The following is a 121,896-nucleotide window of genomic DNA, read 5'->3' as shown; positions in this document are numbered from 1 at the left end:
CTGAGGTGCTGGCGGTGCCCTGGTTGCGTTGGCGACCTCCTCCTCCTCCTCCTCTGCCTTGTGCTTCCACTGTGGCCCCGCTGTCAGATGGGAATGCCAGCAGCATGGCGTCTACCAGCGTGCGCTTGTACTCGCGCATCTTGCGATCGCGCTCCAGTGAGTGAATTAAGGACGGTACGTTGTCCTTGTAACGGGGATCCAGCAGCGTGGCCACCCAGTAATCAGCACAAGTTAGAATGTGGGCAACTCGGCGGTCGTTGTGGAGACACTGCAGCATGTAATCGCTCATGTGTGCCAGGCTGCCCAGAGGCAACGAAAGGCTGTCCTCTGTGGGAGGTGTATCGTCCGTGTCCTCTGTATCCCCCCAGCCACGCACCAGTGATGGCCATGAGCTGGCCTGGGTGCCACCCTGCTGTGAACATGGTTCCATCTCCTCCTCCAGCTCCTCCTCCTCCTCATCCTCCAGAACTGTGCCCCTGCTGGACAATTGCGTCCCTGGCGTTTGCGTGTGCAGGAACCCACCCTCGGAGCCCCTTGCGAATGACTGCCCTGAAAGCCTTGGAAATGTTACCTCTTCATCCTCCTCCTCCTCCTCATCCTGTGCCACATCCTCTTCCATCATCGCCCGAATTGTTTTTTCAAGGAGGCATAGAAGTGGGATAGTTAAGCTGAGAACGGCGTCATTGCCACTGGCCATGTTGGTGGAGTACTCAAAACAGCGCAACAAGGCACACAGGTCTCGCATGGAGGCCCAGTTAAATTAAATAGCGGAATAGAAAATATGATCCAAAAAAAGTGTATGTATATCACACGTACACAACCACACTGGGCCCCAATTACTATTGTTTGTACCCCTAAAAGGCTAGATGAGGAGTAGGGGGAGTATGGAACAGGCAGCACCCTCAAACCTTCAGAAGTATGAGATGAACCCCAACAACTTGGAAAGGTGGATCTCTCTCACACGTACCAACACAGACTATCCCCCAATTTAACTGATCCCCAAAGGTTTTTGATTAAATAGCGGAATAGAAAATATGATCCAAAAAAAGTGTATGTATATCACACGTACACAACCACACTAGGCCCCAATTACTATTGTTTGTACCCCTAAAAGGCTAGATGAGGAGTAGGGGGGGTATGGAACAGGCAGCACCCTCAAACCTTCAGAAGTATGAGATGAACCCCAACAACTTGGAAAGGTGGATCTCTCTCACACGTACCAACACAGACTATCCCCCAATTTAACTGATCCCCAAAGGTTTTTGATTAAATAGCGGAATAGAAAATATGATCCAAAAAAAGTGTATGTATATCACACGTACACAACCACACTAGGCCCCAATTACTATTGTTTGTACCCCTAAAAGGCTAGATGAGGAGTAGGGGGGGGTATGGAACAGGCAGCACCCTCAAACCTTCAGAAGTATGAGATGAACCCCAACAACTTGGAAAGGTGGATCTCTCTCACACGTACCAACACAGACTATCCCCCAATTTAACTGATCCCCAAAGGTTTTTGATTAAATAGCGGAATAGAAAATATGATCCAAAAAAAGTGTATGTATATCACACGTACACAACCACACTAGGCCCCAATTACTATTGTTTGTACCCCTAAAAGGCTAGGAGTAGGGGGAGTATGGAACAGGCAGCACCCTCAAACCTTCAGAAGTATGAGATGAACCCCAACAACTTGGAAAGGTGGATCTCTCTCACACGTACCAACACAGACTATCCCCCAATTTAACTGATCCCCAAAGGTTTTTGATTAAATAGCGGAATAGAAAATATGATCCAAAAAAAGTGTATGTATATCACACGTACACAACCACACTAGGCCCCAATTACTATTGTTTGTACCCCTAAAAGGCTAGATGAGGAGTAGGGGGGGTATGGAACAGGCAGCACCCTCAAACCTTCAGAAGTATGAGATGAACCCCAACAACTTGGAAAGGTGGATCTCTCTCACACGTACCAACACAGACTATCCCCCAATTTAACTGATCCCCAAAGGTTTTTGAATAAATAGCGGAATAGAAAATATGATCCAAAAAAAGTGTATGTATATCACACGTACACAACCACACTGGGCCCCAATTACTATTGTTTGTACCCCTAAAAGGCTAGATGAGGAGTAGGGGGAGTATGGAACAGGCAGCACCCTCAAACCTTCAGAAGTATGAGATGAACCCCAACAACTTGGAAAGGTGGATCTCTCTCACACGTACCAACACAGACTATCCCCCAATTTAACTGATCCCCAAAGGTTTTTGATTAAATAGCGGAATAGAAAATATGATCCAAAAAAAGTGTATGTATATCACACGTACACAACCACACTAGGCCCCAATTACTATTGTTTGTACCCCTAAAAGGCTAGATGAGGAGTAGGGGGGGTATGGAACAGGCAGCACCCTCAAACCTTCAGAAGTATGAGATGAACCCCAACAACTTGGAAAGGTGGATCTCTCTCACACGTACCAACACAGACTATCCCCCAATTTAACTGATCCCCAAAGGTTTTTGATTAAATAGCGGAATAGAAAATATGATCCAAAAAAAGTGTATGTATATCACACGTACACAACCACACTAGGCCCCAATTACTATTGTTTGTACCCCTAAAAGGCTAGATGAGGAGTAGGGGGGGTATGGAACAGGCAGCACCCTCAAACCTTCAGAAGTACGAGATGAACCCCAACAACTTGGAAAGGTGGATCTCTCTCACACGTACCAACACAGACTATCCCCCAATTTAACTGATCCCCAAAGGTTTTTGATTAAATAGCGGAATAGAAAATATGATCCAAAAAAAGTGTATGTATATCACACGTACACAACCACACTAGGCCCCAATTACTATTGTTTGTACCCCTAAAAGGCTAGGAGTAGGGGGAGTATGGAACAGGCAGCACCCTCAAACCTTCAGAAGTAGGAGATGAACCCCAACAACTTGGAAAGGTGGATCTCTCTCACACGTACCAACACAGACTATCCCCCAATTTAACTGATCCCCAAAGGTTTTTGATTAAATAGCGGAATAGAAAATATGATCCAAAAAAAGTGTATGTATATCACACGTACACAACCACACTAGGCCCCAATTACTATTGTTTGTACCCCTAAAAGGCTAGATGAGGAGTAGGGGGAGTATGGAACAGGCAGCACCCTCAAATCTTCAGAAGTATGAGATTGTGTTCACTGTACCCCACAAAGATTGAGTTCACTGCACCCCACAATGATTGTGTTCACTGCACCCCACAAAGATTGTGTTCACTGCACCTCACAAAGATTGTGTTCACTGTACCCCCCAAAGATTGTGTTCACTGCACCCCACAAAGATTCTGTTCACTGTACCCCACAAAGATTGTGTTCACTGCACCCTAAAAGGATGTTGTTCACTGCACCCCACAAAGATTGTGTTCACTGCACCCTAAAAGGATGTTGTTCACTGTACCCCCCCAAAGATTGTGTTCACTGCACCCCACAAAGATTGTGTTCACTGCACCCCAAAAAGATTGTGTTCACTGTACCCCCCAAAGATTGTGTTCACTGCACCCCAAAAAGATTGTGTTCACTGTACCCCCCAAAGATTGTGTTCACTGCACCCCACAAAGATTCTGTTCACTGTACCCCACAAAGATTGTGTTCACTGCACCCCAAAAAGATTGTGTTCACTGTACCCCCCCAAAGATTGTGTTCACTGCACCCCACAAAGATTCTGTTCACTGCACCCCACAAAGGATTGTGTTCACTGCACCCCAAAAAGATTGTGTTCACTGCACCCCAAAAAGGATTTTGTTCACTGCACCCCAAAAATGATTTTGTTCACTCCACCCCAAAAAGATTGTGTTCACTGCACCCCACAAAGATTGTGTTCACTGCACCCCAAAAAGATTGTGTTCACTGTACCCCCCAAAGATTGTGTTCACTGCACCCCACAAAGATTCTGTTCACTGTACCCCACAAAGATTGTGTTCACTGCACCCCAAAAAGATTGTGTTCACTGCACCCCAAAAAGGATGTTGTTCACTGCACCCCAAAAAGGATGTTGTTCACTCCACCCCAAAAAGATTGTGTTCACTGCACCCCACAAAGATTGTGTTCACTGCACCCCAAAAAGATTGTGTTCACTGCACCCCAAAAATGATTTTGTTCACTGCACCCCAAAAAGGATTTTGTTCACTGCACCCCAAAAAGGATGTTCACTCCACCCCAAAAAGATTGTGTTCACTGCACCCCAAAAAGATTGTGTTCACTGCACCCCACAAAGGATTTTGTTCACTGCACCCCAAAAAGATTGTGTTCACTGCACCCCAAAAAGGATGTTGTTCACTGCACCCCAAAAAGGATTTTGTTCACTGCACCCCACAAAGGATTGTGTTCACTGCACCCCACAAAGGATTTTGTTCACTGCACCCCACAAAGATTGTGTTCACTGCACACCAAAAAGGATTGTGTTCACTGCACCCCAAAAAGATTGTGTTCACTGCAGCCCAAAAAGATTGTGTTCACTGCAGCCCAAAAAGATTGTGTTCACTGCAGCCCAAAAAGATTGTGTTCACTGCAGCCCAAAAAGATTGTGTTCACTGCAGCTCACACACAGAAAAATGGATGTGGATCACTGACACCTGCCTATCTCCAATCCCACACCACACAGCAATATCGATTGTAGTTTGTAGAACACAGTTTCCCTAAAATTCAGCAGACTCTGTCCCTAACAGGATTGAGAAGAGATCGTAGATCAGGATTGAGTGCAGATTCACCCCACCCCCCACACAGCAATATCGATTGTAGTTTGTAGAAGACACTGACCCTATAATTCAGCAGACTCTATCCCTAAAATGCCTACAACTCGCCCTGCCTAAACACTCCGACCTGTCCCTCAATTCTATCCGGACACAAATGGTTTTTTCCTGCCTATCTTTCCCTAATCAGCAGCCAGCACATTGATGTGTGCTCTGTCCCTTAGCTAAGCAGCAGAATGACGCTGCTGCGGCGGCTGCCTCGAACTTATAAAGACTTGGTCACATGCTTCAGACGGCCAATCACAGCTACTAAGACATTTGCAGGCATGGCTGGGATGGCTTAAGGCACACCAGTTAAACGATTGTTGATTGGCTGTTGAAAGCCCGCCATGAAAAGAGCGCCAAAGCATGCAAAACCTGGAAATAAAACGACCGAACACGGATTTTTACCCGAACATACAGTAAAGTGTCCGTGTCCGTGTTCGGGTAAAAAAAATCCAATTATTCGGTACGAACACGAATAATACAGTCCGTGTTCGCTCAACACTACTTGTAAAGAAAGCTTTCTCAACCAGGGTTCTGTGGAACTCTATGGTTTGTCCAAAGGTTGCTAGGGGTTCTTTGAGCAACGAACAGTTACAATCACATATAATGGCTAGTCTATGTAGGCATAGTGTGTCTCAGCCTCTGTAAATATACTAATACATAAAAACAAGAGATTTTGAGACACACACAGAGTAGATAAAAAAATTTAAATTGTATTAAAAATATATACCTTAAAAAGTTTAAAAATACAAAACATTTCACCAACAATACATATAAAAACATTGCGTAACTTATAACAATTAACAGTACATGAATTTGGAGTACTTATACATAGTATCTGGACTTCTAAATGCATTTGGTAAGACAACACTCGCTTCCTCAGAAGAATTTAGATACTCATATCTGAAAACAGAAATCAGGTCATTAGAAAAGCAAAAAAAAAAAAAAAAAAAAAAAAAGAAGAAGAGCAAAGCAAATTACAGGTTTATCTCCTACCTGCAATAACTACAATGGTAATGGAGCAATTTCCCATTAACATGTAATGTAAGGGCTCACGTCTTTTTTACGCGATACGACGCACCTGTACATCGCTTCGTGTAGCAGATATTGGGGGCGTGCACTCGCTGATTGGCTAAAGGGAGAGCCAATCAGTGGGTCCGGCGGATATAGCACCCGCGATCGCTCCTCCTGGAGACAGAACGGCAGTCTGCCGTTGTAAACATGGCAGACCGCTGTTCTGTCAGTGATGAACACAGGTATCCTGGGTTCCTCCTATTTAGGAACACAGGTCTCGGTGTTCATCCAGTAATTACAAACCCCACACAGTTAGAAAAGCAACCCCTAGGCACACATTTAACCCTTTGATTGCCCCTGGTGTTAACCCCTTCCCTGCCAGTGTCATTAGTACAGTAACAGTGCACATTTTTGTTACTGGTCCCCCCAAAAGTGTCAGTTAGGTGTCCGATCTGTCCCCTGCCATGTTGCAGTCCCACTAAAAATTGCTGATCGCCGCCATTACTAGTAATCAATAAATAAATAATTACATAAATCTATCACCTAGATTGCAGACGCGATAACTTCTGTGCAAACCAATCATTATACACTAATTGGGATTTTTTTTTTTTACCAAAAACATGTAGCAGAATACATATTGGCCCAAATTGATGAAAAAATTAGATTTTTAAATTTTTTTATACCAGAAATTAAAAAAAATATTGTTTTTCTTACAGAATGGTCTCTCTTTTTTTATTTATAGCGCAAAAAAGAAAAATATAAAAATCGCAGAGGTGATCGAATACCACCAAACGAAAGCTCCATTTTTGGTAGAAAAAAATAAGGACATTCATTTTATTTGGGTACAGTGTCACACAACCACGCAATTGTCAGTTAAAAAACGCAGTGGCGGATCGCAAAAAAAAAATGGCCTGCTCATTAAGGGGTAAAACCTTCCGGTCCTTAAGTGGTTAACACGCACGTGCAAGCGTATTAGCATGGGGACATACATTAGTGTGTATGCTAAGCGGCATATATGCACGCATGCATGCCCGGCATTGGCGCCAAACAGCCTATTTAAGCTGGTCTGTGACATGAACAGATTGGCGAGTGGTCTTCAGCTAGTTCCTGCTTTACCTGTGCCCTGACCTGTTATATTTGCCTTCCTGTGCACAACCCGGCTTGCCTCTGGTCTGTCTTTGGATTTCTGCCTACTTCTTGTGACCTTTGCTTGTCTCCTAACTCTGCCTCTGCCTGACATTCCTGTGTCTTGTTGCCCAGCTGTTGATGACCTTTTGCCTTGTGTCCCGACTTTGCTCCTGTCTTCTGATCATTTGTCATCGTATACTGGTCTCTGGCCCTCGTCTGTCTATGGTCATCCACATGCTGGCACTGCCCGTTACATCGGCCCTCATGCCACTCTGTGTCCTCACACCTCCTGTCACCACTACCAGGGGTGGCGAACAAGAGGTGCAAGAGAAGTCCCCTCTTCAGCTAGATCTTCACCAAGTATTTGACAAAAACTTTCAACAACTTATTTATTTTTACTATAAAATGAAAAAATATTTTTTTTAGCAGGGATTCTCTGAGACCTCAAAATAATTTTAAGGGTTCCTCCAGGGTAGAAATATTCAAAGGCTAGCTAGCTTGTGTCAGTAGTATACTATACGTTTGTAATATACACCTAGACAGAATACATGAAAATAAGAGGGAAATAGGGCTCAAAAAAGGGGGGACTTTGCAGTAAGGGTGCTAGTAAGGCAGAGATAATATTACAATTGAAGTATTACTCAATTTTTTTTTTTTATTAAAGAAAAACAAATCATTAAAAGTTAGCATACTGTATTTAAACAGATACACAAACATCAATAAAAACATTTACCATTTTAGACCATGTTCTTGTATGCATTTTAAATACCATAAAGTGTACAACAATTTCTACATAAGGGTAAGCCGTGTAAGGATTATCCTATACCGCAGAATATTGATGTTTGTGCGGAAATGTGGAGATATCCACACCTTCAACCCGACATGTTTCACGGCCGATAGCCGCTTCCTCAGGGGTATTATTTTACGCACACAGAAAGAGGGAATTTTGTTACACACAAATTTTATGGTAAGAACACTGAAGTGGAGAGAAAGGAGAAAAAAAACAACAACATAAGGCGAGTACAAATATTCAAATAATTTTACAATAACAAAGGTATAGATAATAATACATTATAATCAATATTCTACAAATTTGTCCGCTGAGATAAATTGATCAAATATGGAAAAAAAAAAAAGTGTAGTATATCACACCTGTCTAATGTATGATCGATCACCAGAATGGTATCATGTCAGGACCACAAGGTGAAGGGGAGGACCCCCCGGGGGCGGATACGGGAGCGTAGCCAAAAAGGAGGGCCACAACACTGGGGTAAGTCCGTCATTCTGGTGATCGATCATACATTAGACAGGTGTGATATACTACACTTTTTTTTTTCCATATTTGATCAATTTATCTCAGCGGACAAATTTGTAGAATATTGATTATAATGTATTATTATCTATACCGTTGATATTGTAAAATTATTTGAATATTTGTACTCACCTTATGTTGTTTTTTTTCTCCTCTCTCTCCACTTCAGTGTTCTTACCATAAAATTTGTGTGTAACAAAATTCCCTCTGTGTGGGTAAAATAATACCCCTGAGGAAGCGGCTATCGGCCGTGAAACATGTCGGGTTGAAGGTGTGGATATCTCCACATTTCCGCACAAACATCAATATTCTGCGGTATAGGATAATCCTTACACGGTTTACCCTTATGTAGAAATTGTTGTACACTTTATGGTATTTAAAATGCATACAAGAACATGGTCTAAAATGGTAAATGTTTTTATTGATGTTTGTGTATCTGTTTAAATACAGTATGCTAACTTTTAAATGATTTGTTTTTCTTTAATAAAATAAATATTTTTGAGTAATACTTCAATTGTACTATTATCTCTGCCTTACTAGCACCCTTACTGCAAAGTCCCCCCTTTTTTGAGCCCTATTTCCCTCTTATTTTCATATTCAACCGGGACGTGGTGCTACAACTATTCATATAGTATATGAGTCTGTCTCCCTTTGCTTATAGACAGAATACATAGTGATGATAATGCAAATGCAGCAATGACTTCTTGGCAAGGAAGAGCAATCAGTTTATCTTTGGGAGGAGGATGTGGCAGAGAATAAAGAAGGATATACTTGGCACCTGATCAGAGCAGCTGTTACACTTAGGACTGCTAGGCTTCCTGCATATACACAGCATGGCTCAGCTTGGTATCACCCCGGACTACCAACATATCCCGACTATCACCCGGGCTTACACCGCTGCCTGCCTGATCACCACTGCTGCTGTGGTAAGGAGGTGACAGCCATGTCACATAAGGTTTACAGAAAGGGAATAATTGCCAATTCTTCTGGTGACAGAGGTTTTAGATCTTGGAAATGTCCATCAAGGTCACAAAAAAATCAATGCTTTTTTTAGTTACGTTATTTACACTCTCTTTATTTTCTCCGTATATTCAAAGTTAAATACAGTAAGTCGATGATAGGTTGTTGGATGCTGTCCAAACATAATACATGTCTATATTATTACTAAATTATGTAAGTGTACAATCTCTTTTTATACATTTGAGTTCAATAGGTGGAAAAAACAGCATTGATACATTGTGAAAAAAATACTACACAGCAATTTATTTTTTTTTTTTAGAGCTAAACTCAGTACTGCGTGTGTGTTTTTTAATGGTAGAAAATATTTGACTGGGAGACTTAAGGCTCATACACACTATAAGAAAATTGGGCAAACATTTTCGTCTAAGGAACATTTTAAGATTTTGTACACGACTTGACAGTCGATTCCGACCTTCTGAAAGAAAATTTCTGAAGGGACAAACTTCAAAATTTTCCTCGTGCGGGAACAGAACTAACGATTTTTGTTTAATGTGTACCGTTTCCATGCCAGTTTTATACAAGAAAAATCAAAATTGAAAGACTGCAAACAATCAGAAACAAAAAAAAAAAAAAAACACCTTTATCGTACGCAATTATCGTGCATTATTTCCTTCCTCGGTTCTGACTTGCACACTGGGCATAAAAAAGCAGCAGTTCTCCTGGCAGAAAAAACACGAATTTAGAGCATTTTGTACACAGTATAGGCAAGTTTAGCATTTTTTTTTCAGCCAAAAAGTCCCAATCAAAAACGCAAACCAGAAGATTTTTTTTTGTCTGCTTCTAAATGCTGGACACAGGATAGCATTGAGCTGCTTCTACAGGCAAAATGCAAAACTGTAGAAGCAGCGCTTTTTAAAAAAAAAAAAAAAAGTATTGTATTTTTTATTAATTTTAAGAATCATACTTACCTAGGTGGATACAACATTGGTCAAATGCTGTATCTGTCCCCCGCCTGCTCCAACACTGAGAACCAAGTGATCAAATACCGCTGACAGCTCAGTTCTCAGGGCACCTTGAGCAGAGAGTTGGTGACTGTCAGTCACCTCTGTCTGCTCTGCCCCCCCAATCGCGCTGAGCTGTAGATTGGGAGAGAGGCTGAGCCAGGTGCCGATCCAGGCTTCTGGGTGGATCCTGCCCATATGGTCGCAATCTTTCCCCATCCTGGACCAGCTCTGTGACATCAGCCGACACCGGGCTTCAGCCAGCTGAAAACGGGTCACAGGGGTGCAGAATGGACTGCACTCCTGTGATCCACAGGAGAAGTACAGCTAAACAAGTTTTGGCTGTACTTCTCCTTTAAGACAGTGTGCATGGAAGCTTACTCTGCAAAGTAATTCTACAACTGAACAGCCAGGGGATTTCACTGTTTATAACCCACAACACCTCTTCACTCCCAAGTCTCCCTTATTGGCCCTTTGGTCTCCCTAAAGAGGGACATATACCAGTAGAATTTAGTTTGAAAATGTTTAAGAGCTCATGTTTTTCGAATCATTATTGGGGTAAAACTGGCGTTTGTTTTGGATCGCAGTGGTAAGGAAATTTAAAGAAGCAGAATGGAAAATTTTTCTCAAAATAATTTCTAAAAGTGAAAGTTGTTTTCATTGAGGGAAAGTTCATTTACTCCAAAATTGAATAATGAAAGCAAAGTTTTTTTGAAGGACATTTGTTAAGGCATTGAATGCATATTTATTAGAAAATCTACTAGTGCATGGCCAGCTTTAGATAGGCCAAGGAGGGTTGGAACCAGACATATAGACTGAGATTTGCATATAATTTCATTTTTCTAAATTTCTGGTATATCTAATAGTCGTATTTTGATTGTCTGCAGTATTTGAATCCAAGTCCTGAAATGTGGTTACTGTTTTGGCTTTCAGGCTTTTTTCTTATATTTTTGATCCTGCCAATAATACACTTCCTGTCCCAGAGTGACAATGCTCACTCGCTAAACTGTACTCTATGGAACAGCAGCATAGTCACCCTAGGACTACAGAAACCTTCCCCTCTTCTCATCTCCATTACATAGGGGGAGGTGTTCTGCTGTTCACAGAAGAAAGAAGGCTGATAACATCATTTGAGATTTCCGTTCAGTGCACAGAAAGTTACAAGTACATTGGATTTTTGGCAGGATCAACATACTGTATATATTTCTGCTCTTGTAGGAAATTCGCTTAGTATGAAAAGATAACAATAATGCAGCCACTTCATCTAAGGACTTAAAAGCTGCAATATGCTAAATACCTTATTTCCATTGTTTTTGAGGTGATGTATCCTATCCTTTTCAAAAGGTAACATAATGGAGTGTTGTACAACGAATGATGGCACATGACATTAAATATATGATAAGCTTGCATCGTAAAAGGCAATTTAATGTATATATATTTAAGTACAAGCAAACAACTGAATGACATTTTAGTTTCCTGATGCACTGTGTATCATAAACAATTGTCATTTATATACAAGTAGCGTTTTGTTTTTTTACTCTTTTTTCACTCATTGTTGTAACATAGTGCTGTTGATCTCCTGCAGTTTCTTTGCAGCCACTTTCGGTCTACATTTACGTCAGTGGCAGAACTAACAGGGTCGCAAAGTTTGCACTTGCAACCAGGTCCTGGAGTTTCACCACTGCCGGAGGCCCCAGCGGGGTTGCTGGCCACAAGGCTCTGAGCTGAGAGCGTCTCTCTCACACAGCCCAGAGCCTGGACTTATAGTTCCCCCTCCCTCGCACAGATGGGAGAGGAGAGCCGATCTGCTCCTTTTCCTCCTGTGTGCTCTGTGGGAAGTGTAAAGCTAAGCAGTTGAATTCAATCATTCAGCTGCTGGGCTTTACACTTCCCGCAGTACACACACAGGAGGACAGGGACAGGAGGAGAAGGAGCAGATTGGCTCTCTCCTCTTCCATCCATGCGCGGGAGAAGGGAGGGTGAACTATAAGTGCACTCTCTGAGCTGTATGAGAGAGACACTCTCAGCTCAGAATCCTGGCTGAGGAAGCATGGATAGGCTGCAACATGGGCACTGATAGGCAGCATTGATGACCACTGATAGGTAGCACTGATGATCAGTGCCCCGATTATCAATATAAATAATGTACAGACAGTCTTACCGGTCAACGGCTCTCCTTTCCTTACACAAACACAGCATGGAAGGAAAGGACTGGCTATAACCGGCAAGTCAGTTTCTAAATGATCAGCTGATCACATGGTAAAAGGCCGCTGTGATTGGAACAGGAGTCACAGAGCCCGCTGGATCCAAACCCCAGGGGGAATGCAGGAGGCATGGTTCTGGGAGGATGTCCATAGATGCCCTCCAAGAACTGGAAGTCTGGGGCTCAGATGGAAAAGGTGGAGGTGGGGGGGGAAACAGCCACGTGTAGTCTCTATAGGAAGCCTGTGTGCCAGTGTGAAAACACAGGAGAACAATAGGGAGGCCAGGGCAGAATGTTGTCACCCTATAACAGGACTAGCCTGAACAAGAACCGTTATGGCAGGATCCCCAGGTATTTTTTTTTTTAATAAAACAAAACTTTTGAAATTACATTAACATACTAAAGCATATGTGAGATTTTTGTGATTGGGTTTACATTCTTTTTTTTTTTTTTCTGTGCCCTCACTATGGAGATCTTGCTCACTTCCTGTATCCATTTTACTAGGACAGAAAGTGAGGGGAGATCTCTCCAGCTGGAGGGATTCTGCTTACCTCCTGTCATCCAATATCGGTATTTTAGAGATTGCAGGATGTCTGGTTTATTTATTTGTAATATGAAATTATTTAAATGTACTTTCTCACCTGCAGGAAGCAAACATCATTAGTCCTTTCCAGCTTTATTTTAATCCTGATCTAATCTTCAGAAAACTACAGGTGAGTCCGTTTAAAGTGGGGGTTTCTCCAGTACTGCAAGGGTTTATTGCCCTGGCCACATCTGACACTTTTACTCTGCCCCAAGCTCCGGTCTGTGGGTGGAGCCTCAGTATCATCACATACCATACTAAAAATATTAACCCCGATACACTGGTTGAGACCAGAGCGGGTCACAGCTTACAGAGGTAGCTGCGGCACTGGAGGGAGCCTGCTAGAGAGAAGAGGAAGGTAAGTATTTACACCTTAATCTTCCGCCCCTTGACTAAATAAAGTTTAACTTTTGCAATGTGGGGTGGTGGGGCACTACAATGGTGAATTCTTTATTTAGTTTGGATTGAATTTCTTTGCAGGATTTTTTTTTAATACTGGAGCTAGTGTCTCATAAGATTGTGATCAAGGTCGGTGTTATAAATGTCTACTATTTTAGATGGCATGACCCTTGAAGCTAAATTTCTGGTGAATATATAGAAACAGTAGCTAATTGTGTTCATTGAAAATTATTTTATTATTAATTTCCAAATATTAAAATACAGAATGTGAAACATAGAAAGAACATAAATAGAAAATATTACTACAATTCTTCAAACCCCCCTTCGCCTCCTGCCCCTCCCTCCCCTTCCCCAATTTCCCCTTCTCTCTTATAAGTTAATTTCTTCTGCTTAGCCTCTCTACCCCCTCCACCCCTTCCTACCCTCCCACCGTTTTGGTATATCTCCTAGTTTTCCTAAATTCTATTCAGCTGTCCCACATGTTTATAAATTTTTCAATCTTCCCCGCCGCATCGATTATATTCCATATTGTATATAATTTCCCCTTTTTTTAATCCAGTCTCTTATTGTAGGAGATTCTATTTCTTGCCAATGTCGTGGAATTAAACTTTTAGCTGCGCTAATCAGGTGGGGTATCACAGTTCTCCTATACGGTTTTACTGTGCCGTTTACACAATGAAAAAGACATTGCCAGGGGTCTTCGGGGATCTCTAGATTTGTAATCTCCTTCATTTGTCCCAACACCTCCCTCCAGTACATTTTTATTTTGGGACATTCCCACCATATATAGTTCTCATTACATCCTCGCCAACAGTATGATTTCCCTGTCTGACACTTGTGTGTTTTATCTGGTATTATATACCATCTAGGCAGACACTTATAATTAATTTAGACTGTATTACTGTCCACTTCTGAAACGTGTACAATTTTCAAAATTTTTCCTATTTGTTGATCACTCGCCTGTGCGCCCAGCTTTTTTTCCCCATTTTTCCATGTATGGTGGTACTTCCGGACCCGCTCCTGCCAACAAGATCTTATAGATCTTAGATATACCTTTTCTTATATTTGTCAATGTGCATAGCCTCTCTAATGCCCCATACACACGTGCAGATTATCTGCAGACTTTTGTCTGCAGACTTACCAAAACCATATAATATGAGGTCAAACCTAAACACTTTCAATTTGTATGCAATCCGGCAGGCCCTTGCACTACATAAAAAAGGTAAGTCTGCAGACAAAAGTCTGCAGATAATCTGCACGTGTGTATGGGGCATTAAGGCAGTAAATTCTCTTTAGATCTTATTGATTGAGGAAGTGTTGAAACAAAGTGCTTCAGCTGGGAGTACTGCCATTCATCGATCTTCCAATTATCTTTCTTTTGCCTTAATTCTTGGTGTGTGCAAAACGTCCCTTTCTCCATTATATTCTTCAGCTGTGCATGTTCATCTTTTATCCATTCCCCAAATAACTTCTCATTCTCTGGTGGAAAATAATTAGTTCCCCTCAGTGGAATCAAAGAGGAGTTATACCTCAATTTTGCTTGTTTATAAATTAGATTCCAAATTCTCAGTACTTGTTTTGTCATTATGTGTACATTCATGTCTAACATTCTAGAATGTGGTGGTATCCAAATAATTTTACCAACGGTGCATTACTTAAAGTATTCTCTATTTTCACCCATCTTATTTTGCTTTTCTTATTAACCCATTCCATCACTCGTAATTATACTATTGCATAATAGTACTTTTTTAAAATTTGGTACTGAGAGCCCTTCTTGCCTATTTTCTTTCCCTAATACCAAATATTGTATTCTTGGTTTCTTGATTTGCCAAATGGACTTCGATATTTTTGTTTTTAGTGTTTTAAAGTATGTCTGTGGTATGGGAATTTGTAATTTACTTGGTAGAGTATTCCTAGCGATGTTGTTCGTTTTATTCCCATGTATTTTAATTCTGATTTCTTCCAAGTGAATGTGAATTTTCTTGAAGGGCCTGTGCTTCTCGTTTGCTCATATTTATATTCAGAATCTCCAATTTGGAGGGATTAATTTTTAGGTTGGAGAGTTCTCCATAGTATTTCAGGGCTTTCATTAGATTTGGTAGGGATATCTTAGGGTTGAATATGTAGAAGTATATGTCCTCCGCGTATGCCACTACCGTATGTTCCTCATCCCCAATCATCCCTCCTATGTCCGGGTTATTTGGAATAGTCACCAGGAGAGGTTTCAGCGATCACACGAATAGAAGGGGTGAGAGGGGACATCCTTGCCTTGTTCCGTTGAACATTTTGAACGGTGCGGATGAGGTCCCATTAATTGTTACTGTTGCTGTGGGATGATTATATAATGTTTTAATCCAATTGATCACCCTTGGGTCATTTCCTAGTGCCTCTAGTGTGTTCATCATAAATCCCCAGTCTACCCTATCAAATGCTTTTTCAGCATCTGTTGACAGCAGTAAATCTGGGCATTTTCCTCCACTCATTTGCCGTAGAAGGAGCTCACCCCATTATCCCTTTCTTCTCTCCAGGGAATGAACCTGACCTGGTCTGCGTGTACCCACTCCGACATCAGGTCCTTCATCCTAGTGGCCAGTACTTTCGCAAATAATTTTGTATTTGCATCTTGTATTCGCAGGGATATCGGTCTGTAACTTGAACATAAGGTTACATCTTTTCCCTCCTTTGGTATATCGGAATCAAGTCTGCTAATGCTTCTCTCATTTCATAGCTTGTTCCTAATCCATTCATATATGAGCATAGTTTTGATATTAAAAGTCCTTTGAATTTTTTGAAGTAGCCAAATCGAAAATCCATCTGGGCCCGGGCTTTTCCCCCCCATTGAAGAGTCTTTTAATGCTGCCTTTATCTCGTCTTCGGTTATGGATTCCTCTAGGGCTGATAATTTTAACACATTTTTAAATAATGGTGCTGGTAATTGAGCTTTAAAGCGGCACTAAAGTAAAAAATACTTACCTTTGTTCCAATTACGCAAACTACACAATCTTCTTCACAGCTTCTTTACTGTGCCCGTCTTGTAAAAATCTTGATTCGTCGGTGTGGGATAAAATCATGTATGCACAGGAGTGCAGTCACGCTGGCACACAGGTACTGTGCCTGAATATAAGTAAAGTTGGACATGATTTTTGATGATTTTTTTTTTTTCATCCAGTGGGCTAAATGAAAAAAATGAACAGATTTCTACATCCACACAATTGAGTCTCCGAAGTCAGAATACACTGATCAGAGGCTGCAGCCTATGATTTAGAATTTTTTTTTAACAAGCATGTTTGACAGAAGTCGATTGTTAGATTGACAACTATCAAGCAGGACCGGTCACACATAGATCGAAATTTGGCTGGTCTCCGCTGAACGGGCCAAATTTTGATCCATCTTCAGCTGAGCTCAGTGTACATTATACAGAGGATATGTTCATAGTAGCCAATCACCTTCTAATTTCAGCTTGTTTGATTAATCTCAGACAATAAAACATGCAAGCTGATTAGAATGGTTTCTAAACAGAGCTGTACCAGACTTTACACTCTCCATTTTAGTAAATCCCCCTTCCCATTGCATGTCTCTTCTGCAATAAAGAGCTGTCGGTTTGCACATTTTTTCCCCGCTTTAGTTTCGTTTGAACTAGGTCATGTAATGCTGCATCCCTGAGCATTGTTAAAGAGAAGATAGTTTATCACATTACCCTCGGTTATTACCTCATCCTTTGTCATCCTCTGCAGAGTGTATAGAGCATGTATAAACTAAACTATCTTTCATGCATATAGTGTAATATTCAAGTTTTGAAATTTGGTAGTGGATTTCTTCCCTTTCGTTCCTGACATAATTCCCTACTGCACAAATTTTAGCATAGATTCGGCTTGCACAAACCAATCATCTCTTCCTTTTTTTTATCCCACAGATATGGAGACTAATAACCAACTTTCTGTACTTTGGAGAATTGGGTTTCACTTTCTTCTTTAATACAATTTTTATGTATCCTTTTCAGACTGCTGGAAAATGTACATTCCATATGCCTATAGTTCACATTTATACTGTATGACCAGGATGAAATATGGAAAACCTGTTATCCCAAATGGCCCACTTGGTCACCTCTTTCAGATACCAATTAACAGTACTGCTCACAGAATTGCTATTTCACTACAAGAGTCTGAAGTAATACAAAGCAAACGTGACACATGTAAAAAAAAAAAAAAAAATTAAAGCTGGGTACAAACTATGAGAAAATCAGAAGATAGTATGAAGACAGCACCTTTATAAATATAATTATCTAGAAAAATGGTTCAATACTTATTTTACCCACTGTATATTTATTAAACTCGACCCATTTATATCTTTAAATTTAGTTAGAATTTTGTAAGCTTGTATTTTATTCAGTAATAATGATTTTAGTGTACAGCCATGGCCAAAGGTTTTGATAATGACACATATATTCAATTTTCACAAAGTCTGCTCTTTCAGTGTATTTAGATCTTTTTGTCAGATGTTACTATGGTATACTGAAGTATAACTACAAGCATTTCATAAGTGTCAAAGGCTTTTATTGACAATTACGTTCAGTTTATGCAAAGAGTCAATATTTGAAGTGTTGACCCTTCTTTTTCACCCTGGCATGCTGTCAATCAACTTCTGGGCCACATCCTGACTTATGGCAGCCCATTCTTGCATAATCAATGCTAGGAGTTTGTCAGAATTTGTGAGTTTTTTTTTTTTTTTTTGCTCACCTGCTTCTTAAAAAGACTGAACACAATTTTTCAATGAGATTAAGGTCTGCAGATTGAGGTTTTGTTCCCCAAGTCACTTAGTTATCACTTTTGCTGCATCCTGCTGAAAAAGCTTTTGTTCTTAACCAAACTGTTCTTGTATGGTCAGGAGAAGTTGCTCTCGGAGGTTGTTTTTGTACCATTCTTTATTTATGGTTGGGAGTCCACTCCATTGCCTGAGAAGCAACCCCACATGTATGGCTTAGGATGCTTTTCTGTTGGCATGACACAGGACTGATGGTAGAGCTCATCTTTTCTTCCCGGATGCCCCAATCAGAGAAAATGACTTTACCCCAGTACCTTTTGCAGAATATCAGTCTATCCCTGAGGCTGGGTTCATACTATCTGCAGCACATCTCTCAGCAGGGGTCTGGTGCGTCCCCGTTTACAGTATGAGGTCCAAATTTTTTCCTGACACTTGGACCTGAAAAGGAGCCAAAGACGCACAGGGCCCTTCTACAGCATGATCCGCGGCCACTCTGGAGAAGTGTAAACTGGCTCAATTGAGAGCCAGTCACACTCTCCTGTCACGCGAATGGGATGCGGGGAAACCCACATCCAGTCCGCATAAGTGTTATCCCAGCGTGATGTATTTCCTAGAGAAGTGGCTTCTTTGCTACCCTTCTTGACACCAGGCCATCTTCCAAAAGTCTTTGCCTCACTGTGCATGAAGGTGCACGCACACCTGCCTGCTACCATTCTTGAGCAAGCTCTGCACTGGTGGTGCCCCGAACCTACAGCTGAATCAACTGTAGGAGACAGTCCTGATGCTTGCTGGACTTTCTTGGGCTCCCTGAAGCCTTCTTCACAACAATTGGACCTCTCTCCTTGAATTTCTTGATGATCCAATAAATGGTTGATTTAGGTGCAATCGTAGTAGCAGCAAAATCCTTGCCTGTGAATCCCTTTATTGTCAAAGCAATGACTGCATGTTTCCTTGCAGTAACCATGGTTAACAGAGGAAGAACAATGATTTAGGCACCACCCTCACTTTAAAGAGCTTTCAGTCTGTTATTCTAACTCAATTAACATTACAGAGTGATTTGCAGCCTTGTCCTCGTCAACACTGACACCTGTGTTAATGAGAGAATCACTGACATGTCATCAGCTGGTTCTTTTGTGGCAGGGCTGAAATACAGTGGAAATGTTTTTTGGGGATTAGGTTTATTTTTATGACATAGAGCGACTTTGCAATTCATCTGATCACTCCTGATAGCATTCTGGAGCATATGCAAATTGTTCTCATAAAAACGGAGGCAGCAGACAAAGTGAAAATTAATATTTGTGTCATTCTCAAAACTTTTGGCCAGGGCTGCAATTCCTATTGTTTTGATAAACATTTGTACAACTATCACAGGACCCAGAAAATCAGTAGCACCATTTATTTCTTATTCTATCAGTCTATGCTTTCAGAAAATGTATGGTTTGGGCATACTTTTTCAAGGTATGAAAACTGGAGAGAAAACTTGCATAAATGGTTTGGCTATAAAGATTAAAATTACAGCACACAGGGATAAAATATGGGTTCTCCTTCCCTTTTTCCTCTTGCCCTCTTTTTCAGAAATAAATAGGCAAAGCCAGACTTACCCCTTCATACATGGGTTTGTGTGTGCAGGTCCAAGCAGCATTTCATCACTCTAGGACTAAATCCCAGTCTGGTCATTATGCTTCATTTCTGAGTGCTATGTTGTACAAATGCCTTATGATTATCCTATCCCAGTAAACACCAATTTTATAGGATAGCACCAACCCTGCTCATATACTGAATTTGAGCTTTAAACTTAATTAGATCAAGGAAGGCATTAATCCTAATGGTGCTATTACTACTGTGTTTAGTTTCCTTTACAGATAGTTGTTGCCTCCAGGTACAGATACTGCAAGATGCTAGAAGAAACCTCATTTAGGGGTCGTACTGCAGATTTTGTATTCATGTTTCTTTTTGGAGGATTCCTCATTACCGTATCCTTTAAATGATTAGTATCCAATACCATGTTCCTTTCAAGTTGCATGGCACGCAATCATGACGTGAATTTGCGACGCCCACATTTACCAAAAGATGTGAGAGATAATCATCACTATTTTGTAAAAACTCTTTAAAGCTGAATTACAGGTATGATCTTCATTGCATACTTACATTGGTCCAGTAAGCCAATGCTACAACAGTGATAGCAGCAATCTTCCTGGTTCTGTGCTACTTCCCCACTGAACATTGAACACACAGGTGTGCTCACTTGGTACTGAGGATATTCACAAAACGTATTGTATTTATTTATTTTTAATACATACAAGGTGTTCTCTGGTTAGATGAGGTGGAGAGGAGGGACAGTGACATTCAGGACCTGTAAGATTGCGGCTATCACTGGAGTAGAATAGACGCTTCCCTAGCAGTGGCTCATGTATGAAATATGCATACTTTACATTAGGCCAAGCTCAGCCAATGTGCACATGCAATACAGCTTTTACCTGGAATTCTGCTTTAAAAGGAAACCTGTAAAAAAAAAAAAAAAAAAAAAAAAAAAAAAAAAGGTACTGTATATGCTGGCCTTCTCAACTCACTGGATGTCTACCACATTTCTAGAGACATGTACATTGCCGACTTCTGTATATGCTAGTTGCTTGGCGGTCATGCTAAATCAGTGGTTTTAATACATTGAGCCACTGACCCAAAACAAGTAAGCAGATCATGAGCCCAGATTTAACTTACCAAATGTTTGTTCCAAGTCAGTGCTCGTACAGCAATCTAGCATGGGATATGCTATCAAACTGGGCCTATGCACAGGTACCGTTAGATGTGGTAGCAAAAGGAATAGCAAAGGTCAATTTAACATTTACAGAACACCACCAAGCAACAAGCAATCATTGAATTCTATTCACTAGTCATTGCAGTAAAATCAAAACTACATTTATCTTGATATGTTTTATATAATGTGAATGCAGCTGTGTCTGTCAGGCATCTTGTTAATCATTCTAGAGTAGTATGTGAACTTGCCAAACCCATGGCAGCAAAGAAATCAGGTGGTGGATGAATGAAAAGGATAAAACTACAGGGTGCCAAAGATCATACTGCAAAAATCTAGGAGATCAAGGACATTACAGCAACAGAAAGGGCAAACATTCAAATGATTCAGTTGGCTTTACACCTTGGGCCTATGAGCTGTTGAGCTTTGTAACTTGTTAGGTAACATGGTTAAAAAAAGAAATGCCATAACAAACAAAAAAAAAAAAAATTGGGGCAGTGCTGTAAAAACTTTTTTTTTTTTCTTACCGCAAAATCCCTTTCTCTGAGTTCATTGACTGACAGTTTATGATTCTTGACCATAGGGTATTAGCACCACCTACAGGAGTAGGTCACTAGGCAGAAAACATTACAGCACCGACTATAGGGCAGTCCTGGCTGGTATAACCCCCTCTCTCTACTTTAGGCAGCTGAGTCACAAAGCAGTACAAAAAAAGAACCAGAGAAGGGTGGGTGTTGTGTCAGTCAATGAACTCAGAAAAGGCATTTTAAAGCGAGTAACAAGAAATCCTGTTTTCTATTCTACATTCATTGAAAGTCGGAGCCGCTTTTGATTTTTGACCACCCCAAAGCAGTGACTCAATGAGGTGTGGGAAAACCAGAGCGAACAGGCAAACATGCAACCCCCCCCCCCCCCCCCCAAAAGGAAACAAGGAGTCTTAAAGAGCAGCCTGCAAAACTAGCATCTGAGGATGCAAACACACCAATATTGTAAAATATGGTAAAAAGGTACGCACAGATGACCAGGTAGCTAGGCCATTTAGTGGTGCATGTGCAATCCCCCCCGGAAGGAAGCCACAGGAGACATACACACACATGGCCAAAACCACATTCAATGAGCAACTTCAAAGTGTGCAAAGGGCAAGAGAATGTTACATTCAGGTGAAAATCCGGCACCACCGGGGATGCATGTGCATCCGGACCTGGATGGCTAGTGTAGGCCAGCTCCGCACAACTCAGGCGATATTTAGATCTCCCTGCAGCAATCATGAGCAGACACCTGTGAATTCTCACTACCAAAGTGGCATTCTTCAAGCCCTTCATCAAGTGCTATGGGAGAGTCCCATAAATCCAAGACTTGATCCATGCCAGACCCGAAACATCAGTGGCGTCCAGCAGCCAAAATGGCACAGAGCCTGACAAAGGATGAGACAATGTGGCACGCCATGGAAGACACCAATGCGTCCCCGGATAGCCTCCATTAGTTCCCTTTGGCACAGCGCTCTCAGGAAGCTGATGGCAGACATTTCCTGGTTAGACAAAATTTGGAGGCATTGTTAGAGAAGAACTGGTAACCATCGCTAAAAGGCTCTTGGCAAATTAAAAAAAAAAAAAAATGACCCGAGCCAGCACACTGCTCTCACTGACAGAGTGGATGCTGCTACCAACGTTCTAGACATCTACGAAGCAGATATAGAGGACTTGTAAGGGGAAAATATCTACACTCCGCTATTAGCTCAAAGACACAGAAAACAGAGCTCAGCATAGGAATATTATATTCCAGGGGTTCCTGGAAACCATAACCGATTTCAAAGTCTCCTCCTTGTTAGCTTTACTGCAAGAGTTTGTTCCCACTGATTGCTGGGCTGTGTCCATCAAGCTCTGACCCACAGGCAACCTGATGGTCAGCCAAGGAATTTACTCCTAAAATTTCACTACTACCATACAAAAGATGCGGTGATGTGGGCAGCCAGAAATACCCGTACCCCCTCTTTCCAGGGACATCCCTACCAGATTTATGCTAACCTTGCACGATTCACTATTCTGAAGTGCAGAGTGTTAAAACCCCTTCTGCAAATTCTACAAGCACGATATCAGATACCAGTGGGGGTTCACTTATATGTTGGTGTTTCATTACCATGAAGCCCATTATAAAGCAACTTCTTTCTCAGAGCTCCAGATTAGTCTACAAACCATGAATGAAGTTCCTGTGGATCTATGTGGTCAGCCATCAGCAACGCACGCCCAGACTGGCTCCAGAGGGGTTGAATTAACAAGCCCGATCACTGGCTCCCAAAGATCTCAGGCTCTCCAGCCTCTTCATTCCCAAGCCTTCCAATCCCCGGTGAACGGTTGACTGACATCCTAATTCATTGTTGGATTGCATCCTGACAGTTTAGACAATTTTTCTCACCTCCCCCAGTTTTTGTTAGCTTGTGGGGGTTGACGTGTTGGGAATTTAGTGCCTTTCGCCATGAGACCACAGTGGTTTCTTGAGTGTGGGTTTCCAGATTGTTCACATCCCAACTCTCCCTTAGCCAAATTTTGAGGGTTTCTCACCCATGATGATGGTTTCTGCATTATGAACTACAAATCGTGAGCACTTGACTTCCACATCCCCCACACTTTTATGTAGATTTTATTAAGTTTGAAGGGACCCATACCACCAATGGTAGTTGAACAGGTCTTACCATACCTTAACCCAAGCTTCTGGCAGGAAACCAGGTTCTCTGTTAATGGGACATGAAAACACCCACGCTGGACCCCATGGTGGACAATTCTCAGTTGCTTATTGCGTAAACCAAGTAGGCCTTCTTGTCCCCAGACTACCTTTGCCTACACTGACTTCTACATCAGAATTGTTTGTTATACTGTTTATTTGCGCTTCCCACTGTTTCATATCCCTTATTGGCTCTGTACTGTTCTTGAAGGTGTGGAATGCTTTATAGCACAGGTATCAAATGCAGCCCCCCAGGCCATTTCATGTGGCCCTTGAACCTCTCCTGCACCCCCCTTGTCCCTGCCCCCACCTTGTCTCAGTAGTCAGCAGCAGAGAGGACAGAACTCCTTTGCCAGATCCTACACTCCTTTGTGCAGCTGCAGAAAGGCTCATCTTTGCCCACCGACCCCTTTCTCAGCAGTCCGCAGCAGAGGAGGGCAGAACTCCTCCTACAGATCCTGCACCTCTGTGCAGCCGCTGCCTCCCCTGGTATTAGCATTAAGTAGACTCTGGAAGCTGACTCCATTGCGCCTCTGGTTCTCCTCCAGACCCTGCACTTCTTCCCAGATCCACCCGCATCTTCTTCCTGGCAGCAGAACAAGGTAAGGTGGTGCATTGTGATGTAAGGGGGGTGGGTGCTCTGGACATCTAATCCTACAGATACAGGGGGTTGGGTGCTCTGGCCATCTAATCCTACAGATACAATCGGCCCTTTGAGGGCAACCATAATGCTGATGCGGCCCACAATGAAATTGAGTTTGACACCTCTGCTTAAGAGATTTTTAGTTGAATGACCTGTTATATGCAGTGTAACGTCACCCTGTTGGGAAGCTGGAGTGTCTGCATACCTGCATGGCTTGCCCCCCTCAGAGGGCTATTTGGGGTGGATTATGGTTGCCACCCCCCTCCCTTGTCCCAGGGCAACTACCAGTGACTTAATTTTAGATTACTGCCTTTTCATACGTTCCTTATTCAAAAGCATATAACTTGCTGTAATCCATTACCAGACAGTTCTTCCTTTCTGCATATGTTTGAACAGTATAGTATATACACAGGTAAATTTTAAAAAAAATTGCTCATAAAAAAGTTACGTAATTCAATTCAAAAAGTGAGACTCTCAGATTCATTACAGTTAAATATTTTAAGCATTTATTTATTTTTAGGATTATAGCTTACAGCTAGTGAAAACTTCAGTATCTCGGAAATTTAAAATATTGTGAAAAAGTTCAATACTGAAGACCCATGGTGTCATACTCTAATCAGCTACTTAACGCAAAACACCGGTAAAAGGTTTCCAGAGCCTTTAAATGGTCTCTCAGTCTGGTTCAGTAGGTTAGACGATCATGGGAAAGACTGCTGACTGGACAGTTGTCAAGAAGATAGTCATTGACACCCTCGACAAGGAGGGTAGGTCACAAAAGGTCATTAGTAAAGAAAGAAATCGGAAAGACCTCTATCCTTCAATACCTGGCTTTCAACAGCCACGCCATTAAAGCCAGTGACTGTAAAGCAGGATGGAAGATCGGCCCTTGAGACAGCAGATCTTCCATGAGAGGAAGTCTCCAAGGAGCATTAGCGAACAACCTTACCAGATCTGCGTACCAAGACCGGCAAGGCCAGTCTGGGGCCACCAGAATCCCTTCCACCTCTATTCTGCTTAGAAGCCTTGGCATGCGTTTTAGCAGAGGGAACACATAGCTCAGCCGATACTGACCCCAAGGAGCCACCAGTGTCCCGGCCAGAGGATCCCTTGACCTGGCTACATACCTCTGAACCTTCTTGTTGGGACGAGAAGTAAACAGGTCAACATTGGGTGTCCCCCACCAGAGACACAGGAGGTGAAAGACTTCCGGGTGCAGGGACCACTCCCCCTGATCAAACACCTGACACCTTTGGTAATCCGCCTGCCTGTTTTTCACACCTGGGATGTGCACTGCAGAAAGGGCTAGAACAGACTTCTCTGCCCATTCCAGGATCTCGGCCACCAAGACACTCTTGGTGCCCCCTTGATTGATGTAAGCCACGGCCATGGCATTGTCCGATTGAATCCGGACTGGACAACCCTGTAAACGATTTGTCCAGTGACTCAGGCAAAGCTTTATCGGTCTGACTTCCAGAAGATTTATCGGAAGTCTGGACTCTTCTACTCTCCAGGACCCTTGGACACAAAGCTTCCCCAGCACTCCTTCCCAGCAGGACAGGCTGGTGTCTGTGGTTACCACAGTCCAATACAGCGGGAGGAAGGACTTGCCCTGGCATAGTGCGAAAGAGCTTAACCACTATAATAGAGCAGTCCTTGTGTTGTGACTCAACCGAATCATAGTGTCCAAGGACTTTGGATCTTTGTTCCATTTGACAAGAATCTCCCTTTGAAAGGGTCTCGTGTGGAACTGAGCAAACGGAACCGCCTCGAAGGTTGACACCATCAGACCCAAAGCCTGCATGCAAGCCCGCAGAGAGGACAGATTGGCTAACCGCAAAAGAATCACCCCCTGCAACTTTTGCAGCTTGTCCGGTGGAGAGCAGAGGCCAGAGTCGGGCCCAGATAATCCAGTCTAAAGGGCCATACACACTAAGATTTTCTTTTTTAGGCCCTTGCCTAAAAAGGTAAAAAAGATTTACCTTTTTAGGCAAGGGCCTGCAAGATTGCATACAAATTGAAAGTGTTTAGGTTTGACCTCATATTATATGGTTTTGGTAAATCTAAAGGAAAGTCTTCAGAAAATCTTATAGTGTGTATGGCCCATTAAGGATGGTACCAGGGCAGATTTTTTGAAATTGATGTTCCAACCAAACTCTTGCAGAGTCTGTACAGTAATTGTCAAGTCGCCCAACAGGGATGAATGTGAGTCTGCTCTTAAGAGGAGATTGTCCAGGTACCCCAATACCGTAATCCCCATTGTCGCAGTAATGTCAACACTGGAGTCAACACTTTGGTGAAGACCCTGGTGGCAGAGGCAAGACCAAAGGGTAAGGCCACAAATTGATAATGCGCTTCTCCTACAGCGAAGCGAAGAAAAATGTTGGTGTCCAGTGTAAATAGGGATGTGTAGATATGCATCCTTGATATCTATGGAGGCCAAAAAGTCTCCTTGGTGTAGAGAAGCCACCACCATTCAAATGGACTCCATTCATAACTTCTGTACCCATACAAAGCGGTTCAGAGCCTTGAGGTCCAGGATTGGACATCCTATGCCTTCTTTCCTGAGCACAGTTATGTTTGAATAGAACCCCTGAAAGCGCTCCCGAGAAGGAACCGGCGCAGTCACCCCTTGCGACAGGTGATCTTGTACCGCCTCTCGTAGATCCCTTAACCGGTCTGGAGAAGGCATAGATTGGATGGGAAGAACCTGTCTGACGGTCGAGACTGGAATTCGATCTTGTAACCCGATCGGATCAGTTCATGGACCTATTTGTCCTGAATCAAGGAAGTCCATGGTTCCGGAAAGTGAAGACGTTCTCCCACCCCAGAAGCTGTTGAGGGTGTCCCTTCATGCAGATGAGGATTTGTCCACAGATCCAGATTGGCCTGTTCTCAGCTTACCCGACCATGTCTTCTTGGAACCCCCAGAAGACCTGAATGGCTTAGCTCCTTTGTCCTGCGACCTAGAGTTAGGAAAGAGCTGCCTATGAGCAGTAAATGAAGGCTCCGTCTATTAGGTGGCGCCTTGCCCTTGGTGGATTGGGGTAGAAGAGTACTCTTCCCACCCGTAAGGCCTTTGATGATCTCACCCAGGGAGGATCCAAACAACCTGTCCCCAGTAAAGAGAATGACAGAAAAGAGCCTTTTTGGAAGCGTGGTCCACAGACCAGCTTTTTAGCCACACCATGCGTCTAATAGCAATTCCCACTGCAGACACTCTGGCTAGCAGTGGAGCCACGTCACATACAGTGAAGATAACAAGTATTTGATACACTGCCGATTTTGCAGGTTTTCCTACTTACAAAGCATGTAGAGGTTTGTAATTTTTATTATAGGTACTCCCAACTTTGAGTCGGAATTTTAAAACCAGAAAATCCCATTGTATGATTTTTAAGTAATTAATTTGCATTTTATATCATGACAAATATTTGATACATCAGAAAAGCAGAACTTAATATTTGGCACAGAAAGCTTTGTTTGCAATTACAGAGATCATACGTTTCCTGTAGTTCTTGACCAGGTTTACACACACTGCAGCAGGGATTTTGGCCCATTCCTCCATACAGAGCTTCTCCAGATCCTTCAGGTTTCGGGGCTGTCGCTGGGCAATGCAGACTTTCAGCTCCCTCCAAAGATTTTCTATTGGGTTCAGGTCTGGAGACTGGCTAGGCCACTCCAGGACCTTGAGATGCTTCTTACGGAGCCACTCTGTAGCTGCCCTGGCTGTGTGTTTTGGGTCGTTGTCATGCTGGAAGACCCAGCCACAACCCATCTTCAATGCTCTTACTGAGGGGAAAAAGGTTGTTGGCCAAGAGCTTGCGATACATGGCCCCATTCATCCTCCCCCTCAATACGGTGCAGTCGTCCTGTCCACTTTGAAGAAAAGCATCCCCAAAGAATGGGGGTTCACGGGCTCTGTAAATACCGGGGACTCTTCCACCGGGAGCACACCAGACTTGTTTAGTCTGGAAACTGGATGATCCACCTTTGGTGGCACGGTCCACCTAGTGGAGACCGCATCCGCGAAGGGGTAGCGCCTTTTAAAGTGCTTAGGCATCACTAACATTTGTTTGATGCGCCTCCACTGTTTACTAACAATGTTGTCAAACATTCTGGACAGGAAAAAGCCTTGCCGGACTTCTGGGATTTGCGGGTGCCAAAAGACACCTGCGTCCCTGACGCTGTAGAATCATCCGCCATTTTTTAAGGTTTCCCGCACCAACACAATAAGTGCCTCCACCAGCGCGCTTTCCCGCGCGGCAGCTGGCAAGGATATAGCCTCCTTACTGTCAGAGTGAGACAACAGGATTTTTGTAAAATCTTACCGTAATTCTCTGAGTCCTCCGACAGTCGCCACCCATTCAGTCTTCACTTTTGGGGTTATTGCTTCCTCTCCGCAGGAGTTTCTAGGCATAAGACTTGTAAAAGAACAACTCATCTACATAGTCACACCCATGGGGGCTGTCCTTCTTAACCAATACTCCCCTGCAATAGCCATCCCAACTCAGTTTGGTCGCAAGCAGAATAGTGTATAAGAACCCCAATAGAGGGGCGGGGGCGGCGACTGTCGGAGGACTCAGAGAAAGGAATTTTACAGTAAGATTTTACAAAAATTCCGTTTTCTCTTACGTCCTCCGACAGTCGCCGCCCATACACACAGTCTTCACTTATGGGGATATCCCAAAGCAGTGTAGACATGAGGGGTGGGCAACGCAGAACCCCTATCAGAGAAAGGAACCTTACATGACAGAAAGGCAACCTTCTGGGTAACAAAACAGGGCTCAACAAGAGCAACAACCCAGGAAAACAAATAACCAAGAGGAAAAACAACCACAACAGCCAGGGACCCACACAAAACCAAAGTTCCCTATGGCACTGCCGCACAGAGAACTTTGCGGCCAAAAGAGGCATTAGCTAACGCCAGAACATCAATTTTATAGAATTTGGAAAAGGTGTGCACCGACGACCAAGTCGCAGCCTTGCACACCTGGGCCACCGAAGCCTGATGCCGGAAGGCCCAGGACGCACTCACCGACCTGGTAGAATGCGCCTTGACAGGGAAGGGAGGAACCCGTTCCCGCAACGAATAGGCCTGTACAATGGTCTGTCTGATCCATTTGGCAATGGTTGCCGCAGACGCAGCCATACCCTTCCGAGATCCCTCAGGAAGGACAAAGAGAATCAGACTTCTGAAAGGATTCAGTCGATGACAGGTAAACCCTGATCGCCCTGACAACATCCAAAGAATGCAAGGCAACCTCCTTCGGATGCTTAGGGTTCGCACAAAGCGAAGGTAAAACAATGTCCTCATTCAGGTGAAAATCCGAAACCACCTTCAGCAGAAAGGATGGATTAGGTCGCAAGACCACCTTATCCCTATGAACCACCAGGTAAAGGGAAAGGCACGACAATGCCGCCAACTGCGACACTCTGCGAGCAGAAGTGATCGCTACCAGGAACGCAACCTTCTTAGATAGCATAGGTAACGAAAGTTCCCTGATGTTTTAAAACAGGGAACGCTGCAACATGGACAGAACCAAGTTTAAGTCCCATGGAGGCAAGGGCTCCCTTCTAGGAGGAGCCAAGTGACACACACCCTGAATAAAGGTGCGAATCAAGGAATTAGACACCACAGGGCGCTGGAAAAGAATAGCCAGTGCAGAGACCTGGCCCTTAATCGTGGCCAACGCAAGATGCTGGTCCACACCAGTCTGGAGGAAAGCCAACACCCTCGCCACTGAATAGGAACGAGGAGAGAAACCCCTGGACTCACACCAGGCAAAATAAGCTTTCCATGTACGGTAATAAATCTTACCAGAAGAGGCTTTTCTAGCCTTGATCAAAGTAGGAATGACCTCTGAGGAGAGACCCCTGTCTCTCAGGACCTGGCTTTCAACAGCCAGGCCGTTAAAGCCAGCGACTGTAAAGCAGGATGGAAGATCGGTCCTTGAGACAGTAGATATTCCCGCATTGGCAGCCGCCACAGAGGCTCTATGACCAGGTGAACGATGTCCACGTACCAGGACCGGCGAGGCCAGTCCGGCGTTACCAGAATCACCAGTGATTGTTCGAGGCCAACCAGCCAAGTAACCTGGGACAACAACTGAATCGGAGGAAAGGCATAGATCAGTCGATACTGATGCCAAGGCACCACCAGCGCATCCGAGGCGTCTGCCCGAGGATCGCGCGTTCTTGCCACAAACCTTTTCACCTTGTGGTTTAGCCAAGACGCGAACAGATCCACATCCGGGGATTTGCGCACACAGCATCTGAAACACCTCCGGGTGTAGGGACCATTCCCCCTGGTCCAGGGTCTGGAGGCTCAGATAGTCGGCCTGCCAATTCTCCACACCCGGAATGTGAACTGCCAATATCGCTGGGACATGAGTCTCGGCCCAAGACAGAATACTGGTCACTTCCTGGTGCTCCCTTGGTGATTGATGTAAGCCACCGCAGTGGCATTGTCCATCTGCACCCGTACAGGATGGCCCTGAAGACGATCCGACCAGTGGAGCAGGCACCGCCTGATCGCTCTTAATTCCAAAATGTTGATGGGGAGGCAGGATTCCTCCACCGACCAAGTGCCCTGGGCAGACAGGTTGCCCAGAACGCCACCCCAGCCCGACAGGCTGGCATCCGTGGTTAACACCGTCCACAGAATCGGCCGGAAGGATTTCCCGTCCGACACAGCCGGGGACTGAAGCCACCACAACAGATCCATTCTGGTCTGGCAACTCAGACACTCTCAAGTCCAAGGACTGAGGCAGTCTGTCCCATCTGGCGAGGATCTCTGTCTGGAGAGCTCGCGTGTGAAACTGTGAAACTCGCCTCGAAGGCCGACACCATCAATCCCAGGGACTGCATACAGGTCCGGAGTGAAGATTATTCGTTGTCCCTGAGGGACCGGACCTCGTCCTGCAGGGTCCGGAGCTTGTCCTCCGGTAAGAACACCTTTGCTTGAGCAGAGTCCAGAACCATTCCCAGATACGGGAGTCGAACCGAAGGCGACAAGGTCGACTTCTGAATGTTGATAGTTCAACCGAACTCCTGGAGCGTCTGGACCGTAGTAGACAGATCGCGCAAAAGGCTCTGACTGGCACTCGATCTTACCAGGAGATCGTCCAGATAACCTAGGACCGCAATGCCCTGTGCCCGCAACAGGCGCCAACACTTTGGTAAAGACCCTTGGAGCCGAAGCTAGACCGAAAGGTAATGCTACAAACTGGTAATGATCCTCCGCGATAGCGAATCGGAGGTACCTCTGATGACCCTCGAAAATGGGGATGTGCAGATACGCATCCTTCAGGTCTATAGAGGCCAGGAACTCCCCCGGATTCAGGGAGGCCACCACTGAGCGGAGTGATTCCATGCGGAACTTCCGAACGCGCACAAAGCGGTTCAGAGCTTTTAAGTCCAGAACCTGATGCACTTTGCCCTCCTTTCTGGGCACAGTGAACAATAAAAACCCCGAAACCTGTCCCGATGAGGCACCGGGATGACAACCCCCTGGGCGTGGAGATCCTGCACCGCATGATGCAAGTCCAGCAACCGCCCTGGGGTCAAATGAAGATTTGAGGGAAAGAATCTGTTTGCCGGCCGAGAAAGAAATTTGATCTTGTACCCTGACCGAATGATTTCCTGAACCCACCTGTCCGTGATCCGGAGCAGCCAAGGTTGGAGGAAACCGCGCAGACGTCCCCCCACCCCTGAAACGGGTGAGGGCGCCCCTTCAGGCAGAGGCGGACTGAGCCGCCGTCCCAGCTTGGCCGGATTTTTGTTTGCTGAACCAGGGCTTCTTCTGGCCCCCTTGGCCCTTGAAGGGTTTTCCCTTGTTCTGCGCCTTGAAGGCACAAAAGGACCCCGGATTAGGTTTAAAGGAGGAGTTCCGCTTACCGCAGAAACATTTTCCCTTAGGGTTCTGGGGCAGCAAAGTGCTCTTACCCCCAGTGACTCCTTTAACCAATGCATCCAGGGAGTCTCCAAAAAGGCGAGACCCCGCATAGGGGATATCAGCCACCGTCTTCCTGGATTTCTGGTCAGCCGACCAGCTTTTTAACCATATTAGTCGACGGTTAATCACTGCGACACTGTACAGGCGTATCGCCAAAGGGGCCTCATTTAGAGCCGCATCGCACAAATACATGACTCCTTGATAAATCTGATCCACCATCTCCACTGTAGTGGGGGGGCAGAGTCAGCCACAAGGGTGCGTTTGAGCACCTTGGTCCAATCCGCCACAGCCTGAGCCACCATTACAGAGGCAAAAATAGGCTTGAGCATGGAACCCGCCACCATGTAGGAATGTCGGGCAAGAGATTCCAGCCTATCAGTAGGTTCCCTAAACACCGGAGAGTCCTCGGTGGGGACCAGAGTAGCCCTGTTCAATCTGGCTACCGTGTGATCCACTTGAGGCACACACCAGCGCGCAACCGTAGTAGCCGCAAAAGGGTAGAGAAGTTGAAACGTCTTCGGCACCACGAAGGTGTGTTTTAAATTACGCCATAGCTCATTCACCTTATGGTGAAACTCTGCGGGGCAAGGAAAAACCTGCGCCGTCTTGCAGGTCCTGTGTGTACCAAAAGAGGACACAACGCCCGGAGGAGTGGGCTCATCCTCCAAATGTAGTGTTTCCTTTACGGAAAGAATCAGTGCTATACATAGCTGCTCGTTTCTCGGGTGACCAAGGGGGGGAATCATCCACCCCTGCAACCTCCGCCTCCCCCTCAGACTCTTGCGGGTCCTGAGAAGAGCGAGACCCCGAAAGGGCCACGCTACCTACAGCAACCATGTCCCACTCCGAATCAGAAGAAAAATAAATCCTAGGCCTTTTTCTAGCAGCACGTTCAGTCATCAGCACATCCATCTTTGACACCAAAGTTGCCACAACAGCAGCCAAATTAGTGATGGAAGAGGATTCAGAGGAACCTAAATCCCCCACCAAAGCTGGCGGGAACTTGCTGTCCTGGGATTCCATTGCAGAAATAAAAAAGTTTTTTTTTGTACTGGCCCTTTAAGAGCGCCGTGGACCCCCGCAGAGCACCGCAATAAGGACTTTGAAGCACAGACCCCCCACAGAGACAACTGACCAGGAAGATTGCACAAGTAAGAAAGGAACAGCAGGACAGGACCCCACCAGTGTGTTACCAGCTCCTTCGGTCGGCTCTGTGAGAAAGGAGGAAGTGATGTCACCACCGGAGGCTGAACTGAGGCTGCAGACCCAGGGAAAATGGATGCCTATTGAAACTAAGGGGAGGCTTCGGCAAGATGGCCGCCGACATGTGCTCGGAACAATCGTTTGCCACACACAAGATGGCGCCGCTAGGCACCAAAAACACTACATAGCATGCTGTATAAGCGCCCATAGTGAAGCCAGACATGCTGCCCACACTTAAAATGGAGGATTTTAACCCCGCAGCGGTCGCCGCATGTGTCTGCACCTCCAAGCACCCTAAAGCGACATTAGGAGAGGGACCCCCAAAACCCCACACAGCGCTGCTGTGAGAGAATAAAACCCCCGCAGGGACCGGGACCAGGGAGCCCAAAAACGCACACAGACATAGGGGACACCACAGACACACAGGACTGCCGACCCCAGAAAGAGGCCCCACACAGAGTGTACTTACCTGTACCCGATGGCGTGGGGTGCCTCATATATAAACGGGAAACCGCCCACCTTCAGATGGCAGGGGAGTGCCGCCAGCCAGAAACGCAGGACACAAGTAGTGCACAGACGAAACTATGCTGTGTCCAGTGAGGTAGCCACCTCACATGGCTGCATCCCTGAGGACAGGGATGAGTCGTTTGCGAGGCCAGGGCAAACACATAGCCTGCGAAACGCTCGATGGCAGGCTGGGATTCCATCTGACCCTCTGTCCTGGAGAACCAGGACGGTCAGTCCGATTCCCAGCTCCGCAAACGCCGTCATCATCCGAAGATCCAACTAACTAGCGCTGATAAAATAAACAGCTAGCAATGTAAAGAAAAAAGACATTTTAGAAAATAAATCATAAGAGAAAAGAGGAAGGCTGAGACTTTAGCCTCAGCACAGGGAAGCCTATCCACTCCTAAGCTAGGCAGAAGACAAACTGAGTTGGGGTGGCTATTGCAGGGGGGTATTGGACTAGAAGGACAGCCCCCATGGGTGTGACTATGTAGATGAATTGTTCTTTTACAAGTCTTATGCCTAGAAACTCCTGGGGAGAGGAAGCAATAACCCCATAATTGAAGACTGTGTGAATGGGCGGCGACTGTCGGAGGACGTAAGAGAAAACGGAATTTTTGTAAAATCTTACCTGTAAAATTCCTTTCTCTGAGTCCTCCGACATTCGCCGCCTCTTCATATTCGTCACATATGGGGTATTATTCTGTTGCCTAGCTACTCCTTCGGAGCAAAGTCTATGTTAACATTAAAGCTTTTAACATATCCCACCCTCAAGGGGTGGTCCCCTCAGTCAATACCCTCCTACTTCCTGCAACCATATCTCAGTTTCAGTGGAATAGCAGTAGAGTATACAACCAAACCCCAAAAGAGGGGCGGGGGCGGCGACTGTCGGAGGACTCAGAGAAAGGAATTTTACAGGTAAGATTTTACAAAAATTCCGTTTTCTCTTACGTCCTCCGACAGTCGCCGCCTCTTCATATTCGTCACATATGGGGACGTCCCAAAGCAGTGCAAACATGAGGGGTGGGAAACGCATCCGCGCCGAAAGGCAACGCAGTCTCCGCATCAAAGAAAGGAACCTTACCAAAGGAAGGAAACCAGCTGGGCTACAGGAAAAATAATTGCTCAACAGGAGCAACAACCCAGGAAAAGACAAATAACCAGGGGATAAAAAACTTATCCCAACAAGGGACCCTAGGGAATTGCCGCACTAAGAACCTTGCGGCCAAAGGAAGCATCCGCCGATGCCTGAACATCTACTTTGTAGAATTTTGTGAAAGTGTGCACGGTCGACCAAGTCGCCGCCTTACACACCTGGGCTACAGAAGCCCCATGACGACAGGCCCAAGACGTACTCAGAGATCTAGTAGAGTGCGCCTTCACAGGCACAGGGGGAACCTTCCCCTGCAAGGCATAGGCCTGTTCAATGGTCTGCCTGATCCATTTGGCGATGGTAGAGGCCGACGCCGCCATGCCCTTCCGAGGACCCTCTGGAAGAACAAACAAGGAGTCAGTCTTTCGAAAAGACTCGGTCGATTTAAGGTAAACCCTTATCGCCCGAACAACATCCAAAGAATGTAAACTCACCTCCTTTGGATGTTTAGGCTTCGCGCACAGCGAAGGCAAGACAATATCCTCATTAAGATGGAATTCCGAAACTCGCTTCGGAAGAAAAGAAGGATTAGGTCGCAAGACCACCTTATCCAAATGAACAACCAGATACGGAGACTTGCAGGACAAAGCCGCCAGCTCCGACACTCTGCGAGCCGAAGTGATCGCAACCAAAAAGGCGACCTTTTTGGACAACATAGACAACGAGATCTCCCTGATCTGTTCAAAAGGAGCACGTTGTAACACAGATAGAACGAGATTCAAGTCCCAAGGGGGCAGAGGATCCCTCCTAGGAGGAACCAGATGCCGCACTCCCTGAACAAAAGTGCCAACCAAGGAGTTGGAAGCCACGGGACGTTGAAACAGAACGGCCAGCGCAGACACCTGACCCTTTATCGTAGCCAGCGCCAAGCGCTGATCGACACCCGTTTGAAGGAAGGACAGCACTCGGGAAACCGAGTACGTGCGGGGTGAAAACCCCTTGGACTCACACCAGGCAAAATAGGCCTTCCAAGTACGGTAATAAACCTTCCCCGAGGAAGACTTCCTCGCGTTGATCAAAGTATGAACGACCTCTGGGGAGAGACCCTTCTCCTTCAGGACCTCGGTCTCAACAGCCAGGCCGTCAAAGCCAGCGACTGTAAAGCAGGATGGTATATCGGTCCTTGAGACAGGAGATCGTCTCGAAGAGGCAGACGCCACGGGGCGTCGACCGCCAGATTCACGAGGTCTGCGTACCAGGACCGGCGAGGCCAGTCCGGTGCCACAAGAATCACCGTGCTGCGTTCCGAGTGTAACCTGCAAAGGAACCTGGACAGCAACTGAATCGGTGGAAACGCGTACATCAGCTTGTACTGATGCCACGGGGCCACTAACGCGTCCGACGCGTCTGCCCGAGGGTCGCGCGTCCTTGCCACGAACCTTCTCACCTTGTTGTTGAGACAAGACACGAACAGGTCCACATCTGGAAGACCCCACTTCGCGCACAACAACTGAAAGACAGCCGGGTGGAGAGACCATTCCCCCTGATCCAGGGTCTGGCGACTCAGATAGTCCGCCTGCCAGTTCCCCACCCCCGGAATGTGAACCGCCGTTATCGCCGGGACATGAGTCTCGGCCCAAGACAGAATGTCGGCCACTTCTCGAGCCGCTCGGGCACTCCTGGTGCCCCCTTGGTGGTTGATGTAGGCCACCGCCGTGGCATTGTCCGTCTGCACCCGAACCAGGCAGCCCTGCAGCCGGTCCGTCCAGCGATGAAGACAGAGATTTATCGCACGCAATTCCAGAATGTTGATCGGAAGGGAAGACTCCCCCCTCCGACCAAGTTCCCTGGGCGGACAGAACACCCAGAACACCACCCCAGCCCGACAGGCTGGCATCCGTGGTGATCACCGTCCACGAGATAGGACGAAACGAACGACTTGCCCCCGGACACCATCGGGGACTGGAGCCACCACAGAAGGTCTCTTCTGGTGTGATGACTCAACGAGATTTGAAGATCCAGAGATTGAGGTCGCCCGTCCCACATGGACAGGATCTCCGCTTGGAGACCCCGCGTGTGAAACTGGGCGAAGGGAATCGCCTCGAAGGCCGAGACCATCAATCCCAGACATCTCATGCACGTCCGCAGAGACGAGTGCGGAACGTCCCTGAGGGACCTGACTTCCTCCTGAAGAGTTCTGAGTTTGTCTTCCGGCAGGAAGACCTTCGCCTGCACCGAGTCCAGAATCATTCCCAGGTAGGGAAGACGAACCGACGGACTCAGTGTCGACTTGGGAAAATTTATCGTCCAACCAAACTCCTGCAGAGTTTGCATCGTGACAGACAGGTCCTTCTCCAGACCCTGGCTGGTCGCAGACCGAACCAGAATGTCGTCCAGATACCCCAGGACAGAAATGCCCTGGGCCCTCAACAATGCCAGAACCGGTGCAAGCACCTTGGTGAAGACCCGCGGAGCCGAGGCGAGACCAAAGGGTAACGCCACGAACTGGTAGTGATCCTCCACAATGGCAAATCGAAGGTACCTCTGGTGACCCTCGAAAATGGGGATGTGAAGATACGCATCCTTCAAATCGATGGAGGCCATGAATTCCCCCGGAACCAGGGCAGCCACCACCGACCGCAGGGATTCCATGCGGAACTTGCGAACCCGCACAGAGCGGTTCAGAGCCTTCAAGTCCAGAATTGGACGAACCTTGCCCTCCTTTCTGGGCACGGTGAACAGATTGGAATAAAACCCCCGAAATCTGTCCCGATGAGGCACCGGAACTACCACTCCCTGAGCCCGCAGGTCCCGCACCGCCAGGTGCAGGTCCCGTAAACGCTCTGGAGACAGTTGAAGATTTGAGGGAAAAAATCTGCTCTCCGGCCGAGAGAGAAACTCGATCTTGTAACCATATCGAACGATCTCCTGAACCCATCTGTCCCGCACGCGGGCCAACCAGGGTTGAAGAAAACCGAGCAAGCGTCCCCCCACCCCAAAACTGGGTGAGGGCGCCCCTTTAGGCCGCACTGTTATGGGCTGCGGATCCGGATTGACCGGACTTCTGTTTACCAGACCAGGGCTTCTTCTGAGAGCCTTGACCTTTGAACGGTTTGCCCTTGTAGTGCGACCGAAAGGCACGAAAGGACCCCTGAGGGGGCCGAAAATTAGCATGCTTCTTCCCAGAAGCCCCCTTAGCCTTGGGGAAATGGGGTAAGAGAGTGCTCTTACCTCCGGTGATCCCCTTAATCAACACATCCAAGGACTCCCCAAAAAGGAGAGACCCATCATAAAGCAGATTGGCTAAGGTCTTACGTGAAGACTGGTCCACCGACCAACATTTCAACCAAACCAGACGGCGAGACAACACCGCCACGCTGTGCACACGTGCAGCCAACGGGACTAGGTCCAAGTCCGCATCACACAGATACATGACACCCTGGTGGATTTGATCCACCATATCCAGGGTCGCCGGCGAGGCCGAATCGGCCACTAGGACGCGCCTAAGCATCTGCGTCCAACTTGCGACCGCCTGGGCCGCCATGAGAGAGGCAAACAGAGCCTTAAGCATAGAACCCGTAACAGAATAAGTATGACGGGCAAGAGACTCCAATCTCCTATCCGTGGCATCACGGAACACAGGGGAATCCTCTGCAGGAATCGCAGTGGATTTGTTTAAAACCGCAATTGCGTGATCCACTGGGGGTGGTACACACCACCTTTCATCAGTGGAAGGCGAGAAAGGATAACGCAGCTTGAACCTACTTGGTACAGCAAAAGGTTTGCGCAGATTGCGCCATTGTTCCTTAACAGCGCGCTGAAAATCATCATTGCAGGGAAAAACCTGCGGCGTCCTGCGTTTTCTCTGCGTCCCATAAGCCGCCAAGGCAGCGGGGGGACACACTACATCCTGCAAACGCAGCGTTTGTTTTATGGAAGCAATCAATTCATCCATGATTGCGAGCTCTTCAGGCGAGCCAGGGGGAGAATTATCAACCCCTTCAACTTCAGCCTCCACCTCGGACCCCACTAGATCCAGGGAGGAGCGGGACCCCGATAAAGGAGGCCCCCGCCATAACAGCCCCATCACCTTCACCCTCAGAATCAGAGGAAAGAGAAACTCTGGGTCTTTTAGTAGATTGAGCAGCCACCAGCATCTGCACCTGAGCAGCAAGGCCAGCCACAATAGTGGCTAAATCCACCCCTGGGGGGGGGGGGAAACAGCGGTCCCCTGGCTTTCCACCAAGGCGGTAGGAAATTTGCCCTCCTGAGAATCCATTGCCCCTATTACAAATGCCGGATAATAAAGGGTTAACTGCCCCTTTAACAAGCGCGGCGAGCGCAGCCCACCGCACCACACACAAGCACAATGAGACCCCCACAGGGACAATAAAACTGACACAGGCAATGGATAGGAAGGATATAACCTGAGGAGACCCTCGCCGCTGCTGCTGCCTCGATCGGTGTTCCTGGAGAAGAGGAAGTGATGCTGCCAGGGCGCTCTATGAAAGCCTATGGGAGGCTACAAGAAAATGGCCGCCATGCATGTAGAACATGCGGCCGGAGCGAGTGCAGGCAAAATGGCGCCGTTTGGCGCCGAAACCGCCGCTCCACAGTACAGTAATGCACACATGTCATTATAAAAAAACATGTCAGATCGCCGCAGCGATCACTGTATAGTGCCCAAACATGCCCAAAAACATGCCCCACAGCACACAGCTTCTCACACTGACAAGGCTGACACACATAGTGTCACACAGCTCCCCCCCCCCCCCCTTGCAGCCCACAGCATGCAGCCGAGTGATAGGGAGACAAACAGTGTGAACAGAGGCAGGTTACACAGTCCCAGACTGACACCCCCCCAGACAGACAGATCCCCACATAGATACACTTACCTCACAATGGCGTGGGGGACCCGCACAGGCGAACAAGCCGCTGCACACGAGGCAGGGAGAGTCGCATACAAGACGCACAGAATGGGGGTTAAGAAACTGCACAGCGTCCAGTGAGGTAGCCACCTCACCAATCATCCCTGCACCGAACAGGGATGGGTCGTTCACTGTGCCAGGAGCGTTACCTGGCTGAACGCTCGATGGCAGGCTGGAAAGCCACTGACCCATGACCTGCGACCAGGGGGATCAGCCCGAGACCCAGCCCGCATGATCCTCTTCATCCGAAGAACTAACGCTGACAAAAAGAACAGCTAAGTAAAGGTAGAGAGAAAACTCAAACAAAAAATCAAAAAAGAAGAAAGAGTCTGGGGCACAAAGCCCCAGCACAGAGAGAGCCAGCCACTCCTGACAAGCTAGACATTGAAACTGAGATATGGTTGCAGGAAGTAGGAGGGTATTGACTGAGGGGACCACCCCTTGAGGGTGGGATATGTTAAAAGCTTTAATGTTAACATATTCTGTTGCCTAGCTACTCCTTCGGAGCAAAGTCTAATACCCCATATGTGACGAATATGAAGAGGCGGCGACTGTCGGAGGACGTAAGAGAAACATATATGAGGTTTTGCTGTGCTTCATTACAAAACAATAATGGTAACTACAAAAGCAGCCAGCACAAAAAAACTGTTGCATTACAACTAAAAAAAAAAAAGACTATAGTGTGCAGCGCTAATTAAATTCAGACTTCATGACAAAGTTAAAAAAAAATCACTATTAAAGTGCATAAGAACACAATCACATGCAAAGATGGAGTTCCACTTCCACCAAAAGTATAAGTTCCACCAAAAGTATAGATAGGAGACAATCACCAGGATGAATCCCCTGAATAATCAGTCCAATATATCGATGGATGGAAGGATGATACCAAATCACCGGTATGTAACACCACATAAGAAAGCCTCCACCAGTCACCCAAAAGTGCAGCAGCTTACCAGAGGGAGCAGATCCCCACAACAGAGATCTACATTAGCTCCAATGATATCCACTGACCCTGGGCGTACTCCTATTACAGGCAATCACCATCCAGATATATAAATCCTGAGAAAATGTATTCCTTGCAAGGCTGCGGAGAAGGTCGCCATCAGCACTTAGTCGCAGAAGTGTGTGCAAGCATATTGTGCGGAGTCCTCATTGCTGCCTCGCTCTCCGCACCTCCGACCCCCAGAATCTGAGCGGAGAAGAAGCTGTGTCCTGACACAGATATATCTGTGTCTGATCTATATCTGTGTCAGGACACAGCGTCCTCTCCACTCAGATTCGGGTGGTCGGAGGTGCAGACGTCGGGCGAGGCAGCAATCGAGACTCCTCACAATACACTTGCACACACTTCTGCGACTAAGTGCTGACGACGACCTTCTCCGCAGCCTTGCAAGGAATACATTTTCTCAGGATTTATTCATCTGGATGGTGATTACCTGTAATAGTACACCCAGGGTCAGTGGATATCTTTTGAGCCAATGTAGATCTCTGTTGTGGGGATCTGCCCCCTCTGGTAAGCTGCTGCACTTTTGGGTGACTGGTGGAGGCTTTCTTATGCGGTGTTACATACCAGTGATTTGGTATCTATCCATCCATTTATTGGACTGATTATTCAGGGGATTCATCATGGTGATTGTCTCCTATCTATACTTTTGGTGGAACCCTATGTTTGCATGGGATTGTGTTCTTATGCACTTTAATAGTGATTTTTTTTAACTTTGTCATGAAGTCTGAATTTAATTAGCGCTGCACACTATGTATAGTCAGAGTGAGAAGACCCAGATCCACCAGGATGTTATGCGTCCACGGCGGCCACATCTACCTCAGAATCTGAGGATACTAAAGAGGCAGGGGAAGGCATAGGGCGCTTTCTGCTAGTGGCATTTTTTTAAAAACAAAATCCACTTTTGACCCCAGGTCCCGCAACCACACTTGAGGGGGTCTGTAGGTGAAATTTGGTCCTGGGACTCCATAATAGCTTAATACAAAAAAAGCAGTGTCACGTTAAAAAAAGTTGCAAAAAACATGATCCGCACCGCTGCACCAGCGGTACCACAAGTCCCAGCCCTAACACAGCCTGCAGCAGGCGGAGGAATACCTACAGGGACCCCAGGAACATACCACTGAAACGGTCTGGAGGCTACAGGAACGTTCTGTGCAGAGAAGAGAAACGATCTGACACAGGAAACAGAAAAACCCCTGGGTCATGCCTAGAGCCCCTAGCTTTTCTTTTGCTGTCCAGTGATCGTGGCCGCCCCATGCATTCCTATGGTGAACTACCAAAATATGGCCGCCCATGCATTTCAACGAGAGACTTTTTACATTGATGCAGAAAACTACAGCAAAATGGTGGCCCCCATGTCACGCCATGCGGTCTCCAGGATCCCCCAGGGGGTCATCAGACAGAGGCATCGGGGGATCCCCAGGAGAAGACCCCACCAGGACAAACCCCCCCCCCGCAAAGAACCGCCGCAATACATCTGCCCCCCAGAGGTAGGAACCTGCTTGTGGGGGGGGGGAGGGGACAGCCAAAGGGGGCCAGGTATCACTAAGAGGCCAGGGGAACCGAGGGATACCTGAGGGTCCGACTTTCCTAGGGAGGGGCCCATGTCCACCCTGAGACCGCCAGAGAATTGGGGGGGGGGGGAACTTACTCACCATACCACGGCATCAGGTGGGCGCCACTCCGAACAGACTACCTCTCCACCCGGGGTTAGGGTGCTGACGGCCAGGGGGGTACAGGCATCCCAGAACATGTGTGTCCCGGCGAAGTGTTGGCTCATTGACCAGGCTTGGAGACCTTAAGGATCTAGTATATCCAGTCCGAAACCCAGCTGGCTGTTGCTTGTCGTTCTCTCAGGAACACTAACTAAAAATAAAGTCTTACAAAAAGGTTCCCACAAAAAAACAGCCAAGACCAAAGTCCCAGCAGGGAATTTATAGCAGAGTGTATGGGCGTATGCCTACAGGGACTGCCCCATAGGTGTGGTAAAGCTTTTTCCTGTCTAATGTCCTACTCCTGTAGGGGGCAGCATAACCCAATGGTCAAGAAGATATGGAGCTGCGTCTGTCATCGAACTATAGAGAAATATGCACAAGCAACAGAGATAGCCACAGCCTTAAGAGAATTTTAAAGCAAAAGGCCATTCAAGAATTTGGGGGAGAGGTGGTCTCCGACCTGCTGTTGTATTTTTACCATTGGCTGTGCGCTGTATTTCTTTATAAGTATTGGTCTGATATTTTGACTGTGTACCATAACGTGCATTATTGTGTGTTTTCTCAATAAACCTTTTTGATTAAAAAAAAAAAAAAAGAAGAATTTGGGGGAGATTCAAAAGGAGTGGACTATGGCTGGTGTCAGTGCTTCAAGAGCCGCCACCACACACGCATCCAAGACATGGGCTACAGTTGTCGCATTCCTTGTCCAGCCACACCTGAACCAGAGAGTGTGAGAAGCATCTTACCTGGGGGCGAAGGAGGAAAAGGACTGGACTGTTTGCTCAGTGGTCCTCTTTTCAGATTAAAATTTTACATTTCATTTAGAAATCAAGGTCCCAGAGTCTAGAGGAAGAGTGGAGAGGCACAAAATCCAAAGGTGCATGAGGTCCAGTGTGAAGTTTCCAGACGGTGATGATTTGGGGAGCCATGTCATCTGCTGGTGTTGGCCCACTGTGTTTTATCAAGTCCAAAGTCCTCTACGAGGAAATTCTAGAGCACTTCATGATTCCCACTGCTGACCGGCTTTATGGAGATGCTCATTTCATTTTCCAGCAGGACTTGGCACCTGCTTACACTGCCAAAAGTACCAATATCTGGTTTAAGGATCATGATATCACTTTGCTTGATTGGCCAGCAAACTCGCCTGACCTAAACCCCACAGGGAATCTGATCTGTGTGGTATTGTTAAGAGGAAGATGAGAGACACCAGACCCAAAAATGCAGACGAGCTGAAGGCCACTATCAAAGCAACCTGGGCTTCCACAACACCTCAGCAGTGCTCCATGCCACACCACATTTATACACTCATAATGCTGGGGTTCACCAAAGTAGCCATGTTTCTAGCTGTATACATCCTCTGTCCACCCCCCCCCCCCAACCCTATACCGTTAGTCCAAACCCCTCGCCTTCATGCCACCCCCTTTATATTTTTCTTTTTTTTCTTTGAGCCTTCTTGCCCTCTCCTTAGGAACTGTACGACCATTAGTTAGGAAAGCTTTTGTACCCATAGGTGATCTCTGTATTTGTTTTGTATTAGAAGTTATGTATCATTTCATTGGATTGGTTTCTCTAACAGAGCCTTAGTCACAATTACTATGTGTCCTCCCACCTTGCTCATCAATTGACAGTTCCTATTATCATAGGAGATCCATGTCTCTCCCCATCTCATTGTACTAAGAGGCCCCCCTATTGGATAGCGCTCTCTAGGTACCAATGACTGGCAACAATGCTAGACAGCATTGTATTATCATAGAACTGTTGTGGTTCCAAATATTTGGTCCGTTTCTGAAATCTCTTACTCTCCCTGTTCCCTCCTAATCCACAAGTCCTTAGAGTGAGCCTATAACATGATGATGTTTTGGGATCATCAAAGAAAACCATGGCTCCTAATTGGCTTTCCCTGAATGTTCAGGGTCTCAAGGTCACAAACCAAGGTATTTAGATATCGTCGCTCCAATAAAATTGATATTGCTGGTCTTTAAAAAGATACTTTTATTTTCGTCAACCCACCAATATTTCGAAGCACAATAGCAACAGGTTTCCCACACAACGGCCTCTAATAAAAAGCATAGAATTCTCATCACGTTGCACAAGAGTCCCTTGTACTTGCCACAAAACCATCTTTTACCCCTAGGGCTGTTATTTCTTACTAGTGTGCTTCTTGATAGGCTCTGAGTTGACCATTTGTTTCTTCTAGGCACAGAATGAGAGAGACAACTGCCTTTTTTGTCTTTCATTTAATCTGATACTAAAGCCCGTACACACGCACCGATTGTCGGCTGAACGATCGGCCGTCTTTTGTCCAGTGCTGTCATGTTGGTTGAAAAGTGCTCAAGACTGCACACGAATTTTGTCGGCCAACAACAACCAACTTCAGAAGTGATGTCATGTGATGTTTAACTTTCCGTGTCTTTTTTTCTCTGAGCATGCCCAGGCTTTTGTCGGCCGAAATCTGTACTAACTGACGAACAATCGGCCGTTCTGGTGTTGGCCAACAAAAATTTTATAGCATGCAGACCAGATTTTGTTCGGCCAAAAAGTCGCAGTCGGTTGTCGGAAGCATCATACTAACAAGCCGACAATCGGCCGATCGGACGTTGGCCGAATATTTACGGCCGACAATCGGTACGTGTGTACGGGCATTTACTCACGCAATCCAATTATCAGCTAACTAGTAAGCGAACAGCTAGGCACCTAGACAAGTCTTGATCAATCAGGGAGTGCCCACCCCAGACTGTCTAACAGCTTCACAGTATTCAAGAGGACCCAGGGCTGTCCAAATCTCATTAACCAGCTTTTTCTTTACACATTCAACTTTGATTTTCAGGCTGGTAGAGACCATCATTGGCTTTCTTGACTATTAAATATGGTAATAACATGTCATCTTGCATTATAAACAGGACATCTTCCTGGATGCTCATAGCTCCCCCAAATGCCAGGGACCATAGTCAGTAGGCAAGGGAGGCTACCCTGCAGTCTCCTCCAAAAGCTCCTGTCCTAGTTGGGTCTGTCAAAAGGAGAACATGTTTAAAATGAGCCAATACTGACCCCCATGGCACTACTAGAGCATCTGCCAGGGGGTCCCTCACTCTCACCACAAACCAATACCTTCCATAGGAGGCAAGACGCAAGAAGATCAACATCGAAGGTGCTCCAGCAGAGATATTTGATGAAACATCCAGGTGCAGGGACCACTCCCCCAATCCAGACTGAGGTGGTCTGTCTGCTAGTTCTCTATTGCCTAGAATTTACACAGCAGGTAAAACTCGACATGAAGTTCCGACCACCCAAGCATGCGTGAAGCCTCCAGGGCTGCTGTCGCACTCATACTGCCTTAGTGGTTGGCATAGGCCACAACAGTGGCATTGTCTTATTAGATCCTGACTGGACCTCCATGAAGCTGCTTTGTTACTGCAGACATATCCTGCTTGTCCAAAGCAATAGGACATGGATAGGTAAGACAAGCCTTTTTTAGGCGTCCGGCGATCCGGAGACGATCTTGACCCCCAGAACTCCTCCCCCCCCTCAGCCAAATGGGCTGGCATCCGTTGTGACCACTGTCCGAAGGAGAAACAACTTCATGGCCTCAAATGGAGACCGGATGTACCAGAGAAGAGAGACCCTGGCAAACTAACCCAGGCAAATCTGGCTGTCCAAGGATGCAGGGGCTTGTCCCACTTAGAGATAATTTCTCTTCTGTAAAATGTTTGTGTGAAGGACCGCCTCCAAGGTGGACACTACGAGAACTGTATGGAAAAAAAAAAAATGCAGGGAAAACCTGCGGAATAGCAGCTGCCAAATCAGTGCATTTCCATAGCTTGTCCCTCAGAAGGAACACCTTTGCCTGCGTTGAGTGGAGGATTAAACCCAGATACTCCAGCCTACTCGTTCGGGGCAGAGCAGACTTCTTGAGGTTCAGGACCAAACCAAATTCCTTCAGAATGCACATTGTGATCGCCACGATGTCCATCAGCGTAGAGCGAGTCCTCGCTCGGAAGTGGTCATCCAGATTGTCAACTACCACAGTACCCAGTTGTCTCTGCAAGCACCTTGGTAAAAACTAAAGCAAGCACCTTGGTAAAAACCCGAGGAGAGGCGGCCAGGTCGAATAAAAGTGCTCGACTGCAGTGGATAGGAATTGTTGGTGCCTGGCTTAGATGAGAACGTACATCCTTGATGTCTATGGAGGCCAGGAAATCCCTCTAATGAAGTGAAGCCACTAATGATTAGCTGGCTTCCATCTTGAATTTCTTCACCCCCACAAAGCAATTTTAGGGCCTTGAAATCCAAGAACAGGCAAACTCCTTCTTAAGAACCGTAAACAGGTTGGAGTAAAACCCTCAAAACCTCTCAGGGTATGGGGTAATCCCCCCCCCCCCTCCTTTAGCAGCAGACCCTGCTCCACCTTGGTGAGATGCTGAGAGATGAAGACTGAAAGAAAAGAATTTCAGGGGGAAAGAATAGCAGTCTATCTTGCAGCCGGAAAAATAAAAAAACAGTTGCGTGTACCCATTTGTTGGAGAACAGTGTGGTCCACGAACCTGCGAAGTTGACCCCCAACTCTGGTCACGGGTAAGGGCAAGCCTTCATACCGAGGATAACTGTGTGGGCTTATGAGGCCAGGGGCAATTTGCCACATCTAAGGGAGTCTTGAAGGGATAGAAAAAGCCTTGTGTGCAAAGGACGTACGGACCGTGATTTCAGCAGGATTCCTTCCCCTTATTAGACTACGAGAAAGATTCTCTTCCCACCAGTAAGATTCTTGATGTCATCCCTGAAAAGGAAGTCTGCAAGGGCCTTTTTTAGATATCTGGTCTGCAGCAAGAGTCACAAAAACTAAACGCAGCACCACTGCTGAGATGGAAAGCATGGAGGGCAATGGGGACGCTGTCAGGGAAGCATCACAAACATTTTGGGGCCCTGGACCAACTGGTCCAACAATTCCACAGACAGGGGACACCTGTTCTTTACCAGGTCTTTGGCGTAAAAGCTTCGAAAATCTAAGCATTTGAGATACAAGGGCCATGGCTAAAACTGGCAACTGTACGCAAAGTGCAGGCGACTGATTCTGTTTTCTGGTATGCAGGATTCCTAAGAGAAGGCGACTCCTCCACTTAGAGATAGGAAGGTCAACAACCAGAGGCGAGGTCCACTTTTTCAGAAGGACCTCTTTGAAGGGATAACATACTGAAAACGGTTTTGGAACCACAAAAGGGGCTCTTCGGACGTTCCCAATCCTTGCAAACAAATTTATCAAAATAGGTGGGGTAAGGAAAAACCTTAGCAGAAAAGGCTGGCTTGTAAGTACCAAAGGTGACAGCCACTTTAGGACTGAGGGGAGAATTAGGATGGAGGGGCTTTTGCTTGCCATGCAACTGAACACCACCTCCACCCAGAAAACAAAGGCTTAAGGACTGCTGCCCGTGCATCTAATGGGACAGAGGATCCAGAGGGACCCGTTGCCTCCATGAGAGGAGTTCAGCACCACTGAAAGACGGCAAACCAAAATAGAGAAGCTGACCACCCTATTGACCACAACAATATTTCTGTTCATTAAACTGAATATACATACACTATTACTTGTTTTTTCTAACTGGATTGCATTATATTTTTATCGTTTTGCTCTTTTGTTTTGATTGCATATAATAGATTTATTTAAATTGGTGTTTACTAATATTTTGTGCTGTTAAATCTTCTACTCTTTGGAAGGGCTTTTTTACTTTGTTTTAAAATAGCTGCTTCACTGGTCTAACACTTTATGGTGCAGTTCACTATTAATTTAAAAGCAAGAAAAACCTACCTAAAATACATTTAGTAAAATTGAAGTCAGTTGCTTACCTCAGCATGCTACTTCTACTCCATATTTTGTGTATAGCTAATGGCAGGGCTAGACAAATTTGCTTTGAATCTAGGAGCCAGCTTTTCTCTTTTTTTTGCCTGTCGGGGCTTTGTTTTCTGAGATGGAAAACTGTTTATCTCTAAAGGGGTCGCCTATAATTGAATACTCTGATATAATGGGAGGTCTCTAAGAGGAAGCTAATATGAGGGGACTCTAATGGGAGGAGGGGGTTGCTAATATAAAAAGGGACTCTGATCTAATGGGGGGCAGGGGGTCTCTAAATTGGGTGCCAATATAAAAAGGGACTTGATATAATAGGGGGTGTCTCTAAGAGTGGTGTTAATTTAAAGGGACTTTGATCTAATGGGGGTCTGTAAAGGGGGGGTGTGCGTGCTAATATAAGGTAACTGATATAACGGGGGGGTCTTCTATGGGGGTAATGCTGATATAGGGGGGGCCCCCTTAGTTGACATTCCCCTTGTATCGGTGCCTCTCCCAACTAGAGACCTTCATCCGAAAGACACCCCCGAATTAGCGCCCCTGCCCATAGATTGCCTTACTATCAGGATCCAGGAGCAGCTGTAAGCCAGTATCTGAAGCATGGATCCAGGGTTGAGCTGAAAGAGCTGGGAGGTGGCGCGGCTCAAGGGCTATTTTCCTCCACACCAGTGTGTGCAGCGTGTCAATGGTTGCCAGCACACCCAGCTGTCCCAGCAACCAATGACTGGAATACAATGGAGATCACTGAGGCAGGCGCCAGGCAGTGGAGAAGGCAGAGACCAACCCTAGTCGTTCTGCCACAGGCTGGAGCTGAATCAGCTACCCGGCGCTGCATATCCGGGGTGTCAGGCCCCGGATATGGAGTTGCTCATGCCTGGTCCCATTTGTGAATGGACTGGTGGGAGCCCAGGTGCTGGGATGGGATTTATTGTTTCCGTAGCGACCTGAGATTTGTAGAGCCCTGGCTAATGGAATTGTGACCCCCTCCCATGACGGCAGAAAATTACCACTTGCCATTTCTGTATTTTACAACACCTAAAGGTCTGATTGATCAGCTCAAATAGTAATTCCTGTACATTTATCTTGCGTTGTAAGTAGTTGAATGCCAGCTAGCTGTAATATTAACCTTCAGGGGAATCTATTGCGATTTAATTTACTTACAGCTTTTCTATTCTTCCTTAACATAAAACAGCTTTTTGGTCTTTTTTCCAGCCTCCCTTTCCTTAGCCAGGCCTTCACCCTCATGTTGGTGTATGTATGGTGTCGCAAAAATCCCTTCTTAAACATTAATGTCTTTGGACTTGTCACACTTCAGGCATCCTGTCTGCCCTGGGTTCTTCTGTGTTTCTCTTTGCTAACAGGAGATCCCATCCTTGTTGACTTGCTGGGTAAGAGGTATTTCTTAAGCTTGTAAGGGATGTATAGTCATTTTCTGCAAATTTTATTGGGGTCAGGAAATAAGGAAAAAAAAAAAAAAAAAAGCAGAATACTTATTAAATATGTAATTAAATCTGTTGCATTCTCATAGCTAGCATGTGGAGATCTCAGCTTTTTTCCCCCCCAATTCATCCTTACCTCCTGTTGAAAAAGCATATAGATTTACACATATGTGAATAAGTTAGAACAAGTGACTTATGATCCCCCATGATCCGTGGGGAAGATTTAGGACTAGTGGCACAGAGAACAGCTTGTGTTATACTCGGTTTAGAAAAAACTGAATTTTTGTAAAATCTTACCGTAAAATTCCTTTCTCTGAGTCCTCCGACAGTCTCCGCCCACTCATACAGTCTTCACCAATGGGGGGGTATTGACTTCCTCTCCTTAGGAGGAGCTAGGCAAAAGACTTGTTAAAACAAAAGCATTTACATACACACCCATGGGGGCTGTCCCACTGGTCCAATACCCCCCTGCAATAGCCATCCCAACTCAGTTGGGTAGCAAGCAGTTAAGTGTATAAGAACCCCAAAAGAGGGGCGAGGGCGGCGACTGTCGGAGGACTCAGAGAAAGGAATTTTACGGTTTACAAAAATTCAGTTTTCTCTTACGTCCTCCGACAGTCGCCACCCACTCATACAGTCTTCACCAATGGGGATGTCCCAAAGCAGTGTAGACGTGAGGGGTGGGAAACGCAACCATGAGAAAAGGCAACGCAGTACCCATATCAGAGAAAGGAACCTTACATGAACAGCAAGGGAACCTTCTGGGCAACAAAAAGCTCAACAACCCAGGAAAGCAAAAAACCAAGGGGGTGAACAACCCCAACAACCCACAAAACCTGGGTCCCCTACGGTACTGCCGCACAGAGAACTTTGCCGCCAAAGGAGGCATCAGCTGATGCCAGAACATCAAATTTGTAGAATTTTGAAAAAAGTGTGCACTGACGACCAAGTTGCCGCCTTGCACACCTGAGCTACCGAAGCCTGATGCCAGAGGGCCCAGGACATACTCACCGACCTGGTAGAGTGCGCCTTGACAGGGAAGGGTGGTACCCGTTCCCTCAACGAATAGGCCTGAACAATTGTCTGTCTGATCCATGTTGAAATGGTCGCCGCAGACGCAGCCATACCCTTCCGAGGTCCCTCAGGAAGGACAAAGAGAATCAGATTTTCGAAAGGACTCAATCGACGACAGGTAAACCCTGATCGCCCTGACAACATCCAAAGAATGCAAGGCAATCTCTTTTGGATGCTTACGATTCGCACAGAGCGAAGTTAAGACAAGGTCCTCATTGAGGTGAAAATCCGAAACCACCTTTGGAAGAAAGGACGGGTTAGGTCGCAAGACCACCTTATCCCTATGAACCACCAGGTAAGGGGAGCGGCAAGACAACGCCGCCAACTCCGACACTCTGCGAGTAGAAGTGATCGCCATCAGAAAAGCAACCTTTTTAGATAGCAGAGGCAACGAAATTTCCCTGATGTTTTCAAACAGGGAACGTTGTAACACGGACAGAACCAAGTTCAAGTCCCATGGAGGCAGAGGCTCCCTTCTAGGAGGGGCCAAGTGACGCACACCTTGAATAAAGGTGCAAATCAAAGAATTAGACGCCACAGGGCGCTGAAAAAGAACAGCCAGTGCAGAAACCTGGCCCTTAATCGTGGCCAACGCAAGGCGCTGGTCCACACCAGACTGAAGGAAAGCCAACACTCTCGCCGAGTATGAACGAGGAGAGAAACCCCTGGACTCACACCAGGCAAAATAAGCTTTCCATGTTCGGTAATAAATCTTACCAGACAAGGCTTTTCTAGCCTTGATTAAAGTAGGAATGACCTCTGAGGAGAGACCCGTCTGCCAGGACCTGGCTTTCAACAGCCATGCCGTTAAAGCCAGCGACTGTAAAGCAGGATGGAAGATCGGTCCCTGAGACAGCAGATCTTCCTGCATTGGCAGCCGCCATGGAGGCTCGACCGCCATGTGAACGATGTCCGCGTACCAGGACCGGCCTGGCCAGTATGGCGCAATCAGAATCACCAGTGTTTGTTCCGAGGCCACCCTGCGAAGGAATCTGAACAACTGAATCGGAGGAAAGGCATAGATCAGATGATACTGATGCCAAGGCACTACCAACGCATCCGAGGCGTCTGCCAGAGGATCGCGCGTTCTTGCCACGAACCTTTCCACCTTGTGGTTTAGCCGAGACGCGAACAGATCCACATCCGGGGATCCCCACTTCGCAGACAGCATTTGTAATACCTCCGGGTGCAGGGACCATTCCCCCTGGTCCAGGGTCTGGCGGCTCAGATAATCGGCCTGCCAATTCTCCACATCCGGAATGTGAACTGCCGATATCGCCGGGAAATGAGTCTCGGCCCAAGACAGAATACTGGTCACTTCCTGGGACGCCCGGGCACTTCTGGTGCCCCCTTGGTGGTTGATGTATGCCACCGCAGTGGCATTGTCCGTCTGCACCCGTACAGGACGGCCCTGAGGACGATCCGACCAGTGGAGCAGGCACAGCCTGATCGCTCTCAATTCCAATACGTTTATCAGAAGGGAGGATTCCTCCTCCGACCAAGTGCCCTGGGCAGATAGGTTGCCCAGGACGCCACCCCAACCCGACAGGCTGGCATCCGTGGTAATCTCTGTCCACAGTAATAGCCGGAAGGATTTCCCTTCCGATACAGCCGGGGACTGAAGCCACCAAAAGAGATTCATTCTGGTTTGGCGACTCAGACACTCTCACGTCCAAGGACTGAGGTAGTCTGTCCCATCTGGCCAGGATCTCCGCTTGGAGAGACCGCGTGTGAAACTGTGCAAATGGTATCGCCTCGAAGGCCGATAACATCAACCCCAGGGACCGCATACAGGTCCTGAGTGACGAGGATTCGTTGTCCCTGAGGGACCTGACCTCGGAATGCAGGGTCCGGAGCTTGTCCTCCGGCAAGAACACCTTTGCTTGAGCAGAGTCCAGAACCATTCCCAAATACAGGAGACAAACCGAAGGAGACAAGGTAGACTTCTGAACGTTGATGGTCCAACCGAACTCCTGGAGCGTCTGGACCGTAGTGGACAGATCGCGCAACAGGCTCTGACTGGCACTCGATCTTAACAGGAGATCGTCCAGATAACCCAAGACCGCAATTGCCCTGTGCCTGTAACAGGCGCCAACACCTTGTAATGACCCTTGGAGCCGAAGCGAGACCAAAAGGGTAACACCACAAACTGATAATGATCCTCCGCGATAGCGAATCGGAGGTACCTCTGATGACCCTGGAAAATGGGGATGTGCAGATACGCATCCTTCAGGTCGATAGAGGCCAGGAATTCTCCCGGACTCAGAGAGGCCACCACTGAGGGGAGCGATTCTATGCGGAACTTTGGAACGCGCACAAAGCGGTTCAGAGCTTTCAAGTCCAGAATCGGATGCACTTTGCCCCCCTCTCTGGGCACAGTGAACAGATTCGAGTAAAACCTCCGAAACCTGTCCCAATGAGGCACCGGGACGATTACCCCCTGAGCGAGAAGATCCTGTACTGCTTGATGCAGGTCTTTTAACCTCCCTGGGGTCAAATGAAGATTTGAGGGAAAGAATCTGTCTGCCGGCCGTGAAAGAAATTCGATCTTGTACCCTGATCAAATTATTTCCTGAACCCACCTGTCCTGAACTCGGAGCAGCCAAGGTTGGAGGAAACCGCGCAAACGTCCCCCCACCCCTGAAATGGGTGAGGGCGCCCCTTCAGGCAGAGGCGGATAGAGCCGCCGCACCAGCATGGCCGGATTTTTGTTTGCTGGCCCAGGGCTTTCTCTGGCCCTTGAAGGGTTTCCCCTTGTATTTTGTCTTGAAGGCACGAAAGGACCCCTGATTAGGTTTAGAGGCGGGACCCCGCTTGCCGCGGAAAAACTTGCCCTTAGGATTCTGGGGCAGCAGAATGCTCTTGCCCCCAGTGACTCCCTTAACCAATTTATCCAGGGATTCTCCAAAAGGGCGAGACCCCGCATAGGAAATATCAGCCACCACCTTTCTAGATTTCTGGTCAGCCGACCAGCTCTTCAACCATATCAGCCGATGGTTAAGAACCGCGACACTGGACAGGCGCGCAGCCAAAGGGGCCTCATTTAGGGCCGCACCGCACAAATACATGACTCCTTGATAAATCTGGTCCACCATCTCCACGGTAGTGGGGGGGGGGGGGGGGGCAGAATCAGCCACGAGTGTGCGTCTGAGCACCTTGGTCCAATCCGCCAAGGCCTGAGCCACCATGATCGAGGCGAAAATAGGCTTGAGCATGGAACCCGCCACCACATTAGGTGTGGCGGGCAAGTGATTCCAGCCTCCTATCCGTAGGATCCCTAAATACCGGAGAATCTTCGGTAGGAACCAGAGAAGCCTTGTTCAATCTGGCTACAGTGTGATCCACTTGAGGAGCCACACACCAGCGTGCAACCGTAGTAGACGCAAAAGGATAGAGAAGTTGAAACCTTTTAGGCACCGTGAAGGTGTGTTTCAAATTGCGCCATTGCTCATTCACAGTGTGATGAAACTCAGCGGGGCAGGGAAAAACCTGCGCCGTTTTGCGGGTTCTGTGTGTACCAAAAGATGACAATGCCCGGAGGATTGGGCTCATCCTCTAAATGTAGTGTTTCTTTAATGGCAGAAATCAGCGCGTCCATAGCTGCGCGTTCCTCTGGCGTCCCAGGGGGGGAATCATCCACCCCTGTAACCTACGCCTCCCCCTCAGACTCTTGCGGGTCCTGAGAAGAGCGAGACCCTGACAGGGGTACGCTACCTACAGCAACCATGTCCCATTCAGAATCAGAAGAAAAAGAAATCCTAGGCCTTTTTCTAGCAGCACGTTCCGTCAGCACATCCATTTTGGACACCAAAGTCGCCACAACAGCAGCCAAATTAGTCAGAGTAGAGGATTCAGAAGAACTTGAATCCCCCACCAAGGCTGGAGGGAATTTGCTGTCCTGGGATTCCGTTGCAAAAAAAGTTTTTTTTTTTTTTTTTTTTTTATAAAGGTACTGGCCCTTTAAGTGTGCCACGGACCCCGCAGCACACCGCTACAATGACTGTGGAACACAGACCCCCCGCAGGGACAAACTGAAGCCAGGAAGATTGCACAATGGAGGAAAAGAAAGGACAGCAGGACAGAGCTCCACAAGTGTGTTACCAGCTCCTTCGGTCGCTCCTGAGTAAAGGAAGGAAGTGATGTCACAGCAGAGACTGAACTGAGGCTGCAGGCTAAGGAAACATGGATGCCTATGCAAATCAATGGAAGGCTTTGGCAAAATGGCCACCGACATGTGCTCGGAACGATAGTTTGCCACACACAAGATGGTGCCGCAAGGCGCCAAAATACACTACTTACAATGCTGTATAAGCGCCCACAGTGAAGCCAGACATGCTGCCCACACCTAAAATGGCAGACCGGCGGTTTTTAACCCCGCAGCGGTCGCCACACGTGTCTGTACCTCCAAGCACCCTCAAGTGACACAGGAGAGGGATCCCCCAAAACCCCACACAGCGCTGGCTGTGAGAGAAAAGACCCCCGCAGGGACCGGGATCAGGGAGCCCAAAACGCACAGACATAGGGGACACTACAGACACACAGGACTGCCAACCCCAGACAGAGGCCCCACACAGAGTGTACTTACCTGTACCCGATGGCGTGGGGTGCCTCATATCAAATGGGAAACCGCCCACCCTCAGATGGCAGGGGAGTGCCATCAGCCAAAAACGCAGGACACCAGTAGTGCATGGACGAACCGTGGATGTGTGAGGTGAGGTAGCCACCTCACAAGGCTGCATCCCTGAGGACAGGTATGGGTCGTTTGTGAGGCCAGGGCGAACACATAGCCTAATAAACGCTCAATGGCGGGCTGGGATTCCATCTGACCCTCTGTCCTGGAGAACCAGGACGGCCAGTCCGATTCCCAGCTCCGCAAACGCCGTCTTGATCCGAAGATCCGACTAACGCTGACAAAATAAACAGCTAGTAATGCAAAGAAAAAAATGAAATTTTCATAAAATAAAATCATAAAATAGAAGAAGGCTGAGACTGTAGCCCCAGCACAGGGAAGCCTGACTACTCCTGAACTAGGCAGAAGACAAACTGAGTTGGGATGGCTATTGCATGGGGGGTATTGGAACAGTGGGACAGCCCCCATGGGTGTGTCTATGTAAATGCTTTTGTTTTAACAAGTCTTTTGCCTAGCTACTCCTAAGGAGAGGAAGTCAATACCCCCATTGGTGAAGACTGTATGAGTGGGCGGCGACTGTCGGAGGACGCAAGAGAAACTATTGTGAAAATGTTCTTTCTAGAGCAAAGAAATGTGTGCATGATGTGCAATTCTAGCCATGGAGCGTCACTTTGGAGCTCTGCCAAAATTAAAGCCCAAATTCCCCAAACACTTGTTTTTATAGATTTTTGTACCTGGTTAAGGATTAGAATCTTTGTCTGTATACTCATTGAGGAGATTTGCCTTTATTTCCTGTCCTGGTTACACTTGGATAAGAAATATTCATGTATGACATGCCAGAAAGAAGAGCAATAACACCTAAATGATATCCTAAACTCTTCTCCACTCTACTGAATTAACGGGTTTGGTTCATGGCCTCTGAACTTCATGCCACACAATCTCCAAGACAGGAAGATAGGGGAAACCTCTCCTTATTTGTACAAATTGTAATCTATATAAAAAAAAAAAAAACCTGGATTTTTGTAAGAACTCAAGGTAAAAATCCTTTTCTCTGAAGTTCATTGACAGACACAGCTCTTATGCTTCTTATACCATAGGGTTATGCTCCTCACTACAGGAGGCAGTTTCGTAGCAAGCAGTGATAAGACGACACAAACTATCCCCATAACAGAGGGGCGGGTGCTGCATCTGTCAATGGACTTCGGAGAAAAGGAATTCACGGTAAGTTCTTACAAAAATCCAGTTTTCTCTATCATCCTTTGACAAACGCAGCTCTTATGCTTCTTATACCATAGGGACATCCCAAAGCAGCGTAGGCATGATGGGTGGGAAGAATGCAACCAAAAAACAGGTAATGTTTTTCCAAAGGTTAAACGTAGTCAACTGGGTAACAAAGCTCAAACAAGAACAACAGGAGCTTACCCCAAAAAGAAAAAATATAAACCCCTGAAAGAGAAAAACTAGTCTCTAAACAGCAGCCTGCAAATCTTTATAAACAAAGTATGCATCCGAAGATGCCAACAAAACTACCTTGTAGAATTCTGTAAAAGTATGCACAGACGACCAGGTCGCCACCTCACACACTTGAGTAACAGAGGCTTGATGATGAAAGAGGCACTCAGCGCGCTCTGGTAGAATAAGCTATCACAGGGAAAGGTGGAACCTGACCCTTCAATGAATAAGCCTGTACAACCGTCTGCCTAATCCATCTGGATATAGTCGCAGCAGATGCAGCCAACCCCTTAGGAGATAAGGACAAGAGTCCGATTTGCCAAAGGACTCCATGGCCGACTGGTAAACCCAGATCGCCCGAACCACATCCAGAGAGTGCAAGGCAATTTCCTTGGGAGGCTTAGGACAGAGCAAAGGCAAAACAATGTCTTAATTTAAATGGAAATCAGAAACCACCTTAGGAAGAAAAGACGGATTAGGTCAAAAAGCTGAGTTAGACTTACCGGTAACTCCTTTTCTAATAGTCTTCCAGGACAGCCCATGAGACCTAGGGCTCCTCCTACCAGGACAGGAAACACATTATACCCAATCAAACAAAGCCCTCAGCAGGGTAGGAATCATACTCAGAGACCTCCATCTTTCAGCACCTGGCCTTCAACAGCCATGACGTTAAAGCCAGCGATTGTAAAGCAGGATGGAAGATCGGCCCCTGAGACAGCAGATCTTCCCTCAGGAGGCAACTGCCAGGGAGGCTCAACTACCATCTTTAGCAGGTGTGCGTACCAAGACCGACAAGGCCAGTCTGGTGCCACCAGAATCACCGGAACATTTTCCAACGCCATCCTGCAGAGAAACCTCGACAACAGCTGTATCGGAGGAAAGGCATAAAATCAGCCAATACTGGCTCCAAGGAGCTACCAATGCGTCTGTGGCGTCAGCCAAAGGATCCAAATCTCTGGCCATGAACCTTTGCAACTTTTTGTTCAGCCGAGGTGCAAACAGGTTGACCTCCGGGTTCCCCCAACAGACACACAGGAGACTAAATACCTCCGGATGTAGGGACCATTCCCCGTGATCCAGAACCCGATGACTCAGGTAATCTGCTAGCCAATTCTCCACTCCCGGAATGTGAACTGCAGAGAGCCGGAACATATCCTTCCGCCAAATTCAGAATCTCAGCCCCCTCCTGGGCCTGCCGGGCACCCTTTGTGCCCCCCCTTGATGATTGATGTAGGCCACAGCCGTGGCAATGTCTGATTGGCTCCGACCCGGGCGACCGCACAGCCGATTTGTCCAATAGATCAGACAAAGCTTGATTGCTAGTTACAGAACATTGATCGGTAAAGACGACTCCTCTGTCAACTAGACCCCCTGGGCACAGAGGTTGTCCAGCACTCCGCCCCAGCCCGACAGGCTGGCATCCGTGCTGACCACCGACCACAGCAGCAGTAGAAAGGACTTGCCCTGACTCAGGGCAGGCGACTGAAGCCACCAACAGAGCATTGACCTCGTGAGTCGGCTCAAACATATTCTGTCTAAGGACTGTGGATCCTTGTTCCACTTGACAAGGATCTCATTTAGCAGAGGCCTGGAATAAAAACGTAGCGTATGGGACCGCCTCAAAGCCGACACTATCAGACCCAGGGCTCTCATGCATGTCCGTAGAGAAGAGAGATCGCTTTCCAGCAGCATCTCTCCCTGCAACTTCTGAAGATTGTCCCTGGGAAGACTTTGCTCTCAACAGGAGATTGTCCAGATATCCTAGCATTGCAATCCCTCTTTTGTGCAGCAACGCCAACACTGGGGCCAAAACCTTGGTGAAGACTCTGGGGGGGGCGGAGGTGAGACCAAAGGTTTACGCCACAAATGAAAGTGCTCCTCAGTCACCGCAAAACGGAGATACCTCTGGTGTCCCCCGTATATAGGGATGTGCATCTTTGAGATCGATGGAGTTTAGAAAAACCCTGATTTAAAGACGCTACTACCGACCAAATGGATTCCATCCGAAACCTCTGCACCCGCACAAAGCGGTTCAGAGACTTGAGGTCCAAAATAGGACGCACCTTGCCCTCTTTCTTGGGCACCTTGAACAGGTTTTAATAAAAACATCAAAATCGTTCCTGCGGAGCAACCGACACAAATCACTCCTTGTGCAAGGAGGTCCTGCACTGCCTCCCTGAGATCCTTCAAGCAATCTGCAGACAGACGAAGATTTGAGGGAAAGAATCTGTCTGCTGGCCAAGACCGAAATTCGATCTTGTACACCTGATCGAATCGGTTCGTGAACCCATTTGTCCTAGATCATAGACAACCAAGGTTCCTGAAAGAAATGCAGATGTCCCCCCCCACCCCAGAAATGGGTGAGGGCACCCCTTCATGCAGAAGAGGATTTGTCCGCCAAAACCGGACTGACTGACTGGTATTGGGCTTACCCGACCAAGCCTTTTTGCTCGCTCCAGAGGCCCTGAACGGTTTACCTTTCTCTAGTGCTCCTGAGGCACAAAAAACACCTATGAGCCATGAAAGAGCTCCCACCTATCACAGGGCGCTTTGCCTTTGGAGGATTGGGTGAAGAAGAGTACTCTTACACCCCCCCCCCCCCCTTTAAGCCTTATATCAACTAATCCAAGGAGTCTCCAAACAATCGCTCACCCAGAAAGGGGTGATCTGTTAAGGCCTTCTTAGAAGCCTGGTCAGCCGACCAGCTCTTAAGCCACACCATGCGGTGTATGGCAATCCCTACAGCAACCAAGGATGCATCACACAAACACCAGGGCTTGGGTCATCTGGTCCGTGAGTTCAATCAAGGTCGGGGGAAACTATCTCAGTGTTCAAGTTACCCCCTAAGAACCTTAACCCATTCCGTTACCGTCTGTGAAACCAGAACTGACACAAAAATCGGTTTTAGTACCAAACCTGCCAAAACATGGTGCTGGCGGGAAAAGGGATTCCACGCGTCTATCCACCGAGTCATCTTCCACGGGTACCACAGTAAATTTGTTAAACCTAGAAACAGGGTGGTCCACCCTAGGTGGCACCTTCCAGCAGTTCGAGACCGAGTCAGCAAAGGGATAACGGCGTTTAAAGCGATTTGGCACCACCAGCACGTGCTTAATGCGCCACCATTGTTTATTCACAATATCGTGAAACTCCGACAAGTAAACACCTGACCCGATTCCTGGGCATTGTGGGAACCAAAAACTACCCGCGTTTCTGACTGTGTGGGCTCATCAGTCAATAGTAAAGTTTCCCTTACTGAACAAATCAGGGCTTCCACCATAGCGTGTTCCCACGCTGCAGCCGAGGACGAGTCCTCTTCGCCATCCGATTGGGAGGACAGGGATCCCTCTGGGAGGGGGTTGTCCGTGGCAACCAATATCAGTATCTGAGTCAGAAGACAGAGAAGGCAGTGGCCATTTTTTGCTAGCAACTTGATTCATGACAAGATCCACCTTTGGATGCCAGACTTCCAAATGCTGCAGAAAAAGGCACTATGGACTGCGAGCCGGACGTACCGGCAGTCGCACTGAGGGGGTCTGATGGAGAATTTACCGCCTGGAACTCTAATTTGCAATGTCACAAAAAAAGTGCACTGCCTCTTTAAATTCTCAATCACGGTCCGCACCGCCTGATCGTGCTGTACTCAGAGTTACCCTTTAAACAGTGGCAGGTAGCAGAGTGCACAGGGAATACCCAGAAACAACCCCAAATACTGTACCACCACAGAGGAACCAGCATTGTCTGCAGCATGGAGAACTGAGCACAGGAAGTGACATCAATCCACAAGAGGCCGAACTGCCTGCGTAGCTCCAGGCTATAACAAAATGTCGCCAATACAATGTATAGGAAAGCCCAGGGAAAATGGTCACATCACCTCTCACACAGGGAGCCGATACCCACACCTAAGTTGGCGGCTGAATGCTGCCAAGTGGTCAGGACCCAGATACAAAGCCACAACAGGGATCTACCTAAAAAGACCACTCAGGATAAGGTACCGCTGTACACCCCCCCCCTCGGGTGCCAGGCCCCCGAATATAGCGCCCAAATGCGGGAGCAGGGAGGGCAGGGCTGGAACCCTGATAGGCCAGGGGGATTCACTTCACTAGGCAGCAAGAAACTGGCTTGTGGCAGAGTGTGTGGGGTTATGCCGTGAAGGACAGCCCCTGTAGGCGTGTCAGTGAATTTTTTCACTGCCTAGTACTACTCCTGTAGGGGGCAGCATAACCCTATGGTATAAGAAGCATAAGAACTGCGTCTGTCAATGGACGACAGAGAAAAAATAGGTTTGGCTGGTGTTTGCCGTCACTGCCTTTCTCAGTCTGTATATGCCAACTCTAGTGGAGTATACTCAACCACATCTGACAGCCAAAGCTGTTGGAGGTGGTCAAAAGGAGGTGACCTCACTGTAGGGTTCTACAGGTACATTTGAATTCATACACCAAGTTTCTTAGGAATATGACAGCAAGACAAATCATATCAGGTTAAGTGGTGTTGTCATGCCAAGGCCAATTTATGTGCGCTTTATATTTACAAATTTTTGATGGCCTTTTTTTTCCAGGCATTGCAGCTGGACATATTTACTTTTTTCTAGAAGATGTTTTCCCAAACCAGCCTGGAGGAAAAAAGCTTTTAGTTACTCCTGCTATTTTGTGAGTATTAAAACACAGAAAATGACTGTCCTCATTCCATTTGTTTACATATAGCTCTGGCAAGACTTAAGAAGTCTACTTGCTGAAAGTTTAAAGCCAGAACATCCTGTGCTTTTAAGATAATCCATGCAAAAGATACAACGGATGGCACTGAGAACAAGAGGTGATTAACAGACTAATATAGCGTTCGTTTATAGCCTTCGTTCACTTTTTACCTTAGATCAGCACACATGGGAGAAAGGGTATATAAAGATAACTGGACATGAAATGATGACTTAGCAATTTAGTTGGTTAATGTCTATGTTGAGAATTCAGAGACAAATAAACCCAAGATAACAGCATCACAAGACTCTTAAGAAATGTGTGCTAAGAGAAATACAGAGGCTGCCATAATGAATTACTAATCTAGAACAAGTATGCATGAAATAGCATCCTAAATACAATTTCCATTACAGTGTTCCTGTACATTACAACCATACCCAAAACAATGTAGTAAAAGGACAGAACATTTGTCTGGTATTTGTTTGTTTCTGTATGGGAGATTTGCCCCACAGCTCTAGACTACAGCTGGCCATACTGATAAAATACAACTTACAATTTTTCAAGAACTTTATTTCAATTTTCTAATCATTACTGAGGTCAAATTGAGGTTCTGTTGACTGGAGTGACAAGAAAGAAGCAGGATAGAATTTTTTCTTGAACGAATTTCTAATATTAAATGGGTTTATTATACAGGAAATTACATTAAAGCGATTTATTTTTTTTCTTAAAAAATAACACGGTATGCTTATCTGTCCTGTGTAATGCTTTTGCACAGAGCAGCTCAGATCCTCCTCTTGGGTCCCTCTTCGGTGCTCCTGGCTCCTCCCTCCTGTCGAGTTCCCCCACAGCAAGGAGCATGCTATGGGGGCACCAGAGCCGAGTCACAGCTCCCGGTGTCCATTCAGACACAGAGCCATGGCCAGGCCCTGCCCAGTTTCTCTCCTCATTGGCTGGCTAACTTTAATTCAGGGCTCGACAAAGCCCAGAAGCCTTGTTTAACCAGAAATCGGGTCTCGGCGCCAGGGCTCCCACCAGCCTATCCACCGCTGCCAGTGGCACCAAGATATGAGCAACTCCTTGGGCTGCCGCCCACTGAGCGCCTCACCTTCTTCCTTCCTTTGCGTGGGGAAATGATTGGGCAGCCCTTCAGCCTCTTGCCCTGTCCATTAGCCAGAGTTTTCCACCCCTTTTGGCCCTCCCCCAATCAGGAGGCGAGCTTGGGACAGCGGCTGTCCAGGAAGATGGCGAGGACACCACGCAGTGGAGCCAGCAGTGGGACTCGGATCTGCCCGATGGGTGAGAGTGACCTGGCCGAGCACTGCAGGGAGGGTAGCCCGAGATGGGGCCCGGGAGCTGGAAGAACTCTACTATCCAGGTGAGAGGAGACGCCCCACCCACAGTGTAAAAGGAGGGGGGACACTGTGTGAGAGGAATGTGTGACTGACCACAGTGTCTCAGCAACCCCCCTTAGATCAGAGTACTTTTATGTTAGCACCCCCCATTAGACCAGAGTCCCTTTGTTAGCACTCCCATTAGAGATCCCCCCGTTAGATCAGAGTACCTTTATACTAGAACCCCCCATTATATCAGTGTCCCCTTTTATCAGAAGTTTCCCTTTAGAGATCAACGGTTGGCCATCTCTGTCACCGAAAACAAAGCCCCGCCAGTAAAAAAAATAAATAAAAAAAATATGGCTCCTACCTTTTTTTAGCTGGCTTCTAGATTTAAAGCAAACTTGTCTAGCCCTGCTTTAATTAACAGCAGCAGGAGCCAATGGCGCTGTGCTGCTGCCTCAGCCAATGGGGAGGGGAGTCCCGGGCAGCCAAGACATTCCAACATCACTGTATCTAGAGGGACCTCAGGTAAGTATTAGAGGGGCTGCTGCACACAGAAGGCTTTATCTTCATGCATAGAATGCATGAAGATAAAAAAAAAAACCTTCTGCCTTAACCACTTTATTCTAAAATCAGATACTGAAAGCAAAACAAAATTGCTTTCAATCATCATTTGTCAAGTCAAATGTACTTTGAATTTCTGTATAAATTTTTTTTTTTTTTTTTTTAATCTGCTAGCGTATGGGCAATTTAAAGTGGTTCTAAAGGCTCAAGATGTTTTACCTTCATGCATTCTATACATGAAGGTGAAAAAAAAAAAAACCTGTGTGCAGCAGCCTTGCCAATACTTACCTGAGCCCCATCTTGATCCATCAATGTGCTCAAGAGCCTCGGCTCTCCAGGGACCCTCAATCCTCATTGGCTGAGGCTGGAGCCATTGGCTCATGCTTCTGTCAATCACAGCCAGTGAGATAATCAGGAGCGGGAGGGGCCGAGCCACGGCTGTGTGTGTGAATAGCCATGCAGAACCACAGCTCGGGTGAAAGCCTGCTTGGGTGTCTCCACAGCAAGCCGCTTTCTGTGGGGGCACTTGGCAGGAGGGAGGGGCCAGGAGCACTGGAGGGAGACCTGAGGAGGATTGGAGCTGCTCTGTCCAAAACCATTACACAGAGCAGGCAAGTAAAATAGGTTTGTCATTTAAAAAAAAGACAAGACTTCTAGTTTATAATGCTATTACTAATTAGATGCTTTTGTTTTTAATTAGATGTGTTTTTGCTGTCCGCTGCACCATTTAGCCTGGGCAAAACAGAAGGTTAATTCTGACATGCAAAAATTGCTTGCCACCACACAAACTACTGCAGATAAAATTAACTTGTTAGGAGTGGATATAGATATGCATGATTTACTACAATCTGTGTTTGTAAATGGAAATAAATTGTCACTAGACAAATTTATCTATAAATCTTGTATCTGCCAGCACGCTCAGGACTGGAGTCTAAAAAGCATACAAGTATTAACGCCTATAACATAAGTTGACATAACTATGGAGACAACCCTAAATGTGCTCACATTTCATTAGAAGCGGCCATTACATAAAACCTCAACAATACCCTTTGCCCCTTGCTCAATTCAGCCAATCTGGGCAGGACTGAATGTCAAACTAACCTGTTGGGTCTGTTTAACCGTTAATATGTTTAAAAACATTAGTTTGTCATTGTTCTGACATCATACCAAGTTAAGAACCAGAAAATGTATTTATGCTGTGAAGAGAAACTACAAACCACATTCAGAAAAATAGTTACAAATAAAATCATGCTAATACATTTCATTAAACATGACCTAAAGAAAAAAAAAAAAAAAAAAAAAGTTTGCAGTCATTGCATTGTCTAAACAATCAAGTCTTACTCATAGTCTTGTCTCTGTGCTCAACAGAAAGCAAATATTTGATGTGCCATTAACAGATCCCAATGATAATCCACTACCAGATGATTCTGTAAACAGACCGCATCAAGATTAGCCACTTCCAGAGGCCGAGGATTGAGTTATCTACTTACTAAACTCAGGTTTTCAGTATTGAAATATTACGTAATGTAACTTGAAATAATAAAAGCTCTTGTTAAGACACTTGAAATGTTCCATTGCAATAGTAGCAAAATCCTACATACCTTTCAGCTGGTGTTAAAAGCAAATTTTCTTTTAATGTATTAGCAGGAATTCATTGTAATCTCTACTTCAGGGGATAATTCTGTTTTAGTCTTACCTTTCCAAGCAGGTCATTCCCAGGTCAAAAGGCAAGATGATTGATATAAAAACACACACTATCACAGTGCAAAGACAAAACAATGGTATGCGCTATGGAAGCATCAATACATATTAAGCATAAAAAACACTTAAACAAGAAAAGTTATTGAGCATTACTTTTATTTAAAAAGTTGTTTTCTACAAGTGCATGAAGCACCTATACAAATTAAAAATAGAACACAAAAAAGCTTTACATATCACGTACACAGGTATAAAGGAGGGCTTGGGACATCTGTCTCAGGTCTTCCGGTAGTCAGGTAGCACTAATGCTTCACACTCTGTACATGGAAGGAAAGGATGTGAGGGAGTCAAACACAGCAGCACCCAGCTGCTTTCAAAGTGGAATGTGTGGGTCCCCCGCACCTTCTGATTTGGCTCAAGAGGTGCTGTGACCACCCTCCTCTCCTCCACAAATCTTTAGTCTTAGTATTTTTTTTTTCCTTTTTTATTTTTAATTACTTTTTGTTTTTTTATGGGGCGGGGTTCCATCTCCAGGATGTGAACCGCGAGTTTCGTCGGGAGGGGACTGTTTACCAGGCCGGTGCAGTGTTGGCAAGACGTCTCATACGCCTATAGGGAGGAAAAGAGAAGAGGGGCAAGGTAAATGATAAGGAGGTTGTAGCTGTACTCTTAACACTAAGTCAGAGGATCATCTTATGGGGGATTTTTATGTAAAACTCTCCACTGGAAAGAAACATTCTGATCTCATTACCTCAAATTCACTTCCAGCCACACTAATTTAGCAAGTAAAAACAGAAATAGCATATAAACATTTCCTATATCATGATAAAAGTTTAATCTAGAGGTCACTCACTCATTGGCACCAAACCCAGTACTGCCAACAGTGACGCCCGTTAGGCCACAAGTGTGCTTGACAGCTAAAAGAATAGCTAACTGAGCATGTACAATTGTACATACTGTATTCTCCGGTAGAGCTGCACGATTCTGGATAAAATGAGAATCAATTTATTTGCCTAGAATAAAGATCACGATTCTCAGCGTAACCTCTTTTACATTATACAAAAAAAAAAAAAAAAAAATGGGCTAACTTTACGGTTTCCTTTTTAAAAAAAAATTCACTAAAGTGTATCCCAACAAAATGTATGAAGAGAATCAGCGCAAACACAGTGGGACATAAAAGATTGCAAAGATCTCCAGTTTATTCTCTAGGGTCTCTGCTAAAAAAAAAATGTAAAATATAAATATATAATTTTCTAGCACCAAATACTGATTTACTTGTAAGCAACAAGTGAAAGAAAAAGGTTTAGAGCCGGTTCACACTAATCCGACTCAGTCGCCCCGACTTCGGGCGACTTTGAAGTCGCCCGTGCAGCGCGACTTCATCGCGGCTTGCAAACGACTTCTCATAATAGAAGTCAATGCAAGTCGCTCCGACTTTGCCAAAAAATAGTGCAGGAACCTTTTTCTAAGTCGGAGCGACTTGAGTCACTCTGATTAGAACAGTTCCATTGCACAGCACTGGGAGCTACTTGTCAGGGGACTTGGTCGTCTGACAAGTCGGATTAGTGTGAACCGGCTCTTAGTCTTCAAGAGATTAAACTGCCCTCACAGATGGAATTTTATTCCTTTGATCTAAAATAATGAAATTATACATTGTAAAGCATTGTGTTTATAGTTATCTAGCAGCCTTAACAATGTTGATAAACATTTGCTGGAGGCTCTTTTTTTTTTTTGACAGCTGTGAGTGAGCAGAGAACAGCTCTGGATTATGATTATGAGGGGAGGGAGGGAGGGGGGGAAATTGAGATCGCAATTTTTATGATGATTAATCATGCAGCTCTAATCTCCGGCCTAAACTTTGAAAAAAAATATAATCAGTGCTATAGTTTAGGTAGGGTCAGACAAATTAATGAGAAAATTCAAGAGCCAGTTTTAAGGAGCCAGAAAACATGTTTCTGCTGGCTATATAAAAAAGATATAAAAAGGTTAGGTGCCAACTATATTTATTTAGGCACACTGGCTATCAGGACGCTGGGATTTCTCCAGCCCTGGTCCAAAGGATATTAAGATCAACTGCTACAAACAGATAGGGATTATCAATATCTATCCTAAATAGATCTTAACAAACCTAAATATAGTTATGTATTTAGTGAGGGGGGGAGGAATTATATCACATAATACTAGAGTTAAAAGACCCAAAAGATCTATTGTGCAAATATTGGGCTGCTTTGTAATAAAGCAAATTCATTGGTTAAAAAAAAAAAAAAAAAAAAATATATATATCCTGCTGATCATAAGGTACAATATCAAAGATTTAAATGCTTGCACATGCAGACCATTTTGTAAATCAAAATGGCTGCCTTTAAAATAAGGAAAAAAACATCACCTTTGCCAGCGAAAGGTGCTTAAGCTGATAAAATAAAGGCATGGAAAGTTTTGAAAAATGAAAAAAAAAAATAAGATACTAATACTAAAGGTAAATGCAGGTGTCGCTGCAGACTGATTTCCTATGTATGCATCTCCTGCCAGGGGTTAGTCGTTTCCGGAAGTTGACACCATGAAAAATTTGGAATGTATACTAAAATTAAAGTATAAGAAATGATGGTCACAGCAGTTATTTGGCTAAACTGCTTTGAGGGGAAAGGAGTTCAAACTTTTTCATGGCGTATTCCAGAAAAGATGGCGGGATAAGCACAACGTGAACCCTAATTAGAAAAATAGGGCAGCTGGTTTATCTGTTGGGAGGTTAAACAAGAGGAAAGTAGTCTGTGAGGTTTGGTATGTGTAAGGTATGACAAAAAATATTTGTTAATACATTCATGGCCTTGATTTTGGCATATTTTAAAACACAGCTACTAGGCAACTTGTCCTATCCCCTTGTGCTATGCAAGAACCAGACACTGACACAACTGGTCAACACTAGAAGCACCAAACCAGACCACATACACACCAACTTTTCTAAAAAGGCACAATGCAAAAACCAGTAAAATAAAAACATCTTGCAAAGAACATTTAAGTCAATATATAGATATGCTGTAAAGGGTTAAAACATTTTACCTAAGTGCCTAACCTTTCTTTCATTTAACAAGGGTAGAGACATTTTCACTACCGTTATTTGGCAGATTTGAATGCTCGTAAGTACCAACAAACACCACACACAAAATAAACTAGTAACTTACTAGTCTCAGAGTACAGCAATGGCCAAAGGGAGAGCATCAACCCAGCTGATCATGCAATTCCAGCTTACTACTCACAATGCTAATGTTACAAAGAACTTTAGCATCTCAAAATCGTTTACCTGTCGGAGGGGTCAGTACTGTATACAGCACACCATTACTTTTTGTAATCCTGTCCTATCGTACCCAGCAAATCAATGGAGAATTCAAATTCCACTGATTATTTGTTATAAACTGCCCTCACTTCTAAACCACTGATCTGTATATCCATCTGAGGCAATAAGGCCCTTTAGGGGCTCCACAACCAGCATGGGCCAACCTTTCTGAAAAACGAAAAACATTTCCTTACCATCCAAGAAAACATTAACACTGTCACTACCACTGCCATACACTTAAAAGTAAAGCAATCAAAATGGTTACAAGTCTTAATACTGCACATACTTCATAAAGCCACCACCTGCGCTATAATCGGTGGAAATTCACGTTGCATTTAACTGCGGCATGCACCAGTAGAATTATGCTCTACAGGGACTGGCAGAAGTTAAATGATTACATTTAGCATTTAAAAGCAGCAAAACTACCTATAACATGTCACAAGCATATTTTTGGCACCAGTTTAAGTATTGCCTACAATATAAAGAATACTAAAGCTAACAGGAATACAATACACTAAAGGACATAAAAGATTCTGTAGTCGGCATACTTCTGTTACAGGGGCTACTGATTACAGAAACCAGCAATATAGAATATACTGCAGGTCCCACCACCAGATTAGGGGGAGGCAAGAGGGTGTCAGAAAATCTCAATGTGAGACAATGGAATTAGTTTCAATTTGGTAATTTTAAGTGCGTAAGGCGCCAGGGCCAAGTAAGGGCTATCAGGGAATTTCAGCATAAACGGTGCTACTAAGCTAATGGCGAGCACTGGGAGAAATGTCCAATCCCACCAGCTTAAGTCAAACGAAATACCAAACACATCACTTGCAAAGTGTGATAATAATTAAAAGAGGAGCTCCATAGGCTGAAGCACGACAGCACAGACACGGAAAAAGACATCACTTCATAGGCTGGTGCGCAAAAGCTGAAAGGTCTTCCTCGTGGACGCTCTGAGGAAGTGCCACTTTGTTGTCTATATTCTACCCCGACGAGAAGCCCGGAAGGAAAAGCGTATGAAACGACGGTGGCACCTGGTGTTTCTGTCCTGGTCACGGATCTTCTTTTCCATTTCAGCATCTGTGAGGGTCTCGAGAAGAGGGCACCACTGGTCTGCATCACCTGTATTTCGGATGGCAATCTCCACAGTTGGCAAGGGGTTTTCACTGAAATATTAACAAACACGTATTAAGGAGGGATAACAAAGTAATCTTTCATGTTTCCTTCATTGGATCCTTACGACCATTTAAATGAGTTTTCAACTTCATATTTTACACAAGCAGTAACAGGTGCCTAAACATCTACCTATCTGCTAGACCTAAAACTGAACTCTAGGTATGGTTGTTATATGCTAGGATATTTACAATGGTCCAGCTTGCAAGTATGCATATCTCTGTGCCGATACAATCACTGTGGAAGCTGCAAATTACCAATAGTCGCCGCTAAGACCCCGTTCACACTGGGGCGACGCTACTTGCCGGGGCGACCTCACAGGTCGCGGTGCGCAGCTCGCACCGCGACCTCGGAGCGGCCGGCACGGACTTCAAATCATTGAAGTCAATGCAGGTCGCTCCGGGTCGCCCCAAAGAAGCTCCGGACCCTTTTTCTAAGTCGGAGCGACTTGTGTCACTCCTATTAGAACGGGTCCACAGCTTCTCTATGGCAGGCGACCTGTCAGGCAACCAGGTCGCCCCAGTGTGAAGGGGGTCTAATACAATAACATCAGCAATCCTCTAGGTCAAGTGCCAATCAGCTTCCCTTCCGCAGTAACCATGGGGAATCGGGGGGGAATGCTCGCTCAGCACTAGCACCAGTCAGACCTCACCTTGTAATTTTTAAATGACTGGATGAGGTGGCACGGTAGTGCCATTGATGCCCTGCTTTAAGTCAAGTCAGAGAATGCCTTGTATTCACATTAAGAAAAAATATATAAGCTTGTGATTTCCAAGCACAGGACCAGGAAGATTGCTGCCATTATTGTTCTAGTGCTAAATACTACAAGCATTTCCAGTTGCACCTCGATTGCTCAGGTACAAGATATGCATACTTACAATGGTTTAAAGTGGACCAATGTAACTGTGCTATCAAATAGTCATACATAAGAGTTCAGCTTTTAGCACTCATGGTTGTAATGTTAAGGATCACATTTTTAGAAAGGTGGTATTTTCATATGATCTTTGGAGGACAATAGTAGTCATTTTACATGGAACAAGTATGCAGATTCATTTCACTGGCAGCATACTTGCAGATTAATGAGATATCCAGGTATGTATATCAATTGGCAAATGGCAGCTTTCTCCAAGTGCAGGCTTATTTTTTAGTAATAGGACAGCTGGGAGTATATGAAATTTCATCAAAGTGCACAATCTTTAGGGTAAATGTTCACGACTAAAAAACACATGCTTACAGTCATCACACTGACATGTGATAAGCTACTTATGATGCATATCCTGTTTCCAAGTCAACAAGTCATGTAAAAAGATTTAGAGCTTATAATACACAAAAGCACTGATGTGGAAACATGGAGGAGCACACGGCTTACAGCTGTCACCCCTGCCCCATCAAGTGAATATGCCTACAGTGTCACACACAGCCAGATGCTGCAGGCAAGGTTTTCATGCAGCTCAGTGGTAACATTTCACCATTTGGCAAAAAGAAAAAGAAAAAACTATTTAGTTTGGGGATATCCTGTGGCTACGGTTTTTGAAATGCATTTCCAACGTCATGGTCAATAAAAGTATTTCATCCCTCGTAAAGTGGAGATTTTTCCAACAGGTCCATCAGCATGGAACAGGGGGACACCTAAGGTTGCCATCTTACTTTGGACCCACTGAAAGTAAGCTGGGAAGCATTGAGTGTGTAGCGTTCAGGGGGCTTGTTGTCCGCCGATTGCTACATGTCAGGTAAATTTTGCAGTGGTTATGAAGCAAAGCAATGTGCCTGCGACATGTGAACAACCCCATCTGCTGCAAAAAATGTGGTTTAACTGCGCATTTCTGACATCCCCCCCCACCACACGTCTAAATAGAACCTCTTTTTCCTCCTATTTATAGACACTCTGTTCTAGACACACTGTTTTTGAAACCAAACAGTAACAAATATCACAACACTGATATAACACACTTTTGTCCCCATAGTAAGTCTCAGGGGTCACTAAGAGCTTCCCATTTGTCCCTATAGAATCCCTCTGAGGTAGCCTTTTGTCACTACAATCGCTTGTGATAAATACAGGGTTCATACACATTTTCACCAAGAAAATTCCATGACTTTTCCATGACTTCACGTAAATATTCATGACCTAATGTTTCATGAAATGTCTATGTATACATGTTAAATAAGAAGAAAATCCATGTCACACCCTGCATATTTTTACTAAAATAAATGACAATCTTTGTAGTGTACAGTACCTCTGCAGTTAGGGTTTCGTTTCTGGATACAGCATGACTCAAAATGGTCCCTTGTTTTACAGTGGATGAGATGGAAGCACCGCTGCCACAGCTGGGAGCCGGTGTCACTTCAGGTGCACGGGGTTAAAAAGCCAGCGATTGGATTGGAAGCTGTCAAGCACGCAGCTGCAGACTGGTGCTTTGCACCTTTAGCGTGGCTAGACAGCGCTGCCTCTCCCATGTTCGAAATGTCAAACGTTTTACGACAAAAACTGTACATTTAGCGGACATGATACAGGAGAAGGTCAGAGGCTGCGGACATGATACAAGAGGTGGTCAGAGGCTGCGGACATGATACAGGAAGTGGTCAGAGGCTGCGGACATGATACAAGAGAAGGTCAGAGACTGCAGACATGATACAAGAGATGGTCAGAGGCTGCAGACATGATACAGGAGGTGGTCAGAGGCTGCGGACATGATACAGGAGGTGGTCAGAGGCTGCGGACATGATACAGGAGGTGGTCAGAGGCTGCGGACATGATACAGGAGGTGGTCAGAGGCTGCGGACATGATACAGGAGGTGGTCAGAGGCTGCGGACATGATACAGGAGGTGGTCAGAGGCTGCGGACATGATACAGGAGGTGGTCAGAGGCTGCGGACATGATACAGGAGGTGGTCAGAGGCTGCGGACATGATACAGGAGGTGGTCAGAGGCTGCGGACATGATACAGGAGGTAGTCAGAGGCTGCGGACATGATACAGGAGGTAGTCAGAGGCTGCGGACATGATACAGGAGGTAGTCAGAGGCTGCGGACATGATACGGGAGGTAGTCAGAGGCTGCGGACATGATACGGGAGGTAGTCAGAGGCTGCGGACATGATACAGGAGGTAGTCAGAGGCTGCGGACATGATACAAGAGAAGGTCAGAGACTGCAGACATGATAGAAGAGCACAGGGGAAGCAGAGAGGACTGGAGGAGCTGAAGGGCACGGGGGGGGGGGGGGGGGTACTGGAGAGAATTAAGGGGGGGTTTGGAAAGCATTGCAGGGGGGTTGGAAGGCGCGGGGGGGGGGGGGGGAGCATGGAAAACCAGGGGGATGGAGAGCACAGGGGGAGAGGGGGGGGGGGACTGGAGAGCACTGTCTAGGGGGAACTGGAAATCACTGAGGGGGGAAGCCAGGGAGCTGGAGAGCACTGGGGGAGCCAGAAAACATGGGGGGGGGGGGGAGATGAAAAGCACTGTGGGGAGCTGAAGAGCACCGGGGGAGGCTTAAGGACACTGGGGGGACTAAAGAACACGGGGGGGGGGCTAAAGAGCACTGAGGGGGGCCATTTTTACATTCAGCGTATAGCACTGGTACAGGTAGGTGTCCTTCTGGGTCCGCAGTTTGCCCTTACTGTCAGTCACTGCCCAGCAGCAGTAGCAGTCGAAGAGATGACCCAATCAGGCAGCGGGGAGGGCCGGCCGTGGTTTGAATGGAGACACTGTGACTAGCTAGCAGCAGCAGTAACAGCCGGGAGATTATCAACCAATGAGGCAGCGGAAGCGTCGCTGGAGGGCCGGCCGGCCGCATATACGTGATGACGCGGGGGTGCGGTAACCGAAACTGTTACCGCCCCCTTCCGCGTCATCATCACGTTCATGCGGCCGGCCCGCCCTCCAGTGACGCTTCTGCTGCCTCATTGGTTGATAATCTCCCGGCTGTTACTGCTGCTGCTAGCCAGTCACAGTGTCTCCAGGCAAACCACGGCCGGCCCTCCCCGCTGCCTGACTGGGTCATCTCTTCGGCTGCTGCTGGCCAATGACAGCACGCGCATACCGCGGACTCGGATGGGTCATCTCTTCGGCTGCTGCTAGCCAATGACAGCATGCACATACCGCGGACTCGGAAGGACACCAATACAGCGAAATATAAATACAGTATGTGGCAATATAATTATAAAATAATTAAAATAATTATGCATCCGCTCCCCGCTCCTCCACAGTAATTTAATTCCATGACTTTTCCAAAACCTAGTGTGTTTCCTAATTTTCCATGACCTTTCCAGGCCTGGAAAGTGTCATCTAAAAATTCCAAAACGTTTCCAGGATTTCCAGGACCGTATGAACCCTGTAAATATCTGGCAGCGTTCAGGTCAGTGACAGAGTCATAAAACGCTGCCTTACAGCAATTCCAAAGGGGACAATTAGGCAGCATTAGTGATCCTGGCACAGCAACCTTAAGCGGATGTCAGAAAGGCAGTTTATTTGCATTTCTCCCCACTGCTTATATTTTCTCCCTAGGAAATCCATAGTAATTTTCTATGAAAATACTAACCGCCTAGTTTTTCAGCAATTTGTAGCTCTGTCAGCCACTGGTTTCATTACGGCAATGGGACCGTCCGCAACAACTGCTCTTCAAAAACCTCCATGAGCTTAGCTGCTAATCGCTGAAGGAGAGCAATTTATAACAGAGCACACTAACCCAAAGCTGTAGCACTAATTTAGCTTGAAGCAGCAACAAATCACCAGCGAACATGGTGATTAACTTGCTACAAATCGCTGTTAAGCACTTTCATTATCAATCTGTAGCAGTGATTTATCTCTGCTACAAAACTGTTGTAGATCAGCACAGATATGTTATATATATATATATATATATATATATATATATATATATATATATATATATATATATATATATATATATAAATAATTTTTTTTTTCTTACATACATATACAAACTAAACATGTCTCTATATCTAGACACACACACAGCTAAAAATCAAAAAGGTAAATGAAGATTTAATTTATTTATTTATTTTTTTTAATTTGTTCCTTGTTTTTGGTATTGCTGGGAATTGACGTTTCCCTTGAGTTATTTTTCCCCCTTTTAAAGTTTAATAAAAAACTTACTGGAATGTACCCAGCAAAGCCTTATATCCTGCAGAATGTAGAAAACAATATATTTGCATTCCATTTGGACAGTTAAAAGATTTATGGCTTTTTCATACTTACCTAGGTGGATGCAGTATCAGTCCAAAGCTGCATCTTTCCCCTGTTGCCTCTACACAGAGCTGAGCGATCGAACACTGCCGATCACTCGGTTCCGGCAGCTCCCTGAGTAGAGCGCTGCTGTCAGTCAGCAGCTCTCCGCTCTGCTCCCTCCTAACTCACCCGAGCGCTGGGCTGCGAATCGGCCGGCTCAGGCACTCAGCCGAGCCAGGTGTCGGTCTAGGTTTTAAGATTTTACTTCTTTCTGCTTATTAACACAGAAACCGTGCCTTTGCTGCTTTCTATTCTGCAAAGATCATCATTTGAGATAGAACTGTTTTTTAGACTATGCAGCTAATAAAATTTACATGTATGAACTTGTAATCTGATCAAATTAGTTATTTTTTTTTTACAAAAAGCAGTGGAGCTCAAAATTGTTCTATAATGGTTGGAGCCAAAGAGAGCTCTGTCCTCTCTTCTGCTCCAGGCCTTGGATCATGGTAGAGGGACTTGATAAGACCCTGGCCCATTGTGGGAAGGAGCCAGGAGGGCCGGCAGGGGATCCAGGAGAAGGGGGATCAGGGCTTCTCTGTGCTATACCACTGCACAGAGCAGGTAAGTTTGACATGTTTGTCAGTTTACCAGGTAATGGCACACTTTTCATGTTCGTTGTCAAAGAGGGGATTTAAAAAAGGTAATTCCAGCGAAGTACGATTTTATTGCCAATTCTAACCCCATTGTGTACAATATATCATCACATAATAAAACATAAAAGTTATAAGTATCATAGGCAACAATGGAATCACTGTACTTTTAACATCTGTTAAGACTATTTCAGATATTCAGGTGTCAATGTTTACACAGCTAAATAGAGGAGTGGAATCTGTATATTCAATTACAACTGCAAGTAAAGTTTGAATTTGATGTTCTCAAGGATGGGAATCTTGTCTTAAGCAGCAATTTTTAGGAAAACCCTTTCAAACTCCAGCATTGCACAACTATGTCCACTAAAGCCTAACACACGGAACAAATATCGGCCAGTCCAACAGAAGCTGGCCAAATCGACCAGCAAATGACAGAGCGCTGACCGGAGTGTTCTGGGAGGGGGGCCTCCCCCTGTCAGAACACAATAGAACAGCAGGGGGGAATTGCTGTAATAACATTGGATTTTTAGTACAGCGGCTCCGACTGTAGCCGTTTTTTTTTTGGGTTAAAAAAAAAAATTTAAAATAGTGATGTGTGTACTAAGCTTTATTGTGTTACAGTCATCACAGTGTTGGATGCAGCACTCCACCAACTATCTTCCAACAATCTTGAAGTGAATTTTAAAGAACAAATCATCCTACCTGAATGCGTATGTCTTCTGGTGCCAGCTGAGCTGCCCGCGGATGCTGTATGCGATAGTGGTGACAAATTCCCCGCCCAAACCAAGCTCAGAACATAATTTCAGTGCAAACTTCTCTGGTGAATTCTCCTTCTCCGACATGTCCCACTCAAACTGGTCCACCAAAGAAATGTTCCCAACGTGGATATTCAGCTGAGAAAGAACAGAAGGACAAAACCACGAGCCAAAAAGTGAGGCCGCTATTTTCTATTCACCAGCATAAGTAACTCAGAGACAGAGCTGATTGAACACTTATAGGCAGCCTTGTTTATATAGAGCAGAATCTGCAAGTGCCATGCAAAAATGGCATACAGCTTACTTACACACTGAACAACCAAACTGTCACCTTATCAGAGAAGACAAACACTGCATGCTTACAGTTGCTCTAAATGAAGTCCATGCAACACACTGCAAGGGCATGCATTGGGGCCAGCTAGGAATGAATATAAAAAGATAAAAAAATGTTACAATGCTTTGAAAAAACACAAAAGATTTAGTTATCAGGGTACCTTGATAATGACTCTTTGATCGGACTGATCCTCCAGTATGCTGTCAGTGGGATAAGATTCTATCTGCTGACGGATCGCTGAAGCAATAGCCGGGACAAAAGCAAGGGGGTTAAGGTCTAAATCATCACAGAGGATCTCTGCAAACATTTCTGGAGTCATTAACTTCTCTGTTAGAAAAAAAATAAAAAAAAGAGAAATCATATGCACAATAAAATCAAAAAAGTTTTGTTATTTACTAATGCCTGTTCTGTATTCCAGGCAAAAAGTGAAAAAAAAAAATCAGTGAACTACCAATGCTATCTAGCAATTATGGCAAATAAGCTTATCAGAAAGTTTACTTCATTTACCCTAATCTGAGTTCTCCGACAAACTGCAGACAGATTTCAGAAAGCATCTCACAGGATCAAGTTGGAATGGACATTGTTCAGCCCGAGTCGCATACCTTCCTTTCTTCTCCCATGTCTGCTCTTACTGTCCTCGCTTTGGCATTTCTGATCTCATTTACTGTTCCCAATCAGCCTTGGTGGCTCACCTATCCTTTCAGCCTTGTTTAACAGTGCATAGAGCAAGCTTTTGCAAAGTAACTCTAAAGATTTCATCAGGCAGCTCTGATGAGGTTTAAAAAAAAAAAAAAACACACACACACACACACAAAAATGGAAAAAAAAACAAACCTAGTTCCAGTATAGGGATGTTTAACATACAGTGCATCTGGAAAGCATTCACAGCGCTTTACCTCTTTTACACATTGTTATGTTACAGCCTTGTTCCGAAATGGATTAAAATAGTTATTTTCCTCAAAATTCTACAAATACTCCATAATGACAACATGAAAGAAGTTGGTTTGAAATCTTTGCAAAAATTTTTTTTTTTTTAATAAATGGAAAAAAAAAAAAAAAAATCTAATGTACATAAGTATTTACAGCCTTTGCCATTACACTTAAAGTTGAGCTCAGGTGCATCCTGTTTCCACTGATCATTCTTGAGCTGTTTCTACAACTTGATTGGGGTCCTGGGGTAAATTCAATTGATTGGACAGGATTTGGAAAGCCACGCACCTGTCTATATAAAAAGGTCCCACAGTTAACAGTGCATGTCAGAGCACAAATCAAGCCATAAAGTCCAAGGAATGGTCTGCAGACCTCCGAGACAGGATTGTATCGAGGCACAGATCTGGGGAAGGGTACAGAAACATTTCTGCAGCATTGAAGGTCCCAATGAGCACAGTGACCGCCATCATTCGTAAATGGAAGAAGTTTGGAACCACTAGTACTCTTCCTAGAGCGGGCCCCCTGGCCAAAATGAGTGATCGGGGGAGAAAGGCTTTAGTCAGGGAGGTGACCAAGAACCCGATGGTCACTCTGACAGAGCTCCAGAGTTTCTCTGTGGAGAGAAGAACCTTCCAGAAGAACAACCATCTCTGCAGCACTCCACCAATCAGGCCTGTATGGTACAGTGGCCAGACCGAAACCACTCCTCAGTGAAAGGAAAATGACAGCTCGCCTGGTGCTTGCCTAAGGATTCTCAGGCCAAGAAAAAAAAAAAAATGGATTTTTGTACTTACCATAAAATCCTTTTCTCTGAAGTTCATCAACAGATGCAGCTCCATATCTTCTTAGACCATTAGGTTATACTCCTCCCATCAGGAATAGGCACTAGGCAGGAAAAAGCTTTACCATGCCTAAGGGGGCTGTCCCTGCAGGCATAGTCCCACACACTATGCTACAGCCTCTAGTTTCGTTGCAAGCAGTGTTTAGAAGACAAAAACCCCATTTCACTCAGAAGCAGAGGGGCGGGTGCTGCGTCTGTCGAACTTCAGAGAAAATTATTTTACGGCAAGTACAAAAATCCAGTTTTCTCCATCGTTCGACAGATGCAGCTCCATATCTTCTTAAGACCATTGGGATGTCCCAAAGCAGTATTTTCTTCAGGGGTGGGAAGACAACACAAAAAAGAACGTAACTCCCCAAAGGCTAAACGTAGCCAACCAGGTAATATGGAGCTCAACCAGAAACAACTTGAGCTCACCTAGAAAAAAAAAAAAAAAAAAAACATACACGCTCAAAGAGAACAAAAAAAAGATTCTCTTTAAACAGCAGTTTGCAAAACCTTGCGGGCCAAAGGAGGCAAACCGAAGATGCCAACACATCAACTTTGTAGAATCTTGTGAACGTATAAACAGACGACCAAGTCGCCGCCTTGCAAACTTGCATCACTGATGCCTGATGGCGAAAAGCCCAAGAGGCAATCTACGCTCTAGTAGAATGCGCCTTCACTGGTAAAAGGAGGAACCTGATCCTTCAGCGAATAACCCTGAACATCCGTCTGCCTGACCCATCTGCAAATGGTCGCAGCAGATGCAGCCAATCCTTTACGAGGTCCCTCAGTAAGGACAAAAGGAGCATCTGATTTTCTAAAAGACTCAGTGGCCCCTTAGGCAGAAACAAACTAGAGGCTGTAGCAGAGTATGTGGGTTTATGCCTGCAGGGACAGCCCCTATAGGCGTGGTAAAACTTTTCCCATCTAGTGTCCTATTCCTGATGTGAGGAGCATAACCCAATGGTCTAAGAAGATATGGAGCTGCGTCTGTCGACAATAGAGAAATAAAATTCTCTGGTCCGATGAAAGAAAGATTGAATTCTTTGGCCTGAATGACAAACGTCCTGCCTGGAGGAAAACAGGCACCGCTCATCACCTGGTCAATACCATCCCTACAGTGAAGCATGGTGGTGGCAGCATCATGCCATGGGGATGTTTTTGAGCGGAAGGAACTGGGAGACTAGTCAGGATCGAAGGAAAGATGAATGCAGCAATGTACAAACATCATTGATGAAAACCTGCTCCAGAGCGCTCTGAACCTCAGACTGGGGCAAAGCATCATCTTCCAAAGGACAACGACCCTAAGCACACAGCCAATATAATAAAGGAGTGGCTATGGGACAACTCTGAATGTCCCTGAGTGGCCCATCCAGAGCCCTGACTTGAACCCAATTGAATATCTCTGGAGAGATCTGAAAATGGCAGTGCACCAACGCTCCTCATCCAACCTGATAGAGCTGGATAGGTCTTGCAAAGACGAAAGGGAGAAACTGCCCAAAAATAGGTGTGCCAAGCTTGTAGCATCATACTCAAAAGACTTGATGCTGTAATTGGTGCCAAAGGTGCTTCAAAAACTTATGTACATGTGATTTTTGGGCAAAGGTTTTAAAACATATGTACATGTGGTTTTTTATTTTTAATACATTTGCAAAGATTTCAAACAAACTTCTTTCACGTTGTCATTTTGGGGTTAGGTTTGTAGAATTTTGAGGAAAATAATACATTTAAATCAATTTTGGAATAGGGCCGTAACAAAAAAAAAAAAAAGGAAAAAGTGAAGCGTTGCGAATACTTTACGGATGCAGATCCTAATGGGAGTACAGACTTACAATTTAAACAAGTAGTTAAATGCTTCGGCATGAGGTCAATACATTTCAAGTAGTCCTGAAACCTATTAGCAGTGTGTTTAAGTGACAGTCAGAACTTAAATTGTGTTTAACCTCTGCAAACTGGAGCTGAATGGTACATTGAGAGCCAGTTCACACTACTCCGACTTGTCAGGCGACTTGGCTGTGCAATGGAACCATTCTAATCAGAGTGACTCAAGTCGCTCCGACTTAGAAAAAAGGTTCCTGCACTATTTTTTGGCGAAGTCGGAGCGACTTGCATTGACTTATTTTATGAGAAGTCGTTTGCAAGCCACGATAAAGTTGCGCTGCACGGACGACTTCAAAGTCGCCCAAAGTCAGGGCGACTGAGTCGAATTAGTGTACACGGGACGTTAGAAAAAACGTCCTGCAAAGCTATTTCTGACGCCGGGAAAAAGCAGCTGTTAAACGTGCTTTCCGTCATCTGTGACATGAGGGGGTGGGGCCTCCCGATGACATCATCGGGGTCCACACCCCTAATGGCTATATAATAAGCTGCAGAGACCGGCATAATCACCGGAGACGTCGTCGGAGGAGGACCGGAGGAAGAAGAAGAGCCGACAGCAAAAGAGCAGAAGACCGGAGAGGAGAAGAAAAGAAGAGAGGAGCGGACAGCAAAAGAGCAGAAGACCCCGGAGAGGAGAACGCAAGAAGGGCGGACAGCAAAAGAGCAGAAGACCCCAGAAGACAAGAAGAGCAGGATGAAGATTTTTAATAAACTTTCCAAAACGTCTCCTGTCGTTATTTCCATACACTGCCTTTTATGTGGTGAATGAGTAGGGGTACAGTGTACCCCATACCCATTCACATAGGGAGGGGGTCCGGGATCTGGGGGGCCCCCTTGTTAAAGAGGGCTTCCAGATTCCGATGAGCCCCCTGCCCGCAGACCCCCACAACCACCGGCCAGGGTTGTGGGGATGAGGCCCTTGTCCTCATCAACATGGGGGCAAGGTGCTTTGAGGTGGGGGGTGCAGAGCTACCCCTGCCCCAAAGCACCAACACCCCCCCATGTTGAGGGCATGTGGCCTGGTGTGGTCCAGGGGGGGTGGGGCCGCTCGCTCGTCCCCTCCCCTTTCCTGGCCTGCATGCTCGGATAAGGATCTGGTATGGATTTTGGGGGGAACCCCACGCCGTTTTTTCGGCGTAGGGCTACCCTCAAATTCCATACCGGACCCGAAGGGCCTGGTTTGGAACCTGGGGGGAACCCCCACGCAGTTTTTTTCCCATTTTTGGCGTGGAGTTCCCCCTCAAGATTCTCACAGAGCAGGTCGCGCCGCAAGTCGGATCCGACTTGCGGTGCGTCTTCCATTCAAAATCAATAGGCTCCCATAGGGAACCATTGATTTTGAATGGAAGAAAAAAAAAAAAAAAAAAAAACAACGTGGCTGAACGTAGGTTCATCACGTTTAGTCACGTTCGGCCGTGTTTCTGCGTTTGAAACGTCGGGAAACACACGTTCGAACGCAAATAATTGCGTTCTAAAAAAAGTCAGTGAACGCAACTGCCTGCAAATGACTGTAAACGACCATGTGTACATGGACAGATAAGATAACATGCAGCTGCGTTCAGGGGCTTCTGAAAAAAACACCCAACTGCTCCTAAACAGCCATTTCCAGCGTCCCGTGTACATGGACCCTAAAGGTTTAAAACGAAAAATCCAATATTGCCTAAATCTTTCGTAAAAGCTTGCCGTTCAAATTGCCCGTACACGAGTTGAGGCTTTATGAACAAGCTCTTTTACGGTCACTGCTTAATTCCAGGGAGGACTTTGCTCCTTTCCTGTGTCTCTATTCAGCTCCCATCACTCTGCTCCCTTTTACAGTCCCCATTCAGCTTCAATGACTCTCAGCTCCAATGACTCTGTGCCCTTTTAAAGCTCCTATGACTCTGGTCTCTCTGCACATATATGTGGCCCCACTGCACTGAGCTTTTTTTCCACAGTGCAACATATATGCGCATCTGTCTTTGTGCTTGGAGCACGCTGCACAGTGCACTCCCAGACTGGGGTCTCAGCGGGAGCCGCAGTTCCCATATCAATGATCCATACCCGGAACTTCCAGTTCTGGGTCACAAGATCGCTGCGATAGCCTCTGACTGTGAAGCCCACCCGTTTTTCTCTGAGTGGAGAGGAGCGAAACATTGCATTTCTCCCTCTCCTTGCAGAGGAAAAAAAAAAAATAGCTAGATCAAAGTTTTATCTAGGTCAGTGCCAGGGTTAGAGTCAAAAGCAAAAAGGTCAACCTCAGTATCTTCTGGGCAGGATTTTTTTTTTTTTTGTGTGTGTGTTTTAGTTAGGAAAAAAAAAAAAAAAGGTATAATCCACCTGAATGCACAAAATAGGTGTGATAATATGTACAGTTTTACTAACCTATGTCAAAATTGTGCTTAGGCATGAAGGGGTTAAGGTCCTTACTCAGCTCCAGTGACTCTGCTCTCCTTGCAATGCTCATTGGCATTACTCATACAACCTTTTCTAATACATGCTGAACTATTTGTGTGTTTTTATCACTTGCTGAAAAGCTCACCTTTTGTCAAAAATAATGTTGCCTATAATACAATTGCAGTTTTGGCAGAAAGATTTACTAAACACACAAACTTAGCTGGGGGATTACCCCGGGCACATCTTAATTATAAGCATCACCACACTAAGCATATACAATAAAGAAATGACTGGGGACACACTCAGAAAACCCAATAAAAACACATGGTACAGCAGTTTAAGACCAGATTGCAGACTTCTGTAAATGCAGCACATTAAAACAGCCCCGACAATCATGAGAAGTCTGACAATGACAACTACGATCACATCTGTGTCCAGAAAATGAACATTTTTGCTAGTTTAGTCGTAAATACTTTAGAGTAATGTTGCATATTTTTAAGGCAATGTTATGGGAATTTGTTATTAATTTTAATTATTTTTGAATAAAGTATACATTTTTATGACATTTGTGTCAGTTGTGATGTGCCAACAAAGTCCCTTTCTAGCCCTTTTTTTTTTTCTATTCGTAAAGCTTATCTAGAATGACAAATGCGCACAATGATCACTTAATTCCACCAAACTAGTGGATCCCAATTCAACAGTTTAATACATTCATGCAGCCCCTACAACTGTAAACAGTTCCCTAGCAAACTATATAGGTTTGTTCCAGCCTTGCTTCTATTTTATGGATAGCCAGCAGAAATAAAAAACAAAATTAATGTCTAAAGGACTAGGTGCCAGTTCACACTATAGCGATGTCAGACATCGCATGTGATTCACACCGCACTGCTATGCAAATCACATACAATGTCTGTGTGATGCAAATTCAGCCAGATTGTATGGCTAAATTTGCATCGCATTCAGACCAAAGTTGTGCCGGACCCTTTTTTGGTCTGCACCAGAATCAGATCGCATGGGTGTTGTCCGAATATCAGTAGTACTTTTGACTCTGAGGAGGGTTCTCCCTCGAACTGCATCAGCTAAGCATATGTGGACACCATCAGGTCATCAAGCACCATAGGAGTATCCTGGCAGTCCTGGAGGCAATCGGTCCCAATTTTTTTACATGCATGCAATTATGCATTTGAGTACAATGTATACTAATAACAATAATGTGATTTAAACTTATCAATACAGCATAGGTTCGCAACTTTAAAACAGGGAACTGTAGACCCATATGCATACTATGTGATACAGTGAATGTATAACATGCAAAATAATGCTCACATATTTCTAAATATATAAAGAAAAAGGAAAAGTCCAAAAAACAGTGGAAATTGGATGTGAAAAAAAGTTGAAGTCCTTCACCAAAATTCAGTGAATCTTCCTCCACAATGTGTTTGTGCCAAAGACAAGCTATTGCGCTTACCAGATGGAATATAAGATATAGCCTTTCAAAGAATTCCTGAAGGATCCAGATCTAAGACCAGCTCAGATGGGTAACACACAAGTCTCCACACTGTGCAAAACAGGACGCTAGGTACATCCAATTTCCGTGAATTTTGGTGAAGGACTTTAACTTTCTTTCACATCCAATTTCCACAGTTTTTTGGACTTTTCCTTTATTTAGACATGTGAGCATTATTTTGCATGTGGGTCTACAACTCCCTGTTTAAAGTTGTGAACCTATGCTGTATTGATAAGTTTACATCACATTATAATATATATATATAGGTTTTATTAACATACATCACTAGTAGCGCAGCTACATTATTGTTATTTGCATTTTTGGTGTTTCCCACTTCTAGCTGCAGCTTTTCGATTATTTATTTTTGTGTTTAGAGCGGTTATTTTTGTTAATATTACAATGTATACTACCTTTTTGGATTTTAATAAACTTTTTTAGGGGTAATGCACTAGGTTGGCGCGCCCTTCTCTTGTTTTTCAGTGCACTTGGATACCCTTGGTCCTGAGGGGGCAACAAGACCTTAGGTGGTGTGTACAAAGACCACTCCCCTTCTTGCAGCGCAGGAGAGACACTGTTTTGGTGCTTTTAGGAATGTCTGGGGCTTTTACAAACAAAAAGGAGCTTTACGACAGACATTTAATTTTTTTTTTTAACATTGCACTGTTTAATGTCCTCCTCATCTCCCTGCCTGTCTCCAGCACGCACCATACGCGGGGACTAGCAGGGAGGGGCGAGACCTTGAAGTGTGAAGAGCACCGATTGGATGCTTGTCAGAAAAGGGGAGTGTCAGGCTCTCTTAACACTCAGCAGAAGCGCATCTGTTGAGTAAATGAGGCGCAGGCCCCAATGGGGGAGGGAAAACAACAAAACAAAACTATTCCTTCTGATTACCGTCGCACACAAAAGCACTGGAGTGCTTAGTAAAAGCACATTCTGAGCAGCCATGATATTGCTTCAAGTGGTTGCACAGGATGCAGCCGCTCGGCTGTTATTACAAGCAGTGGGGAGGGGACGTTCCCCCCCGTGCCGCCTTCCGCCCGGGTCTCCCGTCCCATCGGGAGACCTAAGTAACCAGCCGGCATGTACACCGTCTTGCCGAAGACCCGAAATCGGCTTTGATCGGGTATCCAATGTAGTAACCCGGAAGCGATGTCATGACATCACTTCCGGTTACTGAAGCCCTAAAGAGCCAGATTTTTTTAAAAATTACAGTATTCAAAACAGCCAAACTTGGTGTATTTAATGCTTTTAAGTGCAGAGGATGGTTTATCCCTCCATAAAGAGTACCTGTCACTACCCATTACTGTCACAAGGGATGTGTACATTCCTTTTGACTGCACTAAAAGTGATAAAAAAAATTAAAAAAAAACACAACATATAAAAGGTGAGGTTGCATTGAGTAAATCGATATCCAACACGTCAAACCTTAAATTTGCTTACACTTGTGGAATGGCGACAAACTCCGGTACCCTAAATTTTCTATAGGCAATGCTTAATATGCCCACTATAGGTCATCAGTTTAGCATTATGGAGATCTGGTGCTAGAATTGTTGCTCTCAGTCTGGCGATCAATGCTTTATGAGTAGGCACCCTGACGCATGCATTTACGTTTGTACGTGCGTATACGTAGGGGGCCTTAAAAACTTTTTTTTTTTTTTTTAACACATATTTTACAATAAAACATTTTTTGTCATGTCTCCCCTGAGCTCCACTGAATAACACGCATTGCAGATCCCATTACATGCATTCCTGGTCTCGATGGGTGGGGGCACTGATAACGGGGACCTGGAAGTGACGTAATATGTCACTTCTGGGTCAGGAACAAGATAGGGAGGAGAACGGACATGTGTAAAGAAAGAAGTGTAACTAATGATTGACTTGCATCTTTGGTGTCTGTTTTAGCTTCACGGAAGCATGCTGCCCACTGAACCAATAAAGTTGGAGATTGACTATACACATACATTATCAATCACTTAAATTGTTTTTATACATTTTTTCAAGAAAAAACAACTGAATTTGTTACTCTATACCAGTTTTGCCATTTCCATGTAGCTATAGTGGATCTGATTTTTAATCCTACAAAAATCAGATCCACTACGGCTGCATTCACATGTCAGCTTATAATCGCGGGCAGAACCGCCGCGGTTCCGCCCACGATTCGGAGATTTATTGCAAATCGCGGGACGCCTAGCGTTGTCCGTTGATTTGCAATAGCCCCCCAAACGCAGAGCGATGTTGCTGCGATTTACGCCCGCCGAATCGCGGCAACATCGCGCAAACAAAATCGCGGGACGCAATACGCTCCAAAAAAGTACAAGAGCTTCTTTGGAGCGTATTGCGTCCCGCGATTTTGTTTGCGCGATTTTGCCGCGATTCGGCGGGCGTAAATCGCGGCAACATCGCTTGGCGTTTGGGGGGCTATTGCAAATCAACGGACAACGCTAGGCGTCCCGCGATTTGCAATAAATCTCCGAATCGCGGGCGGAACCGCGGCGGTTCTGCCCGTGATTATAAGCCGACATGTGAATGCAGCCTACAGCTACGAAGGTGGTCTAAACTGGTATGATGTAGCAAATTCAGTAAAACATTTGGGTGCAACTACATGAATAGTTACATTTTGTGGCTTGCAGAATTTTTTTTATCACTAAAACAAATAATACGTTTTAGCATTATTCCACAAAGAAGAAGTAGGAAATGTATAGTGTAATCTCTAGATTATAATCTATTGCATAACAATCAGACTGCAAGTAACGTATTGCAAAGCAGCTCGATAATTCTGTTGGTTTCTCACATCAAAAAATGTAGTGTGTATGTGCCTGCAGCTTTCTCCATGTTTTTGAATCATTGCTCACAACAGGGATAACAGAACACAAGTTTAGAGAGATGCAATAACTGATACTTGCTTCTGACTGCATTAGGAAATGGGCTGCCTGTAACTTGGTGTTGGTGGAAAGGCAAAAAATTACTTCAAAATGTTTTTGTCTAACAGTCTAAAAAAAGTCCCAAATCCTGTTAATTTAACATGCATGAGCCTTAAAAGTGTTTTTTGTTATGGTCTGAACGAATGGGAGATTTCGGTAAAAATATAAAAGAATTGGAGGCTGAAATAAACAGCATCGGGATCATGGGTGTAGCTGTGGCCATGGTCCCGGTATATCCACCTCAATACGAGGCCGCATATATAAATACGGCGGTATTGAGGTAGTTAAACTATGGATTAATGATAGAAGCACCCAGAGTTATTACTAAAAATTAAATTATAACAATTGAAGACAATTTAGGTCACTTGTACCATTCATGTTCCAGGTAAAGGCATCGCGCAACTTCTGTCCATCTATCTCCATGTCTAATCTGATGGGAACTAGTACTTCAGGCTGAGAAGCATTTTCATGAATAACAGCTGGATCGTGGTCATCAAAACTGTTAATGAGTGAAAAACATCAGTCAGTTCTAAATCAAAATTTCAGCAAAAAGTAGCACAAAGTCAAATTTAACTAGTAAAACAATGTACCTTTCTATTCAAAACACAGAGGAAGGCTCGCTTCATATAGGTTTGATTCCTGGTCTATGTCTCCCCATTGCTACCATTGTTCCAAACACACAGACACACACCTTTTAGTACATTTAGTCCTCTTTTCAAGGATTTTTTGAATACACCAAACAGGCTGTTTAGGAAAGATCGACATGGAGCTGATTTAGATCGGAAAAGCATATCACAAAAATGCAGGGAAAGCAGCTACAACATTTGTAGCTGCGGATTTTAAATTTTTGTTTTCCGGTTGAAAAACCTCCAAGCACATTGTGTTTACTGTTGTGACTTAGAGGAAGATCAGATCACAATTTTAGCAATTTACTGCAGAACACCAGTTAATTTCTAGGGGTTCACATACTTTGCCTTTTTTTCCTCTTGTGAGGCATATTTAAATTTAAAACATGAAAAAAGTGGAATTATTGTATAGAATACAATTTTTATTTTCTGCAGACACTTTATTTACATTATGCAAGATTTCCAAAGCATTATGGGTTAGATAAAAGAGATAGCAGAGCAAATGTTTCCTGAGGCACTGTTTATTTGTGAGTTTAAGGCTGGCCATACATGGATCCGTTTTTTTTTTCAATCAGCCATCCACACAAGCAAGGTGGATGGAGGAATCTTCTCTGTTGTGTTATTGTATTCTGACAGTGGGCACCACTTCGCTGTCAGAATTCACTAATCAGAATTTAGTGCTGATCAAATGGAAGTTTTCCCAACAAGCCAGTTCGGGAGAAGTTGATCATTAGATCAACTTCTATGACATGGGAATTCCCATAGAATGATCGAAATTTGGCTGGTCCCTGCTGAATTTCGATCTATGGATAGCAAAGTTTCATCTTGAGCTACTGAGTCCATTAGCTCTGTATACAAAATGCTTTACATCAAAAGAAGCAAACCAAATGCCTGCAACATGTGAAAAGCATCCTAAACTACAATTGGTGGCTTAAAAGAATGGATAATAACCACTTAAGGACCGGGGCTTTTTCTGACAATTGTTTACCAGTTTAAAAAAAAAAAAAAAAAGAAGAATCTAGAAAATTACTTTGAATCCCCAAACTTTACATACATACACACACACACACACACACACATTTAGCAGACATGAAAAAATGAAAATGCAATTTTTTTTATGTCAGTTTTGCCAGAGGAGTTTTTTTTAAACATGCAAAAAAAAAATATATTCCGATTGTTTTGTATTTGTATAACCACTTAAGCCCCAGCCCTATTTCGGACACTTTTTGTTTACAAGTTAAAATCAGTATTTTTTCCTACAAAACTACTCCCAAACATTATATATATTTTTTTAGCAAAGACTCTGGAGAATAAAATGTCGGTCATTGCAATATTTTTTGTCACGCGGTATTTGCGCAGCGGTCTTTAAAACACAATTTTTTTGGAAAAAATTTGAAAAATCACATTTCACTGCATTTAAAAAATACTAGCCAGTAAAGTTAGCCCATTTTTTTGTATATTGTGAAAGATGATGTCACGCCGAGTAAATAGATACCCAACATGTTAGGGTTTAAAATTGCGCCCCCCCGTGGGATGGCAACAAATTTCGGTCAATAGAGATCTCAATAGGCGACGCTTTAAATTTTTGTAACGGTTACCAGTTTAGAGTTAGAGTGTAGCACTTTTTTTTAAATGATTGCTCACGCTCTGGCGATCGCGGCGATACCTCACATGTGTGGTTCGAACAGCGATTTAATTTGCGGCTCGACTTCCGTATACGTTTTTTTTGTGCGCGAGCCAACGGTGACTGGGAGCCCCGAGCAAAGTCACGGAAGGAGGCGGAAGGGGGGGGGGGGGGTTTGGGACATCCCCCTCCCGCTCACCCGGGTAACGATTGAGCGGCTCCCGAGCCGCATCGGTCATTACCGACGGAAAGCCGACCGTTGGCTCTAAACCACGGTACCGGGATGGTGTCTCTAGCTAGAGGCATCATCCCGGTATGCTACCGCAAAGTTTGCCGACGTAGCCCTACGTCCCTTTGCGGTAAGTGAATAAAGATGATTCTACCCCAAGTAACTAGCTACCAAACATGTAGCATACTCATGGAATGGCGCCAAGCTAAGGTACTTCCATACCATTGTATCTCCATAGGCGATGTTTTAAAGATGTCTACCGGTTACCAGTTTAGCATTACAAAGGAGATCTAGCGCTAGAATTATTGCTCTCATCAGACATTTGTGGCAATACCTCACGTTTGTGGTGAGAACACCGTCTACATATGTGGGCTTGACCTACAAAATGCATTCACTACTGTGTGTGAGCATGAGGGAACAGGGGGCGGTAAAAAAAAAAAAAAAAAAAAATATATTAACAAAATAAAAAAATGTATTTTTATTTACAGCATGACCGGTCCTCTTAAAAGTAAAAGATCAAAAAAACGTTATTTTATCTCTTGCTTTAAGGAAAAAAAAATGTTTATGGCCCAAGAACCGGACGTGATGCCATGATATCGCTCTGGTCCTCCAAAAGGCAAGCTAGCGTCGGATGGATTCCCAGGCTCAGCGATCAGTAATATAAGCCCGGCGACCACCGGGAAATGGCAGGAGAGAGCACCCCTCTCTCACCACTTCTAAAAGTGATCTTACGGCAAATACGCCGCAGGGATCTCTTATCTGAAAGTTCGGTGCCTGTTGGCAAAAAATACTGAGGTTATGGCATCTAGCTGCAGCCATAACCCCGGTATTTAACATCAAACAAATTATGTAATTTTCCCAGTTAGGTGGTTGGCAAGTGGTTAATATGCCAGATAAGAGCAGAAGATCTTCTGGCCACTGTTGAAGAAAGGAAGAAGATTGTAGCCTTCTCACATGGTAAGAAATGAAAATACAGTTTTATGGATTTTTGGGATAGTCTGCTCTTATCTGTCATTGTCTGGGGCGAGGGCGGGCTCTTTCCCAGCCAGTGCTCACAGCACTACACATTCTAGCAGTCTATGCGGCTCACATACATACCATGGGTTCAAAGTGGTTAATATGCATTATTCTATACTCATCTGCCTAAAAGAAAAATATTTTAAATGTTTAAGCCTACCCATCACATATTCTGTTCAAAACCATTCTATAGTCTCATCATTCTAAGGTTTAAGATTAACTAGTACATACCCAGAGATAGAACAGCATTGTATCATTAGAAAGTAAAATCTACAGTGCAATGGCACAGAAGTAAAGTTCTCACCAGAGAGGGAAAGTCCTCTTCTTGTCACGACCCAAACGATTTCTGTTAATAGTAGTCGAACAGGGCACAGCATCTAAGTGATGGGAGCTGTTGGGCAGTGTTGGAACCCACTGGCTGTTTCGCTTTGCTTTTTGTTCCCTAGAAATAAAACAAATAGAATACTTTTTTTTTTTTTCAATAGGAGAATAGATTATATACATTATCTCACAAAAGTGAGTACACCCCTCACATTTTTGTCAATATTTCTTTTACATCTTTTCATGTGAAAACACTGAAGAAATGATACTTTGCTACAATGTAAAGTAGTGAGTGTACAGCTTGTATAACAGTGTAAATTTGCTGTCCCCTCAAAATAACTCAACACACAGCCATTAATGTCTAAACTGCTGGCAACAAAATTGAGTATACCCCTAAGTGAACATGTCTAAATTGGGCTCAATTAGCCATTTTCCCTCCTGGGTGTCATGTGACTCGTTAGTGTTACAAGGTCTCAGGTGTGAATGGGGAGCAGGTGTGTTAAATTTGGTGTTATCGCTCTCACTCTCTCATACTGGTCACCTGAAGTTCAAAATGGCAAAGAACTCTGAGGATCTAAAAAAAAAGAATTGTTGCTCTCCATAAAGATGGCCTAGGCTAAGATTACCAAGACCCTTAAACTGAGCTGCAGCACGGTGGCCAAGACCATGCAGTCGTTTAACAGGACAGGTTCCACTCAAAACAGGCCTCGCCATGGTAGACCAAAGGAGTTGAGTGCATGTGCTCAGCGTCATATCCAGAGGTTGTCTTTGGGAAATAAGACGTATGAGTGCTGCCAGCATTGCTGCAGAGGTTGAAGGGGTGTGGGGGGGGGTCAGCCTCTCAGTGCTCAGACCATACTGTGCACACTGCATCAAATTGGTCTGCATGGTTGTCGTCCCAGAAAGAAGCCTCTTCTAAAGATGATACGCAAACAGTTTGCTGAAGAAAAGCAGACGAAAGCCCCGTACACACGTACCGACTGTCGGCTGTAAATATTCGGCCGATTGTAGGCTTGTTATTATGATGCTTCCGACAGCCGACAGCGCATTTTCGGCCGAACAGAAACTGTCGTGCAAGCATTAAAATTTTTGTTGGCCAACACCGGAACGGCCGATAGTTCGCCAGTCAGTACAGAATTCGGCCGACAGACAGCAGATTTGCAAGACTGGGCATGCTCAGAAAAGAAAAAAAGACAAGGAAAGTTAACCATCACTTGACATCACTTCTGCAGTCGGCTGTTGGTCGACAAAATTCGTGTGCAGTCTTTTGCAGTTTTCAACAGACACGACAGCCCTGGACAAAAGACGGCCGATCGTTCAGCCGACGATCGGTACGTGTGTACGGGGCTTAAGGCCATGTATTACTCGAACTAGGTCCTGTGGTCTGATAAGACCAAGATAAACTATTTGGTTCAGATGGTGTCAAGGTATACGACAATCTCCCACAAGCGAGAAGGCAATTACACAAAATTAGAAATCTTTAATAGATTAATACTTATTAACGTACCTGAGGTAGGTTGGAGGTTCTGTGCTAATGGAAACAGCTTTGTATTTCTCATCGTTCCCATCGAGGATCTCTTCAACTTCTGAAGCTTTCAGTAGAGTAACACTAGTAGCTAATGTTGTGTATCCATGATCTAAGTAATAATCATAACAAGGGAGGGAGTCATCCAATAATCTATTTGAACAGTTGCCACCTCAGTGTTACAGGAATTACATCAGATTCCAATAATAAGATTTTTTTTCTTCCATGTAAATTGCCCAGATTATACCAATATTACTACTCTGATGGTTTTGGGTTTAATATCACTTTAAGGTAAAAAATGTCCTGCCTTTTGAACCACCTGATGTCACATAGAATTTCCAGGGCCCCGGATGTACAATACAAAATGTTTTTATCCCAGGCGAATGCTTTTTTTGTGCTTTATAGGTAGAATCTCTGACAATGCTGTGCTGACTAGGGCACAGCATGAGTATAACCTGACTAAAATTGCTAGAAAATAAATGACAGATATTGGTGCAATATGTTCTTTAAAGCTGAACTCCAGCTTTGGACACACTTGGCCCAAACAAACCATGTCCCTCAATAACCCATGTGGCCGCTGGACTGTGACAGCCTCACTAACATGTGAGGCTGCTGGATGTGCGGTATAAACTGTATGTAGCTGAGGCTACATACAGCATACTGCACTGTGTTCCGGGTGGGAGCAGAGACCTCCTGTCTCATACCTAGAACACAGTAGAGTCTATCATGGAGCTCAGCCATTTAGAGACAGCAATGTATTCTAGCAATGAATACAAAGCTTGCTCTGATTGGCCGAGTCAGAGAGGTGGGCTGTCACAATCTCTGACTCAGCCAATAAATCAGAGGAAGCTTTGTATTCATTGCTTTCTCTAAATGGCTGAGCTCTGTGATAGACTCTGTTTTCCAGGTATGAGACAGGAGGTCTCGGCTCCCACCCGGAACACAGTGCAGTATGCTGTACGTCACTGGTCCTCAACCCTGGCCTACAGGGCCCACTAACAGGCCAGGTTTGCAAGATAACTGAGATACATCCCAGGTGATCTCATTTGCTGCTCAGTGATTGCAGTACTCTAGTCTGCATCTCCCCAAGGTAATACTTAAAATCTGGCCTGTTAGTGAGCCCTGAGGACCAGAGTTGAGGACCACTGCTGTACGTAGCTTCAACTACATACACTTTATGCCGCACATCCAGCAGCTTCACATGTTAGTGAGGCTGTCACAGTCTCTGCCCCCCCTTCCCTCTTTCCCTGCAACCAAAGCTCTGCCCCCCCAGCATAGACTTCCCCACTGCCACTCCATCGTTTGACCATACAGGTGCATCTCAAAAAATTAGAATATCAGCAAAAAGGTAATTTCAGTAATTCAATTAAAGTGAAACTCATTTTATATGGATGCCTTACACACAGAGTGATCTATTTCAAGCTTATCTTTCTTTTAACTGATGATTATGGCTTACAGCTAATGAAAACCCCAAATTGAGTATCTCAGAAAATTAGATTATTACATAAATAGCATAAAAAATAAAAAGGTTTTTAATACAGAAATGTTGGCTTACTGAAAACTATGTCCATGTACAATATAGTATGCACTCAATACTTGGTGGGGGCTCCTTTTGTACGAATTACTGCATCAATGCGGCGAGGCAATATGGAAGCCCAGGTTGCATTGTTAGCGTCCTTCAGCTCATCTGAATTTTTGCCATCTTCCTCTTGACAATACCCCACATAGATTCTCTATGGGGTTTAAGTCAGGCGAGTTTGCTGGCCAATCAAGCACAGCGATACCATGATCATTAAACCAGGTATTGGTACTTTTGGCAGTGTGGGCGGTGCCAAGTCCTGCTGGAAAATGAAATCCGCATCTCCATAAAGCTGGTCATCAGAGGGAATTTCCTGGTAGAGGGCAGCACTGACTTTGGACTTGATAAAACACAGTTGACCAACACCAGCAGATGACATGGCTCCCCAAATCCTCACGGACTGTGGAAAAATGTGCATTTTATTTGAAAATCAAGGTCCCATAGTCTGTGGGGTATTGTCAAGAGGAAGATGAGAGACACCAGACCTAACAATGCAGACGAGCTGAAAGCCACTATCAAAGCAACCTGGACTTCCATAACACCTCAGCAGTGTCACAGGCTGATCACCTCCATGCCACACCGTATTGATGCAGTAATTCACGCAAAAGGAGCCTTGAACAAGTATTGAGTGCATACTATACTGTACATGGACATACTTCAGTAAGCCAACATTTCTGTATTAAAAATCCTTTTTTTTTTAATTTTCTGAGATACTGAATTTTGAGTTTACTAGCTGTAAGCCATAATCATCAAAATAAATAAATACTTGAAATATATCACTTTGTGTGTAACATATCTAAAATATATTAATTTAACTTTTCGAATTGAATTACTGAAATAAAAGAACTTTGATATTCTAATTTTAATAGATGCACCTGTAGCTCACATCGCCCGTGTGCTGGATGCCAAGGAGCTGCTCCCCTGCTGCACGCACAGCCTGCTCTCCCGGCCGAGCAGTCTACCTCCTGCATGTGGATTCCCCCACATGCAGGTCATATGACCGGCACTACACGCGCCCCCTCCTTTCCCCATAGGCACAGCGAGAACCCACCCTTTTCGATCTCTGTGCCCACTTGGGACAAAGGCCATGCTCCCTGTGCGGGACCGACATGGACCTTGTTTCCTGGGCTACCCAACACCAAGCCATGGGTTGGCTGGACACCAGCTCCAGGGATAAATACCGGAGCGGGGCCCGGGCACTGGCAGTCCTGCTCTCTCCCCCCTCACTCCACTGGCTGTGAGGGGTCCTGGACTGCAGGTCAGACCCCACAGACTCATCCAGCACCTTTTCTCACTTCCCAGATCCAGCAAGCCTGCCAGCACTCTGCCATCACTGCCGTGTGCTAGTCCTGTGAGCCGATTAAAGTGATTGTAAAGTCTTGTATTTTTTTTTTTTTTTTAAATAACAAACATGTTAAACTTACCTCCTCTGTGTAGTTGGTTTTACACAAGGCAGCCCAAATCCTTCTAATCTTGGGTTCTTCTTTGCTGTTGCTGGTCCCTTCCTCATGTTAAGTGCCCCCACAGCCAGCAGCTTGCTATGGGGGGCACCCGAGCTGCAGCTCTGTGTATCCACAGCCGCTGCTGTGTTTTAGCAGAAGGAGAGACCCATACGCCCAAGGGACTTGTAGACATCGCTGGATAGAGATGGGGCTTAGGTAAATAATAGGGGGGCTGCTACACACAGAAGGCTTTTTAATCCTAATGCATAGAATGTATTAAGATAAAAAAAACCTGACTTTACAACTCCTTTAACTCTTTGCCTGTCAGACCTCTGCCAGCCCTGCCCTGTGCCAGGCCTGAGAGTGGATTAACCCCTTTGCCTGCCAGAATGCTGGCATGCACGTTGTGTGCCCGGTCCTGTGTAAGGATTAACCCTTTACCTGCCAGAACTCTGCCATCCCTGTGTTACTGACAATTGTTAGTCCAAAATTTCTGCTATCCGGCTGAGCGCCCACTCCCTGCCGTTCAATAAATGTCTTGTGTACACTCCTACCCTCTGCGTGTGTTCTGTCCCACCTACACCTCCGTCACAGAGGGACATAGTTTGAAGTGTATCAGAAGCTTCAGTTCAGCCTTAAGCTGCCTCAGTCATCAATATTCCAACCTGCCATAGATCATGCAACAATAATACCACTTTCCCATAATGATTACTAACTACTAAAACAGAGGTTAATAATTTAAAACAAGGTTCAACACAGGCATCTAAAACATCTAGCTTTGTCCTTAAATCATCGAGTGTCTCTGTCCACTTTTCTGCTAAAAGAGAAACTGTCAAGACAAAGCTGCTAACTGTCCAGTCCTGTCCATCACTGTTTCAAACTCCTTCAGCACAGACCTCATGACCAAGGCCTAAGAATTTGGAGGATTCAAAAAGAAATGGAAGCATTTATGATGTTACTATAGAGTTTTGTATAAATACTGTGGGGAGAGTGGAATAAACTTTTTAAAGTATCTGAAAGTCTGTGTCAAGTATTAACCACTTTAAGACCAAAAGGATTTGCCCCCTTAATGACTAGGTCCTATTTTGCAATTCGGCACTGCGTTAATTTAACGGACAATTGCGCAGTCATGCGACGATGTACCCAAATAAAATTGATGTACTTTTTTCCCCACAAATAGAGCTTTCATTTGGTGGTATTTGATCACCTGTGCGATTTTATTTTTTGCGCTATAAACAAAAAAAGAGCAACAATTTTGGGGAAAAAAAAAAAAAACATTTAAAAACCAAAATTTAACATTTTAGGCCAATTTGTTTTCTGCTACATATTTTTGGTAAAAATCGCAATAAGCGTATTTCGATTGGTTTGCGCAAAAGTTATCGCGTCTACTACGGGAAAGATTTGTAATTTTTATTTATTTTTTTTACTAGTAATGGCGGCGATCTGTGATTTTTTGCGGGACTGCGACATTGTGGCGGACAGATCGGACCCCTAACTGACATTTTTGGGGGTACTAGTGACATTACTACAGTAATCAGTGCTAAAAAATATGCACTGTTACTGTAATAATGACACTGGCAGGGAAGGGGTTAACCCTTTGGATGATCAATGGGTTAAATGTGAGCCTGGGGGAGTGATTCCAACTGTGTGTGTGTGGGGGGGGGGGGGGGGCATGCCTAGTGAAATGCCTATAGACACATGTGATCCTATATAGAAGTATCACATGAGCTCTGTGATAATTTCAGGGAGAAAAACGGTCAGCTGTGTTTACAACAGCTGACCGTCCTCTCTCAGCAGGGAGTGATCGCGGGTGTCAGGCAGCAATCGGAACCGCCTGACCCGTGCATCATCTTCCGTGCCCCCTAGCTTCCCGTGTGTGACCGACGTAGGTCTACGTCGGTTTGCGCAGGCGAGCCACCCAGCCGCAGTAAAAAGGCAGTGGGTGGTCGGGAAGTGGTTAAAAATCCAGAAAACCATTAAAAAAAAAAAAAACAGTATTTACATTTCTTCCCATGTGAGGAGGCTACAATCTTCTTCCTTTCTTCAACAGTGGCCAAGCGTCTCCAGAGAGAAGGGTACCTTTTATACAGTGAACCCCTAAACATGCGCAGGTAATTTCCCACCTATAAAGAAAAATATATTTATCACTTTAGAAACATTCAGCGACAGTAACTTGCATAAAAACCCTAACCACAGACAGAAGCATCAAGCAATAGCAGGTATCGGGGAGACATCTTAACCCCCCATTATATATCCCATATAATGTGCCTCTGAAAACCACTAAAGTAAATCTGTCTCAGTATAAATTATGGAAGGTGCCATCCCCGATTTGTTATAAAAATGCCAGGGTCCAAGGCTGTCATCTGTATCCATTTTTCACCACGAGTTAGAATAGGCATGCAGGACAAGAGTCCAGACTTTGGTGGCTGCCAGATTGATCACTAAGTGGAGTCACTAACCCAGAGCAAATATGCAGATCAGGACTCCTGACATACTTGTTCCAGGTCAGTGACTGCAAATGCTCTGAAGCCTAAGTTAGAAAAGCAGTACAACCCCAAGACTTGGGATGCAATGTAAATCCTACATAAAAACAGAACACAATCATTTGCAAATCTCATAAACCCATATTTTATTCACTACAGAAAATATTTCATATTTTAAAACTGAGAAAAAATGTACCACTTTTAAAACAAATAACGGTAATTTTGAAATTGATGGCAGTAACATGTCTGAAAAAAGTTGGGACAGAGCAACAAAAAGCTGGCTAAGCGGTACTACCAAGGAAGAGCTGAATAGGTTAATTAGGTCAATTAGCAACTAAATATGTTAATTAGCAACAGGTCAGTAACATGAGTGGCTATAAAAAGAACATCTTAGAGAATCAGTGTCTCAGAAGTGAACATGGGCAGAGGTTCAACAATCTGAAAAACTGCATCTAAAAAATGGAATATCGAATATCAGAATCACCTAAGGTAAAATTGCAAATGCAGTATATCAAAAGATTCCAAGAATCTGGAGAAATCTCTGTACGCAAGGGACAAGGCTAAAAAGCAATACTGCATGCTTGCGATCATCGGGTTCTCAATGCACTGCATTAAAAAACAGGCATGATTCTGTGATGGACATCACTTGCATAGGCTGCTCATGGATACTTGAAAAAATCCCTGTCCGAACACAGCTCCCCATGCCATCCAAAAATACAAGGTACAGCTTTAACATGCAAAAGAAACCAGATCTGAACATGATCCAGAAACGCTGCCATAATCTCTGGGCAAAAGCCAATTTAAAATGGTTTGTTAAAAAGTGGAAACCTGTTTTGTGGTAAAATGAATTAAAATTTGACATTCTTTTTTGGCAACCATGGGTGCCACGTCCTCCAGACTAAAAAGAAGAACCTCCTGGGTTGTTATCAGTGCTCAGTTCAAAAGCCTGTATCTGATGGTATGGGGATGCATTAGTGTGTATGGAATGGGAAGCTTGCACATCTGGAAAAGGCACCATAAATGCTGAAAGATGTAATCCAGCATGGCTTCTTAATAGAGTCTGGGAACTTTAAATGGCCTGCCTGCAGTCCAGACCTTTTAACAATTGAAAATATTTGGTGCATCTTAAAACAAAAAATATAACAGACAACCAATGGCTGTTAGAGTAGAACTATAGGCAAAACTTTTTTTTTTGGATAGTGTAAGGGAGGGTTATAAACCCTGTCAGATTTTGTTTCGCCACCTGTGTCCCATTGTAGAGATTTCTCTTCACTTCCTGTCCCGTACCAAACAGGGTATTCCTTGGGGACCCCCATGTCACCAGAACTAGTGTCCCCGTTGGAAGATTTCCTCACTATTTTCTGGGGACAACCCAAAATTTGAGTAATTTCTTTTACATATCGCACATTCACATCAGTTCCTGCTTACAATCTAAGGACCCCATCTCACACACTTTTTTTTTTTCCGTTTGAGCCCGTGGTACGCAAAAACAAAACTACAAAGTGAACCAAAAGTGTAGGGTGTACATTGGTCCCCTCCCAAAGGGTGCAAGCCACCCCCCCCTTTTTTTTTTTATTTTATTATAATACAATGGCTTGAAAAAAAAAAAAAAAAAAAAAGATTCCAACTGTCTACACATTTTGAACCCTCCCAGCTGTGCTATTGTATTGCGATAGGCGGGAACCTTCCTTGCAGTCAGAATACACTGATCAGTGCTGCTGGTTAGAGCCAGTGATACTGATTGTTCAGGAAGAAACCTGACAGGCTGGTTGTAGAGAAGTTGATCATCTTCTCTACAACCTGGATGCCTATGCATGGATTCAATTTTAAATCCATGTATGACCAGCTTAAAGTGGAACTATAGACAAAACATGTTCCTTTTTTTTTGACCCGTCAGTTGTATTTTTTTTTTGCCATCTGTGTCCCACTGTGAAGGTTTCTCTTCACTTCCTGTCCCATAGCCAAACAGGAAGTGAGAGGAAATCCCTGCAAATTAAAGCGGAGTTCCACCCTGTATTTTTTTTTTTTTTTTTTTTTTTAATACCCCCGGGACAGTCAGGGCTAGTGCATTCCACAATGGCTAGCCTCTGATCTGTCCCGGGTTGCACTTACCTGTTAGGACAAATACTTAACTTGCAAACATCTTGTCCAGCGCTGCCATCTCAGATGTGGGCAGCTTGAAGCCAGCGCGCCCTCTTCGGCGTCTTCTTCCGCCTTCTTTGGTCCCACGATGCTCTGCGCCGGCCCCGACGTCACTTCCGGGTCGTGCGCGTCATCCCTCCACAGCTTCTGGGCATGCCCAGAAGCTGTTTAGAAGGGGATGACGCGCGCGACCCGGAACTGACGTCGGGGCCGGTGCAGGCGCAATGATCCCTGGGAGCTATGACGTCCAGCTCCCAGGAATCATTGCAGAGCCAGGAAGTGACGACGGGCCGCGGCCGAGGAAGGAGGAAGAAGGAAGTAAGGCAAGTATATTTTCTTCGCTACGAGGTAAGTAAAAAAAAAAAAAAATACGCGATTATCCATTTCTTTTTCAGGTGACCCGGAGCGAGAAGATGGAGGCAAGTATAAAAATAGGGTGGAACTCCACTTTAAGGGAATTCTTTGAGGTCCCCCCAGGTCACCAGAACTAGTGTCCCCGTTGGAAGATTTCCCCGCTATTTTCTGGAGACAACCCAAAATGTAAGTAATTTCTTTTACTTTAATGATAATGGTAAACAGGACAAAGAGAGGGTGAATCTCCCTAACGGAGGCACAGACAGCAAAAAAAAAATGACAGGGGTTCTGATACCGCTCCTCTCTAGCCAAAACTATAAAAAAAGAAGTTTTGCCTTTAGTTATACTTTAAAGCAGTAAGAAGAAACCTATATAGCAAGAATGGGACAACATTCCTCTCCCAAAACTCCAGCAAGTGGTGTCTGTTCCCAGACATTTGCAAAGTGTTGTTAAAAGAGGGGATGCTACACCATGGTAAACATGGCCCTGTTTTCTCAGCCTATAAACGCACATATATGTTAGCCTGTGTGTCCATGCGCACACATGCATTTACAGGCATTTTAGAAGAGCCCTTAGGCTTCGTTTCCACTGCTGCGGCTACAGAGTCGTGCTACTTCTAGCGCGACTGTAGTGTAACTTGTTCGCGGCTTTCAGTGCGACTTGTACCTCATTATAGAAGGAAGTCGCACTGAAGTCGGCCCAAAAGTAGTGCACAAACTACTTTTCAAGTCACCGCAACTCAAGTCGCGGCAGTTAGAACGGGCCAAATGGAAATGAATGACTTGACTTGCTGTGCGACTTGACATGTGTCAAGTCGCACAGCAAGTCGCAACAGTGGAAACGGAGCCTTATAGGCTAAAAAACGACATCACCAGTGCGTTCAGGAGAGCATTTTGGCAAAAAATTTAGACAGCGCATAAACACATGTTAACTATAGATGTGTTTAAGTACGTTTGCGTGTTAATGCATTCCAATGGTCAGAATAAATCTAATTATTCTGGCCAATAGCGTACATCAACACCAAATGTGCATAAACGTGTGTGCAAAAACTTGGTTTTTACCATTTTTAAGCAGCTCTACTGTCAGGAGATAAAAGAAAAATTTTATCAAATACTTACCATAATTTTCCTTTCCTTGCGCCAACCTATGGCAGCAAACATGTGATAGTAGCCCTACCTACTTCTGCCCACAGGACCAGTGCAAAGGTATAAAGAGTTAACGCTCACACAACAGCCTATTTCCTCACATCGCTAGGAACAAAGCGGGAGGTTTTAGAATGCTGTTTGGCGACAGGAAAGGAAAATTATGGTAAGTACTTGATACAATTTCGCTGGTGCCAACATGGCAGCATATATGCGATAGGCCAACAACTAGCTACCAGGGTGGGAAGCTTAGGCAAATCCAATCGTATAATAAGGTGAGAAAGTACCGCCTTCACACCAAAGACAGTTGTAAGTACTACTAAGCCCGTCAGTAGAATGGGCTGTTGTGTTGGTGTTAACTCTTTAGAGCTTTGCTTCTGGTATTGAGGGCGGAAGTATGCAGGGCTAATACATGTAGGCTACCATGTTGGAACTCACTGTGCATGAGGACTTAAAGAGAAAGTCAGTGATTTTTTTTTTTTAATTCAGTTACCTGAAAAGTAAAAAGGCATAATGTGCTAGTATGCATCGCATATTTGCACTTTATGTGACACTTCCCTCCAAATGAAGCCGTCGTCACTGCTGGAGGCTGCATTCATCTTCACCCGTCTGCCTTTCGGGTCCACGGACTCCAGCTGTGCTACAGGCTGGAGCAACGTGACGTCACTCCCACGCGGGGAGATTAAATATATACCGTGTTTCCTCGAAAATAAGCCCGGTGTAACGTTAAAAAACCATACCCCGTGAAGAAACCATACCCTCGTCACTTCCGGTCTGAAACAGCTGAGCAGCGCAGTAGTGCGCATGCTCAGAGCCCCGGATACGTGATTGAAGAAGAAAGAATTTGAGAAGTGCGCATAAATCATGTCCTCTCCTATCGCTGTAACTTCCCTCATCTCCAGTAATAAATATAAAAGCGGCGGCGGGTGTATGAGACGTAAATGTGACGGCGATCGCGGCTCCGTGATGCGCTTTTATATTTATTACCGGAGATGAGGGATGTTACAGCGATAGGAGAGGACATGATTTATGTTGCACCCGAAGGGTTTTAATGTACCCGCCGCAAGTTTAACTACCGTGAGAAATCCATACCCTCCGTAGAGGAACCAGAAGTGACGAGGGTATGGTTTTCTCACGGGTATGGTTTTTTCACGGAACACCGGGTCTTATATTAATTTTGGCACCAAAAGACACAGTAGGGTTTATTTTCGGGGTAGGTCTCATCTGTAATTTGCTGTCTTCTCCCTCCCTGCCTGTACCTAGTAAAAGTGGTTGTACAATTCTAGCATCCACTCTATTACTGTTTTATATAATGTCCAATGTGTTTCTGTAATATAATAATGTTAAATACCTTCCGTACAGCGCAGCAAAGCTGATCCCCCGCTCTGCTCTCCTTGTCTTCTCCCCCGCTGGGGGGTCACAGATGGCCGATTATAATCGCGTGAAATACCTTCGGTACAGCGCCGCTCAGCTGATCTCCAGCTCTGCTCTTCCTTCTCTTCTCCCCCGCTAACAGTTGTACAGAAGGTATTTCACACAATTATAATACTCTGCGCTTACGTGACCCACTCTGAACACTGCAGAGCGGAGGGGCTGAGTTCCCCCGCTGACAGCTATGAGAAGAGGAGGAGAGCAGAGCGGGGGATCAGCTGAGCGCCGAGCGGTGCTGTACTGAAGGTATTACACATTATTATGTTACAGAAACACCCTGGACATTATATAAAACCGTAATAAAGTGGATGCTAGGATTTTACAGACACTAATCTAGGGCTTATTTTCAGGGTAAAGCTTATATTGCAGCCCTCCCCGAAAATAACAGTAGGTCTTATTTTCAGGGTAGGTCTTATATTCAGGGTAGGTCTAATTTTCAGGGGAAACAGGGTATATCAGCGCTATGTAAATATCTGTTATTTATAATATAAATCGAACATCTTGACACACAAATGGCTCATTTACACTTGTGATTGGGGGTGTGGGAAAACCCTGTTTTTACCGCCCCTCAACAGATCCCCTTTTGCTGCTGAGAGTGAACACATGCCATGGCAGCAATTATACCCTGTTGCGCTCGGCAAGTATTACTACCCACTGAGTGTGACCCATTCAAGTGAAAAGGGGGGGGGGGGGGGCCACGATGCAGCCGCCCAGCCACTCCACACAACTGCAGTGCATGTGTTTAGTATTTAGGGGGTTAAACAGGCGGTGAGGAAGCGATACCACACCTCCTATCGCTCTCTGAAGAGCGACCTGATCGCGGATCGCACGTCAAACAGCAATGTAAGTGAAAACAAGGCCGGAGTGGGATTTATCACCATGCAGGATGGGAAAAGCAGTGCGATTCACAATGTGGCGATCGCTGCAACTCGTGGAATAAGGAAGACATACATATTGGGATAGCACACAGATAGGACTGCTATGGGCAATACAATTGGGACTGGCAACTCATGTTAATAATGTGAAGGAGGACTAAGCCGCCTTTTACTGACACCATTCATTCATTTCTGGGTATTGTATGCCGAGTCTGTCCTCTCCTCATCCCACCACACTCTTATCATTGTCCCCCCATCCGCTTTCTTTGTCTCAGGCCTCGCTCTCCATACAGAAAGCCTGGCGGGCCCTGTGCAGCTACAAGCTCGACTTTCCCGCTCCTTACCTCGGAGCCGATCATGTAGAAATCCCCATCTTCCTCCAATTGAAATTTCACCGGCTTCTGGCCAAACGTTTTACTTAGCGCCATAATCATCTTGCCGTCCACCACAGCGCCGGGCCCGCCGCACTGAGCATGCGCTGGACATCAGCGTGCCACTGAGCGTGCGCATTGCCAGATCCTCGCACTGAGCATGCGTGAAATAGTGTATACCTGGTCAGCGGTGCTTTGCGTGAATCGTCGTGTGCGTGGGTACTGCGTCGTCTTAAAGCGCACGTATCACTACATATTACGTAACATAGGTTGCCCGACCTTTCTCTAAAGCTGGTTTATTGGTATGTTGTGTAGAACATGTTGCTCTACGAAGAAATTGAAGAGCAACGTGTTTAGATAGCCAGAACAATTTGATTTGGTTAGTGGTAGAGTACAAAAAGGGTTTTTCTCTTTCGTCCATATCTTCTTAGACCCTTGGAGAGCAGCATAACCCAAAGGTCAAAGAAGATTTGGCGCTGTGTCCATCAGTGAACCTAAGAGAAAAGGATTTTACGGTAAGACAAAAATCCAGTTTTCTCTATGGTTCATTGACGGACACAGCTCCTTATCTTCTTTGACCTTTGGGTTATGCTGCTCTCCAAGGGTCAAAGAAGATATGGAGCTGTGTCCGTTAACCACTTGCCTACCGGGCACCTTCACCCCCTTCCTGCCCAAGCCAATTTTCAGCTTTCAGTGCTCTCACGCTTTCAATGACAATTGCGCGGTCATGCTACACTGTACCCATATGAAATTTTTATCATATTTTTCACACAAATAGAGCTTTCTTTTGGTAGTATTTAATCACCTCTGGGTTTTTTATTTCTTACAAAAAAAAAGAAAAAAGAGAAAATTTTGAAAAAAAAAAAAAAGTTTTTCTTATTTTCTGTGAGTAAATTTTGAAAATAAATAAATTTTTCTCCTTCACTGATGTGCGCTGATGAGGCAGCACTGATGGGCACTGATAGGCTGCACTGATGGGCACTGATGAGGTGGCACTTATGTGCACTGATGAGGTGGCACTTATGGGCACTGATGAGGAGGTACTAATATGCGCACTGATAGGCGGCACTGATGAGCACTGATAGGCAGCACTGATGAGCACTGATAGGTGGCACTGCTGGGCACTGAGAGGTGGCACTGCTGGCACTGAGAGGTGGCACTGATGGGCACTGAGAGGCGGCACTGATGGACACTGATGGGTGGCACTGATGGACACTGACGAGTGGCACTGATGAGCACTGTTGGGCGGCACTGGTTGGCAGCATCATCAGTGCCCACACTCAGTGCCCATAGTGCTGCTAGTCAGTGCCCATCAGATCCTAGATGAGCAGGCACTGATGGGCACTGACTGGCAGCACTATGGGCACTGATGGGGGACACTGATGGCGGGCACTGTGGGCACTGATGGCATTTTATTTACCTCTTGTGTAATCAAGTTACTGGTGATCAGTGCCCTGATTACATTTCTCTGAGTCTGATCGGCTCTCCTCTTCCTCACACTGCAGTCTCTGTGTGAGGAAGAGAGCTGACAATGAGAGATGATCTCATATGTTTAAATTTGAGATAATCTCTCATTGGATGTTCCGATCACGTGGTAAATGGCCGCTGTGATTGGCCATTTACCACGATCTGTGATTGGCTGTGTCCAAGAGACACGGCTGACACAGATTTTCCCCGATGCCCGCTCGCGGGAGTGCTCGGGGAGCCTGCTACTGGGAGGCCGTATAAAGACGGCCTCCCGGAAATTAGAGCCCGCGCTGCAGCCGTCTTTCGGCTAGAGCGCCGGTGGGAGGAGGTTAATGAACGAAAGAGAAAACAGGATTTTTGTCTTACCGTAAAAATCCCTTTCTCTGATGTTCATTGACGAACACAGTCCCATATATTCTTTGACCTTTGGGTTATGCTGTTCTCCAAGGGTCTAAGAAGATATGGAGCTGTGTCCATCAATGAACATCAGAGAAAAAGATTTTACGGTAAGACAAAAATCCCGTTTTTTTTTTTTTTTTTGCCGTATGTGTATACATGGGGAAATCACCCTTCACTTCCTGTCCCAACGATGCGGCAGGAAGTTAGAGGATATTTCACCAAAGAGAAGTCTTCCCCTCATTTATTTTATTAATTACAATTACTTTGCCCTGTCAATGTACGCAGCGCTTTACACATACACTCACAGGCCACTTTATTAGGTACACCTGTTCAATTGCTTGGTAACACAAATTGCTAATCAGCCAGTTACATGGCAGCAACTCAATGCATTTAGGCATCTAAATGTTGTGAAGACGACTTGCTGAAGTTAAAACCGAGCATCAGATTGGGGAAGAAAGGTGATTTAAGTGACTTTGAACATGGCATGGTTGTCGGTGCCAGATGGGCTGGTCTGAGTATTTCAAAAACGATTGATCTACTGGGATTTTCACACACAACCATCTCTAGGGTTTACAGAGAATGGTCCAAAAAAGAGAAAATGTCCAATAAACGGCAGTGGTGTGGAGGAAAATGCCTTGTTGATGTCAGAGGTCAGGGGAGAATGGGCACACTGGTTCAAGATCAAGTATCTTTGATTCAAGTATCTTTGCGACTGTTGAGTATCTTTGCGACTGGTGAGAATCTTTGCGACTGGTGAGTATCGTTGCGACTGGTGAGTATCTGTGCGACTGGTAAGTATCTTAGCGACTGGTTAGTATATTAGCGACCGGTGAGTACCCCAGGTTTAGTACCAGGGGAGTTAGAGGTAGTGTAGGTAAGGAAGAGCAGGTCGTTAATATTATCCCCATAGAGTAGTGGGTAATAATGTCCGACAGGATTGCGGATGCCACTCAGTGCACTTCTTGCGCCATGTATGCGTTCCTTGATGAACCAATCGAGGGCGAATACTGCTGTGCAAGATGTGAGCGACTTGTTTCTCTGGTAGACCAGGTCCTGGACCTAGAGAACACAGTGGCAACACTGCGTAGCATCAACAACCTGGAAAGGAGCTTGGACATTACCCATCAGGCACTGGCAGGGGCCAGCATAGAGGAGGGAGGAATAGAGGAGACGCAAGCAGGAGAGGTACGCAGCTGGGTGACCGTTAGAGGGATGAGTGTCAGGGAGGCCAGTCCTGAGTTGGTACACCCTAACAAATTTGCCGGGTTGAGGGGGATATCAGCTCAGGGGTGGCAGTGCTGGAGCATGCACCCTCCCCAAGCTACCAGGGGAGGGGCGGCTCCAGGAAGAAGGGGGGCCGTAACTCTGGAAAGGTTAGACAGGTTGTGGTAGTTGGGGACTCAATTATCAAGAGGACAGAGAGGGCAATCTGTAAAAAAGATCTTGGTAACCGAACAGTATGTTGTTTACCGGGCGCCCGCGTTCGCCACATCGCAGATCTGGCAGACAGATTGTTGTGCGGGGCTGGGGATGACCCAGCGGTCAAGGTGCATGTGGGCACTAATGACCAAGTAAGAGGAAGGTGGAGGATCCTAAAGAAAGATTTCAGGGACTTAGGTAATAGATTGAGGAATAGGACCTCCAAGGTGGTTTTCTCTGAAATACTGCCTGTACCTCGAGCCACACAAGAGAGGCAGAAGGAGATTAGGGAACTTAACAAGTGGCTGAGGAATTGGTGTAGGAAGGAGGGGTTTGGGTTCCTGGAGAACTGGGCTCACTTCTCAGTCGGCTACCAGCTCTTTAGTAAGGATGGGCTGCACCTTAATGGGGACGGTACAGCTCTTTTGGGGAGAAAGATGGCCACCAAGTTGGAGGGGCTTTTAAACTAGGAGACGTGGGGGGAGGGCTCAGAAGTAGAGTCAGTCAGGAGGGAGCAAAGGACTGAAGGCAGTTGTAGAGTCAGCAGCGACAGTAGGTCCACAACGTCAATTGGCAGGTCTGTGCAGGAAAACCTCAGACCAAACAGGAATAAAGATAACCGCCAATCACGTTTAACTTCCGTAAAACTAAGAGGGGTATATGCTAATGCCAGGAGCCTAGCTAATAAAATGGATGAATTGGAAATGTTAGTGCATGAGGATGACATAGACCTTGTGGGAATAACAGAGACTTGGTTCGACCCCTTTACATGACTGGCTGGCCAATATCCAAGGGTATTCGGTGTCCCGGAAGGACAGGGTAGGAAAAAGAGGGGGAGGGGTATGTCTCTATGTCAAGAACAATATAAAGGTGATAGAGAGGAGTGACATTACGGATGGAATGAGCATGGATTTAGAATTGGTGTAGGTAGAACTCCATAGGGAAGGAGAAAAGGGAAAAGTAATTGTGGGGGTTTGCTATAGGCCGCCTAACCAAGGGGAGGAGGTAGAGCTGGAATTTTTAGCACTACTGGGTAAAGTGGCAAAATTGGAATCAGTCATCATATTGGGGGCCTTCAATTATCCCGACATTGACTGGGATGAGGGGACTGCACACTTACAGAAGGCCAGTCTATTCACTGAAACCTTACTGGATAATTACATGTCTCAGTTGGTGGACTCCCCTACCAGAGAAAACGCAGTTCTGGATCTATTGATCACTAATGACCCAGACATAATCTCAGAGGTAGGAGTCCAGGACAATCTGGGCTCTAGCGATCACAGGATGATCACATTTAGTATAAATAACAATATAGCAAGGCAAGTAGGGAACATAAGAACCCTAAACTTCAGAAGGGCAAACTTTCCAAAATTATACTCCTTGATGGAAAGAGTAAACTGGGACCAAACCTTGGGATCACTGACCACAGAGGAAAAATGGGAATGCTTTAGGAACATATTAAGCAAATGCATCTTGCAGTGCATTCCTATGGGAAATAAATTTAGAAGAGACAAAGCCAAACCTGGCTGGCTAAACCGTAGCGTTAAAAAACTTATCAGGGGAAAAAAATTGGCCTTCAAGAAATATAAATCAGAGGGCACAGTATCGACTTTCGAGCAATACAAGGAGGCAAATAAGAAAAGTAAAAAAGAAATCAGGATGGCTAAAATCAACTTTGAGAGACAAATAGCGGAGGATAGTAAAAAAAACCCAAATAAATTCTTTAAATATATCAACAGCAAAAAAACTAGAGCAGAGCATATTGCACACATAATGAACGATGATGGGAGGATGGTTACAGAGGACACTGAAAATGCTTTTTTCTCGTTAGTCTTTACACAGGAAAAGGAGGGGTACACTGACCATGACTGTATGGTTAGTAGTCATACACAGGACAACAGAAGGTGAAATCAGGGAAAGGCTGGATAAACTTAACACAAACAAATCACCAGGCTCGGATGGCATACATCCGAGAGTACTCAAGGAACTCAGTAAGGTTATATCCAGACCACTGTTCCTGATCTTTGCGGACAGTATTAGGACAGGAGATGTACCAAGGGATTGAAGGAAGGCTAACGTGATTCCGATATTCAAAAAGGGGCAGAGGCATATCCCGGGAAATTATAGGCCTGTCAGTTTGACATCAATAGTATGTAAACGTCTGTAGGGGATGATAAGGGACTATATCGTAGAGTTTGCTAATGACAACAACATCATCAGCGGTAATCAGCACGGGTTTACAAATGGGCGTTCTTGTCAAACCAATCTCTTAGCATTCTACGAGGAGGTGAGCTGTGAGCTAGATAGGGGCAGACCAGTGGATGTGGTGTACTTGGATTTCGCTAAGGCGTTTGATACAGTTCCCCATAAGCGCTTAATTTATAAAATAAGGTCTGCAGGTATCGACAGCAGGGTTTGCTCTTGGATACGGAACTGGCTAAAAGGCCGTGTCCAAAGGGTGGTAATAAACAGCGCATACTCAGACTGGTCTGAGGTGGTAAGCGGGGTCCCCCAAGGCTCAGTCCTGGGACCAACCTTGTTCAATTTATTCATAAACAGCATTGAGGAGGGGATCAGTAGTTCGATATCAGTTTTTGCAGATGACACACAATTGGCCAGGGCAATAACTGCACAGCATGAAGCCGATATCCTACAGAATGACCTGGACAAAATAACGGAGTGGGCAACGACATGGCAAATGAGGTTTAATGTGGAGAAGTGTAAGGTTTTGCACTTGGGGACTAAAAACATAAAAACACAATACACTTTAGGAGGGGAACCCTTGGGGGAATCAAAAATGGAGAAAGATGTGGGAGTCTTGGTTGATGATAGATTAGGCAATAGCATGCAATGTCAAGCTGCAGCTGCCAAAGCCAGCAGAATATTAGCATGCATAAAGAAAGGGATGTATTCCAGAGATAAGTCTATAATCCTTCCACTTTATAAAACTCTGGTCCGAACGCATCTGGAGTATTCTGTCCATTTCTGGTCGCCAGTCCTTAGAAGGGATGTGTTGGAGCTGGAGAGAGTCCAGAGAAGGGCAACTAAACTAATTAGGGGATTGGAGAATCTTAATTATGAAGAGCGGCTGCAATCGCTTGATTTATTCTCCCTGGAGAAGAGATGCCTGAGGGGGGACATGATAGCAATTTATAAATTTCTCAATGGGGATCTCAGCTTAGAAAAAAAGCTATTCAGTTGGAAGGATTGCATGAGGACAAGAGGGCATACCATGCGATTAGAGGAGAAGTGTTTTAACCTCAGGCAACGAGGGGGTTCTTTACTGTTAGGGCTGCAAGATTGTGGAATTCTCTACCACAAGAGGTGGTTTCTGCGGGTAGTATGGTGGCTTTCAAAAGACTCTTAGACTTACATCTCAAGGATCAGGACATTAAGGGCTATGTGAGATGATTACAGCCACACACACCCACACAGGTTGAACTGGATGGACTATTGTCTTTATTCAACCTCACCTACTATGTAACTATGTAAGATGATTGAAAGGCAACAGTAACTCAAATAACCACTCGTTACAACCAAGGTATGCAGAATACCATCACTGAATGCACAACACATCAAACCTTGAAGCAGATGGACTACAGCAGCAGAAGACCACACCGAGTGCCACTTCTGTCAGCTGAGAACAGGAAACAGGCTACAATTCGCACAGGCTCACCAAAATTGGACAATAGAAGATTGGAAAAACAATTCCTGGTCTGATGAGTCTCGATTTCAGCTGTGACACTCAGATGGTAGGGTCAGAATTTGGCATAAACAACATGAAAGCATGGATCCATCCTGCCTGGTATCGATGGTTGAGGCTGGTTGTGTAATGTTGTGAGGGATATTTTCTTGGCACACATTGGGCCCCTTAGTACTAATTGAGCATCATTATACACCACGGCCTACCTGAGTATTGTTGCTGCCCACGACCATCCCTTTATGACTACAGTGTACCCATCTTCTCATGGCACCTCCCAGCAGCATAATGCACCATGTCACAAAGCTCAAATCATCTCACCACTGGTTTCTTGAACATGACATTGAGTTTACTGTACTCCAATGGCCTCCACAGTCACCAGATCTCAATATAATAGAGCACCTTTGGGATGTGGTGGAAAGGGAGATTTGCCTCATGGATGTGCAGCCGACAAATCTGCATCAACTGCGTGATGCTATCATGTCAATATGGACCAAAATTTTAGAGGAATGTTTCCAACACCGTGTTGAATGTATGTCAGGAAGATTAAAGGCAGTATTGAATGCAAAAGGGGGTCCAATCCAGGACTTGCAAGGTGCACCTAATAAAGTGGCCGGTGTATATATTGTACATCTGTCCCTGCCCTCAAGGAGGTTACAGTGTAAGGTCCCTAACTCACATTCATCTATACACATACTAGGGCCAATGTAGACAGGAGCCAATTAACCTACCAGCATGACTTTGAATTGTAGACAGTTATCCTTGGAGCAGGAGCCCCCATTGGAAGATTTTCCCTCACCTCTTGTTTTAGGGACCACTCCAGGGGCATAGATATGAGGAAAGGGGGGGGGGTGTCAAGGTGGTCCAACCCCTCCTCCCAGAGCATCCTACCAAAATGCCAAGTGTCCCTGGCCTGCTGCTGCACATGATGCTGGCACAGCTCAAGAAATGTGGTTACCACTCTAAAATGTTGGATTTCCCCTCACCTCTCATTGACAGAGATAACCAATCTACACATAGATGGGTGAATCTCCTCAATCTGGACATGGACACCCATAAAAGCTTGAAAGAAGGTCTAAGGCTTCTCCACTCTATCCAAAACTAAACACAAAGGCATTGCCTAGAGATATCCTTTAACCTCTTAGCACCGAGCCCTTTAAGTGGTTTAGGATGCCGGGAGGCGGGGCGGGGATTAAGATCATTTGTCACGGCAGTCACATGATTGGAAAACGCCAGATTGTAAGTAGCTGCCGGTAACTTTGCCAGGGGCATGCAGAGCTTGCGCTCTCGGGGCACTGCTGTAGTTACACTTTTTCATGCAGAAATGCGGCCGCTCTGTGCCAAGGCCCACCCGCCGGGAGGCCGCATATTTGCGTGCAGACGGCGCCAAGGGGTTAATGAATAATGCGTTTGTCAGGCATACCAGTCTAGTTCTGAATAGAATAGGGTGTGGTTAGAACCTCTGTCATTTTTTCAAGGGTGTGTATGTTAGGGAGATTTCCCCTCACTTCCTGTTCCAAAGACAAAATTACAACATCCATATGTGAGGGGAATTTCTCTCTTACTTCTTGATTACATTTGCGGTGCTCTTCAGAGGGTATTTGCAGAGATGTATAGTAACTAAGTAGAACTACTTCACTACTGTACTTAAGTACCGAAAGGCGGTATCTGTACTTTCCTAGAGTAGAATTTTTTTCTCCTACTTCCACTTTTACTTCACTACATTTTTTTCAATGATTTCAATACTTCTACTCCGATATTTTTTTTTTGTGCTGCATAGTTACTGTGTATTATCAGCGCATACGAAAATAATAGCTACTGTATGTATAAAAAAAAGCTGCATTCGAAATAATAAAAAACAATATGATGTTCAAACTTTTGACTTCTTTCTTTAATAACTATATAACACAGTACTTGTCCCAGGGTTCTATCAAATGGGATAGAACCCTGGGAACAAAGAACACGGAGGAAAAATGGGAGTGCTTTAAGAGCATACTTAACAAGGGGGTGGGCCAGTGCATTCCACAGGGAAATAAATTTAAAAGAGCAAAACTAAACCCTGGGTGGCTAAACTCCAACATAAAAATGTATATTAGAGCTAAAGAAAAGGCCTTCAAAAAATACAAGGCTGAGGGGTCATTGGCAGCATTTAAGCACTACAAAGAGTGTAATAAGAAATGTAAAGACGAAATCAGGGCGGCTAAAATAGAACACGAGAGACATATAGCGGAGGAGAGTAAAAAGAACCCCAAGAAGTTCTTTAAGTATATAAACAGTAGGAAAGCGAGGCCAGAGCACATTGGCCCCATAAAAGATGATAAAGGAAAAATGGCCACAGAGGACAGAGAAAAGGTGGAAGTGTTAAATAATTTCTTTTCTTCAGTCTTCACAAAGGAATCGGGGGGCTACACGAACCCCGCTTGTAAGGCCAAACTAAATAATACACCTCAGGAAGTGCCGCCATGGCTAACAGAGGATAGACTTAGAGCTAAACTAGAGAAACTTAACATAAATAAATCCCCGGGACCGGATGGCTTGCACCCAAGGGTTCTGAATGAGCTCAGTCAGGTGATTGCCAGACCATTATTCTTGATCTTTAAGGATAGTTTACAGACGGGTATGGTGCCAGATGATTGGAAAAAAGCCAACGTGGTACCAATATTTAAAAAGGGGCCGAGATATATCCCGGGTAACTATAGGCCGGTCAGCCTAACATCAGTAGTCTGCAAAATTTTGGAGGGGATGATAAGGGACCACATACAAGACTTTAGTAATGAAAACGGTATTATAAGTAGTAATCAGCATGGATTCATGAAAAATCGTTCATGCCAAACCAATCTATTAACCTTCTACGATGAAGTGAGCTGCCACTTAGATAAAGGTAAGCCTGTGGATGTGGTGTATCTGGACTTTGCAAAGGCCTTTGACACCGTTCCCCACAAACGCTTACTGTACAAACTAAGGAAGGTAGGTATGGACCATAAGGTGAGTACCTGGATAGAGAACTGGCTCCAGGGGAGAGTACAGAGGGTGGTGATTAATGGGGAGTACTCGGATTGGGTGGGTGTGGAAAGTGGGGTCCCCCAGGGTTCTGTCCTGGGACCAATCCTGTTTAATTTATTCATAAATGATCTAGAGGAGGGGATATCTAGTACAGTATTTGCAGATGATACTAAATTAGGCATGCCAATATCTTCTATGCAGGATGTGGAAATCTTGCAAGCAGACCTGAACAAAATAACGGGGTGGGCAACTACATGGCAGATGAGATTTAATGTAGAAAAATGTAAAGTAATGCACTTGGGGGCCAGAAACCAGAAAGCAAGCTACTCACTAGGGGGGGAACCTCTGGGTGAGTCTAGGATGGAAAGGGACCTGGGGGTACTGGTAGACAACAGGCTTGGCAGTGGCATGCAATGCCAAGCCGCCGCAAGCAAAGCCAACAGAATACTGGGTTGTATAAAAAAGGGGATTCACTCCAGAAATAAAGAGATTATTCTTCCACTCAGTGGCGGCCCGTGCATAGGGGGCGCCAGGGCGCCGCCCCCCCCTTAAAAAAAAAAGAAGAAAAAAAAAAAAAAAAGACAAAAAGAACAATAAAGTTCGGAAAAAAAAAAATCGGTTCGCCGGCCAATGTGGTGGCTAAAGGGGGGGTGGGGGTTACGACCCAGAAGAGGCGCCGATTGGCTGCCTTCTGGGGGCGTAACCTGGGTGCAGGAAACAGCGCTTGGCCACCCCCACCTTCGTGATATCCTGGCTGTGATTGGTCCAGTCTCCAGCCTGGACCAATCATCATCCAGGATATCGCTGACGTCGAATGGGGGCGGTGCCGGTGCGTGCGTCAATCACTCACCGTCACCGCCGCTCAGAGAAGAGTAGAGGCCGCCCGCCGGTTCCCGCCGCGAGACGAGGGAGAAGGACCCGCCGCAGAAGAGGAGGAAGAAGCTGAGCCGCGCCGCCGCCAGGTAAGTTTGAAGGTAGCACGCACGCTGCACTCTGCATCGATTGGGGTACACTGCTGGCACTCTGCAATCATTGGGGGACAATGCTGTGGCACTCTGCAATCATTGGGGTACAATGCTGTGGCGCTCTGCAATCATTGGGGGACAATGCTGGCACTCTGCAATCATTGGGGGACAATGCTGTGGCGCTCTGCAATAATTGGGGTACAATGCTGGCACTCTGCAATAATTGGGGTACAATGCTGTGGGCACTCTGCAATAATTGGAGGACAATGCTGTGGCGCTCTGCAATTATTGGGGGACAATGCTGTGGCGCTCTGCAATCATTGGGGTACAACGCTGTGGGCGCTCTGCAATCATTGGGGGACAATGCTGTGGCGCTCTGCAATCATTGGGGTACAATGCTGTGGCGCTCTGCAATCATTGGGGGACAATGCTGTGGCGCTCTGCAATCATTGGGGGACAATGCTGTGGCGCTCTGCAATTATTGGGGGACAATGCTGTGGCGCTCTGCAATTATTGGGGGACAATGCTGTGGCGCTCTGCAATCATTGGGGGACAATGCTGTGGCGCTCTGCAATCATTGGGGTACAATGCTGTGGCGCTCTGCAATCATTGGGGGACAATGCTGTGGCGCTCTGCAATCATTGGGGGACAATGCTGTGGCGCTCTGCAATCATTGGGGAACAATGCTGTGGCGCTCTGCAATCATTGGGGGACAATGCTGTGGCACTCTGCAGTGATTGGGGGACAATGCTGTGGCTCTTTGCAATCATTGGGGTACAATGCTGTGGCGCACTCTGCAATCATTGGGGTACAATGCTGTGGCGCACTCTGCAATCATTGGGGACAATGCTGTGGCGCTCTGCAATTATTGGGGGACAATGCTGTGGCGCTCTGCATTGAAAGGGGCATGCACGCTGAACTCTGCATTGAAGGGGGCACAGCACAGTGTTTATTGCATTGAAGGGGGCACAGCACATTGTTCATTGCATTGAAGGGGGCACAGCACAGTTGCATTGAAGGGGGCAGGCACGCTGAACTCTGCATTGTGGGGGCACAGCACAGTGTTCATTGCATTGAAGGGGGCACAGCACAGTTGCATTGAAGGGGGCATGCACGCTGAACTCTGCATTGTTGGGGCACAGCACAGAGTTCATTGCATTGAAGGGGGCACGGCACAGTGTTCGTTGCATTGAAGGGGGCACAGCACAGTGTTTATTGCATTGAAGGGGGCACAGCACAGTGTTTATTGCATTGAAGGGGGCACAGCACAGTGTTCATTGCATTGTGGGGGCACAGCACAGTGTTCATTGCATTGAAGGGGGCACAGCACAGTGTTTATTGCATTGAAGGGGGCATATCACAGTGTTCATTGCATTGAAGGGGGCACAGCACAGTGTTTATTGCATTGAAGGGGGCACAGCACAGTGTTTATTGCATTGAAGGGGGCACAGCACAGTGTTTATTGCATTGAAGGGGGCATAGCACAGTGTTCATTGCATTGAAGGGGGCACAGCACAGTGTTTATTGCATTGAAGGGGGCACAGCACAGTGTTCATTGCATTGAAGGGGGCATAGCACAGTGTTCATTGCATTGAAGGGGGCACAGCACATTGTTCATTGCATTGAAGGGGGCACAGCACAGTTGCATTGAAGGGGGCATGCACGCTGAACTCTGCATTGTTGGGGCACAGCAGAGAGTTCATTGCATTGAAGGGGGCACAGCACAGTGTTTATTGCATTGAAGGGGGCACAGCACAGTGTTTATTGCATTGTGGGGGCACAGCACAGTGTTCATTGCATTGAAGGGGGCACAGCACAGTGTTTATTGCATTGAAGGGGGCATAGCACAGTGTTCATTGCATTGAAGGGGGCACAGCACAGTGTTTATTGCATTGAAGGGGGCACAGCACAGTGTTTATTGCATTGAAGGGGGCACAGCACAGTGTTTATTGCATTGAAGGGGGCACAGCACAGTGTTTATTGCATTGAAGGGGGCATAGCATAGTGTTCATTGCATTGAAGGGGGCACAGAACAGTGTTTATTGCATGGAAGGGGGCACAGCACAGTGTTTATTGCATTGAAGGGGGCCCAGCACAGTGTTTATTGCATTGAAGGGGGCACAGCACAGTGTTTATTGCATTGAAGGGGGCATGCACGCTGAACTCTGCATTGTTGGGGCACAGCACAGTGTTCATTGCATTGAAGGGGGCACAGAACAGTGTTTATTGCATTGAAGGGGGCACAGCACATTGTTCATTGCATTGAAGGGGGCACAGCACAGTTGCATTGAAGGGGGCATGCACGCTGAACTCTGCATTGTGGGGGCACAGCACAGAGTTCATTGCATTGAAGGGGGCACAGCACAGTGTTCATTGCATTGAAGGGGGCACAGCACAGTGTTTATTGCATTGAAGGGGGCACAGCACAGTGTTTATTGCATTGAAGGGGGCACAGCACAGTGTTCATTGCATTGTGGGGGCACAGCACAGTGTTCATTGCATTGAAGGGGGCACAGCACAGTGTTTATTGCATTGAAGGGGGCATAGCACAGTGTTCATTGCATTGAAGGGGGCACAGCACAGTTGCATTGAAGGGGGCATGCACGCTGAACTCTGCATTGTTGGGGCACAGCACAGAGTTCATTGCATTGAAGGGGGCACAGCACAGTGTTCATTGCATTGAAGGGGGCACAGCACAGTGTTTATTGCATTGAAGGGGGCACAGCACAGTGTTTATTGCATTGAAGGGGGCACAGCACAGTGTTCATTGCATTGTGGGGGCACAGCACAGTGTTCATTGCATTGAAGGGGGCACAGCACAGTGTTTATTGCATTGAAGGGGGCATAGCACAGTGTTCATTGCATTGAAGGGGGCACAGCACAGTGTTTATTGCATTGAAGGGGGCACAGCACAGTGTTTATTGCATTGAAGGGGGCACAGCACAGTGTTTATTGCATTGAAGGGGGCATAGCACAGTGTTCATTGCATTGAAGGGGGCACAGTACATTGTTCATTGCATTGTGGGAGCACAGCACAGTTGCATTGAAGGGGGCATGCACGCTGAACTCTGCATTGTTGGGGCACAGCACAGAGTTCATTGCATTGAAGGGGGCACAGCACAGTGTTTATTGCATTGAAGGGGGCACAGCACAGTGTTCATTGCATTGAAGGGGGCATAGCACAGTGTTCATTGCATTGAAGGGGGCACAGCACAGTGTTTATTGCATTGAAGGGGGCACAGCACAGTGTTTATTGCATTGAAGGGGGCACAGCACAGTGTTTATTGCATTGAAGGGGGCATAGCACAGTGTTCATTGCATTGAAGGGGGCACAGAACAGTGTTTATTGCATTGAAGGGGGCACAGCACAGAGTTTATTGCATTGAAGGGGGCCCAGCACAGTGTTTATTGCATTGAAGGGGGCACAGCACAGTGTTTATTGCATTGAAGGGGGCATGCACGCTGAACTCTGCATTGTTGGGGCACAGCACAGTGTTCATTGCATTGAAGGGGGCACAGAACAGTGTTTATTGCATTGAAGGGGGCACAGCACAGTGTTTATTGCATTGAAGGGGGCACAGCACAGTTGCATTGAAGGGGGCATGCACGCTGAACTCTGCATTGTTGGGGCACAGCAGAGAGTTCATTGCATTGAAGGGGGCACAGCACAGTGTTTATTGCATTGAAGGGGGCACAGCACAGTGTTTATTGCATTGTGGGGGCACAGCACAGTGTTCATTGCATTGAAGGGGGCACAGCACAGTGTTTATTGCATTGAAGGGGGCATAGCACAGTGTTCATTGCATTGAAGGGGGCACAGCACAGTGTTTATTGCATTGAAGGGGGCACAGCACAGTGTTTATTGCATTGAAGGGGGCACAGCACAGTGTTTATTGCATTGAAGGGGGCACAGCACAGTGTTTATTGCATTGAAGGGGGCATAGCATAGTGTTCATTGCATTGAAGGGGGCACAGAACAGTGTTTATTGCATGGAAGGGGGCACAGCACAGTGTTTATTGCATTGAAGGGGGCCCAGCACAGTGTTTATTGCATTGAAGGGGGCACAGCACAGTGTTTATTGCATTGAAGGGGGCATGCACGCTGAACTCTGCATTGTTGGGGCACAGCACAGTGTTCATTGCATTGAAGGGGGCACAGAACAGTGTTTATTGCATTGAAGGGGGCACAGCACATTGTTCATTGCATTGAAGGGGGCACAGCACAGTTGCATTGAAGGGGGCATGCACGCTGAACTCTGCATTGTGGGGGCACAGCACAGAGTTCATTGCATTGAAGGGGGCACAGCACAGTGTTCATTGCATTGAAGGGGGCACAGCACAGTGTTTATTGCATTGAAGGGGGCACAGCACAGTGTTTATTGCATTGAAGGGGGCACAGCACAGTGTTCATTGCATTGTGGGGGCACAGCACAGTGTTCATTGCATTGAAGGGGGCACAGCACAGTGTTTATTGCATTGAAGGGGGCATAGCACAGTGTTCATTGCATTGAAGGGGGCACAGCACAGTGTTTATTGCATTGAAGGGGGCACAGCACAGTGTTTATTGCATTGAAGGGGGCACAGCACAGTGTTTATTGCATTGAAGGGGGCATAGCACAGTGTTCATTGCATTGAAGGGGGCACAGTACATTGTTCATTGCATTGTGGGAGCACAGCACAGTTGCATTGAAGGGGGCATGCACGCTGAACTCTGCATTGTTGGGGCACAGCACAGAGTTCATTGCATTGAAGGGGGCACAGCACAGTGTTTATTGCATTGAAGGGGGCACAGCACAGTGTTCATTGCATTGAAGGGGGCATAGCACAGTGTTCATTGCATTGAAGGGGGCACAGCACAGTGTTTATTGCATTGAAGGGGGCACAGCACAGTGTTTATTGCATTGAAGGGGGCACAGCACAGTGTTTATTGCATTGAAGGGGGCACAGCACAGTGTTTATTGCATTGAAGGGGGCATAGCACAGTGTTCATTGCATTGAAGGGGGCACAGAACAGTGTTTATTGCATTGAAGGGGGCACAGCACAGAGTTTATTGCATTGAAGGGGGCCCAGCACAGTGTTTATTGCATTGAAGGGGGCACAGCACAGTGTTTATTGCATTGAAGGGGGCATGCACGCTGAACTCTGCATTGTTGGGGCACAGCACAGTGTTCATTGCATTGAAGGGGGCACAGAACAGTGTTTATTGCATTGAAGGGGGCACAGCACATTGTTTATTGCATTGAAGGGGGCCCAGCACAGTGTTTATTGCATTGAAGGGGGCCCAGCACAGTGTTTATTGCATTGAAGGGGGCACAGCACAGTGTTTATTGCATTGAAGGGGGCATGCACGCTGAACTCTGCATTGTTGGGGCACAGCACAGTGTTCATTGCATTGAAGGGGGCACAGAACAGTGTTTATTGCATTGAAGGGGGCACAGCACATTGTTCATTGCATTGAAGGGGGCACAGCACAGTGTTTATTGCATTGAAGGGGGTACAGCACAGTGTTTATTGCATTGAAGGGGGCACAGCACAGTGTTCATTGCATTGTGGGGGCACAGCACAGTGTTCATTGCATTGAAGGGGGCACAGCACAGTGTTTATTGCATTGAAGGGGGCATAGCACAGTGTTCATTGCATTGAAGGGGGCACAGCAAAGTGTTTATTGCATTGAAGGGGGCACAGCACAGTGTTTATTGCATTGAAGGGGGCATAGCACAGTGTTCATTGCATTGAAGGGGGCACAGCACATTGTTCATTGCATTGAAGGGGGCACAGCACAGTTGCATTGAAGGGGGCATGCACGCTGAACTCTGCATTGTGGGGGCACAGCACAGTGTTTATTGCATTGAAGGGGGCATAGCACAGTGTTCATTGCATTGAAGGGGGCACGCACGCTGGTCTCTGCATTGAAAGGGGGCATGTACCATCTCCTGTACCATGACCTGTGACATGCTTATACCATATCTGTGCCATGCCTATACCATCTCCTGTACCATCACCTGTGCCATGCCTGTACCATGACTTCAAAGTCACGCAATTTTTTACTGCGTTTTTTGACGCGAAGCAATACCGATTACATTTTTCTTTTTGCGCCCCCCCAAAAATTTTGAGCACCAGCCGCCACTGCTTCCACTCTACAAGTCTCTGGTCCGGCCACATCTGGAGTATGCTGTCCAGTTCTGGGCAACGGTCCTCAGGAAGGATGTGCTGGAACTGGAGAAAGTCCAGAGAAGGGCAACAAAAATAATTAGGGGAATGGAGGACATCAGCTATGAGGAAAGACTACAAGCACTGAACCTATTCTCTCTGGAGAAGAGACGATTGAGGGGGGATATGATATCAATGTACAAATACTGTACTGGCGACCCTAGCATAAGGAACAAACTATTCAGAGAAAGGAGATACAATAAGACACGTGGCCACTCACTAAAACTTGAGGAAAGGCGGTTTAACCTTAAAGTGCGTAAGGGGTTCTTCACTGTAAGAGCGGTAAGGATGTGGAATTCTCTTCCACAAGCAGTCGTATCAGCGG

The 121,896-nt window shown here is 45.5% G+C and overlaps 2 protein-coding genes across 2 annotated transcripts; one reads left to right on the top strand and one right to left on the bottom strand.

Moving 5' to 3' along the window:
• Window positions 1-9,016: 9,016 nt before the first annotated feature.
• Window positions 9,017-65,232, top strand: DERL3 (derlin 3). The gene is made up of 7 exons (XM_082245987.1): window positions 9,017-9,173; window positions 13,059-13,124; window positions 17,307-17,380; window positions 20,034-20,127; window positions 49,699-49,894; window positions 61,660-61,750; window positions 65,059-65,232. The coding sequence occupies exons 1-7, from the start codon at window positions 9,081-9,083 to the stop codon at window positions 65,141-65,143; spliced, it is 699 nt and encodes a 232-aa protein (XP_082102113.1). The 5' UTR covers window positions 9,017-9,080; the 3' UTR covers window positions 65,144-65,232.
• Window positions 65,233-65,856: 624 nt separating this feature from the next.
• On the bottom strand, window positions 65,857-104,526 carry SMARCB1 (SWI/SNF related BAF chromatin remodeling complex subunit B1). Its single transcript, XM_082252826.1, is given in 10 exon segments — window positions 65,857-65,997; window positions 69,751-69,882; window positions 76,425-76,615; window positions 76,972-77,138; window positions 87,618-87,745; window positions 91,047-91,184; window positions 92,571-92,700; window positions 97,612-97,732; window positions 104,381-104,482; window positions 104,485-104,526. Coding segments are annotated over 10 exon segments (1,176 nt in total). The 5' UTR covers window positions 104,512-104,526; the 3' UTR covers window positions 65,857-65,957.
• Window positions 104,527-121,896: the final 17,370 nt, after the last annotated feature.

This window comes from Pelophylax lessonae, assembly GCF_965119305.1.
Source record: "Pelophylax lessonae genome assembly, chromosome: 1".
NCBI classification, from domain to species: domain Eukaryota; kingdom Metazoa; phylum Chordata; class Amphibia; order Anura; family Ranidae; genus Pelophylax; species Pelophylax lessonae.
Note: the sequence above shows the minus strand (reverse complement) of the source record. Positions and strands in the feature narration are given on the sequence as shown.

What these genes read in the sequence shown, in the direction of transcription:
- DERL3 (XM_082245987.1), top strand. Translation starts at nt 9,081, where the DNA reads ATGGCTCAGCTTGGTATCACCCCGGACTACCAACATATCCCGACTATC. An exon ending in TGATCACCACTGCTGCTGTG is followed by an intron (nt 9,174 to 13,058) that starts GTAAGGAGGTGA and finishes TCTCACCTGCAG; the next exon opens with GAAGCAAACATCATTAGTCC. An exon ending in TAATCTTCAGAAAACTACAG is followed by an intron (nt 13,125 to 17,306) that starts GTGAGTCCGTTT and finishes TTTATCCCACAG; the next exon opens with ATATGGAGACTAATAACCAA.